At 37.1% G+C, this 105005-nt stretch overlaps 7 protein-coding genes across 13 annotated transcripts; 3 read left to right on the top strand and 4 right to left on the bottom strand.

Moving 5' to 3' along the window:
• Positions 1-5725: 5725 nt before the first annotated feature.
• Positions 5726-42132, bottom strand: LOC131936015 (uncharacterized). Its single transcript, XM_059292806.1, has 29 exons — positions 41823-42132; positions 31685-31861; positions 31170-31328; positions 30748-30870; positions 30229-30408; positions 28236-28361; positions 27551-27697; positions 26869-26942; positions 26326-26476; positions 25342-25459; positions 24527-24736; positions 23773-23970; positions 22552-22752; positions 21410-21556; positions 20472-20609; positions 19516-19684; positions 18834-18966; positions 15481-15591; positions 14872-15052; positions 14114-14345; positions 12336-12504; positions 11238-11337; positions 10589-10780; positions 10069-10188; positions 7582-8359; positions 7238-7292; positions 6614-6772; positions 6272-6372; positions 5726-5858 (listed from the first exon to the last, which is right to left on the bottom strand). The coding sequence occupies exons 1-29, from the start codon at positions 41901-41903 to the stop codon at positions 5726-5728; spliced, it is 4863 nt and encodes a 1620-aa protein (XP_059148789.1). The 5' UTR covers positions 41904-42132.
• LOC131936020 (E3 SUMO-protein ligase ZBED1) lies at positions 34085-42325 on the bottom strand. Of its 4 annotated transcripts, none has more exons than XM_059292825.1 (3): positions 42241-42325; positions 39161-40114; positions 34085-38874 (listed from the first exon to the last, which is right to left on the bottom strand). In XM_059292825.1, exons 2-3 carry the CDS (start codon positions 40065-40067, stop codon positions 37706-37708), a joined length of 2076 nt encoding a protein of 691 aa, XP_059148808.1. In that variant the 5' UTR covers positions 40068-40114; positions 42241-42325; the 3' UTR covers positions 34085-37705. The 4 variants fall into 4 exon arrangements, with proteins under 4 accessions (XP_059148808.1, XP_059148806.1, XP_059148805.1 ...); XM_059292823.1 differs by having other exon boundaries at positions 39161-40133; positions 42175-42319; XM_059292822.1 differs by having other exon boundaries at positions 42175-42319.
• LOC131936023 (retinol dehydrogenase 7-like) lies at positions 41602-62113 on the top strand. Of its 3 annotated transcripts, none has more exons than XM_059292828.1 (7): positions 41602-41657; positions 56984-57171; positions 57773-57970; positions 58538-58617; positions 59666-59915; positions 60603-60695; positions 61070-62113. In XM_059292828.1, the coding sequence occupies exons 2-7, from the start codon at positions 56994-56996 to the stop codon at positions 61285-61287; spliced, it is 1017 nt and encodes a 338-aa protein (XP_059148811.1). In that variant the 5' UTR covers positions 41602-41657; positions 56984-56993; the 3' UTR covers positions 61288-62113. The 3 variants fall into 3 exon arrangements, with proteins under 3 accessions (XP_059148811.1, XP_059148810.1, XP_059148813.1); XM_059292827.1 differs by lacking the exon at positions 41602-41657 and adding an exon at positions 45297-45509; XM_059292830.1 differs by lacking the exon at positions 41602-41657 and adding an exon at positions 45308-45350.
• LOC131936022 (zinc finger protein 883-like) lies at positions 51575-53670 on the top strand. The gene has a single exon (XM_059292826.1). It carries the CDS (start codon positions 51601-51603, stop codon positions 53509-53511), a length of 1911 nt encoding a protein of 636 aa, XP_059148809.1. The 5' UTR covers positions 51575-51600; the 3' UTR covers positions 53512-53670.
• A 2575-nt stretch (positions 62114-64688) lies between the features above and the next one.
• Positions 64689-70121, top strand: LOC131936031 (fap1 adhesin). The gene is made up of 2 exons (XM_059292854.1): positions 64689-64954; positions 66880-70121. The coding sequence occupies exon 2, from the start codon at positions 67683-67685 to the stop codon at positions 70068-70070; it is 2388 nt and encodes a 795-aa protein (XP_059148837.1). The 5' UTR covers positions 64689-64954; positions 66880-67682; the 3' UTR covers positions 70071-70121.
• Positions 70122-75723: 5602 nt separating this feature from the next.
• Positions 75724-85600, bottom strand: LOC131936028 (uncharacterized). Of its 2 annotated transcripts, XM_059292842.1 has the most exons (4): positions 85473-85600; positions 84639-84744; positions 78329-78474; positions 75724-75924 (listed from the first exon to the last, which is right to left on the bottom strand). In XM_059292842.1, exons 1-4 carry the CDS (start codon positions 85555-85557, stop codon positions 75842-75844), a joined length of 420 nt encoding a protein of 139 aa, XP_059148825.1. In that variant the 5' UTR covers positions 85558-85600; the 3' UTR covers positions 75724-75841. The 2 variants fall into 2 exon arrangements, with proteins under 2 accessions (XP_059148825.1, XP_059148826.1); XM_059292843.1 differs by lacking the exons at positions 84639-84744; positions 85473-85600 and adding an exon at positions 79821-79840.
• A 2920-nt stretch (positions 85601-88520) lies between these two features.
• LOC131936029 (uncharacterized) lies at positions 88521-92985 on the bottom strand. The gene is made up of 5 exons (XM_059292844.1): positions 92878-92985; positions 92579-92693; positions 91214-91341; positions 90494-90608; positions 88521-88686 (listed from the first exon to the last, which is right to left on the bottom strand). The coding sequence occupies exons 1-5, from the start codon at positions 92930-92932 to the stop codon at positions 88521-88523; spliced, it is 579 nt and encodes a 192-aa protein (XP_059148827.1). The 5' UTR covers positions 92933-92985.
• Between the last annotated feature and the right edge of the window lie 12020 nt (positions 92986-105005).

Raw genomic sequence — 105005 nt, 5'->3', positions numbered from 1 at the left:
GTGTGTGTGTGTGTAAAAAAATGATTTTTTAAAAATTTAGTATTTAATAATACACTACTATTTAAATAACTGTTAAAAAAAGCAAGGGTCACTATATTTAGGAAGAGGCCCATGCTTTTCTTTATAGTTATTTTATTGCAAAGTTTTTTTTCTAGACATATATAGACATACATGTCACATGTGTTAATGCAGCATTAGCACTTGTAATACTTAGACAACTATTCAGCATAGATTTCTGTTTGTGGGTAACACAAAACAAGATCGAGGTCTGTGATAGACATCTATGCAGCATGGAATTATCTTTGTGGATAACACAAAACAATATTGAGGTTGTCTTTTCACTTCTTTTATTGAACAACTGTTTGAGTACTCACAATTACTCTAAATACAACAAGAAACCAGCTTGATGCTGCTTTTAACATGCAGTTTAAAATCTTTCTATCTTAGCAATCTGAAGTTTTGATTCCCAATAGTATTTCACATCTTTATTGATATAAACACAAGTTGAACACATCTTGAATTACATTAAGCATTATTTTATTGCATGTTTCACATTATGCTTACACGAACAACATTAGGATAACAGAAATTTGAGTTACCCTTATTCTGAAGAAATATCAGTGAAACAGATTTACATTTTTTGTGTATTTTAAAATACTAAATTAAAAACAGAAATTATTCTGAGATATTTTATATTAACATATGCATTAGCTTTTAACAACCTTCCCATTGGCCAGTAATGGTAAACCTGAAAAAAAAAAACCACTAGATCATAGATTTTTTTGTTTGCATTTTAAATTTGGAGAGTTGGGGGTTGCCAGATTTTTAGATCTTGGAATTTATGTTACCGGTTTTGTTCACAGAAATTAAGAATTGGCAGTTATAAAATCTCTGTGTTTAGAACCAATGAACTACAATTACATCCCCACTCCTTTCTAAATCAAACTGAATGTAGTACAGCAGTAAACCTATTGTGTTTAGATAACTAGCCAACAGGATGAAATATATAATTCTTAAACTAGTTAGACATTCATTTTGGTTGTATTATTATTTAAAAAAATAAATTACCCTTGTTATTAAAGTGAAAAAAAAAGAAACAATAAAAATGCGCAGGTATTAAACCAACATAAAAGATGTTGGGAAAAAATAAACATTATTTGTCTGGATTAAATATGAATAAAATATAATTTATTAATAAACAATTTTTTTTTATAATTGTCAACAAAACCTCATCCCAACAGTAATAGAAAAGTAGATCATCTTTAGGTTCCTTGAGAATTTTCATCAATAGCTTTTCGGATCTATAAATTTTAAAAGGAAAAGTTGAATTTATACATGAAAACATAACAACTGGGTTAATTACCTTTAGTTTAGGCTTGAAAAAAATAGCCTGCAATAGCAATAAAAAAAATAGCCTGCAATAGCAATTACTTTTAACTATTTAAAACAAAAGGAACAGTAGATTTTATAACAAACATTGAATGAGGAATATACTATAATAATGTTTAACTATATATTAAGACTAAGGCACAGTAGTTTTTTTTTTACAAACATTGAATGGAAAATAAACTATATTAATTATGTTTCACAATTTAATAATAAAAAAAGGCACGTTAGATTTTATTATAAACATTGAACTGAGAATCGCTGGATTAACAGTGTAAGCAGCTGTTATCAGGCAGTCATGTAGAAATTGGAGAGTAATACAGGCCTCATCAATAAAAAGCACATAGTTTAGCCAAAATTTTACAGTCCAGTCATCTATTGTTACCAAATGCTAGCTATGCTCCTCACCCCCCCCCCCCCCCCCAATCCACCATCTGGAATGTAAAAAAACGTATTTATATTATTGTTTATAACCTCTTAACTGCTCCCAACTTATAAGTCTTACCCCCCCCCCCCCCCCCCACCTCTCTTTAATCTTGTGCAGTTATTTATTAATGCACTCTAGACAAAATTTCAAGCAGTTGTATAGACAAATATCAAGCAGTCAAATACTTGCTGAATGTAAAAATGCCAACAAATCTGTCCAACAATTACACCATAGATAAAGCAATAAATGCATTTAATAAGAGATAGATTTAAAAAATTAAATAAATTAAAAAATTGTTTGACTAAAATGTCATCATTTGAAGAGATAAATGCTTCAATGAGATCTAGCCTTGAACTTGGGAAACATGGATTCCCTGGTGTAGTGGTTCTTAACCTGGGTCAGTCTAAGGGGTTCAATGGAAGTCAAGACACTCACCGAACTCATATAAAAAAAATATAATTTGCACAGATTTTGTCATCGCAGAAGATAGAACTAAAGGGTTTGGTGAAAGCGTATTTGAAACTAGTGAGGATTGGTACCTCCAAAAAGGCTAAGAACTACTGCCATAGTGTAAGGGATTGTGCGTATACTATTTTACACAAAATCATAACAGTGATCACCCTTTACCCCTATACACTCCTTCCCACTGCCTAACCTAAATATCATATTTTTATGACCACCAACTTTCCCAGATGGACATGGGACACAAATACATTTTAAAAAAGTAACATTCCCTTTTTGAACCAGATGGCCTATGAGCATGTGAAGTAAAGTTCACCTTTTTCTCAGCATGTGAAGGAATAGAGTGGTCAGCACTAAGTCCAGCCACCTTAACTGAGTGGACTCAGGGACATTCTACTGACTTTTAACCAGGATATGAACTCTAGACTTTTGGTTTGCAGTCCAGAAGCTCTACCCCTAGGCCACGCTGACTCATTACACAAAAACATTGCATTTTTTAAAAAAAATTACATTATGTTAGAGTAAATTACTAGAAAATCTTCACAGAAAAAACAGTAAAGGCAAATTTATATTGTGTTAGAAAAAGAAAGAATAAATTCATTGTGTGGACTTATCCATCCAATTCACAATAGCTTAAATGTAGCCAACCAAAAAAAATACTTAAAGGCATGTATGTAGGTAAAGGCTTGCTACCATCGTTAACATGGCAACAAAGGTTAATGTAGAGATCACACAACATGCTGTATATAACAATACTCTGTACCTCACCCAACTCCGTACAACATAAAAACAAAATAGTAAAAGGCCATTTTCTCCATCATGTCAGATAATATGTGCACAACCCCTAGCTGTTTGACTAACAATAGATAAACAAAATTATTTTATTCCAGTGCTCCTTAATCAAGGAGTCACTGTGTTCAACCCTTCCAAGACAGTGTACACTTTTGTATACATGAGATTTGACTGAATTTTATTCCAAGTAAAAATACCAATATTAATATTGTTTAGCCAAATTTATATTTCAGCACATCCTTGCTACATTAAAAACATGACGTTTTTTTATTGCTTTACATTTTACCACACAAAATGGATTTTAAGCTACTGGGGACCTCATTGAGGCCAAGTTGGAAAGGGTTAGTTGAGTTTATATAAACCAGAGTAAGTGGAATGTTATTTGTTTCATTTTTTACCACAATAATAACTGGAAATGGATATAAATTTAAAAATAATTGTAAAATAAAATGTAGAACTTTTCTAGTGTAAGATGATATGTAAGTTGATTCTTACAAATAAGGTAAGATCTCTGGAAAACTGAGATTTTCGTTGAATACATTTGTCATGTATCTTATTGAAACAAAATAAAATTACATCTTTATATTGAAACTTTCCTTAAATTCAAACAGATGTGAAACTCAACAGTTACAAGTTGGTGTGACAACAAAAACTTAACATTGAGAAAAAAAATAAACATTATTTTGCAAGTGATTGATATTATTTTTAAAAACAAAAAAAATATTTAGTAATTGAACATTTAGAACACCAATAAACATATGGCTGAAAAAAAGTGACATCATGCATAAGCAGTGATACAGTGAAAATTTACCTCCAACATTATATCCATCATTCACTGCAATACAACAAAGTTGAAAATTCAAGTCAATATTTTTCTACATCATCAGTTCACTAATAATAATTCACAACATATATAAGGCAGATTTATATTAGGACGTTTTAAAAAAATATTTTATAACATTCAGCTATTTAAAACTATCTGATGCTGTTTACATGTTGCAATTATGCATATAAATAATTAATACTTTTGTAATGAAAATGCAGTTTTAATAACAGTATTTTGAAACACTTTTTAGTCTTTACATATTTAAGTACCAGCAGACAAATGTTTCAATAACATCATTATTGCACTTTTCTAAATTTTTATCAGGTGAAAATTCATCTCTATTTATTGTTTGAGGATTAATTGATTTAAATAATTATATAAATGGCTGATAAACTACATTTTGGAAAAAAACTGATCGCTAGCCAGATTTTAAAATGAACATCTCGTTGTATATACAACAAATCTTCAATAGCTTTAAATGTTATTGGATTTTACAAATATAAAATTATAAATTTCTCACTCAGGTATAACTCAATTGATTAAAGACTAATAAAAAAACACTTTCAGTCAGTTTAGGAACAGTAAGCACAGTTTTGGGTCAAAACTAATAAAACCTTTATCACTCAGCTTTAATTAATTCAATTAACAATTAGTAATGGTGGATTATGTCATCATACAGCTTATAACCCAAACTCATGTATCATCCGGGTCCTTTAATTCAACTAGATCTGTTAAAGAGGGTGGGTTATGCTGCTCCACCCTCCTTAACCCTAACTCATCAATCTGATTAGTTTGTCTTTCCTCTCGTAGGTACCGCTCGTTATCCAAGCGTATTTTTAAAAGAAGAGATAAAATTTCTTTGTTTTTCTCATCATACACACTTGGTTCTTGAATGCCCTGAAAGTTGGTAGCAGCAGTAAAAATCTTCAGCTAGTAAATTAACAGCAAAAATAAAATTATACAGGTTAACCCATGTATTTCTGAGTAGTGAAGCTTATCTTGTGAGAGTGCTTCAATGGTTTATTTTTGCAGATATGGCTGCAGAGAATCAGCGGGACGCAAGCCAATAAACAGTTTAGACAAACTCATATCAACAATTTTTAAAAGTAAAATTAAAAAAAAATGTGTAATCAAATTATTTAGGTTTCATTTTTGAAATAGTTGTTTAGGTTTAGATTTATGTTTCTGTTTGTTAAGAATCATCATAAAATCACAGTCATCAAAAGCATACACTTTGAGTGTTAAAACTATTTACTATAGGCCTAGCTGTATGTGCTGGAAGTATTAACTTTAACATTTCTCCAAGAGTAATATGTCATGTTTTTCACTTTCTAATTTTTGATTTTTTTTTAAATTAGCGATTACTCAAATTACGTTATTACATTTTTGATGAATTAATTAATCATAAATGAGAACATTTTTTTTTATCTTTCCCAAGAATATTATTTATTCACAACTAAGTGAATTAAATGCTGTCTAATATTTTCATTAATTATTAAAAACAAATATTCACAATAAAGTTATCAGAATAATTTTTAAAAATGTAAAAAAAAAAAGTTTAGTCCTACCATAGCAGCAATGCTTTCAACCAGTGCAAACATCTGTCTGACAGTGGTCAGCAGGTTTGAAGCATTCCTCACTAGTATACGATCACCCTGTAAGAGAAACAATTAGTTTTGTACATTTTTAATATAAAAAACAGCTTCTCATTAATAGGATATTTAAAAATGGTTTACACATTAAATATTGGACACATTAAAAAAAAGATAACAATATTAGTAAATTTAAAATTTGAAAAATGATTTGTATACAGTAGGTATTTTAAAAGGAGCTTAGCAGTGAATGTGAAATGTGTTAGTTACCTGGTGAGACTTAGGGGAGTTGTGTAGAGCTGATGCTATAATCTGAAGCTGGGAGGAGCAGCCATTCATCTTCAATATGCAAAGATTTAGGTTGTCTGATAGCCTATTAAACAGCAGTTAAAAATCAGACTTACAGCATACACACACAGCAGTTAAAAGTTAGATGGACAAACAAACGCATAACAGTTTTTTTTTTGTTTTGTTTTAAAAGAGCAAGAGAAATGCCAAAGAAATTAAAATGTAAAATTAAATATTGAATTGATTAAATATTATCAAGCGAAACTTGAAAAAGAAAATACTCATAAACAGTTAAATTTAAAAAATAGAAAATACAAAGAAAGAAAACCTGAATAGCAATTAAAAGGAAAGTGTGTTTTGATAATTAAATTACTATTCTAGAATGCTGGTCTTAATTTTTAAGGAAACGCTAAAAATTTTATTTTACTTTCAAACTTTAAATTTTTTATTCAAGCTCATTTCCAAAACAACAAACTTTAAAAAAGAATTGTGACGCACCTATTTTTACCAGCCAGACTTAGCAGCCTGTTAGCAAAGGTCTCAATATCTTGGCTGTGTCTAACAATGGCAACTGCAGCAGCTATCACTTCTTCAGAGTTCTATTTAGAAAAAATAACATTTTTTTAAAAACTTCAGCTTCAACTTGAACTTATTTATCTGAATAAAATAAAACTAAATCATTTCATTAAAAAACAAAAAATTTTTTTTTCGTAAAATACATGATGCCAAACCCCTACATGTCGGCATATAGAAGTGTATTAAAATTTTAAGCATTATAAAAATTATGCCACAGAACTAAATTTAGATCAACAGAAAATGAAATAAAAATTATGATTTCACCTTGAGTGGTCCTTGACCTTTGGTAAACATGGCCATCTCAGAACACAATCTGGCCATTTCTAGAGCATCCTGTACAACTTTTGACCGACCTTGACCTTCAATGTCAGCCATCTTGTCTTGCCACTTATTCAGCTTTACCCCTAAAAACTGTGCATCTTTCTGTAAATAAACATTCATGTAAATATCACTCTGTTTCAAAAGTAATTAAACTGAGGAATTTATATTATTGTTGCCATAACAAAAAGTTTAAAATAGTTGGCATCTGTATAGAAAAAAATCATGACCTGAAAACTTACACTAAATTTAACTTAACGCAATTAAAGGAAAACATGTTTTTTGTTTATAATATAAATTGATGTTTGTTTTACTTTTTCATATTAGCACACTTTTATTAACTTTAATAAAACAATTAAAAATTATTTTTTTCCCAAAATGCTTCATAAATTTAGCTGATTGGTTTTTCAAAAATTATTCATGTTGTTTAATAAATGTAGTTAGAAAAAAATAAACAAAAGTATAAAAACCTGTTGTGATAAAAACTAAAACACTTTTTTTCATTCATTAAAAGTAATATTGCCCCGCTAATCTTTCTAATTGTTTAAAAAAAATTAAATTAAAACTTACCAGCAGCGAGTTGACTGATTTACCATTAGGTGATAAGACTGAGTCTGATAATGTTCTGCTCAGGACAATTGTATATAACAAAACATCATGAAAAAATAGATTTTTAAAAAAATAAAAAATAATAATCAGTCTAAATTAGTAAATATAAATATGCTGTTTGTTATTTCAAATAGATATATAGTATGAAATACGTTTTTAAAATTTAATTCTAATAATCAAGATTAATTTGAAATATTGAAAGGTAAAGGGTTAAAATTAAGCACAATTACAGATAGTAGTGATAACAGATACACAATGAATTATACTGTAGTTATATGAAGTAGCTTATAATGGCTGATACACACCTAGTGGGTGTTTCCTTGAATGATGCGCTGGCCCCTTGATTTGGTGGTGAGTGTTGATGTGTTTGGATATTCTGGTGAGTGGGTGTCTGTTGGGGTGGCAGGGAAGGGGTTAAAGTTGGGGGTGAATTATACAGTTGTGGTTGGATATTCTGGTGAGTGGGTGACTGTTGGGTTGACTGGGTTAAAGCTGGGGGTGAATTATACAGCTGTGGTTGGTGTGGTTGGATATTCTGGTGAGAGGGTGTGTGCTGAGATGGTTGGGTTAGGGTTATGGCTGGGGGCTGGTTCTGTGCTGTTTGCGAAGTTCCTGTTGATGAATATTGTGGGTGTGGTAGGAACTGTGGCTGCTGGTTGTGTGTGGGTTGGAATTGTGGATAATTTAGAGTTTGTGATTGGTGTGGCAGCAGTTGTTGGCCATGGTTGTTTATTGCAGGTTGTGTAAAGTTGCCAGGATGTACAATGTTGCCAGATTGTGTAAAGTTGTCAGGATGCACAATGTTGCCAGATTTTGAAAAGTTGCCAGGATGTATAATGTGGCCAGATTGTGTATAGTTGCCAGGTTGTACATAGTTGCCAGGTTGAGGCAACACTGTAGATCCATCCTGCAGATAATGTGGAAACAGCTGTGATGCCTGCAAGTTTACAGGCTGCTGCCCATTATGGGGGTGTTGCTGCACATTCTGTTCCTCCCTGACAGATGCATGTTGGTGCTGCACAGGTGAAACATAAGGACCTTGCATCACTGCAGCTCCACTTTGCTTGTTCAAGTTTTCAATTTCTTGAGGACAAAAAAATTACGTTACTCGTTAAAACTATCGTAGATATGAGATACTGATGTTTCTAATTGCTCAGCTAAATATCTGCACACATTTAGTTATGGACTTCTCAGATATGAACAGTGTTATTTTATTTAGTATAATATAAGTAGCCAACTGACTGTATCAACTTATAATAAATCTGTGGTACTGATGAAATATTTACCAGCTAAAGATATTATAAGACATGTAAATGTTTTTTAACACCATTATATGAAATAAAAGTGTTCTTTAACACCATTATAATATGGTAGTGATTCTTAACACCATTATATGTGATAGAAAGAGTTCCTTAACACCATTATAATCCTTAACACCATTATAATATGGTAGGGATCATTAACATCATTATATGAAATGAAAATGTTCCTTAACATCATTTTATGTGATAAAAAGAGTTCCTTAACACCATTATATGTGATAAAAAGAGTTCCTTAACATCATTATAATATGGTAGGGATCATTAACATCATTATATGAAATGAAAATGTTCCTTAACATCATTATATGTGATAAAAAGAGTTCCTTAACACCATTATATGTGATAAAAAGAGTTCCTTAACCCCATTATAATATAGAAGTGTATAACACCATTAAGAGATAAAGGAGATCCTCAGCCGATAAACAGACCCTTGCTATGTATAACAAAAGCAGTCTTCTTCAAACAGACAGACCACATCAATAAACTCAGTGGTCCCTGTCAGTTTTAACAATGTTTTTTTATACTGATCAAAGAACATATCAGTCATAATAGAGGCGCTAACCACATCCATTTTGTAATAAATTAATTAAAGAACATACCAGTGATAAAAGAAGTAGTAAGCAAATCCATTTTATAAAAATGAAAGAACATACCAGTGATGATAGAGGCCCTAACCCCATCCATTTCATATCAAATTAAAGAACATACCAGTGATAATAGAGGCCCTAATTCCTTCCATTTCATATCAAATTAAAAAACATACCAGTGATAATAGAGGCCCTAATTCCTTCCATTTCATATCAAATTAAAAAACATACCAGTGATAATAGAGGCCCTAATTCCTTCCATTTCATATCAAATTAAAAAACATACCAGTGATAATAGAGGCCCTAACTCTATCCATTTCATATCAAATCAAAGAACATACCAGTGATAATAGAGGCCCTAATTCCTTCCATTTCATATAAAATCAAAGAACATACCAGTGATAATAGAGGCCCTAATTCCTTCCATTTCATATCAAATTAAAAAACATACCAGTGATAATAGAGGCCCTAATTCCTTCCATTTCATATAAAATCAAAGAACATACCAGTGATAATAGAGGCCCTAATTCCTTTCATTTCATATCAAATTAAAAAACATACCAGTGATAATAGAGGCCCTAATTCCTTCCATTTCATATCAAATTAAAAAACATACCAGTGATAATAGAGGCCCTAACACCATCCATTTTAGAACAAATAAAATAACATACCAGTGATAATAGAGGCCCTAACTATCCATTTCATATCAAATCAAAGAACATACCAGTGATAACAGAAGTACTAACCAAATCCATTTTATAAAATTAAATAACATACCAGTGATAATAGAGGCCCTAACCCCATCCATTCATAACAAATTAAATAACATACCAGCTAATAGAAGTACTAACCAAATCTATTTTATAAAAATCAAAGAACATACCAGTGATAATAGAAGCCCTAACCCCATCCATTTTCCTCAAGTGTAGCACCAGCTTCTTGACTCTGGCCGCCCACAACACTGATAGAGTGTTCACATCAGCCTCTGTGATCTCATTGGAAACTGGTAAGTCAACAATAAATCGTTAGCTCAATTTTACTCACACAAAAAACTTGGTACAGTTTTCATAGATAAGTTGACAAGTAAATTATGGTACATTTAATCTACTGAAATATCTGTATATTAATTTTCTACCCTTGGAATGGTGTTGTGTGTTTGGAAATTTAGTTTTAAAAAGCTACAAATTTGTGAAGTGAATATTACTATGGATTTTTTTGTTTGTAATCTCTACTTCTTTATTTAAATTATTTAAAAAAAAAAAATCAAAAAATGTTTTTAGATCTATGTGATTCAAAATCTTTACCCAAATAAACATATGATTATAGAAGCAAACATCATGTCAAAAATGAAGTGATAGATAAGAAGGCAAGGTCCTCAAGAATGGAAAAAGTATTACATTCACCTCTAATGACTCTCTCCACCTCTGAGGTCAGTTTTGAGACAGTGTCCAATGTGGACCTGATGACCGCCCGCTTGGTGAGGTCAGGGCAAGTCTGTATAGCCTTCAGGGCTTTCTGTTTGAGGTCATTGCTTGTCTCCACAAGTACATTGGTCAGCATGTGTCTATACTGAAGTTTTAATTCTTCCTTCAGATCTGAGATATATACAAACATGAAAACATGTGTATGGTACATGAGGATTAAACAGGGTAGGGTACAAACAACATTCACCCCCATTCAGTGGTGTAGCGAGGTCGGGTGTCACCCGGTGTAGCACTTAATGGTGTCACCCACCAGAGGCGTAGCGACCCTTCCCGGTCCCCGGGACAAACTTTTTCGATTTGCAACCCCCCCCCCCCCCCCAAAAACTTTCAATTTGCACCCCCCCCCTCTCCACCCTTGTCGGGATTTGTCAACTTTGCGTTAAGACTTTTTAGCACTCGAATTAATCGCTTAATTAAGTGGAATTATCATTTTTCTCTATATATTTTGCTATTTTTTGCCTGGGTGTCACCCCCCTGCCCCCCCTCGCTATGCCACTGCCCCCATTCATCCCCCCCTCACATGTTGACTACAATATACTAAAACATGTTGCAGAATGAAAAAGTTTACCATCATCAGAGATGATGTTCTGTGTATCAGTGAGCAGCTGATGTACAAACCCCATGTATTCATAACAGTTGTGGCATACCATGTCTTGAGTATCAAGGGCCTGTACATTCACAAAATTGTTATAGAATCAGAACATCGTTTAATGAAAACTTTGTATTAAATTAATTTTCAATCAATTTTCCATTTATTGTTTGCTAATAATATAAATGCATAAAATGTTCATATTTCCCTATACTGTATGTCAATTCTACCCATTTATAGGTAAACTATTTTATCAAGAATATTAATTTTCAATTAATAGATTTCATTTATTGTATGCTGTACATTTATATGTCAAACATTTTATCAACATTTTATATTACATTAATTTTCAATGAATAGATATCATTTACTGTCTTGTATGTTGTACATATGTACATTTATATGTCAACCATTTTATCAACATTTAATATAACTATTACATTAGTTTTCAGTAAATAGTTTCCCTATTAAAACTACTAATTGTCTTTAATTCTTAGAGTTCAGTTTTAACTAATTAAAAAAAGAGTAATTTTAACGGTAGTAATCTAGCTTTGTAGCCCCATAATTCAGGCCCATGTACTATGACTAGAGCCAAGATAAGGGTAAGGACCAGGGTAGTCTTCTGTTTTTTTCTTAATGTGTAATATTGGAGGGGATTTCCTCCCACACTATCAAGTATTGCATGTCAACATGAAGAACTGAAGCCAACAGGGATGTCTTGGGAGATGACAAAATTAATAACCGGGGATCGGACGAAATGGAAGAAAATGGTGGAAGCCTTATGTTCCATAAGGAGCAAAGAGGACTAAGTCAAAGTCATGTCAACATGCTAAGTGCCATATTATCTGGTGACTCTGACTTCCTCCTGCTCTTCTTTCTGGAAAAGTATCCATAGCCTTTGTCTACCATCCACCCAAGAACACTCTGCAAGGCAAATATGCACTCTCAAGATTAACCACATGATCCGCCCATCAGGGTAGAGATAATAGTCAAACAAATATCTTTACTATTTCCTTGCAGGAAAATAAACTAGAAACCACTTTCCGTTACTAAAAAACCCATATTTTTTATATTTACCTTTTCAATCCATCTGCTTTTAGCCATTTCAAAAGATGCTTTTGAAAAATGACTTGTGTGAATGGAATCACTAAGGCTGACTGGTTGCTTGGCAACGGTCAACACATCAGACAGGGCTATTTTTAGATCAGTGACAAGCTGTTCACTTCTGGCCTTTAAGGTTGTGTCACTGTAAACAAAGTTTTAAGTTCAAATAGTTAGGGAAAAGGTGGTAGGTGTCAAGGGTTGATTGGTGTGGGTGTCAGGATGATTGGTGCATTGTGTTAAGGGGCTGTGTTAATGTGATTGGTGTGGATGTTAATGTGATTGGTGTGAATGTTGATGTGATTGGTGTGGATGTTAATGTGATTGGTGTGAATGTTGATGTGGTTGATGTGGATGTTGATGTGATTGATGTGGATATTGATATGATTGATGGGGATGTTGATGTGATTGGTGTGGATGTTGATGTGGTTGGTCTAGATGTGGTTGGTGTGGATGTTTACGTGATTGGTGGATGTTGATGTGGTTGGTCTAGATGTGATTGGTGTGGATGTTGATGTGATTGGTGTGGAATGTTGATGTGATTTGTGTGGATATTGATGTGATTGGTGTGGATGTTGAAGTGATTGATTTGGATGTGATTGGTGTGGATATTGATGTGATTGGTGTGGATGTTGATGTGATTGGTGTAGATGTTAAAGGGATTGTTTGGGTGTGATTGGTGTGGATATTGATGCGATTGGTGTGGATGTTGATGTGATTGTTGGGGGATGTTGATGTGGTTGGTGTGGATGTTGGTGTGGTTGGTGTGGTTGTTGAAGTGATTGGTGTGGTTGTTGATGTGATTGGTGTGGATGTTTATGTGATTGGTGTGGATGCTGATGTGATTGGTGGGGATGTTGATGTGATTGGTGGGGGTGTGGATGTGATTGGTTGGAATGTTGATGAGATTGATGTGGACATTGATGTGATTGTTCTTGATGTGATTGGTATGAATGTTGATGTGATTGGTGTTGATGTTCATGCGACTGTTGTGGATGTTGATGTGATTGGTGTGGATGTTGATGAGATTGGTGTGGATGTTGATGATATTGGTGTGGATGTTGATGAGATTGGTGTGGATGTTGATGTGATTGGTGTGGAATGTTGATGTGAGAGGTGTGGATGTTGATGAGATTGGTGTGGATGTTGATGTGATTGGTGTGGATGTTGATGTGATTGGTGTGGATGTTGATGAGATTGGTTTGGATGTTGATGAGATTGGTGTGGATGTTGATGAGATTGGTGTGGATGTTGATGAGATTGGTGTGGATGTTGATGTGATTGGTGTGGATGTTGATGAGATTGGTGTGGATGTTGATGAGATTGGTCTAGATGTGATAGGTTGGGGATGTCGATGTGATTGGAGTGGGTGTCAAAATTTTTTAAAATTCATTTAGGAAATATTTAAAAAGCAAAGGATTTATTAAGAAAAGGGGATTTGTGGTTGGCATCTTCATTTAAAAAAAAAACATTTTTGTAAATATTACTTTGGTATAAATGGTTTTTTACTCCTTGATAGGAACAAAAAGACAATCTGATCAACAACAGCAAGACCAAGTCACTATACAATCAATGTTTTCTAGAAGATTTACCCAATTACCAAACTAATTCTAGAAAACCTCACACAAACCATCATACGGTGATGACATACTCAATCACCGTACTAACTCTAGAGACATAGTTAATCCCTCACACAATCCAACATACAGAGTCACTACACAGCCAATCTCTGCACAATCTAAACCTTAACTTACCCAATCACCACACAATCCACCAATTCTAGAAGACAGTTTGTCTCCTTATCAAAAACATCAGCAGTCCTGGTCCTGTCCTTTGTCAAACCATGTAAACACTGAAGTTTCTTCAGCCCTGTCTCTTCCATCTCTCTAGCAATGTCTTCAAACTCTGACATGATGCAGGTCATCAAAACTGACCAATCACGACAAGCCACACTTAGCTGCCACCAATCATTAACTGCTCTTTCATCTAAAAAAAATTATTATAACATGACATATTTATTATTAATCATTTATGTTATACTATTTAAGTTCTTTTTTTTATGGGTAAAAAAATTAGTCACAATATGCATAAATCATTTTTGTTATACTAGTTAAGTGCTTTTTCATTTGAAAAAAATGAGAATTAGAAAGATAATATTTATAAAAAATAATTTGTTGAACTATGTATGTTCTATTTTTATCTGTGTAAAAAATAATAGTAACAATTCATATTATTTATTAGAAATAACTTATGTTACACTATTTAAATGCTCTTCATCTGTAAAACAAACAAGACATTATTTATTAGCAACATAATTCGTGTTATACTACATAACATTTCGTATCAAAACAAGAGATCAATTGCAATATGATGTTAAAACATTTCCTAACTAGAAAGAAATATTTTTTTAATTAAAGCAACAATGTAATACTATTTAAAACAAAAACAGTATTAAATACAAAACATATGTTGTGATTTTTAAATTAGGTAAAAACAAATGAAGGCATCAAACCTGAAATGGCAGTAACATCCACTGTAGTTTTGATGGTTATGGATAAATTCTCAATTTCGTTGCGGGAGGCAGTGATGAACTCCATCTTCTCATTGCCTTTCTCCAAGTGTTTGGCTGACAAGAGAAAGGCTTTCTCCAATAGCTGGCACACCTCCATTTGTACTGACATTAAGGCTTTCATCTGTTGACAGATACAAGGGAAGTAGATCTTTAATGACAAGAAATTGTAACGTAGAATAGATTTTTTACAAATAATAATTAGAAAAAATCTTTATGTGTATCTTTGACAATCAAAACATAAATGTAAAACACTTTAGACTCTATATGGATATTATACACATTTTAAAAAATTTATTTAGGCCTATATAATATTTATTTTTTACAAAATAAAAATATTAGACTTCAAAATAATTTTTTAAAAATCAATAACAATGTCAAAGGAAGCTTTGCTTTTTTTAAAACAAAAGTTAAATCGATTTCATTTCACTTAAATATAAATGCGTAATCAAATTCACATTATTATAACAAATAAAAATTGCACAAACAAATAGAATACTAAACCACATATTTTACAAAAGAAAATATAGCAGTTTGGTTTAATTTGAGTACCTGTTGCTTTAATTCACTGTCATTTCTTTCTTCAATAAGTTTAGGTAAACTGCTTGTCATAGTTAACCATTTGTTGCAGGTCACATCAATGATCAACCTGGCTCTGTTCACCTGAGAATTAAAATGCAACATTTTTACTAAAATTTACATCAGAAGACAAACAAAATAAATAAAAAGGATTTTCTTTGTCTTTTAAAGCATTTATCTGATTTAATTTAAAATGTATGGTTTTCCAGTCTAATTTAATTACATATGCTAAATTATTCATTACGGTGAAAGCTTAGTCTGCAACCCTTGCTAAAAATAATTTATCCTTATGGGTGACGTGTTTAGGTGGTAGACTGCTATCCCGTAAGTCATGAGTTTGGATTCTAGGCTTGAGTTCATAGGACGCCAGTGAGTCTACCTAACTCAAATGGGTACCTGACTTACTTGAGGGAAAATTACGGTAGCTGGGGGATGGAGCACTAGACTGATAACCTGAAAGTCTCAAGTTCAAATCCAGGTTTATATCAGTAGAACGTCCCTTAGTTAACCCAGCTCAAATGGGTCCCTGAGTTTACCTAACTCAAATGGGTACCTGACTTGCGTGAGGGAAAATTACGGTAGCTGGGGAACGGAGTGGTCAGTAGAGCACTAGACTGATAACCTGAAAGTCTCAAGTTCAAACCCAGGTTTAAGTGAGTAGAACATCCCTTAGTCAACCCAGCTCTGATAGGTACCTAGATCATGTTAGGGAAAATAAATTCGGCTGGGCAAAGTGCTAACCACACCTTGCATTCATATGTCAAGGTCCAGAAACATATGAACTCTACTTCCTTTACCCAATGTGTCACTAGATCTAAAGAGGATTCTTTACTTTACAGTAGCTGGACTGGAAATCACTTAATATGTAGCAGTAATTGAAACAGAAGATCTACTTAATCTGTTCCAGGTGTCTTTGGTACAGATGGGGGGGGGGGGGGGGTGAGGGAAATGAAACAGAAGGTATAATCTACTTAATCTGTTCCAGGTGTCTTTGGTACAGATAGGTGGGGGGGGGGGGTGAGGGAAATGAAACAGAAGGTATAATCTACTTAATCTGTTCCAGGTGTCTTTGGTACAGATGGGGGGGGGGGGTGAGGGAAATGAAACAGAAGGTATAATCTACTTAATCTGTTCCAGGTGTCTTTGGTACAGATGGGGGGGGGGGGGGGTGAGGGAAATGAAACAGAAGGTATAATCTACTTAATCTGTTCAAGGTGTCTTTGGTACAGATGGTGGGGGGTGAGGGAAATGAAACAGAAGGTATAATCTACTTAATCTTTTCCAGGTGTCTTTGGTACAGATGGTGGGGGGTGAGGGAAATGAAACAGAAGGTATAATCTACTTAATCTGTTCCAGGTGTCTTTGGTACAGATGGGGGGGGGGGGGTGAGGGAAATGAAACAGAAGGTATAATCTACTTAATCTGTTCCAGGTGTCTTTGGTACAGATGGGGGGGGGGGGGTGAGGGAAATGAAACAGAAGGTATAATCTACTTAATCTGTTCCAGGTGTCTTTGGTACAGATGGGGGGGGGGGGGTGAGGGAAATGAAACAGAAGGTATAATCTACTTAATCTGTTCCAGGTGTCTTTGGTACAGATGGGTGGGGGGGTGAGGGAAATGAAACAGAAGGTATAATCTACTTAATCTGTTCCAGGTGTCTTTGGTACAGATGGGGGGGGGGGGGTGAGGGAAATGAAACAGAAGGTATAATCTACTTAATCTGTTCCAGGTGTCTTTGGTACAGATAGGTGGGGGGGGGGGGTGAGGGAAATGAAACAGAAGGTATAATCTACTTAATCTGTTCCAGGTGTCTTTGGTACAGATGGGGGGGGGGTGAGGGAAATGAAACAGAAGGTATAATCTACTTAATCTGTTCCAGGTGTCTTTGGTACAGATGGGGGGGGGGGGTGAGGGAAATGAAACAGAAGGTATAATCTACTTAATCTGTTCCAGGTGTCTTTGGTACAGATAGGTGGGGGGGGGGGGGGGGTGAGGGAAATGAAACAGAAGGTATAATCTACTTAATCTGTTCCAGGTGTCTTTGGTACAGATGGGGGGGGGGGGGGGGTGAGGGAAATGAAACAGAAGGTATAATCTACTTAATCTGTTCCAGGTGTCTTTGGTACAGATGGGTGGGGGGGGGTGAGGGAAATGAAACAGAAGGTATAATCTACTTAATCTGTTCCAGGTGTCTTTGGTACAGATGGGGGGGGGGGGGTGAGGGAAATGAAACAGAAGGTATAATCTACTTAATCTGTTCCAGGTGTCTTTGGTACAGATAGGTGGGGGGGGGGGGGGGGTGAGGGAAATGAAACAGAAGGTATAATCTACTTAATCTGTTCCAGGTGTCTTTGGTACAGATGGGGGGGGGGGGGGGGGTGAGGGAAATGAAACAGAAGGTATAATCTACTTAATCTGTTCCAGGTGTCTTTGGTACAGATAGGTGGGGGGGTGAGGGAAATGAAACAGAAGGTATAATCTACTTAATCTGTTCCAGGTGTCTTTGGTACAGATGGGGGGGGGGTGAGGGAAATGAAACAGAAGGTATAATCTACTTAATCTGTTCCAGGTGTCTTTGGTACAGATAGGTGGGGGGGGGGGGGGGGTGAGGGAAATGAAACAGAAGGTATAATCTACTTAATCTGTTCCAGGTGTCTTTGGTACAGATAGGTGGGGGGGGGGGGGTGAGGGAAATGAAACAGAAGGTATAATCTACTTAATCTGTTCCAGGTGTCTTTGGTACAGATGGGGGGGGGGGGGGTGAGGGAAATGAAACAGAAGGTATAATCTACTTAATCTGTTCCAGGTGTCTTTGGTACAGATAGGTGGGGGGGGGGGGGGGGTGAGGGAAATGAAACAGAAGGTATAATCTACTTAATCTGTTCCAGGTGTCTTTGGTACAGATAGGTGGGGGGGGGGGGTGAGGGAAATGAAACAGAAGGTATAATCTACTTAATCTGTTCCAGGTGTCTTTGGTACAGATGGGGGGGGGGGGGGGGGTGAGGGAAATGAAACAGAAGGTATAATCTACTTAATCTGTTCCAGGTGTCTTTGGTACAGATAGGTGGGGGGGGGGGGGTGAGGGAAATGAAACAGAAGGTATAATCTACTTAATCTGTTCCAGGTGTCTTTGGTACAGATAGATGGGGGGGGGGGGGGTGAGGGAAATGAAACAGAAGGTATAATCTACTTAATCTGTTCCAGGTGTCTTTGGTACAGATAGGTGGGGGGGGGGGGGGGTGAGGGAAATGAAACAGAAGGTATAATCTACTTAATCTGTTCCAGGTGTCTTTGGTACAGATAGGTGGGGGGGGGGGGGTCCTTACTGAGTGGGCCCAGGACATGGCTCTGGCCAGGAGTTCTTGTGTGGCTGTTGTCTCCCCTAGTGTGGCAAACTTGACCATCTGGATCACCTCGGTGGCCAGTTTGTCCACTTCATGCACCAAATCAATCAGCTCACTTTAAAACACAATAGTTAGTAAAATAGTCATTAATATATTCATTAAATATAGGAGCTTAATTCAAAAGTATAGTTCTACTAAGGAGCAGGTGGTGCAATATAATGTCACAAAAAGTTTATTATGAAGTTAGGGTCAGAAATAGTTTTAATGGTACTCAAGTCATCAGCTTTAGAGACCGGAAAAAGGGTACATATCACTTCCAGTTACCAGAAACCACTCAAAAGTTGATAGAAAACTAAAAAAATTTATAAAACACTTATATATGAAATTTGGTCAACATAACTGAAACAGTACTCAAGTTATCGCATTTACACACACTGAAAGAGAGGATAGCAAAACTTAATTTTTTTGGCTTCGGAAGGTTATAAAACATCTACATTTGTCAATATCTCAATTTAGATATTTTGCACAATTACAATACATTCTCGATTTTCTGTATACGATACATTGGGGGAGGTTTTAAACTGCAAAAGCTATTAAAATCTATTTTTATTTTTCTGTCAGAGTATAAAAAAAGTAAAAATTATATATCTATGCAATTGATCACCTTTTCTTGATGACATGCGAGCAATGTGCCACTAGCGTCTCAGAGTTTTCAATGACGTGATTGGTCCAGCTCAAGAGGCTGTGTGTCAGGTCCTCAACAGCCTTGCCCTCCCTAGCAGCACACTTGGTTAGCAGCTTCTTCACCAGGCCGTAGATTTCAGCTACTGCTCCTAGGAGGGGAGATAATGATGAAGACTTTGTTATATTGTCTGAGATTGGTTACTGTTACTGACATGTTGTTTGGGGCTGGAGATTTTTCAGTTGTTTGGTTGGAGAGGTTGATTGGAGTCAATAAAGTTAAAGTCTGAAAAGTTGACATTCCCCGGGACAAGTGAAGTAGAGTTCACCTGTAACCTCTGAATATGAAGGGTTACTGTGGTCAGAGCAATGCCCAGCTGCTTTTGCTTTCCCTAATGTAGGTCAGGTACCCAACAGAGCTGGGTGGACTCACGGAATCTCTATTGACTTGAACCCAGATTTTAAACTCTCTAGACTTTTAGCAGTTGTATGCTCTACCATTTAACCAGGCCATCCCATGATTTAAGTTTAATAAACAGACTCTTTTGTTGTTAGGTTGGAGAGGATGATTTTAGTCTACGTTAAAGAAATTGATTTTTTAATGTTTAGTTGGAGAGGTTGATTTTAGACTAGGTTATAAAAATTAGCTTCTCCAACTAAACAAAAATAAAATGATTTTTTATGGTCAGGTTTAACTTTAATGTTGACAATTTCGCATCATAGCTGTGCCAACAATTAAATGGACTTGACTAACTTCTATGAGAACCATCAGGTTGATTAAAATGTTAGAAGAGAAAACAAAATCTTAAGGAAATGAATACCGAGAGCTTGCAGAGTCCTAACTAGAGAAGAAGCTAACCTTGAGACTAAGCAAGCAACTCAACTTGACCAGATTAAAGAAGAAATATTTTATACACTCAATAATTGTTAAATATTTGCCTCCTTCAAGTTCCTTTTCTTTAAAAATCTGAGGAAAGTCAAACATATTTTCAGCTGTGGGCTTGGAAGATTTCGTTGGCTGTTCTTGTATATGGAGGTTGCTAAAATCTGAAGGCAGTTTCTTGGATTGTCTTTCCTCTACAAAAAGACAAATATCAAATTAACATCACAATAATGTTTAAAGCATGCCAAAAAATAAAAATAATTTATGTATTTAGTACATTAAGTGGTATTGTTTTGCATTTTAAGTCATGCTAAGGTTTGTAAGGGTATGGATAGTCCATTATAGTTCCATGACCATAGTGTATTTTTCTGACATATTTTATCATGGAATATTTATTTTATAGACGTTTATCTTGGTGATGTTCTGTACAGAGATATTTTATCCTTAGGATGTTTTGTCCTGGGATATTTTACCCCGGGATATTTTGTCCTGGGGTATTTTACCCCGGGATATTTTGTCCTGGGGTATTTTACCCTGGGATATTTTGTCCTGGGGTATTTTACCCTGGGATATTTTGTCCTGGGGTATTTTACCCTGGGATATTTTGTCCTGGGGTATTTTACCCTGGGATATTTTGTCCTGGGGTATTTTACCCTGGTATATTTTGTCCTGGGGTATTTTACCCTGGGATATTTTGTCCTGGGGTATTTTACCCTGGGATATTTTGTCCTGGGGTATTTTACCCTGGGATATTTTATTCTGGGGATGTTTTGCCACTGGGATATTTTGTCCTGCAAATATTTTATACTGTTACATTAACCTGGTGGCTATTTCTATTTTAAAAAACTAGGCTTTCTTCATTTTAAGGAGATACATCTAGATTTTTAATTTATTATTATTCTTAACTTTCTTTATGCCAAAATGGTATGTTTTGCTCATTGTTTTAAATTACCTGAGTGTCAAGCAAAAAAACAAAACAAACATAATCTCTAACCTTCTCTCTTGTTTTTATCATCCTTATTCATCCCACCAATCACTGGCATCTCTTTAGCTTTCATTAGTTCTTTCATTCTTGCTTCAAAGTCTTCTTTTGTTCTATCTTTAACTACTGTGGCTGTTCCTAGTGTCTTCAACTTGCCTTCTTTAAGACAAAAGAATAGGTAATTTAGTGCATGTCTTAATTTTACCACATCTGTGAACCAGTTTCGTACAGATAACTTTATTTAATATTATATACAAAGCTATTGCTTTGTTTATAAAATTGTCAAATTAAAGTTTCAACCTATGAAGACATGACCTAAGCGTTAGAGTACTACACTACAAATGCAAAAGTATCAAGTTGGAATACAGGACCAAGTCAGTAGAACATCCCTGAGTCCACCCAACTCTGATGGGTATCTAACTCATGTTAAGGTAAGTAAAGGTGGCTGGTCAAAGTGCTGGCCACACCTTCCCTTCATATAATGAGGTCAAGAAACAAATGAACTCCACTTCGTCTACCAAAGGATTGCTAGGTCTAAAGTGGATTCTTTACTTAACAATGAAAACATGTTGGGTGGTGTGCTGGAAGAGGCAGAAAGGATAGGATAGAGCTGATCAATGCTGATTAGAGTGGCAGGGAAACTGTGGAGATAGGAAAACTGAAATGGAGGCCCTATGTTCCTCAAGGAGCAAAAAGGAATAATGATGATGATACTAATAACACAGACGTAGCGACACATTCAGACGCCAAGGGCGAACTATCAATTTTGTGCCACCCTCTCTCCCAATTATATATAGTTATTCAAGTAGACCAAAAAAATAACGCCTACCCTCCACCCCCTTAATTAGTAAAGACCAAGGATGTTTTCTACCAGTCACTAGCCTATAACTATCTTTACTTTGGTTTTACACAATTTATGTAGAAAAGAGTTAAATTATAAAAAGCATCTGCATTCATTAAGACTAATTGCAATTAAAATATCAGTCAGCTAACACAATGCTTTAATCAATATAAAAAAAACCACCTCTATTCATTAAGACTAATTACAATTAAAATATCTGTAAGTTAACACAATGCTTTAATCAAAATAAAAAAAACCCATCTCTATTCATTAAGACTAGTTACAATTAAAATATCCGTAAAGATTTACTTACCTGAGTGTCCTGACCTTTGCTTGAACAACAACCTCTTGTGGCTCAATATGTGTGGGTGTTTTTTCACATCCAAGCCTTCCCTTAAGCTCTTCAAGTCCTGAAGGACAATCTTCAGCCTCCGTTCTACAGTGTCCTGTTGCTTTGGTGTTGGGTCCTTGGTCTGCAGTAGCTCAATGTACACAGCATCAGCCTCAGACAAACCTGCTCAGGGGAATATGTGGGTCAATAAAGTAATCACATTAAAACCTAGCTCCTTACTGATGCACTTTATCACTACATGTAGGGGTAAAAAAAAAAGTAAAGTTTCCCTTTCAAACCTGACTGTCTATAGGGCAAGTGAAGTAGAGTTCCTTTGTTTCTGTGACCTCGGCATATGAAGAGATAGTGTGGTCAGCACTATGCCCAATCGCCTTTACTTTCCCTAACATGACTGACTTACGGGTTAGCAGTCCAGCTCTCTACCGCTAGGCCACTCCGTCCCACACATGTAGGGGTGGTGTGGTCAAATGGTAAAGCATTTTGGCTGCTACCCGAAGGTTCCAAGTTCGGGTCTTGGTTTGACTTATGATAGTAGGGCGTTCTTGAGTCCACCTAGCACTGATGGGTACTTGACTTATGTTGGGGAAAGTAAAGGGGCCAGAGCATAATGCTAATCACATCATCCCTTCATTTGCCAAAATCATGAAACATATTAATTCAAAATCATCTACCCAATGGATTGCTAGGTTTGAAGAGGAATCTTTACATTTATCACTACGTATTCATAATTTTATAGTTCAACTTAAATGTAAAAAATATAGTCTATGACAGCAGTGATGATATACATTCACACGTGAATAAAGTAATCACGTACTGATTCACGTGAAGCACATTTAGCTCTTTTATGTGGGCTTCAATTGGCTTAGCATTGTGCTCTGAATTTAAATAGTTTCAACAGTTTTATATTATAAACAACCATACTTAGCAGATTTTCCCCTCAAAAATAGACAATATAAATTAATTTTCTTGAAGTAAGTAGTTATCTCTCTTGAAAGGAGTAGCCATTAAAACTAAAACAGTACAAGTTAACAATTGTTTTTTTTATAGAAAGCTACTAGGAAAACACTGAAGTAAGAAGTTAATTCACTTAGATAAAGGGAACTATTACACCACGTCACTACTGCAAGAAACAAACATGAAAATATCACTTTTATAAGTCTATTTCCATTAACAAAGTCTTACTTCCACAAAGCTTATTGATAAAACAACGCAGCCCATTGCGATAAATTGGATCACTGCTTTCATCGACCAACTTTTCAGCAATTAAAATTGGTCGTTTCACCAAATTTCTCACTCTGGAACTGTGGGACAGTAGTTTTTTATGAGAGGGGTCAACCATCATTTTGGTGAAGTTTTCTATCTCAGTGACATACACGGATTCTGTGGGTAAAAAAAGTATAACTGAAATAAATAATGCTTTAAAGAGGAATAAAATACTAAATGATTTATTTTTGACACAAATATTAAAATCAACTTCTAATCTTCATGCAGAAAATTATGTTAGCTTGTTTATTTGTGATTTTATTGGATACACCTAGTGACAGTTGTAGAGACCAGCCAATGACAGAGACGCCTGGAAAGCTCTTGTCAGCGGCCTATATCCCAGGAGAGGTGACAGGCTAACTTAACCAATTTAACCTAACCTAACCTTGTGATTTTAATAATTTTATAAGTGAAATAAAAAACAGTTAAACAGAAAAAAAAGTTAATTTGTTTATTCCAGAAAAATTGATTTAAACAATGCTTATGCTGAGTACTTAAACTTGTATAACCATTTAATCGTTATGTTTTGTGGCATGGGCGTGAAGCCCAAAATGACAACATTTCGACCCCCCCTACCATCCATCCATTCCAATAACAAATTCCTGCCTCTTGTTTTGTGTCATCACATAACATAAACAAAATATAACTAAAGGGCGTAAGCTTTCAAACTGACCAGTCAAGTCCATGAAAACTTTAGGGTCAACAATGCTGTCTATGGCGCCAGTGATGGAGGTGACCTCTTGTTCCCAGCGGCTGAGGATCAGGTCCAAATGTTTGTTGGAGGCTCTGTTCTTGGGGTCACGGCTGTTCATCATCACAGCGGGGGCTATCTCTGGGTCAATCAGCTCCAGACCCTTGACCGCTGTTAGTATGTCTCTCACTTCTGAAATGTCAGGAATACTGGTCAGTTGGTCAGTTAAAATATTGTGAACAAACAGTGAAAGCTAGGTTTTGTTTTGCGTTTGTTCATTCTAAAATAATCTATCAAAGCTAGACTAATCAGGCTTGAAATTCTAGGAAAGAAGGTAATATTTCAAAACTAAACTTTACTGAAACTTCCACAGTTAAAAAACATATGGCTTGACAGTAATATTGGAAAATGGTATATGATGTAAAAGCTGATTAACGAATTACTGGACCAAATGAGTAAAGAAAGCAAATAAGTTAGATAAAACTAAACAGTTTAAAATTGTTAAAAAGATAAGGTTAAAAGGAGGCAGAATTTTTTAGAGGAAGAATTAGGCATAAATATTTTACTTGACAACAAAAAAAACAAATTTTTAGACCTCAGCATGCAGAGAGATAAAGTTGTCAGCATTAGGCCCAGCTGTCATAATAAATAATATCATAAATAATTTCAAACCTTAAAATAAACCAAATATCATATTCATTTGTTAAAGTTTAAAACACTGGTCACAATTATTCCCTATGGGCCATGAAAAACAAATTATGTAAACACTTAAATAGCAAAAGAAAACATCAACTTGCTTGAGTTGTCTGTGGAACTTGAAGCAACAAGCATGGCGACCTGACAAAGGTTCTCTGTGAATTCTGTAAATTTCTTTATCAGCTTCAAATGGCTGCCAGATAGCTGGGCCTCAGTGTTCTATAGTTGAAAAAATGTTAAGGACATTAGATGTGGCTGTTAGACAATTGGGCCTCAGTGTTCTACAGAAATGGTAAGGAAATTAAATGTGGCTGTCTAATAACTAGGCTCAGTGTTCTACAGAAATGTTAAGGAAATTAGATGTGGCTGTCTAATAACTAGGCTCAGTGTTCTACAGAAATGTTAAGGAAATTAGATGTGGCTGTCTAATAACTAGGCTCAGTGTTCTACAGAAATGTTAAGGAAATTAGATGTGGCTGTCTAATAACTAGGCTCAGTGTTCTAAAGAAATGTTAAGGAAATTAGATGTGGTTCTATGGTAAAACATGCAAAGTTAGTAGCAATAGTTGACTGCACTTCTTTTTAACTATCTCACACTGTACATAACAGAGTGAGCCATTTTACAATATAGCACATTATATTCCTAATCATGTCAACTATATATAAACTGCTTAGCCATAAAAGACTGTCTAAAACACATTATGTTAACAACATCAATAACATATTCATCAGGAAAACATAAAAGTGTATCAAATTGATTCATATAATAAATTAAACCTTCTATTCATATTAATAATTTATCCATTTAAGATGGGTAAACAATGTTAACAAAGTGTAATAATTCTCAGGATTCAAAGGGTTAAGCTTGAGTATTTTTACTTCAATATATGCAATCTGCTTTAGGACTGATAGAGTTCAAAGAAATGAATTTGAGTATTTTAACCAAAATATAGGTACTGTTGTGGTTAAAGTGTTAAGTATTTTTACCGGAGTAAATTAAAAAAAAAAATTTTAACTGTTGGGGTTAAAAGGGTTAAGTATTTAAAACTGTTGGGGTTAAAAGGATTGAGTTTGAGTATTTTTACCTGAATATATGCAATTTTTTTCAGCTTCATTAGTTCATCTTTAGGACACAGAAAAGTGTCAACAATGAGAGTCAACAAGGTCATGTTCACATGTTTCTCCAGATCACAGATTTCATCAAGGATGGTTTCACACACGGAGGAAAAATCAATTCTAGGGATGAACAAATTTGCTGCTTTAAATGTTGATACAAAATTGAAATAACATTTTACAGATTCATACATTTTTGGGTACTATTTTAAAAACAAAGTTTTGAAAAAGTGCACAAACCATGTAATATTATGAAATGTTTGAAGGGATTAAGGCAAATTTTTTAAAGATAGTAGATTACCTCCCCTACATTAGAATCTAATTTTTACAAAGTTTAGAAATAATTTAACAATTACATAGTAGATCTATTATGTAATGTTTAGGTTTAAAGAGATTCTGAGAGATTTTTTTTTATATAAATAGACAATTACTTCAAAATATAAAAACTCATGTAAATTCATTAAAAAAAAAGTCTCCAAATAGGAAGAAATAAAACAAAATGGAGCTACAAGTACCTTACTGTTCTCTGTACAGCAACATTTTTTAAAGCTATATTTAATTCAACAAGTCTGGCCTTTAACTGTAGTATCTGGAAGTAACAAAAAACAATGAAAAGTTGTATTTAAGTTAGACTGTGTATTTGAGCAGTATAATGCAGTACTGGGACGGCGTTGTAACCTGAAGGTTTCAAGTTCATACAGTGAGTCCATCCAGCTCTGTTGGGTACCTAACCCACATTAGGGAAAGCAAAGACGGCTGGGCATAGTGCTGATCACACGATTCCTTCATATGTTGAGGTCCCTGAAACAGATGAACTCTACTTCATCTACCCCATGTGTCTTGGGCACCAACGGGAAAAAATGATGCTAATGTACTACTACTAACCCCAAAGAACCATTTTCAGTTCAGGAACTAGAGTCAGCAGGATGTTACTGAATCTACCCAGGTTAAATAGGAACCTTACTGAAGTTCGGGAAATAAAGATGGTAAGTCATAGAACTGATCACACTATCTTTTTTAATATTTGCAGAGTCAAAAAAATTAAACTCCACTTCATTTTCCCTTATGACCATCATGTCAGGCTGGTAAATTTTAAAAATTTAATTCAATAAAGGACTGGAATTTTAAAAATAACACGAAACATTATTAGATTTATGTTAATTTGATTAAAGATGAAAAAAAAATGAGAAAAAATACCCGATGGCATGAAGCTACAATCATCTCCCTGTAAAGACCAGTCGAGTAGTGGGCCACGGACAAGCTGTGTTGGACCAGGGTCACTATCTCACTCTCTACGTCCTCATGGAGTTCCCTGCGATTGGTCTCAGACAGCAGGTCCATCAGCTGGGGAAATATTAAACTTACATCAAAAATCTTTTCTAATTTTGTCTTATTAGATTACTTCAATAAAAGAATTGGTCAACAACATGTGTAGCTGATTTCATGAGCATCCAATGCTTTTAGTGAAGCAAGCAAAATAGTTTTATTTTCTAATTTTCAGTACATTAAAAAGCTTCTTATTAGCAAGCTTATTTATATTTGTTTTGATTTCCACTTAATAGTTATTCCTTTTGAATGAAGTTGACAGCAAGTATGACTAAAAATAGAACCTAATCAGTAGCTTGCACTCTCTAAAATCTAAATTATCTGCTATTTCTTAACCGGTGTTTGATGCTAAGGTAAAAAAGTAACCAGCCGCGAAAAAACTGTTCACCATCCTAGCCTATATAGTGTCAACTTTATTTCCATGCTATATTTTAAGTACATATTAAACATTTTATTAAAATTACAAATTATAAGCATGCATATGTGTGCATGTGTGTGATAAATTGTAAAATCATCAAATATAGAAACATACTTTTTATCGTTCACACAGACTTACTTTATCAACAACCCCAACAAAACTTATGATCATATCATCCACAGTATCTTGTGGCCCAAAACAAAGCAGCTGTTTAATTTTCTGGCAAGCTTGCTTGATTTCCTGCTGGACTGAATCAAAGCTGGCCTGTAAATGGAGTCATTTTTCATGGTCATTTGTAGGTATAGAGGATGAGCACTGACCAGTGCACTTTGTTGAATGTTTATAGGCAAAAAAAGCCAATGACCAGGAAAATTTTAAACTGTAATTTATTCAATGTTTTTAGGTTAAAGATTTAGGTATGTTTAAAACATTTGAATTTATATGATTATGTTTCATATGGTAGGGAAGAAGCTGGCTGAGGCAGGACTGTCATGCGGGACAGCCAGGAAAATTACTGACAAAAGTGGAGGGAGCTTTGGGCACAAAAAGGAAAAGATGATGATGTCAAAAGTCATATATCCATTAAAGTAAAGTAAAGTTTCTCTTTCAAACCTGACGGTTTATGGGGCAAGTGAAGTAGAGTTCACTTGTTTCTGTGACCTCGGCATATGAAGAGATAGTGTGGTCAGCACTATGCCCAGCAGCCTTTACTTTCTCTAACGTGAGTTAGGTACCCATCAGAGCTGGGTGGACTCAGGAACGGTCTGCTGACTTGAACCCGGATTCAAACTCGAGACTTACGGGTTAGCAGTCCAGCTCTCTACCGCTAGACCACACTGTCCCATTACAATCACAATCACGTAAATATTACCTGGGTACTGACAACAGTATGCCCATACAAGCTACAACAAGAGCCAACTGATTGTCCTATTACAACATTTTAGGATCTATTAACATTTCTCAGCCAACCATAACAATTAAGTAAAGTTCCCTTTTTGAACAGGAAAGTCGATGGGGGCAAGTGGAGTAGAGTTCACCTGTTTCTGTGACCTCAGCATAAGAAGGAACAGTGCTGTCAACATTAGGTTGGATTTACTTTCCCTAACAGGATTTAGGTACCATCAGAGCTGGGTGAACTCAGAGACACACTACTGACTTGAACACAGATTTAAACTCGAGATTTTCAGATTAGCAGTCTAGCACTCTACCACTAGGCCAAGCCGTCCCACATATAACAATTGCTTTAGCAGAAATATTTCCAGGATAATGACAACAGTATGCCCCTTTCAAGCTACATCAAGTGGCAATTAATATTTTCCTACTAAAACATGTTAGGACCCATATCTCAGTATGTCCCTAGAATCTACAAAAGACTAATCTTTTCTTCTTCTTCGTCGTTCTTAATTTTAGTGCTGGAAGGAATCCCCTCCAATACAATTAAGTATGTGTGTCAACTGGTTATGTCCCATTGAGGCCATTGACTCTGATTTCAGCCTGCTTTTCTTTTTGGATTAGCTTCCATAGCCTTTGTATGTTCCTACAATCTACAACAGCCAAACGACTGTTAGGACCCATTTCTCAAGAGAGACTTATAGCAATTACCTTAGCAGAAACATTCCCTGGTTACAGTATGTTCCTACAATCTACAACAGACAAATGACTACCCTACTAATATATGTTAGGACCCATATCTCAAGACAGCCTTAGCAGAAACATTCCCAGGATGCAGTATGCCCCTACAATCTACAACAGGCAAACAAATCTTAGGACCCATTTCTTAAGAGAGCCTTATAGCAATTACCTTAGCAGAAACATTCCCAGGATATAGTATGTCCCTACAATCTAAAACAGGCAAATGACTACCCTACTAATATATGTTGGGACATATATCTCAAGACAGCCTTATAGTAATTACCTTAGCAGAAACATTCCCTGTGTATGGCATTATGTCCCTACAATCTACAATATTAAAATGACTACCATACTAATATATGTTAGGACCCATTTCTCAAGACAGCCTTATAGCAATTACCTTAGCAGAAACATTCCCAGGATACAGTATGTCCCTACAATCTACAATAGCCAAACGAATGTTAGAACCCATATCTCAAGAGAGCCTGATAGCAATTACCTTAGCAGAAACATTCCCTGGGTACTGACAACAGGTTTTGGTGACTTTGTGTAAAACTGGTAGGCTGCTCTGCAGGACGTTGCCCCACACGGTCAGCTGGTCACTGCACAGTTTACTACACAGGTTCCTGCACCGGCTACACAGCATGCCTCTCAAGGTCATTACAGTTACAGCAAGTTGCTGGGGATGGTTGTAGTGTTCATTTTAATTACTTCCCTTACACAATATAACCAATACAGTTGTAGTTTGTAATTATTTAAAGGAACATAATTTTTAATGCAGTTTACTAAATCTGCTAAAATTGCATAACATTTATGGTAAACTTTTAAACATTTTTTTTAACCAAGAAATGTCATAAAATGTAAAAATGCTAAGAAAGTATATAGATCTAGTATGGTAAAACTAAAATGGATAAGAAATATTTTAAGAAACTTGACAGCAAACTAAAAAACTTTAATTTTTCAAACATCATGAACACAAACAGCAAAAAGAATGGCAAATGTTTAATAAATCACTTACAGCCAATCTTTTTTTAATCATAGCATAGTCCTCGACTAGGTTAACTCCCTGTAGATGGGAGATAACTAGATCCACTTTCTGAATAAGCTCCTGAACATGAAAATCATCAATAACTAGTAGTACCTGCAATACAATGTGTTTAAATATTTGTATTATACATTAATCATCACATTAAAATATTCATTGAAATGAGACTATATTTACATATATTTAGTACCTAACTAAACAATTACAAAACTATAGTGTACGTTTGTTTTGTTGGATTTTAACAGGAATATATTATAACAAGCAACAAACTGATTTGAGTACATCTTTGGTGGTTACCCTTACTAAACAAGAATTTAAGTCTATTATATAATAAATAGAAGATGTACTGTAGTTAAGACCTCTTCAGTACATAAGTTTAAAAAACAGCTCTCTACCCTTAAGACCCCTTGCAGCACATCTTTAGCAGTTTGACAAAGTATCTGGATGATATTATCTGGTGCTGTCCCTGATTCTAATCTGTGCACGACGATGAGCAGCTGGTCTGTTGTCACTGTCAAATTTTCATTGGCGGATTTCACTTTATGGATAAAATCCTAAACAAAACAAAAATATATTTATATAGATATAAGATCACAGTTGTGGGGCTTAGACTTAGCAAAATACACTCAAAAGAAGGAAGCTTTGTAAAAACTCCATGAAGCAAAAAAAAAATGTCTTAAGTTTATTAACACTTTTTTTGGTCAATTTATTTTCAATAACACAGAAAGAGATAATATAAAAAAGGCCAAAAATGGCATTGCCAAAGTTTTTATTAATTACATTATTACTTTTGTTGAATAGTATATTGAAATTTTATAATTTAAAAAAAAAAGATGCTTTTCATATAGTTTTTTTTTTTAATTAAAATATTGCCACTATCCTATAAAGAAAATTTGAGTCAACTTCGAACCTGATTTTGTGATTTCTGGCAGAGTTTCTCCCCTTCATTAATGAACTTTTTAACAGCTTCAGCCATAATTCTGGAAGCGCAATGAATAAGACTGAGGTTTGAATCAGTTGTGCCATGATCGCTACGTATAGCTTGCTTTTCTTCTTTTTCCTCTGCCAATATGACTAGTAACGACACCTGAAATATGTTGGAAAGTATATATTAGTAATAGTACTTCACTTTACAGTGTGATGATGCAAGCATACAGATAATAAATTACGTCAGAAGAATGGCAAACCATTGGTCAAATCTGAAAGAGACAAACGGAACTGCAACCAACCTATACCAATTAGAGTGAGGGGATCATGTGACTAGAATCTGCAGAAGGCCAATTTAGTTAAAAGGGTCGGAAGTCCAGAAAAAGTTAGTGAAAAAGGCAGACATGATATTTAAAAGATAAGAAGTTTGTTGAATAAAGCAGAATTAGTCACAAATAGAAAAGGGTTAGAGGATTTAATAATAGGGTTGTATATATTAGAGCCTGCAAATGGTGATGGATTGGTAATACCTTGAGAGGGGAAGATGATAATATTGTGAGGAATCCCAAGGGGAAGAGGAAAGTAGGCCGGTCAAGGAAAGCCTGGAGAAGAACAGTTTTAGAATAGGCAAGAGCTGCCAGGATTATAAGGGTGCTAATAAAGAGAGCTGCTCAAAACCAAGTTCGGTGGAGAGGTGTGGCTACAGCCCTTTGCTCCCCAATAGCCACAAAGCAATAAAGATATATATATATATATATATATATATATATATATATATATATATATATATATATATATATATATATACATATATTGTAAAGTAATATACTTTCAAAACTGTGTATTACTAATATATTTTGAGAAACATTGTTCTTGTTGCATAGAATGAGGATAAGTAATTTATTATAATGCAAGCACTTAAGCAAAGACTTGAAGTTACGTATCATGTTCAAATAATATTATTCAAGTCATTTGCCATTATGACACGTGGGAGTGGGTAATTATCATTAGAGACTATATTGATAGGGGTTAAATGACAGAAGGATTGTGTCCTTATAACTCTCTTCCACCAAATATAAAATTTTAAAGAGAAAAAAAATTGTGCAAATAACAAATGTGCAAAATAACATTTTAATTATCATTGCAGGGTATATTGATAGGGGTTAAATGACTTGGGGGGAGATTTACAGGACTTATATCTCTCTTCCACAAAAATATATCAAATTTTCAAGGAGAGAAAAAAAAAATTGAATTAACATGCAAAATAACATATTGAGAAAGGTGATATTTTCAAAATAGATCTTTTAAAAATAGATTTGTAACATTCTGGTATACACTACATTAATACACAGCTTGTGTCTTCCTAGTTTTGTCAAAGAATCTATCACTGCTTGACCATATTCTGCATTAAATAACCATAGATAGCAACAGAGTACATCCTCAAGTTGTTTAAACAGACCACCATTACCCAAAAGTGGAGAAAGCTGAAGACATAGTGAAGCATGGACACTTTTTTCCGTTTGCTTGAACACTCTAATCAAAACCTGTCTTTACTCTAAATCTAAGGCACTTGCCGTTATTCAATTACACAAGATATATACACAGTAAATTATTGCTGCGTCAAGGCGTACTATAGCCGTCACTAAACAGCTTTTATTGTAAAAATTGATGTAGGAAATAGTTTAATACGTTTATTAATATTTGACCAAGTAGCAGTTCATTTTCTTAACTTAGACTGTGTATTAGTAATGCTACCCAGAATCATCTTTTTTTCTTCTATCCCATTTGATGCTCCTTCCCCCTAGTATCAGGGCCCTGGGCTATGCCTCTGCTGCTAAACAGTATAGTATAGCTATTTGGACTTTGGCAATAGATTAAGTCAAAGTAGATTCTTGTAACTTGTCTTTGGATTTAAAAGAAAATATTGAAATCTTTTAGTACTGTTGATCTGCTGAACAGGTTTATCAATTAAAAATTAGTACCTGTGGGGTTTTAATAACTGGTCTAGCCAGGACTTAACTCTATAAATATGTTATTAGAGCTGAACGTGCACCAATAATTCTGAAAACAAAAAGGTGGGGGGGGGGGGGGGGGGGGGGGGGGGTGGGTCAGCAGCCAAAGATAGGTAATGACAAGACCAACCCTTAGTAAATTGTTGTCTTAAGTTACTATCTTATAAACCAGCAGAGATTCCTAGCCTGTATCAGTGTTACATCATATGACTTAAGTTAACAACATCAGTTACTGTGATTTACTGCAATATTTCTTGATGTTTAGGCGTACCAGTGTTTTGACCTTCATTAGGCACAAAAGCTTGGTGACATGTCAACTACAACACACTCATAAAACAGTGATGAAAAACAGAGAGAAAAAAAAATCTGAGTCATTATATCATTGTAGTTTAATAATCCTCATGAGATTTGTTAAAATGTGGTAGTTTAAGATCAACATGAATCCAAACATGAATTAATCCTACACAATCAACACGCAGAAAGCAGTCAGTAAAACTTGATTCATCACACTTCACAAGTTCTTAAATTGTAACATGAAAAAAATATGCTAACAAAACAATTACCTTCATACAGAATGAAATACAACTCAAACTGTTGGTAAGTTTCTGTAAGCGTAACATGACAAAAATATGCTAACAAAACAACTTCTTCCATTCAGAATGATATACAACTGTTGTTATAACAAAGCATCAGTCACTTTCAGTGGTTCCTAACTTTTCTCCTATAAGTATAACCATACATTTAACATGCATTTAGTTTTATCAGTTCAGATAATTGGAATTGTGCCTATTCCTATATCAATTGTATAGTTTTTTGTTTTTTTTTAAATACATATTGCTTTGTCACATAGCAATACAATTTTCTAATACATCTTTTATGGTTTGCGATGTGGCAGAAATATAAAGAATTAGTATAGCTCTTAAGTTGAAAGAAAATTCAAACCACTAACAAATAAAAAACTAACGCTGTCACTGTTTTAGCCTGTAACTGAAAATTGTTAGTTTTGTTTAAAACCATATATTCATAAATCAAACATACAGGCTAAATAGTGGTTTCTTTTAAACACTGAAGAAAATTAAATAAAAATATCTTAAAGGTTTGTTAAGAAAACTATTGTGCCAAATAGAGAATGTACACAAATCATCACATTTATTGCTAACTTTATAAACTTCATTTTACACTTTTAGTCTGAAAATTTAGTTGGATCTTTCTAGTGTTTGTGAAAATTAAAACTCTTGATTAAATTTATACTCGCAGTTATATTATTTAACAATATATTTCCCTATAAACAAGTATGACTAGGTAATCTAATTTTTTAGAATTTTCATTTAAAAGTAAAGGATTAAAATTGTGTGCTATAGGCTATCTAAAAAAATATAACTATAAGTTACACTGCTTATTCACATAATATTAGAAGAAAATGATGAAGAGGGATTCAAATGAAAATAATATTCAAAGGTGTAACTGTATAAGGTACTATCATGATAAAGCTGTTCTCCATATGTTTATTTTAGTTCAAACATCAAAAACATAACTGAAGTTGGTACTTATACTTTGGAGCAATATATATCAATAATGATTTGGTGTGTAAATATGAAGGCTTGTACCACCTCCACAAGTTGGGAACCACTGATATACCTTACACAATTCTAAAACTAATTTCACACTTTCAAAACTAAATTTTCTTACTCCGATATGTCACGATTTTACATCACATGCACAACTTAAAAGTGTTCAAAAACACACTATTGATCTCTATATATAATTCTCTTCTGGGAGACGCTAGAAAACAAGCTGTAAACGCGCTCCCTACCTCCCCACCCCTACATTGTCTTAGTGAGCTGTGTTCACTCTAAATGTTTACAAGCAGAGCTGGGTTATGTGACGACTGTTAGGGGAAGATAATTTAGTTTAAAACGATTTTAAACGTAGCGGGAGGGGGGGGGGGGGAAGGAAGGGGGGTTATGGTCCTTAACGAGTTACTTATAGTGTTTTAAAGAAATATTTTCAGTGTCAGCGTTGGTACTGTCAAATTCACAAATTATGAATTATTGAAAAGTAGAAAAAAAACAACAACTAAATAGCGGCGTATGTTATGCCGCGGGCCGGCTCGTATAATATAATTTAGTTCTTCTCAGAAAGTGGGGAGGGCAGTGCATTGACCTATCGAGGTGATTGTTTTCTGCTTGGTCATGGACCTGTTTTAGGGTTATCAATACTAGAGACAACAAAAAATTGACTTTCATCCACCCATCTAAAAAGAACGAAAAACTTAAGGATTTAGATTTTTCTAAAGAAACCAGAACTTACAAAAAAGATTGATTTGGGCGTAACAAAATAAACAGTGTCATTTTAAAATTAAATTTTACTCTACGTCAATATAACCAGACAAGTTAGAATAAAATAGAACTTTCATTTGCAATAACACACATAATGCTGTGTATGGTACCTGATATTTTCATTATGTATAATATATAAGGCCTATGCTTTCCAGATTCTCATACAACAATGCACAAAGATTTTCATAGAAGATAAGATTGCATATGAAAACACATTCTAGCTTGTGAGAACACACATTATTTGCATTTTGGTAAACTGAAGAACTGAAACAAAAAATAACTTTTCAAAATGTAATTTTCATACTTAAAAAAAAACCATAATTATTGATTGTACATTTTGCATATATCTTAGTTAAAAGAGAAATAAATGAAAAAATATCTGGCCAACAATTGCATACTTTACTTTCCTTAGTCCTGAAGCTGTTTAAATGGAGAATTTAGTTAAGATAATTATGGTGCAGCAAAGCTAATTAGTTTTACTTAATGATAAAGCTTAGATTACTGCTTCCATTAAGTTCATTACATTTTCTCTACATCATCATACTTTGGAAAGAAATCATGCAATCTTTGATTTAACAACAAAGAGTAATTGAGAATGCTTTAAAAAAGTTTTTAAAAAAGCAAAAAAACATTTAAAAAAAAAAACTCTTGCATGTATATACACATTTTCACATCATAAACACCATCCTATTTATCCCAAAATAGACAATACATTTTCACATGATAAAGTTGAAAATCCACATTTAATATTCAAACTAGTTAAAAATAATCTTACAAATCATAATACTGGATCACAACAGTACATGGGTTGATTTTCTGGATAAAAACAAACAGTAACAAAGCATCGGTTGTTTTAATTTACATACAAAACAGAAAAGATCTCGAAGTAATAAATTTCATTATTAGATCAGATATTGAGTAATAAAAATTATAGTTGTGTTTTAGTTGTTAAAAAGTATGAAAATATGTTGACAATCTCAGTGATATGTTGAAATCAACAAAATTCCCACAATTATATTGGTTTGATTCTATACAAATTAATTTATTCAATTAGTTTTCATGATTCCAAAAGTAAATGCTTTTTTAAAAATAACTCATGAACTTGTAAGCGATAATTTATCTATTTTGAAAGCAAGATGCCAAAATATAGATTTTTAACTGACTTGGAAGATGCTATGGAAAATGTATCATTGAATCCCATGGGTAAATGTGAATGATTGATACTGCGGATTCTAGAAAAATATACGGATAAAACAACAATAATCTTAGTTACAAAAAAATATGTCAAAATTATATACATAGTAATTTAAACTTTAATATATTTGATATAATTGTCAGTCTTTCATATTTAAAATCACAACAAAAATAATTTGAGATACATTTTCCTATGAAAGTCTTCATTAATCACCAACCCTGTTCATATCCATTCAAACAGCTACAACTGGCTTGTGACCTTAATTAACAATGTGTAGATGGTATATATAGCACAGGATAATTATCAAGCTCAAACAATTATATTTTCTGTTCCATAAAGTATCAGCCTCTATTTTTAAAGTCACACTTATTAATAATTAACTGTCGTAAATTAATAAATGCTGAATTTGTCCTAACAACAGTAACTTAAGAACTTTTAATATATATTACAGGTATAAACTACGCCAGGTTTTTGTTGAGGAACAACATTGTGTGAATATTAGCTGGCTTTATTTGTTCCCGTTTACAAGCAGTCACATCTCCCTCTTTGGTAAACAAGCGGCTAGACGCTGTAGAAGTGGCAGGTATGCATAAATATTTCTGAGCTAAAACTTTAAGATGTGGGAACTGAACTTCATTCAACTTCCACCAGGTCAACGGATTTGCATTTCTAGGGATGTTGGCTTCCTTGAAGTAACGACGTGTTTCATTGTCGGCCTCAGATGCCGATGTTTTCATTGCCCCAGCCTCTGAAACTTTACGATCAAACATGTTCCAAAACGAAGAACCTGAAGTATCATTACCAAACTGTGAGTCATTAGCCATGGAAGGTGTGTCAGAGTTTTGAACAACAGTAGCAAGTTCCCCCAGCAAGCGCTGATGTGAAAGCTCTAAAGCAGCAGCGTCTGTGAAAGCGTGGCGCTTAAAGCGAGGATCAAGCAGTGTGGAGACAGCTAGTTTATAATTGTTTTCAACATTGACAAAATGCTGCTGCATTTGGGTGATGAGGGCATTTTTTAATGCTGACTGGGGGCCCGGTAAGGTGGCAATACCCGCAGACGTAACTTGCTGGAGAAGTGTGGCTATGGGGATGACTTTGGACATGTACGTGTACTGTTCAGTACAGAGTTCTTTAGTGGCTGCCTCAAAAGGTTTAAGGACTTCCACAACGCTTCGAATTAGCTCCACCTCGTCATCACACAAGCACATGTGGTCTTTGCCAAGAAAGCATAAAACAGTGTTCACTGCCTCGTATTGTTCTACCATCCTTTCAAACATGGCAAAGGTGGATGTCCAATAGCGAAGGTTCTCTTGTTTCAGCTTGTGAACAGGTAAATTGTGTTGCTGCTGTACTGCAGCTAGTGTATCTGCAGCTTTGGTACTCTTTTCAAAATAAGCCACAGCGTCATTGGTCTTCTTCTGTATTCTAACCAGCTCAGCAACAGAGGTCAGAGCATTCGCTATCACCATGTTCATTGTGTGACCAAAGCAGATTAGTTCTTCCCACCCGTTGACTAAGCTAGCACTGTGGATAACATCTTCAGAGTTATCAGCGACCAGTGCTATGACTCTGTCTGTAACACCCCACTCATCTGTGATCCTCTTAAAACTGGTTGCCACATTGGTTTCTGGAAGTTGTAAAAGAAAAAAATAACATCATTAGTATAGATCTAAATCAGTTTTTTTTTAAAAATTATTTTGTAGCATGTTTCATAATCAAATAGATATTTTAGAGATGTATTCAAAGATAATAAGAAACAGAGTTAATTAATACATTTTCAACAAATTTCGGAAATTTTAATTAGACTTAAGAAAATACATCATGAAGATGTTTACATTCTTGATCATTAGCACACTGACATATATTTCTTGTTTTATAGAATCTTTTTTTGGAAACTGAAGAAGAAAGCTTACCTGTTTTGTCTTCAGTGCAGTCAAATGTCTCCAATACTATGCTGGCCATCTCCCATGAATCTTTGATAAAATGTGCAGATAGTGTCATGAAGCATTGCGTGTTACGATATGTCCATGTTTCAACAGTCAAAGCAAAGTAGGAAGCGATAACAACATCTAATTTGATTTTATGCTTTGTTTCTTCGGCAAGCTCAGGCAGTAAAGATTTTGCAATACTTTTTTTACTAGGAAGTTCGTACCTTGAGTCTAGGGAACGAACAAAGTCTCGAAAACCTTTGCCGTTGACAATATTTGGAGAGTGTAAATCCACAGTAATCATTTTCAATAACGCTCTGGTCATATTTTGTTTGACCTTCTCTGCTCCGTAAGATTTCCGAACTCCTAGGGTTGAGCCAGTGGTGTTGTTTAATAGCATACTATCTTCAGCCTTCACTATGGGGTTTGTTAGAACACCCAGTGATTTTGGTCGTCGCCCTCTCATCCCTGGGCGAATAACCGGCTTACCAGATTTTGCTTTTAACTCTAGGTACAACTCCATTTCAGCTTCCCTCTGACTTTCTGCTTCTTTATAGGTTGAAGGGTGTTTGACGCGTAGATGTTTGAAAAGATTTGAGGTGTTGTTTGCATGGTGGCATGTAGCACCACAAATTTTACATCTAGCCCGCTGGGGTTCATTCATAATCTTATCAAAGTAATACCATACAACACTACGAGGACGCTTGGGTCCTTTATTCGACTTTGGCATAGGTGGGGAGACACCATCGGTCATCATGATGGCTTGCTTTGTGGCACTTCTAGTCCTCTTTAACCTGACTTCCTCTACTTGAGGAAAAATCCCAATTGGCTTGCTGTTTTTATCAGATTCAATTTGCGTGAAATGCAAAACAGAGGTACTGTAGTCGTTCATGAAGAGTTTGTGAGTATCAAATAACTTGTATTTAAATTGTCATGGTTCTAAAAATCAATAAAAACACTGGATAGAAAAAATTTAATTGTATGTAAAAAGCAATCGGAATCTTTTTATTAAGCCACAGTATCATTGGTGTTGTCATGAGCAATAAGGGCTTTTGGAATTCAGGCTTTAGATTAGTCAGTCTCCCTAGTTAAATTTTAGGTAAATACCCGTTTTTCAACTTAAAGCAGACCAACTTAAAATTATTGATTAGGCCTAAATATTGCTTGATTAGCAATCACAGAACAATATGATTTTTAAATATCAATTCAGGCCTAATCGTTAGATCATCAATTCACTTTAGCTAGACTGCTACTAGACCAAAGGCTTAGCCTGTAAATTCTCTTACACAGCAAATCCTGATATTATTAGGCATAAGCTACAGAAACATTTACTTGATTTACAAGTCTGGTAGATCATAATCATGTCTCTTTGTTCTTTCTCAACATTTTCTAGTTAGTTGATGTATCTAACTAATAACAAATGTAGTCCTACATCTTGATAAACACTGACAGAATATTTTATGAGTGGGCTTGAGCCTTACTAAATAGTAAAAAAAAAAACAACTATTGGCTACATAAAAAGTAAAAGACAGGCTTATATCCATAATCCAGTAACTGCAGACTAGTTAGATCTAGTTGAATAGGCCAAAAAATATCTTCAAAAACAATTTTTTACAACTTCTATGTAGAGTAACTGTAAGATAGTACATAAGTAGTAGGCTATTAATGTAATGTTTTTAAAAATTATTCATTTAATTCGGGTTTAGGCCTATCCTGAGTTTAGAATCTAGAATACTGTAGACTAGTGTAGAGTAGTGACACTATATGATAGTTATTAGTAAGATTATAGATAGGTCTAACATCTCATGTCAAGTAAGTTATTTGATTTTTAGAATGTGAACTATTGATGACAGTTGCAGTTGATAGATCTAGTAACTAGATAGGCCTATCTATACTATAAGTTTTTTTATGGCTTCTCTTTTAACTTTTATATTGATTAACCCAACTAGTCTAGAAATGTAATCTAGATCCCAAATCTATTACCACTAGAAATCTAGATGAAGACCTATTAGTATTAGACTATTAGTTATTCTAGGCCCTATGAAAAATTAACATTTATTTTTTAGGAATGGGAATGTGGTAATAGTGGTATTGGCTGTAGATTCCACTCCAGATGTGTGTATGAATGTGGTCTAAAATAAATGAAAATGTAGGCCTAACTGTAATGTTAAGTGAAGCAATCATTTTTTTATAAGTAGCCTAACTTTCAAATTATAAAATAGCATTTTAGGCTAGATTCTAATCTAGATTATCTCTACTAGATCTATACAAAATTATAAATACAATAGATTTTGATCTATATTCAATATTCAGAATACTCAGATACTACAGTAAGTAATCGCAAAGAAGTGATCGAGAAATGAGTAATCAGCTCCAGTAATCATATTTGTCATAATGTGTCTGGAATTGTAACCATCCCGAAAATTAAAAGTAATCAGACCGAAGTCGAATAAAATGGCCGGCACTCAACTAAAATAAAAAGGTGAAACAAAGTAACCAACTAAAACGTGAATTAATTTTTTTTTAAATTGTAAAAAAGTAATACGAGTAATGATTAATAATGTCGCACTACAAAAGAAAGCGGCGTTTAAAAAAAAAAGTGGTAGATTTCTATTAGTGAATAGTGTTATAAAATGTGTGTTCTTACTTGTGAAGCTATGGGTGCGATTGCGCGCTCAATGGACTTGCATTTCACAAGTTTTACGATTAAGCCCTGCGTCACATCCATTTTTGTACTAATTATGTCCAGCTACTAGATTCTAGATCTAAATTAGATCTATATGATTCCAGAACTTTAAATCCATGTAGATCTACCATATTTTAAGTTAGTTATTGAGTAAAGTAAAAACACTGTACAGTAAAGTACACCGAATAAGCAAGCGTATCGAATCCAAATTTGATCATCTTGCCTTGTCCAAACGAAAATGAGACTGATCGATACCCTGATTGCTCATGAAAACGCTAAATGGCGATACTGTTTAATTCCGATTACTACTTACAATGATTAATTGTCAATTGGAAAATGTCATACACAGCAATAAAATGTTGTCAATGTATTAAATTACAACACGTTTTAGAAACTGCTTGTGGAAAAGCCGTAAGTTTCGACATTGAATCAATATGGCGTCTGGAGGGAAAAGCACGGTGACGTCACAAATTAGGTCAGCATACGGCGTATGAAAATGACAAACGGGGACTAGCACTAGCATTTTTCTTTAAATAGCGTTGCATTACTCAGGTTTAGACAATTATTTAAAACGTGTTTACTGACGTGTAAATTTGTGCGTTATAAGTTTAATAAAAAGAATCTTGTAAATATTTGATCGGAAGACAATTTATGGTTATGAAATCGATACTATTAATATCCATATCCATAATGACCTGGATTGTATCGTATCGCCATGTGATTGGATAGTATCGGGAGCAACTGAGCTTCATTACTACTGCACATTTCTTATTTCAATTTCAAGCGAGTAACTTTAATAGGCTTACCGTTAAATTTACTAATCCGTGTAAATGTGTATAAGCATACTGAGTGATCTAACCATACTGCTTTCATTATTGAAAACATAAAATGCCTGACTACATTTAAAAAAAATCTTATGACAGGCTTATAATTACCTAACACGTAGCCTCAGTAGCGTAGCGAGGGGGGGGGGGGGGGCATATGTACCCGGGCGTCGACCTTAGGGGGCGCCAAAATGGGTTGGAAAAATACATTGAAAGGTTGAGGGGGTGCAAATCGAAAGTTTGAGGGGGGGGGGGTGCAAATCGAAATCTGGAGGGGGGTCGCAAATCGAAAGTTTGAGGGGGGGGGGGGGTGCAAAACGAAATCTTTTGGGGGGGGGGTGCAAATCGAAAAGTTTGTCCCCGGGCGCCGGGAAGGGTCGCTACGCCTCTGCGTAGCCAACATTGAAAAACTTAACAATTGAAACTAAAGTAACAGCTAAAAAAATCAGCATTGATCAGTTTACAGCAATCATGACCAAGCATTAAATTATTATAATATACTAGCCGGCCAGGCCCTGTCCTGGCTTCTGTGAAAAACCTTTCTGTTAAAGACCATTACCTGTGTGTTTAGTATTCATCATAAACCCGGCATTGCCCACCCAAACCACAACCAACCAAAACAACAAAACGCAAACATAACGCTAACACAATTACAAATACAAACGAAAAATAAAACCTAACAACAAACCCAACCACAACCACATGTGACGATATGTGTTGAGAGGGTGGTTCAGATAGTGTGACGTCATATTTTTTGCATTAAAATTAATATAATATTAAAAACTGAATTGTATAGACGTTATTATTTATGCGTTTTAGAAAACTGTTTATGTAAATTGTAATTGAAGTTGATTAATATACTCCATGTTGACCGAACACAGTCAATATTTATTATTTTAGAAGCAAATCGATTTTTAAAAACCTGCAATTAGGAAGGAATTGAATGTAGGTTAATCTGTGCTGTCATTTTTTGTGACGATGTGTGAATCGTCAAAAAGCGCGACAAAACATTGTTTGCTTAGTAAAATTTACCAGACAAGATTTTGGAAAAAAAAAACGATGTTTTAAGAAAAGTTCAACTGCAATTTTGAAGGGGGAGGGGTCTGTAGGCTGAGGTGTGACGTCATTTTAGGGAGGGCTCTGGCTTTTTTTGACGATATGTGACTGAGGGGAGGGGGGAGGTAAAAATCGTCCAAAAAAAGTTTGACGTCATTTATGTAAAAGTTTCCCTTTCAAACCTGACGGTCTATGGGGTAAGTGAAGTAGAGTTCACTTGTTTCAGAAACAAGTGAACTCGACGTCATTTATGAATGACCCCTAATTGCAAAATTGAAGCGGATTTCCTCCTTCACAATTAAGTATTAATGCGTACATTTCAATAATTTATGCGTTTACTCTGACTTCAGCCAGCTTTTCTTTTTGGATTCGATTCCATAGCTTTGTCCACTCAAGAAAAAAATCTGCAAATCAACATTTGTTTGATTTTGGAGTTTACTCTCTGAATTTTGTCTTGGGGGTCATCCATAAATGACGTCACACTCGTAGGGGGGAGGGGGGTCCGTAATTTTGTGACAATGTGTGACGAGGGGGAGGGGGGGGGGGGGGTCAGATGTTGCGACGTCACATTTTTGCATTATAAAAAAGCAATGTTAGAAAACGAATTTTAGACGTTATTTCGCGTTTTAGATAACTGTTTTAATAAATTGTAATAGTTTAGACAAGATTTTGGAAAAATATCAATGTTTTAAAAAAATTCAACTGCAATTTTGAGGGGGGTTGTAGGTTGAGGTGTGACGTCATTTTAGGGGGGGGGGGTCTGGCTTTTTGTGACGAAGTGTGACGGAGGGGAGGGGGGGGGGGAGGTAAAAATCGTCCAAAAAAGCGTGACGTCATTTATGGATGACCCCTTGTTCCAACGAAAATGAGATTGTTTTCTCATGAGCACGAATGGCAATACTGTTTACTACAGATTACTACAATAATCAAGTGTCTATTGCTGTCAGTTTCATAAGCTAACGAGCATCATCTGCCGGGGGTCGTTCCAAGTAATTCACTTGAGTGTAAAAAATATAATTTTACCTAAGTTTTCTAGATCTATGTGCTGTCATTACATCGTTAAATTACACCCCGTCTGGCTATTGATGTAGGCCTACCTCATTACAATATGGTATTACAACTGATCATTAAAACGTTTCTCCCCTCTAAAATTTGCAGGGCGCTCTTTACTCATACACTAGATCTCTAGATATAGACTATATTAGTTAGGCCATACACCAACATCTTTGTGTTTATGGTCAGCTTTATATTCTCCCACCAGTGTTTCTTCCAGACGTTTTTCTCCGGGGGGGCACTTGAAATCTTCGGGGGGGGGGCGGTAAACTTTCTTCGGGGGGGCGGACACTGTTAAAAGTATATATTTTCTATATAAATGATATAAATTTCATTTCGTTCGGGGGGCGGTAAAAAATTTTCGGGGGGGCTTTGCCCCCCCCCGAAGAGATGCCTGGAAGAAACTCTGCTCCCACGTGATAATTAATTTAATAATTTAAAAGAAAAACGAAATATTTAACATATCTAAGGTACACTACTCTTGCCAAAAAATGCCCTTAAACCTTCGTTATCGTTATCGACGCCTTCATCGAAATACTAAATGAAATGAGTAAATGTAGATCTCTATTTTTATTAAAAACCGCACAAAACATGACGATAGATAGATCTAGATGATTAGATTTAGATTTGCCTGAGTCGTCCTTAGCAAACGTGGGATACTGATTTAAGATCTAGAGATCTAGCTAGATCTCTAGATCTAGATCTAAATTTAAAGGTAAATTAAATAAAAAATGACATTTAAAACGGTAACTTAACTCAGTACTCAGTACTACTGAGTCAGTAGTAAACTCACCTACGACACTTAGATCTAGAGTCTAGATTCTCTAGATCTAGATCATCTAGAATTTAGATTCTAGATGTAGATCTACTTAAAACCTCCCAATATGAATAGGCCTAATACAGTTACTAGCCTAATAGTAGGGATTTTGGTAAAAAAGCACTAATCATCATATAAAAATAAAAATTACATATTCTTGTAGAGCTCAACAAAATGAAAACAAAACAAAAAAGATTTTTTGTCTAGCTCAAATAGTTTTTTTTTTGTGAGGGGTGGAATCCCCTTACTTTTGCATTGGCCAATTGTGACAAGTCATGGTATACCTGAATAAATTGAGCATAGTTATTTTAATTGCAGTTGTATTTTGTTCATATTTGCAGAGTTTAGCTAGAATGATATATAGAACTTGTAAATGCTGTTGAAATGAATAAAAATAATACAGAACTTATATTTTTGTGTTGGCTTCCTCCCATAACCCCAAAAAACTGTGCTGCGCAAATATGAAAATGTTTCTAAAGCAATGTTTTAAATACAGTTAATGAAAGAACTACATAGTCAGAAATCTAAAGTAAATGACTTGAACACTGTTATGTGCATATAATATTATAATTGCCTCATTATTTTGGGCAGGTGAAGTAGAGTCCATCTTTAAGCCATTTTGTTATAAAACTGCTGCGCAAATATGAAAATGTTTCTAAAGCAATATTTTATATAAATACAGTGAATGAAAGAACTACATAGTCAGAAATCTAAATGACTTGAACACTGTAATGTGTATATAACTGCCATGTTATATTGGGCAGGTGAAGTAGAGCCCATATAAGTCATTTTGTAATAATTTAAATGAAGTTATCAGATCAATGTTTTTATGTGTGAATTGTGTATGGATTCTGATTTTCAGCATATAACTATATCTAAGGGTAAGTAGAACTTGAATACTTAAAATTACAATTAGCACAATGCTAGTGTATAGCAACAGACAGGTAACCTAGATCTAGGTCTGACTCTTGTCAGTCTAGTCTGACAAAATTGGATTTTAGGAAAAACATTCTGCAAAACTAGAACTAGAGCTGAAAAAATTAAAGATGGGTATGTAAATATGTTTTGAAATAAAAAATTAGGAGATTTGTTTGCACATTTCATAAGAATGCTGTTGTTAGTTGATCAAACTTAAAAGCCGGAAGATCGGGATGAAAAAATATAACAATGGTGGCAACGCGACCTACATACAGTGGCCACCTCTAAACGAGTATATCTAATGTCAGAGTCAAAATATCCAAAAACAAATATCATTTCCACATATATAAGATATGTCTGCTCAGTAATCTTCACTCATCTAGAATAACCTTTTAAAAAATCGTGATTCCAGCGTATTTGAAACTAGCCTTCATACAGGGGGAAGACCAAGGCAGAGACAGCGTGCAATCAGATCGCTAAGCCATCAAAACAATGGGAAAACCATTCTACTTTTCATTTAACATTAGGAAATGACCTTTTAAACTTAATTAATTACCATAAATTAAAAACTTATTAGTATGCAAAACCAAATCTCGTGCGCCCGGTATCAGAAAGTAATGGGCGATTTCGGGTCATGTTTTTACCGCGATCTCGGCCGATACCGACAACCCTACTAATAGTTAATAGACTAATAATAGACATATTAGGCAGTTTGATGAAAAATTAAATTTTTTTTTTTTTAAAAGTATCAGTAATAGCTAGGACAATGGTAAACTAAGTCAATTTAGCATATATAAACTTTCTGTGCAAAGTCATTATGACTGAAAAAAAATTCCAAAGTCATGGGTCCGTGTGGCATAGCTATTGAAGAAAAAACTCCTAGACCTGTGACCTGATTTCATGAGTGGATATCTGGATTATTTTTTAACATTTTTCAATGAAACTTAACAGAAGCATATTAAAATAGCTTAGAAATGAATTTAGATAGCTAAAAGTAACCAAGATTGATTAATAACTTTAAAAAAAATATTAATGAATAAGGTTGGCAGATATTGGTAACACAAAAAATTGGTCTTATAGTTCCAATTTTAAAATCATCCATATTTATTATTTTAATTACTTAGACTCTGCACACTTATTATTTAGGCAGTTTACAATAAGAGTCAGTATTTGAAGATCTAAAGTAGGATCTATTTTATGAAATTATGTGGGACATTTAATGGGTGTTTCCTTTCTATAGAAACTAAAAATCTTAAATGAAGCTATGTTCTAAAGCACACTAAATTGACTACATATTTTTTAGGTACAGAACAGTCTGCCTAAAGATAAGACATACTATATCAGATTAGATTTAAGCAATTGTGACTGTCCCCTTCTCTTTTTTCATCCTTGATTTGGGACCAGGCTATGTCGGAGTTACACAACACAATACATACAGGCATAATAACAAACTAGTTTTACAATCATCAAATAAGCCTATGTAATATGTATGTACATATTTACACAAACAAGACAATAAATTGTAATTAATGTACTTGTCAATAAATTTGAAAAAGATACATACAACACAACACAGGCAACAAGTAACAAGTAAATTCTTTAAAAATCCAATGTTATTTATATGTACATATTTACACATACAAGACAATAAAATTGTAAATAATGTACCTGTCATTGAAGTTGAAAAATTGAAAATAAAAAAATATACATGACCCACCAGTTTTGTGTTTTTTTAACAGTGTACAAATATTAACTTTAGATTGACTTCAGTGTTCAGAATCAGTGCGATGTATTGAATTTTATTGTATTGCAATACCAAACATACATCTCAATTAATATTTTTTAAACTCCTGATGGTTTTAGCCAGACAAATTTCTTATGACAATGTAACATGTCAGTGGTGTATTGACAAATTCTGACTATGATGTTCAGAATCAATGTAATATAGAATAGGACATAATTAACATTTTGTGAGAAAAAAGGATTGACAAAATTTAATAATACTGAATATTATCTATAAAAGACATCATAATTACACTCACCAACCACTAATAATGTCACAAAACCACCACCAAAAATTTCACAAAGTCCCACCCCACGACAAAAAACACAATTTCCCAAAAGAATAACAAAATAACGTACTATGTGACATTTTTTAAGCCCCCACCCGCCCCACCCCCTTCCAGAAGACGGCCCGTGCCATGATCATATTTTGTCAGAAACAATTAGCAAATTATTAATTAAGGTATGAATTACTCAAATAATAATAATATAAGAACTGTTTGAAGTGGTATTTAATAAACTAACTAAAAATTATGATGACTATTATGGGTTCTTGGCATCTAACTAAGGCATCTGCATTCCTAACTAGAACAGCACTTGAAGGTCAAGGACACACTCAGTCACACACCATAAAAAAAAAACTGTCGATATCTTAACAATCCAGTTTTTAAATAAGTAAATAAAACATATCTGTCTCTTAATGGCTAAGTTATCAAAACTTTATTTCAAATTGTAAGCGCGAATAAAGTTTTTTCATTCAAGTTAAGTGTTTTTCACTCTAACAGTCCGTCAATGCCAACCCCACCCCTTCACCTCTTCCGGAATCGGTAATTAGATTATTATAAAATGGCGTCTTGAGAGGTTTTTAGTATGGTCATTTATTACTTAAAAATGTACTGTATGGATAATAAAATTATTACACAATTCTATTTTTATTTGATAGTGAAGATATTATAAAAAGGGAAAATAATAATAAAGTTAGGGAAATACGCTCCTGCTTTAGTTTATTCAACTTGAAACACACGCTAAATAAGCGTGACTTTCTCTCGACGGCCTTGTTAAAGACAAAGAACGAAATTAGGTCAAGCTGCCATTATTAAAATGTTAATTATTCGCCCCGTAAATACATGGGCAGTTTTGAGTACAAATGTTTCCGATTACAATATAATCCTTATTTTTAACTATTGTGTACTTCATGAGAAAGAAATGATTCGATATTTTATATGTCCGCCCAAAACACGGTAGCCACGAAACCGCGAGAACGAGACTTGACGAATCAAAAAGCCTACTATTATTATTATATTAATAGAGGCCTACACCTTACAGTTTTGTAACACATAACACTACTAACCAGAGTACAGAAGTCAGAATATAAATAGATCTATATTATGGCTTATGGTGATGATCAAAGGCGAAATTGAGCGGCTTCGTTGTCTCACACAATAGAAAGAAAGTTGATCTAGTCTACCTTTAGCACATCTAGCAAGGGAAAGAAATTTCAACTGCTTTATTTTAGGGCCCATATTCAAGTCAGCCATACAAATGGTTTTGTCTACTCCTTTATAGTGGAACTTCTGTTGTTTGTTCAGTTATGTTTGTTACTGTACTATAGATTTATATCTGTTATGTGACAATCAACACTGCAATAATCAACTTGGTGACCCAATACACTTTTCTTGTGAATATAGACATTTTCTTCAATTTCTTTAGTTGTTTTTTATGCAAAGGTGGAAATACAGATCACTATGATTGTTTCTGGATCTATTATTACTTCTTAGGGGGAAAATAGCAACATTTTGTTATTTAAATTTGGAATATATTGCCTTTGTTTTAGATAAAAATATGTAAGGGGAGAACTGAAATAATTATTTTTTACCTATTCATGAGGACTTAGGGATATCTATATATATAATTCTCTTCTGGGAGACGCTAGAAAACAAGCTGTAAGCGCGCTCCATACCACCCCACCCCTACATGGTCTGCTGAGCTGTGGTTCACGCTAAATGTTTACATTCATGGAGCTGGGTTTAGTGACGGCTATTAGGGGCAGATAATTTAGTTTGAAACGATTTAAAACGTAGGGGGGAGGGGTGGAAGGAGGGGGGGGTTATCGTCCTTAACGAGCTACTTATAGTGTTTTAAATATATATTTTCAGTGGCAGCGTTGGTACTGTCGAATTCACAAATTATGAATTACTGAAAAGTAGAAAAAACAACAACTAAATAGCGGCGTATGATACGCAGCGGGTCGGCTCATTTTTTTATAATCTGGTAGGCATAGGTATACAGCCATGCATATTGATAAACCACTTTATGCCGCAGCATTAAGCTAATAACTCCAGAATACTTCAGTATTCATTGTATCACCATGCTGACAATTTGCAGAGTTGGTTGTAGACCAGTTGTTCTATCGCCGAATTGGTGCTGTAGGGTTTGTCGGTGCTGCCAATTGCACAATTAGCTGTGTTTGGGCTTGCAGAAAGATGCTATGCACTTTGCATCCAAATAAAGGTAAATAAGACATGTAATGTTTTCAAAAAAGAGGAAACAATTCAATGTTTTATTTCTTTTTTCTGAAACAAAAACACTTGAGAAATATAAATTTAAAAATTGGTACTGTTTAATGCTGATTTAAAGAATACTGAAATTATTGCATATACAGTACATTGTAATTTAAAAAAAAAAAGAATGCTTTTTTGATATTCTTGACAGAATAAACCAAAATTAAAACTTAAAATTTCAGTCCAAATTACAAAGTTGTCATTCCATAAATAATAATACCTATTTTATCCTAATTTAACAAACCTTTTCTCAGTTATATTTATTGCAAACAATTTGTCTCTCCTAATTGGTGCTAATTCCTTAAATATTAAAATTTTATAGTTGCCATATCAAAGTTACCTTTTGCTGGTTTTCCTCCTCTTAGTTTATTACGACCCTAACCATTACAGCATTTTCATAAAACTTTGATACAATTAAAAATCTCTGCATTATTGTAACTTCTTTTTCTCTTTTGAAACAGTCTGCCTAAAAAATATTGTTGTTTGCAAAGTAGCTAAAAAATATTTTTTTGCTTTTTTAAAATTTGAAATCCCAGAACTTAGTTCAGGCTTGAAAATTAAAGCACTAACTCAAAATTATTTTATAGTTCAAAAATGTAAATATATAACTATTTACTCAATTTGATATTTTACTTCCATTAACACACATTTATCTATTGGGTTTACTAAGTTTTTTCACTTATGTTTTTATCCTCAGTTATACTTGAGGCAAATTAAAGCTGTACAGAATGAAAGAAGTGAACTTTGAAATAGTGGTTGAAGATAAATCATCTGAGAACCTTACATCTGAGGCCTTAACTGCCCATACAAAAACAGATTATGCTAATATCCTGAGGATGCTAGAATCATCTACAAATGATGACATAGCTAGCAAAAATACACAAGGAATAGATCATTCTTTGGATTCAGCCAGCAAAACTTCACTAGAAATAGATAATTCTTTGGATTCAGCCAGCAAAAATACAAATGAAATAGATAATTCTTTGGATTCAGCCAGCAAAAATACAAATGAAATAGATAATTCTTTGGATTCAGCCAGCAAAAATACAAATGAAATAGATAATTCTTTGGATTCAGTCAGCAAAAATTCACAAGAAATAAGTAATTCTTTGGATACAGCCAGCAAAAGTACTATTGAAGTAGATAATTCTTTAAATTCATGCAGCAAAAATACACCTGAAATAGATAACTCCCTGAACTCAGGCATCAAATGTACACCTCAAATAGTTAATTTTGTGGATTCAGACAGCAAAAATGCACAAAAAATAGACTATTCTTTGAATTCAGCCAGAAAAAATACAAAAGAAATAGATAATTCTGAGAAAGAACCACCTCCCTATAAGCAACAGAATGAAAAAAATGAATCAGAAAACATATTCCAGTGTGATGTGTGCCATAAAAAGTTTGTGAGTAGGAAAGATTTATCCATGCATAAAATTCACTCTGGAGAAAAACCACACGAGTGTGGGGTGTGTCACAGAAAGTTTATTTATAGGCGACTCCTGCTTCAGCATAGAAAACTCCACATAGTTGATAAACCATTTGAGTGTGAAGGGTGCCACAAAAAGTTTTTTAAGAGGAAGGATTTATCTATGCATAAAATTCATTCGGGAGAGAGGCCACATACATGTGGGATGTGTCATAAAAGTTTTGCTTTTGTTATAAATCTAGAGAGACACAAGAAAACTCATTCGAGAGAAAGACCTGATATAATTAATTCAGCAGAAAAATCCCATGAGTGTCGTGTGTGTCGTAAAAAGTTTACTCAAAGACAACAGTGGTATAACCATTGTCTAACTCATGTAGTCATTAGACCACATGAATGTGAAGTATGTCACAAAAAGTTTTTTAATACCAAGTATTTACTAATGCATAAAATCTACTCCGGAGAAAAGCCTTTTGAGTGTGAAGTGTGTCGTAAAAAATTTGCTTTTGTTATTAATTTAGCCAGGCATATAAAAACTCATACTGGAGAAAAGCTGGATGAGGCACTCTCAGAACAAAAGCCACACGAATGTGGTGTGTGTCACAGAAGGTTCGCCCTCAGGCAACACCTGTATCATCACAATAAAAAACACTTGAAAGAAAAACCGTATGAATGTGACGTGTGCCACAAAAAATTTGCAGGCAAGGGTTTTTTAGAAAAGCACAAGCTAATCCACACAGGGGACAAGCAGCATGAATGTGATGTCTGTCATAGAAAGTTTGTCTACAGCCAGCACCTACTGCAGCATAAAAAAAATCACTCTGCACTGAAACCATACACTTGTGACATATGCCCCCGTAAGTTTTTTCACTCGAGACAGTTGTTGATACATAAACGGTACCATTCTGGTAACAAACCATACCAGTGTGATATTTGTTTGAAACAGTTTTTTCTCTATGGTAATTTAGAACTACATAAGAAGATTCACTCAGGGGAACTACCTCACGAATGTGATATGTGTGATGAGAAGTTCATAAACAAGAGTCAGTTGTCTAGACATAAGTATTCACATGAGGTAACCCTCTCGGAGCCCCAAGAATGTGATGAATGTGATAAGTTTTTTTATAGCAGTGAACAGCTGACAAAGCATAAAAATACACACGCCAGAAAACGTAGACAGGGAGAGTTGAAAAAACGAACTATACAAGTGTAGAAACATTTTATGAGAGCAAACCTGGTCCTTGATTGATGAATTTATAAAACTATTTGAAGACCTTGCTCAACAAATTTAATCAATACATTTATATCTGCAATTAAATGTGTATTCTAGTTGGTTTGAGTGTGATTTGTGTAATATTGAATTTTTTAAAAGGTTGATATTTTCTCAGAATGCTGGTTTCCTAAATCATAACAACATATCGTACCATCAAGGAAGTGTCACTTGTTAATTTGAATGACTTTTGGAGAAATGTAAATTTATATGAATCCTGCTTTCGGTTTCAATCAGTCATCATATTTTACCTTCAGTCTCCAAGACTCATGGGGCTTCTACAGGAGGCTGTTTCCACTTTTACCAATCTCTGGCAACTTTCTTTACATTTCCCTAAGTTAACCATGGATCTTGTCAGTTTTTATGCATTTGCCATAACTTTTTTTCTTTGACTTTGAGGAGTCCAGTTTCAATAATCACCTAATACAATGGGGAGGGGGGGGGATAGGGGTAGGGGTGGAAGATAGATGGTGCATTTTATTGTAGTTGTGTCACAAAGTTGGGGGACAACCGGTGTGCTAAGTGAAGGTTTCATCCTCCACTACCAATATTTTAGGTTTGGTGTCATGTATTTCCCAAGCTATTTTATTTTATTATAACTTGATAAACATGATTTTGATGGTAAAATGATTGGTCATATAATATTAAATCCTTTTTTCACCTATGCTGTATTTCTTTCAGAGTTAGGGTTAATATCAGGCTTAGATTACTGTTAGTGTTAAGATAGCTGCAAGTCACACTTTATTTTAACTGGATAAACATGATTTTGATGGTAAAATGATTGGTCATATAATATTAAATCCTTTTTTCGCCTATACCGTATTTCTTTCAGAGTTAGGATTAATATCTGGCTTAGATTACTGTTAGTATTAACATAGCTGCAAGTCACACTTTATTTTAACTGGATATTCATGATTTTGATGGTAAAATGTTAACATTTTGTTAATTTGGTGTTATCCTTTCCACGGTGCATCACCAGGTGCAGACCACACTTCCTGCCCTATCTTGTGGCGCTTCTATGCTATTGCAAGGGTCCAATGCCTTTTATTCAGAATATCTTGTGATGCTTGTTTAGCTCAAAATTATCTACAGAACAATGCATTGTATTTGTTTAGGTTATTATCAGATGTTAATACACATTTGAGTTATTAACTCAAAATTGTATTGCTGATAATAATTATGAGTGTGAAGTATTAATTTTACCCGGTTTGTAAAAAAGTATTTTTTATTAAAGACACCACTATAACCATAACTTCAGTTTAGAGTACCAGGTAGCTATGTTTTTTTGGATTTGAATTAGCCTCATAATTTTCAATGGTAACCTGACAATACACTTTAACAACTCTATTAACTTTGCCCTCTTGATAACTTACCACTATCTTTCACTATATACCAGCAGGTAAACAACTTGCATTCCTTACATAAAAAAAAAGAAATAAACTATGATTCTCAATCAACTTGTTAAAGGAAAATGTAAATTAACATAGAAAGGACTTTGACCCGCTATGGGACTGTGTGATGAAATGGTAGAGCATAAACTGCTAACCTGAAAGTCTAAAATCTGGGTTCAAGTCCGTAGATCATCCCTGAGTCCACTGAGCTTCGATGAGTATATGACTCACATAACAGAAAATAAAGGCAACTGGGCATAGTGCTGACCACACACACTATCCTTTCATACGCTGAGGTCACAGAAACAGGTGAACTCTACTTCACTTGCCCCATCAGGTTGAAAAGGAAGCTTTACATTTACTTACTTAGTTTTTACTTTGATAGAGACATAAATAACCATGGTATAAAGACAAATTACAACAAATCTGCTGGTATAGACTCTGGTAAGTACATATGGTCTACTGTAAATTACAAATCTGTTTTATTTGTCCATTTTGACTGACTGCAGTAGCTTGCATGCTGCTAGTTGAATTTTTATATTGTATTAATTTCTTTTATTTTCTACTGTTGATTGTTTAATAGTTAAATACAAATCAAATGTGAAATATAGTTAATGATACTATACAGTTAGAATGTTCTTCAGAGTATGGTAAACATTTTTTTACCACTGTTATTAAAAGAAATGAGACTATAAAATGTTTTGGTGTCATTTTTGGATTGCTTTTGTACATTATTTGTGTATTTGATTTTAATATATGATAAGCAATACTTGGGAAATTTACAAAACCTTTTTTTTCAATCCAGTACCAATAGATCTATAAATAATCTGAGTCAATATAGACATTAGACCAAGAAAGATCTATACCAAACTCTATACCTACACTTGAGTTACAAGCAGTTATGCTTATATCTCTGAAAAGGATTTCAAAACTGATAACATTTTTGTAACCAAATGATTAATTAAAAATTAAACTTTTAACATTGTGTAACTTTTAAAATTACCACATATTAATTTGATGTCATTTTGTCTTTAAAAGCCAAATACCAACTCTTTGGTATCCAAAGGCTTCCTATTAAACATTAATCTTATTATATAATAACATAAATATTGTTATTGTATTGTTCAGCAAAATGGGTTATAACTAGATACGGACATATGTGATTAGTGAAGATTTCAGTATCATAAGAAAACTATGACTTTTCTTTGGCAAACTGATAACATGTCATAAAAGAAAAAAACCTCGCAACAGGAATATAAATATAAAAAAAAAACGAAACACTTTTTTTAAATAATGGGTAAGTTAGTAAAGTAAACAAAGGGTAACTACATTAAATATTCAATAGTTGAGAAGTTCAAGAAAATAATTCTTCACACACATCAGATAGTAAAGCACAGGCTTAAGTGAATTATTATTATTATGCAACTTCATTTCCAATGTATCAGTCAGTATCAAAGCAATTTGATCTTTTAAAAATTTGTTTTGGAGGGCATATAATATTAAATCCTTTTTTTGTGTGCCTATACTGTATTTCTTTCAGGGTTAGGAGTCATATCAAGCTTAGATTACTGTTAGTATTAAGATAGCTGCTGAAATTAGACATCCTGATTTTTAAAAACTATTTAGATCCAGTAAAGTAACTGCACCCACTTTCCAGCTGTAAGCTTTACTAAAGGCCTGCTTTGACATTGGCCGAATAATATTTCAAAATGTACAGCTGGGCTAATTTTATACAACAGCTGATTATAATTAAAAGCTGTCCAATTATCTATCAAAATCTTTTAGTTAACATGAACAAGAAACATTGTTAAAAATCACTTTAATCTTCATTACTTATGGATTAGTGATACCCGTTTATTTGCACAGCAAAAGCAGTCCATCTTTCAATAATAAGTTTTGAATGAGGTTGAGGTATTGCTATTAATTTATCAATTCTGATAGAAGTATGGAAATGTAAGTTTGGCTGTTCTATTAGCCTCACACTTTTTGAAATTAAAATAAAAAAACTTTTTTTGTTTTCTTAGATCACCCAAGATGATCCCCCAGATCTCTTCCAGCTGGATGCTTCCTCTACAATGTTTGCAATCAGTGACAGCTGTCTGCATCATAGGACTAGCACTCTTGTTGTTTATTGTTAACAGAATTTACAGATCTTTTAAAATAAAGGAGGATTTTGGGGATCTTTACGTACTAATTACTGGATGTGATACAGGTAGGTTAGCTTAGCAGTAATTTAAATTTATATTTTAAATAAAACAGGAACATGTTCTTAGTTAACAGATGGGAATGTTATTCACCACGGCAAATAAAGAACAGTTCACCTGTTCATGTGACTTCAGTATATATATATATATATATATATATATATATATATATATATATATATATATATATATATATATATATATATATATATATATATATATATATATATATATATTGGATTGAAACACTTAACTTGTTAGTTTAGTTTTATTTTCAAACTCGGCTTTCTTAGGTGATCTTTTTTATTTTATTTTGGTTAGGCCTAAAAAAATCTTTTTACACTAAGATATTTACCTTTTTTAAACTAACTGTTACTTATCAGCTGTGTAATGTATTTAATCACTTGCTTTGATTGTTAACCATCGTTGAGACATGGTTCTACCAGTGTTTCTAGAAGGTATTGCCCCCCTCCACTCCCACCCCACTGACTTGCAGCCCATCCTTTAGACAAGTTCCAAGTGTATCCTACATCCCCTCCCCATTGCCCTCTCCCCCCTTCCACCTGAGTAAGGAAAATATTCTATCAACTACTCTACTTTACCACTTAGGTTTTGGATACCGTACTGCCATCAAGTTGGATAAGTTAGGGTTCCACGTGTTTGCCACTTGCTTGACCCAGGAGAAAGTTCAAGAGCTGACAGAAACGTGCTCAAAAAACCTGGTGGCGTTCCAGATGAACGTTGCGGATGAGGACACAATCAGAGATGGGTTAACACTTGTGAAAAAACATCTTGGGGGAGAAAAAGGTTAGAATTTAATGTTTAATGAGTCTGTTGGCCACTTTGCTGTAATAGCTTGCTTGATTTCCACCTTAGCTCAAACACCTTTAGCCTGGAAGCCATTCCAGAAATGCTGATTGCTTAAAAAAAAAAGAACAGAAAAACACAAAGGAGTGGTAATTGATTTAATTGTTTTAATAACATACATATTTCTACAAATTTTTTTTTACTTTTTTGTTTCTTCTACAATAGCACATACAAGTTAATAATGTAACATCTATTAAATTTTTTACTTTAATTTGTTTATTTTTATATGACAAAAGTAACTGATTTAAAATTTATAGGGCCTGCACGGAGATTTTTTTTTTTAATTATTAAATAGTTATCAATTTTCATTATTCAAGTATCAGGGAAACAAAATAAATAAAATAAAAACTAATTATAACAAAAAAAACCCGGTACTGTTGTACTGACTATTTTAACAGTGATATTTACCTGTTTTTATCATCTGTAATATTTTAATAAAAATGATGTTACTTTTTCCGTCATGTGTGTAGTGAATACTAAACTTACCATACCTCTATACACGTACAGGGCTGTGGGCTCTGATTAACAATGCAGGAGTTGTTGGCGCATTTGGCCCCTGTGAGTGGCTGAAGAAATCTGACTATGAGGTAACTTTAACTAGATATGCTTTACAACTTAAGACGTTTAAAAAAGTTTCCCTTTCAAACCTGATGGTCTACGGGGCAAGTGAAGTAGGGTTCACTTGTTTCTGTGACATCAGCATATGAAGGGATAGTGTGGTCAACACTATGCCCAGCCGCCTTTACTTTCCTTAACGTGAGTTAGGTACCCATCAGAGTTGGGTGGGCTCAGAGACGGTCTACTGCCTTGAACCCGGATTTGAATTCAAGACTTATGGGTTAGCAGTCCAGCTCTCTACCGCCAGGCCACTCCATCCCATAAGAAGTAATTAAGAAGTACTGCTACTTATTAGAATGCTAGTGGGGTGTATCAGGGATGTATTTTTCTTGCTTATCTCTCAGTGGCTAGTTCTGACTAACATTTATTCCATCGCAGGCTACTCTAAATGTGAACCTGCTAGGCATGGTGTCTGTGACCAACACCTTCCTACCCCCCCTCCCCCCAGTGGCGCAGGTCTGACTAACATTTATTCCATCGCAGGCTACTCTAAATGTGAACCTGCTAGGTATGGTATCTGTGACCAACACCTTCCTGCCCCCCCTCCCCCCTAGTGGCGCAGGTCTGACTAACATTTATTCCATCGCAGGCTACTCTAAATGTGAACCTGCTAGGTATGGTATCTGTGACCAACACCTTCCTGCCCCCCCTCCCCCCTAGTGGCGCAGGTCTGACTAACATTTATTCCATCGCAGGCTACTCTAAATGTGAACCTGCTAGGTATGGTATCTGTGACCAACACCTTCCTGCCCCCCCTCCCCCCTAGTGGCGCAGGTCTGACTAACATTTATTCCATCGCAGGCTACGCTAAATGTGAAACTGCTAGGTATGGTATCTGTTACCAACACCTTCCTGCCCCCCCCCCCCCCCCCTAGTGGCGCAGGTCTGACTAACATTTATTCCATCGCAGGCTACTCTAAATGTGAACCTGCTAGGTATGGTATCTGTGACCAACACCTTCCTGCCCCCCCCCCCCCCCTAGTGGCGCAGGTCTGACTAACATTTATTCCATCGCAGGCTACTCTAAATGTGAACCTGCTAGGTATGGTGTCTGTGACTAACGCCTTCCTGCCCCTCGTGAGAAAATGTCGAGGTCGTGTTGTCAACATGTCCAGCACGGTGGGCCGCGCAGCCCTGCTACCTGCTCCGTACTCTGTGTCCAAGTTCTGTGTGGAGGCCTACACGGACATGCTGCGCAGGGAGGCTGAGCACTGGGGGGTCAGTGTGCACACCATAGAGCCAGGGGGGTACAAGACCAACATTACAGGTAAATGAAATTGATGTGATCTCAGGTACCACAAATAGGGTTGGGGGGGTATAAAAACCAACATTACAGGTAAATGAAATAGATGAGATCTCAGGTACCACAAATAGGGTTGGGGGGGTATAAAAACCAACATTACAGGTAAATGAAATAGATGAGATCTCAGGTACCACAAATAGGGTTGGGGTATAAAAAACCAACATTACAGGTAAATGAAATTTATAAGATTCCGTGTTGTATAATTAGGGGGGTATAAAAAACCAACATTACAGGTAAATGAAATTGATGAGAACTCAGGTACCACAAATAGGGTTGGGGTATAAAAAACCAACATTACAGGTAAATGAAATTGATGAGATCTCAGGTAACACAAATAGGGTTGGGGTATAAAAAACCAACATTACAGGTAAATGAAATTGATGAGGTCTCATGTTGTACAGATAGGGAGGGGGTGGTATACAGGACTATATTACAGATAAATGTGGTTTAATATATATCCATCCTCATTTCCTGTGAAAGGGAAAATTCACTTAAGCTCTAGATTTAAGAGTTAGCTATCATTCCCTCTACAAATCACAAGCTCCAGTCCTAAAGGTAAATCCACTTAAGCTTTAGATTTAACAGTTAGCTATCATTTTCTCTACAATTCAAAAGCTCAAGTCCTTAACTTGTAAGCTCTATCTTAACCAGATCCTGATCTTCACAGTGGAAGTGCTGATAAAGTTTTTAATAGCCTTGACCCAGAAATGAAGAATCTGTATGGTGAAACATACAAGAAAAAGTGTAAGTTTCAACCTTTTTGCTTTAGTAAAGATTAATGTAGAAATTTTTTTTTATTTATAAAAAGACTGTCATCAAAGCCTCTTTGATGACTGGTATTAAAAAAACTGAAATGTTGAAATCTAAAAAAACATGTAATTATTTGTTTTACTTATTCCCCTGTCACTCTTCTTGATCAGTTCTGTGTTTGGTATTTCTTTGGCTGTGCCCCTTCATAAGTTACACACTACCATAGCTAATTATTATGTAAGATTTCTATTGCCTCCTAATGCATAATAAGGTAGCCTAATTTTTAAAAAATAATATTTTCAAATAATTTTTTTATTTTTCTTCTTGTATCATAATGTAGACAAAAAAAAATTAATTTTATTTGACAGTGATTGATATGGTGAGTCTATTCAGCTACACCATTGTAGGACGAAACCTCGATGAAGTAGTCGACACATATATCCACGCAGTTTCTGCACGCTTCCCAAAGACACGCTACGTGGTTGGGTTTAATGGGAACTTTGTTCTGAGACCCCTGTGGACCCTGCCCACTTGTTTTGTGGACCTCTGCATGTCTCCGCTCTATCCTAAGCTTAAGGGTAGTTAAAAAATATGGAACTCACTGCTGAGTTCCGATCAGGTGGTTAAAGATAATGGTTGATTAATCGTAACTGGTGATTTATTATAGTAGGTCATTAATCATAATAAATGATAAACTAAAATAGTTGATAAATACTACTATGTGATTGAATAAAAATCTAAAATTTATTAAATTAGGTAATTAATTATAATAGGTGATTAATTATACTCTTAATTTATTATAATAAGTGATTATCCATAATAGTTAATTAATTATGGTAACTGAATAATGACTTGCATTGATAATTAAGATAGTAATAATAATTTGTAATGAAATTGTTCAAACATTCCAAATGCTATGTGGTTAAATATAATATTTATATACTGAATATGGCAATAATTGAATAATTGATAAAAGTAAGCAATTCTGTCTAAATCAGAATGTTATAAAAATTACATTTACAAATGTTATTGTAATTGTTTTATTTTACATCTCTTAAATTGTATTATATTTCTAGTTTAATTAAGCCCACTATACATCTAAAATTAAATTGGATAAAATCTTTCTTTGTGACTAGCTATGCTGAAACCTTTGAAAGCTGTTTGAAATAATTTAACCTTATTGACTCTCTATAACCATAATTCAAATTTAAGTTATACTTAGTATTATGTGTAAATATTTTGAATTTACAAAGGAATTTTAGTATTAAAACTTATAGTTTACTCAACTTATATTTCAAGTTTTAAAAATGTACTTTAGTGCACATATTGTTTTATCCTTCCTTCCGTTTCTAAATAATAAATGGAAATTATTATTTCTTTTTTTAAAATATGTTATTTACATCTTTTCGCTATTAAAGTCATGGTTTAAATTTTAATTATTATCTTAAATTATATCTAGCCATTTCTCTGGTTATAAATTATTACAATACTAATTACATACTAATTACACATGTTGTATTTTTACTAAGATTTGCATGGAGAAAGTATTTATTTTTAATTTGTAGCGCATTTGTAATATAATCTGTCTTTCAGAAAGTTTATTTGTTCAAAAACAGTGACAGCATTATGTTTGCTCACACTTACACCTTTATTTTATACAGTGCTTCCATCAAATTATATAATTATAGTATTGATTATAATTTCTTATGTTAACTTTTTTCCTTTTTAAAATGTAACCCAATACACTTGATGTTCCAAGATATAAAATGTTTATTTTTAATTATTATGAGAGCTTGTCAATTTATTAAAAGACTTACCCAGATGGCGCTGCAGTTGTATATAGTTTTTTTTAATACTGTAATGTGGTTTTATTTAAAACTGCTGTTGAGTTTTTAAAATTCTTTTTTTTCCATCATTCCTGCTGTTATAGTATTAATAGTTTGGATGCTGACACTATTGTCTTGCACATCCTTTGTGTAAAATGAGTTTGGAATATTAATAATGCCTTGCAAGGTTTCTGATTACAGATAGAAGAAATGATTTGTATGTGAAATGATAGGATTCCTATAGTTTAAAGCACATATTATATATGGTACTAAGTTGTGTTGAAAGGTCAAATGTAGGAGAAGCAGAAGAAGCTGGAATGTCATGGATCCAACTTGGAAAAACCGCCCTGAACCGAGTTCGATGGAGAGGTGGGGTTGCGTTTCTATGCTCCACAAGGGGGGGGGGGTCCACAGGAATGATAATGATGATGACTAAGTTGTTCTTGTGAATTTGAGGGTGGGGGGGGGGGAGGTGGAGAGGTCCATGGGGCATGTAAAGTTGAGTTCACCCAGTGGCGTAGGCGGGGGGGGGGGGGGGTTAGGGGGGGTCATACCCCCCCCCATAGACCCCTCGGTATATATATAAAGTATGAGGGGGTGTAAATCGAAAGTTTGAGGGGGGTGGGGTGCAAATCGAAAGTTTGTCCCCGGGTAAAAAATTTGAACCCCCCCCCCCCCCCAATGAGACGATCCTGGCTACGCTACTGAATTACCTGCTTCTATGGCCTCTGCAGCACTATGCCTAGCCGCCTTTACCTTCTCTAACGTGAGTCAGGTAGAACTAACCATCACAGCTGGGTGGTTTCAGGACGTCCCAGAGACCAAACCTTGGTTGAAGACTTGAGACTTTCTATACAACCACATCGTGTCTATATGGAGAGAGTAAAGATTCCTCTTTAGTACTAGCGATCCATTGGGCTGATGAAGTAGAGTTCATATAATTCATGACTTCGACGTATTAAAGGATAATGTGGTCAGCACTATGCCCAGCCACCTTTACTTTCTCTAATGGAGTAGAGTGTGTGGAAATGTTCTATTGCTTTATAAGCACAAACTCGGTTGTTGATTAGGCACAGTGTTTCTTCCAGGCTTTTTTCCCTGGGGGTTGGGGGGGGGGGGGGGCACTTGAAATTTTCGGGGGTTGATAGGTAGCTTCGTATGTTGATGGGTAGCCTGGTGTTGATGGGTAGCCTGGTGTTTTGATGGGTAGCTTCGTGTCAATGGGTAGCCTCGTGTTGATGGGTAGCCTCGTGCTGATGGGTAGCCTGGTGTGTTGATGGGTAGCCTCGTGTTGATGGGTAGCCTCGTGCTGATGGGTAGCCTGGTGTGTTGATGGGTAGCCTCGTGTTGATGGGTAGCCTGGTGTTTTGATGGGTAGCTTCGTGTCAATGGGTAGCCTCGTGTTGATGGGTAGCCTCGTGTTGATGGGTAGCCTGGTGTGTTGATGGGTAGCCTGGTGTGTTGATGGGTAGCCTCGTGTTGATGGGTAGCCTCGTGTGTTGATGGGTAGCCTAGTGTGTTGATGGGTAGCCTCATGTGTTGATGGGTAGCCTCGTGTCAATGGGTAGCCTGGTGTTTTGATGGGTAGCCTCGTGTCAATGGGTAGCCTGTTGTATTAATTGTTGTATAGCCTCTTGTATTGAATGGTAGCTTGATGTGTAGCCGGAAGTAAACAAGATATTCTAACCACGTAAGCTCTAAGTAATAAATAGAATCTACATCAACTGCCCAATCAGTGTTTTTCCGGGTATCGCTTCGGGGGGGGGGGGGGGGGCTCCAGAGATGCCTGGAAGAAACTCTGCTGAAAGGGATGAACGGACAGTGTGAAATTTGAAATGTATGCACTTTTTATATTAGTTCACATCCGGTGTGTGTGTGGGGAGGGGGGGGGGGCGGAGAGACGCCTGAAATCCTGAAATTAAAAAAAAAAACACTGTTCCTAACGTAACCATAACCCTTTGTAATAGATTAGTTTTTCTTAGCCCAAGTTCCAACCATTAGAAAAAGAGTTCGGGAATAACATAAGCAATGACGTCATTTCAGTATCATCAATATACTAAGCACATCTTTTGATTTGTTAATACATTGATCTATTGACGCACATTTTTAAAACACAAATCCTAATTTTTTACAACACATAAAAACCTAAACAAAAAAAAAACATGGCGGGTTGTCAAGCTCCCCACCCCTGCCGCTCCCAGTTAAAAGACACATGAGCATCGCGCTATAGAATGGACGAATCCATTTTTGGGGGTTCTTGCTCCTAACTACCAGCATGCCAGCTCTGGACACGTTCTGTGACTGCGTGAGATGCGGCACCGTCCTTTGTCGTCATTGTCATTACAAGTCATCAAGTTGCCTGCCCGCAATGTTTGCTTGTCGTTGAGGAAGAAAAACAAAAACAAAATGACTCTTATAGTCTCAGAGGTTTGTCAGATGTTAAGGGGAAGATCTAGATCTAGATCTTTGTCAGCAGTTCTTAACCCGGGTTCCATCGCAGAAAGTCTACCGCTCCCGAAACGAAATGGAATTTATATAGAAAATAATTAAATATATACCTTCAACAGTGTCCGCCCCCCCCCCCGGAAATTTTAGTCCGCCCCCCGGAAATTTTAGTCAGCCCCCCCCCCGGAAATTTTAATATATACCTTCAACAGTGTCCGCCCCCCCCCCGGAAATTTTAGTCCGCCCCCCGGAAATTTTAGTCAGCCCCCCCCGGAAATTTTAGTCAACCCCCCCCCCCCTCGGAAATTTTAGTCAGCCCCCCCCCCCCCCCGGAGAAAAAAGTCTGGAAGAAACACTGCCTGGGGTTCAGTGAGTCAGTCTAAGGCCCGTGTTCGGCGGAGACAGAGTCGTCGCGAGGCGGGGGGTGCGGAAACCATGATGGTGCCACGCCGGGTAACACCCGACCTAGCGACGCCACTGGGCCATGATACACATCCGATTCATTATTCGCGATCGGATTTCGTCAGTGCCCACGTTGAGAAGGGTTCGGCGAAACTGGTGGGATTCAGTACCCCCACAAAGGTTAAGAACCGCTGATCTATGAGCTGTACCAGTGTCCGATAATGGCACAATAATAGAATCTTCTTTTAAAAAGTGACGTGCAGAGGCGTAGCGAGGGGGGGGGGGGGGCGGGGGGGGGGGGACATATGTGCCCGGGCGCCGACCTTAGGGGGGCGCCAAATTGAAAGTTTGAGGGGGGGGTGTAAATGAAAAGTTCGAGGGGGGGGGGTGAAATCGAAAGTTTGAGGGGGGGGGGGGTGCAAATGAAAAGTTCGAAGGGGGGGGGGGGTGCAAATCGAAAGTTTGAGGGGGGGGGGGTGGAAATGAAAAGTTCGAGGGGGGGGTGCAAATCGAAAGTTTGAGGGGGGGGGGGGTGGAAATGAAAAGTTCGAGGGGGAGGGGGTGCAAAACGAAAGTTTGAAGGGGGGGGGGGGGTGGAAATGAAAAGTTCGAGGGGGGGGGGGTGCAAATCGAAAATTTGCTCCCGAGGGGGGCGCCAAATTGAAAGTATGTCCCCGGGCGCCGGGAAGGGTCGCTACGCCTCTGGTGACGTGTTACTGGTCGGTAACTCAATACACATAAGACTTACTAATGTCCATGTTAACCCTATCCCTAACCTAAAGGCTAAGCCCTTACCCTAATTTCTAACCCTAAAACTAAACTTAGAGACAGAGACCTAGCGAGGGGGGGGGGCGGGGGGTGCGGACCGCACCGGGTGACACCATTTAGGGGGGTGACACCAAGGCAAAAAATAGCAAAATAAATAGAGAAAACTTTTGAGGGAGGGGGGGGGTGGTGCAAATCGAAAATTTGTCGCTGCGCCTCTGGGGGGGGGGGTGACACCATTGAGTGCCGCACCGGGTGACACCCGACGCCACTGCTTAGAGATAACAATACCAATAACAATCTAACACCTATTTTCGGAAGTCTATGGTTATGCCAGAGGCGTAGCGACCCTTCCCGGCGCCAGGGGACAAACTTTCAATTTGGTGCCCCCCTCGGGAGCAAATTTTCAAAGATTGTGTAGCTTTACAGTCCCCAGCTACCGGGGGTTCGAACTCGGGACTTTTCGGCTTTAAAAGCAACCATGAGCTTTACCGACCCGACTACGCCGATCCCTACAGTCCTACAGCTGATTCTTTAAGAACAATACAAAGCTAACACTATTGCTAAACCATGAAAGAGCACAAAAGAAACACCGGTCGATGTCGCAAAGAAAATATTTTGTTTACTTTAACCAAAATAAAATTTTTGTACTCCAGGCACATAGGATGGTGCGGAGGGTGTGACTAGTATACATTTTTTTTTTTTAAAACCACGTAACAGCTGTATGAATGTTATTTCAGGACGCTTAACAAGAAATGAGTCCGAAACAGCCCCCGAAGCAGCCAGACGAAGAAGGCATCTTGGGTGAGAAACCTTCACTGAAGGATTACGCTGAGAGCCTCTACGGCAGACCCCGAACACCGGCCGCTAGCTCGACAGGGTACAATAAGCCAAGAGAGAGCGCCTACACTGGCGCGAAAGAAGAGCGCCCTCGTCCCCGTCAAGAAAGAAGCGTGAGCTACCACGACGCCGTGAATGAAAAATCAAACACGCAACTTAATCTGAAAGCGAGCCAGAAATCGGTCACAAAGTCGAGCCAAAAATTGAACTCCAGCTCAAGCCAAAAATTGAGGTCCAGTCCGAACTTGAACGACGGAGACGACGGGATAGGACCGGATGCGTTCAGTAGCGCTGTGAATCTTCCACCAGCTGCGGTAGAGCGACCTTGCTTTGTTCGGAGAGTCACCGCGGGTTTATCGTTTACGGAAATTCTGGGATACATCATATTCTTCGCCTGCTTGTGGTATGTGGCCATCATCTTCGCTAGCTGTCTGAAGACTCAGCTGCAAAAGGAGTTTCAGGGGTTTTTCGTTTGCAACAAACACCCCAAAAATTAATATTATATCCTAATCTGTATGAAAAGATATACAGTAAGTTAAAATACAAGCATAGAGTCGAAGCATTAGGCGTATATTTTTTAATACATACATACTAATTTTGTATGTAATCAATAAAAGCAGAAAATCTGCTTTGAAACAGGTATCTTCTAAAAGACAAATTTAAAAAACAAGTTCTTATTTGAAGTTAAAGTTCCAAACCAAAAATGAGTGGCACGGAGCATTCAGCGGTACCCTACACGCGTTTGGTGAACCTCGAAGTACATACAAGGGCGGCTTTTCACTCGCAGGAGAGCAGAAAGTTCAGCGCTGGTTCAAACAATAACAAACGGAAGACGCATTTCTCAGGGAGTGAGAAAAAAGTATCCCCCGAGCGCGGCCGATTGATGAGGCACAAATCGATGGCGTTAAAGAAAGCGTCGACTAAAGAAAAATTAAGGATCCAGTACTCGTACACCGTTCTTCACAGTGATTCAGACGACAGTGGTCAATCCACTAGCCTTGGGCCGGAAGTGGATCGCTCCACTAAGCTGGTGGACGCGTGTAACAGCCGCAAGACATATACTACCTCGTGTTTGTCTCCCGTCTTGGAGGAGGGGGAGGTGTCATCACCCTCGGAGCCCGAGAAATCACTTGAGTTTAAGAAACCACCCCTAGAGCTCAAGGAACCCATTACTAGGTCTAAGAAACCACACCTAGAGCTTAAAGAATCCATTACGGAGTCTAAGAAACCACACCTAGAGCTTAAAGAATCCATTACGGAGTCTAAGAAACCACACCTAGAGCTTAAAGAATCCATTACGGAATCTAAGAAACCACCCCTAGAGCTCAAAGGATCCATTACAAAGTCTAAAAAACCACCCCTAGAACTCAAAGAATCTATTACGGAGTCTAAAAAACAATCATCAGAGTTCAATGCATTTTTAAAAGAGTCTAAGAGTTCGCCCCAAAAGTCGACTGATTGTCTTGCTCTAGTTAACGACTCACCACCGCGTATCAGCCCCTCCCCCAGTTCATCACAGGAAGACGCTACGCCCGAGGGTTCTCAAGATTTCACCGTCCAGGCGGAAAACTCCGACCCCAGCCTCCAGGATTCAGACGGGAGTGTCCTGTCAATGTCCCGAACCCTCATCCCAGAAGAACGCACCGACAGCGTTAAACAGGAACGAACCTTCCTCGCAGAAGATCGTACCGACAGCGTTAAGCAGGACACGCAAAGCTTTCGCGTGTCTTCGGATTACGTCAAACAACTTTGCGCCCAGCCTCCCCTAGCAGAGACTTCGGTGTCGACGAGTTTCGACGAGATTTTCATCCACCCAGTCAACGCGCCCAAGTCTCAAGAATCCATCACCGACGCCATGACATCAAGCTGGGGATTAACCGAACAGGAAAACAGACCCAAAAAATTCGCGTCCAGAGTTCGCGTTATGCTCAAACCGGAAGACATTGAATTTTTCGACAAGTACATTAAACCCTTACGCGCCTGCTGCCTTTCTGCTTCGTATACAGACTGGCTAAAAGGTACAACAGAGACCAAACACCCGTTCTTAACCGCCAATGATTTGTATATAGACGTGAGTGAAATTGAAAAGTTTGAAACAGATACACGCAGATTTCTATCAAGACATGTAAGTAATATTCCCGAGGAAGAAGAAGAATCGGTGCGTATTGATACTTTGAAAGACTTGACCTTAATCAGCAAAGATGCAAGCGACAGCGATCTTAGTTCGTTGTCCGATTCGGATAAAACAAACGAGAGATTGGATTTCAACGGAGCATCTCCTTTAGAATCATCTGCACCTTCCATGTCATATAAACCAGGCTTCCACGAACTAAACTCTCTGAAAAACGTGACCTTGATTAGCAAAGAACTAAGCGATAGCGATCAAGACTCGTTATCCGGGTCGGTTAAAACACAAGGGACAGTCAAATTTAACGAGACAACTTCCGCAGAAGGCTCCCACATGCCAGTTATAAAAACAAGCCCTAATAAATTCCAGTTCAGTCAAATGAAATCCCTCAAAGACTCGGTTCTAAGCAGTAAGGAGTTGAGCGACACCGACTCCTCCGAATCCATCCAACAACGCGGGATATTAAAATTTCAAGAAACGACGTACGCTGAAGCGTCAGAGCAAGCTGTTGCAAGTAGTAATCCTAATATTTTATTCAAAACAAACTTCAATAAGTTGAGATCTCGTCTCTCGCGGGATAGAGCGATACCGGAAGAAAACAGCGAGCGAGAGATCGACTGCTCATGCAATCGACTGGATGAGATGAGTCTCTCGCAGGATGAGTGGATAGTGGCGACCCCTCCCTTGTATGGGTGGGAGGACACATATGATGAAGAGAGCCCGGTAGTCGAGAGGTCGAGGGAGGATTTATGGCGCAGTGTGTTGACACACGCCAAAAAATCGGCCAACACCGCTGCTAAGTGTATCGGCACGGTTGGGGATGCGTTTGGTTGGTGGAGCGTAGTTCAACACATGCACAGTTACTTAAAATGTATAGAGGATAAAGACAATTTGGTTCCTACCGATGAGGACGACGGATACGGTTTCTTGGAGATAGATAATGACAATGATGACAAAGCTTAAACAACATTTGGGAAATAGTACAATTCTACGTCGACAATGCAAAAAATAAATAAATTTTAATTAAGAAGTTTCAAAGTTTAAAAAAAACTGTTTTATTTTAATTTTGATTTAGCTTTCAACAGTTTTGTTTTATCTTAAAATATAATTATTGTACTACTATCATATATAGTATATTGCCGTTGACGTGTTACTTTAAAGCCCCTGACCAGATAATGGCGGCAGATACACTTGACCATCGTACTGTTTATTGGGCAACTCTCCTTATTTAATTAAGCAAAAGAAAGCCAAAGTAAGCCACCGCTTCTCTATAACATATTGCAACTCACATACATTTTTTTTTACAAAATGCGAAGCATCCATTTTTATACAAACGAAATAGTTCATCATTATTTTAGCAGAAACAACTTTTGGGAGTAACATAAAGCAACAATTGTTTCTATAAACTCTGAATTATTTGTATTTAAATTATCTGTGTCCTGCTGGAGTATGGGCCCCCAACTACAGCTCTCCAGAGTTCTCTGTCCTGCTGGAGTATGGGCCACCAACTACAGCTCTCCAGAGTTCTCTGTCCTGCTAGAGTATGGGCCACCAACTACAGCTCTCCAGAGTTCTCTGTCCTGCTGGAGTATGGGCCACCAACTACAGCTCTCCAGAGATCTCTGTCCTGCTGGAGTATGGGCCGCCAACTACAGCTCTCCAGAGATCTCTGTCCTGCTGGAGTATGGGCCACCAACTACAGCTCTCCAGAGATCTCTGTCCTGCTGGAGTATGGGCCACCAACTACAGCTCTCCAGTTCTCTGTCCTGCTGGAGTATGGGCCGCCAACTACAGCTCTCCAGAGTTCTCTGTCCTGCTGGAGTATGGGCCACCAACTACAGCTTTCTAGTTCTCTGTCCTGCTGGAGTATGGGCCCCCAACTACAGCTCTCTAGAGTTCTCTGTCCTGCTGGAGTATGGGCCAACAACTACAGCTCTCCAGAGTTCTCTGTCCTGCTGGGGTATGGGCCACCAACTACAGCTCTCCAGAGTTCTCTGTCCTACTGGAGTATGGGCCACCAACTACAGCTCTATAAAGTTATCTGTCCTGCTGGAGTATGGGCCACCAACTACGGCTCTCCAGAGTTCTCTGTCCTACTGGAGTATGGGCCACCAACTACAGCTCTCCAGAGTTCTCTGTCCTGCTGGAGTATGGGCCACTTACTACAGCTCTCCAGAGTTCTCTGTCCTGCTGGAGTATGGGCCACCAACTACAGCTCTCCAGAGTTCTCTGTTCTGCTGGGGTATGGGCCACCAACTACAGCTCTCCAGAGTTCTCTGTCCTGCTGGAGTATGGGCCACCAACTACAGCTCTCCAGAGTTCTCTGTCCTGCTGGGGTATGGGCCACCAACTACAGCTCTCCAGAGTTCTCTGTCCTACTGGAGTATGGGCCACCAACTACAGCTCTATAAAGTTATCTGTCCTGCTGGAGTATGGGCCACCAACTACAGCTCTCCAGAGTTCTCTGTCCTTCTGGAGTATGGGCCACCAACTACAGCTCTCCAGAGTTCTCTGTCCTGCTGGAGTATGGGCCACCTACTACAGCTCTCCAGAGTTCTCTGTCCTGCTGGAGTATGGGCCACCTACTACAGCTCTCCAGAGTTCTCTGTCCTGCTGGAGTATGGGCCACCAACTACAGCTCTCCAGAGTTCTCTGTTCTGCTGGGGTATGGGCCACCAACTACAGCTCTCCAGAGTTCTCTGTCCTGCTGGAGTATGGGCCACCAACTACAGCTCTCCAGAGTCCTCTGTCCTGCTGTAGTATGGGCCACCTACTACAGCTTTCTAGTTCTCTGTCCTGCTGGAGTATGGGCCACCAACTACAGCTCTCCAGTTGTCTGTCCTGCTGGAGTATGGGCCACCAACTACAGCTCTCCAGTTCTCTGTCCTGCTGGAGTATGGGCCACCAACTACAGCTCTCCAGTTCTCTGTCCTGCTGGAGTATGGGCCACCAACTACAGCTCTCCAGTTCTCTGTCCTGCTGGAGTATGGGCCACCAACTACAGCTCTCCAGTTCTCTGTCCTGCTGGAGTATGGGCCACCAACTACAGCTCTCCAGTTCTCTGTCCTGCTGGAGTATTGGCCACCAACTACAGCTCTCAAGAGTTCTCTGTCCTGCTGGAGTATGGGCCACCAACTACAGCTCTCCAGAGTTCTCTGTCCTGCTGGAGTATGGGCCACCAACTACAGCTCTCCAGAGTTCTCTGTCCTGCTGGAGTATGGGCCACCAACTACAGCTCTCCAGTTCTCTGTCCTGCTGGAGTATGGGCCACCAACTACAGCTCTCCAGAGTTCTCTGTCCTACTGGAGTATGGGCCACCAACTACAGCTCTCCAGAGTTCTCTGTCCTGCTGGAGTATGGGCCACCAACTACAGCTCTCCAGAGTTCTCTGTCCTGCTGGAGTATGGGCCACCAACTACAGCTCTCCTGAGTTCTCTGTCCTGCTGGAGTATGGGCCACCAACTACAGCTCTCCTGAGTTCTCTGTCCTGCTGGAGTATGGGCCACCAACTACAGCTCTCCAGTTCTCTGTTGTTACGGGCCAGTTGTAGGTTAGTTTAGAATAGGTTAGAATAGTCTAGAACTAGGGGAGAGTGCCTGTGTGAGTGGAGTTCACCTTACTGTGTAGTTACACTTGTGTGTTTATGTCTTGTAATCCCAAGGTCGAATGCGGGTATAAAAGGGGGAGTGAACGATTGTGGGGGGCAGTCAGCGGGTTAGTAGCGGTTAGGACGAGGGCTGTTCTGGTACGCTTGAATGCATTGAGACGAATAAAAGTAGTGAAGTTAAACACGAAGCGTTGTTATTGATTTGAAATGAACCCAGAACGAAACAACTGGTGGCCAGTATAAATCAAGTAGAAGCATAAACTTGATGCTGTCCTGTCGTTTGCCTGATGCTGTCCTGATGTTTGCCTGATGCTGTCCTGTCGTTTGCCTGATGCTGTCCTGTCGTTTGCCTGATGCTGTCCTGATGTTTGCAGGTTGCTGTCCTGATGTTTGCCGGTTGCTGTCCTGATGTTTGCCGGTTGCTGTCCTGATGTTTGCCGGTTGCTGTCCTGATGTTTGACGGTTGCTGTCCTGATGTTTGCCGGTTGCTGTCCTGATGTTTGCCGGTTGCTGTCCTGATGTTTGCCGGTTGCTGTCCTGACGTTTGCCGGTTGCTGTCCTGATGCTTGCCGGTTGCTGTCCTGATGCTTGCCGGTTGCTGTCCTGATGCTTGCCGGTTGCTGTCCTGATGCTTGCCGGTTGCTGTCCTGATGCTTGCCGGTTGCTGTCCTGATGCTTGCCGGTTGCTGTCCTGATGTTTGCCGGTTGCTGTCCTGATGTTTGCCGGTTGCTGTCCTGATGTTTGCCGGTTGCTGTCCTGATGTTTGCCGGTTGCTGTCCTGATGTTTGCCGGTTGCTGTCCTGACGTTTGCCGGTTGCTGTCCTGACGTTTGCCGGTTGCTGTCCTGACGTTTGCCGGTTGCTGTCCTGACGTTTGCCGGTTGCTGTCCTGACGTTTGCCGGTTGCTGTCCTGACGTTTGTTGGATGCTGTCCTGACGTTTGATGGATGCTGTGGGAATGCCGTTAGCCCGACGCTATAGCTGTTTGACAGAGTATGTAACAACATCGACTGTGAGTTGCAAAGTTTTGTGATGTAGAATGGTTGAGATATGAGTAGGAGTCGTAAACCAGTGTAGCCATAGAGCGCACAGGGTAGACTCAAATTTTTGTGATGTAGAATGTTTGAGATATGAGTAGGAGTCGTAAACCAGTGTAGCCATAGAGCGCACAGGGTAGACTCAAATTTTTGTGATGTAGAATGTTTGAGATATGAGTAGGAGTCGTAAACCAGTGTAGCCATAGAGCGCAGGTTGACTCAAATTGTTTTTGTGATGTAGAATGGTTGAGATATGGGTAGGAGTCGTAAACCAGTGTAGCCATAGAGCGCACAGGGTAGACTCAAATTTTTGTGATGTAGAATGTTTGAGATATGAGTAGGAGTCGTAAACCAGTGTAGCCATAGAGCGCACAGGGTAGACTCAAATTTTTGTGATGTAGAATGTTTGAGATATGAGTAGGAGTCGTAAACCAGTGTAGCCATAGAGCGCAGGTTGACTCAAATTGTTTTTGTGATGTAGAATGGTTGAGATATGGGTAGGAGTCGTAAACCAGTGTAGCCATAGAGCGCAGGTTGACTCAAATTTTTTGTGTGATGTAGAATGGTTGAGATATGGGTAGGAGTCATAAACCAGTGCAGCCAGAGAGCGCACAGGGTAGACTCAAAAAAATTTTGGTCGGGAAAGTTCTTAGATTCGGTACAATGCAACTGGGTGTGTATGATTTTTTTTTCTTTGTTTGTTAGTTACACGGATGATTTGTGCTAGCTCGAAATTGTAGCAGTTCTGTATGTTGTCATTATGTATTTCATTGTATATACAATCTGTCATATACTTTCTTCGGAATGTATATTTTTAACTTGTCTACTAGTGTATGTGTATGAAAGGCTTTGTGTTTTTTATTTAGCTAGGATTTGTTAGTCAGTATTTGTAGTTATTACTACAAATACTTAGGTGGGGGGTAGTGTTACGGGCCAGTTGTAGGTTAGTTTAGAATAGGTTAGAATAGTCTAGAACTAGGGGAGAGTGCCTGTGTGAGTGGAGTTCACCTTACTGTGTAGTTACCCTTGTGTGTTTATGTCTTGTAATCCCAAGGTCGAATGCGGGTATAAAAGGGGGAGTGAACGATTGTGGGGGGCAGTCAGCGGGTTAGTAGCGGTTAGGACGAGGGCTGTTCTGGTACGCTTGAATGCATTGAGACGAATAAAAGTAGTGAAGTTAAACACGAAGCGTTGTTATTGATTTGAAATGAACCCAGAACGTAACATCTGTCCTGCTGGAGTATGGGCCACCAACTACAGCTCTCCAGTTCTCTGTCCTGCTGGAGTATGGGCCACCAACTACAGCTCTCCAGAGTTCTCTGTTCTGCTGGAGTATGGGCCACCAACTACAACTTTTCTGAGCTCTCAAAGTGGAGGGGAAGATTTAAAAAAACACAACAACATTCAAACTACAATATCCCTGAGGTATTAAAAAAATCAATTTTTAATCTCTAAACAACAATGATGTTGTATACGAGGCTACTGTAGAGTATAGGTCGTACTTTGACATTTAAAAAACAACAACAACAAACTTAAATAAACTCATTGTTTAATATTACAAGTTTAAAGTTCAAAATATTTTATTCATTTACACGAGGCATTAATTAGCCATAAGGTTTGAAAAAAAAAACTTAATGATGACGAATTACAAAATGTAAATTCGAATTGAGGTAGTATATATGAATGTACGCTTAGGAGGTATATTCATAATATAAGCAAATGGACTTTTGATACATGTATTCCTGGTTTAAATTATCATATAACAAATTAAATTAGAGAATTTTTTTTTACTCTAAAGCAACAGCCTTAGACACTATCTATCATTTTTAAAAGGCCAGTTGGATGGCTTTAAAGATTACTTTATTTAATGGCAAACATGTGCCTTATATATACTTAAGGATCTTTAGTAGGTAACTACAATATACGCAAACAACATGTCTCTGATCCTCGCATTTAGCAAAAGTAAAAAAAAAAAAAACACCACTGAACAAAAACAGTGTAAGCATTTCATATCATTTTTCAACATTAAAAACAATCAGATTCTCATCTCCACATGGGATGTCAGACTTCGATTTGAACCAGGTACATTTTTATAAAGCAAAGAAGTAGAGGAGCGCTGTTGCTGTTTTTATCAGCAAGCGAACAAGGATCCAAGGCGGACTTAGTCTGTTTCCTGAAATAAGACAAAGGTAAAAGTGTTTATAATTATACGTAGGTATTTTTTCAAATGACGGCGTAGCGACCCTTCCCGGCGCCCGGGGACAAACTTTTCGATTTGCACCCCCCCTCAAGATTTTGATTTGCACCCCCCCTCAAACTTTCGATTTGCACCCCCCCCCCCCCCTCAAGATTTCGATTTGCATCCCCCCCTCCTCAAACTTTCGATTTGCACCACCCCCTTCAAGATTTCGATTTGCACCCCCCCTCAAACTTTCGATTTGCACCACCCCCTTCAAGATTTCGATTTGCACCCCCCCTCAAACTTTCGATTTGCACCACCCCCTTCAAGATTTCGATTTGCACCCCCCTCAAACTTTCGATTTGCACAACCCCCTTCAAGATTTCGATTTGCACCCCCCTCAAACTTTCGATTTGCACAACCCCCTTCAAGATTTTGATTTGCACCCCCACTCAAACTTTCGATTTGCACCCCCCCCCCTCAAGATTTCGATTTGCACCCCCCTCAAACTTTCGATTTGCACCCCCTCGACCTTTCAATTTATTTTTCCAACCCATTTTGGCGCCCCCTAAGGTCGGCGCCCGGGGACATATGCCCCCCCCCCTCGCTACGCTAAAGGTAGAGCTTACGAGTTGGGATTCAGGACGAATCCGTAGAACGTCCGTGGGTCAATTCAGCTCTGATCAGGGCCGGCGCTACCTATAAGGCGAGCTAGGCGGTAGCCTAGAGCGCTGTCCGTAGGGGGGGGGGGTGCGCCAAAATGGGTTGGATAAACAAATTGAAAGCTTGAGGGGGTATAGCCAGGCAAGAGTCAGACACTGGCCCCAGCCCACCCCACTCAGGGAAAAATTATATGGGACACCTGACAAACTGGAAACCACAGTCCGGTTTGTCCACGAAGTTGGCCTTGTTGTCTGAATCCTCCACCATATTCAAAAATTAAGAACGAAGAAGAAGAAGAAGAAAGTTTGTCCCAGGTGCCGGGAAGGGTCGCTACGCCTCTGATAATACGGGGGCACGAAAAAAAATTGCGGGGGGGGGGCTTTTAATAAGTTTTGCCTAGGGCGCTAAATAACCTGGCGCCGGCACTGGCTCTGATAGATACTTGACTGTCTTTGGGGGAAGCATAGTGCTGACCATATTGTCCCCTTGCGTAACGAGATCTTTGAAACAGATGAACTCCTATATCTGCCCTATGTGGTTTTGGGCACGAATGGGAAAAGTTGAAGATGGCAAAGTTTTCCTCTCGAATCTGTCGGGCAAGTGAATTTTTGGTGACCTGCGGGCATGAAGGGACTGTACGGTCAGCACTATACTTTACTCTCCCTAACGTGAGTCAGGTACCCATCGGAGCTGGGTGGAATCAGGGGACGTTCTACGGACTTGTTCCTGGATTCGAACTCAAGACATTCGGGTTCTAGCAATCAGAGGCGTAGAGAGGGGGGGGGTGCGGACCGCACCGAGTGACACCATTTAAGGGGGTGACACCAAGGCAAAAAATAGCAAAATATATAGAGAAAAACTTGAGGGGGGGGGGTGCAAATCGAAAGTTTGAGGAGGGATGCAAATCGGAAGTTTGCGGGGGTGGGGTGCAAATAAAAAATTTGAAAGTTTGTCCACGGAAAAGTCGCTAAGCCTCTGGGGGGGGGGGGGGTGACACCATTAAGTGCCGCACCGGGTGACACCCGACCTCGCTACGCCACTGCTAGCAATAAACCACGCCGTCCCATAAAAAATAAATAATAATGACTTGTTGTTTAAAATGTATTTAGTATGTTACGTTTATCAAATAATTTTCGAAATTACAGTAACATTGTCTTAATCATATCTTAAGGACGAAGATTATTTTGTATTTATACGTAAAAAAACAAACAAAAAACCATAAACAATGCCAACGAAGCAGATATTTTCGTTCTTAATTTAACCATGAGAATTCTAATCAGTTACCCATCAGCAAGAAGTTTTGATACAAGTTGAAAACCCACACTTGACGTTTCAATGACATATTACTATTAGTGTTAAGCGAATTACTGCGCGACATAAATTTACAATGTGTTTTTTTACTATGTAATTTGCTGAGCACTCAGAAGGCTAGCTAGGAACTAGTGTACGTGTTCGTGTTCGTGTGCGTGTATGTGTTCGTGTTCGTGTATGTGTGCGTGTACGTGTATGTGTACGTGTGTACGTTAACGTGTACGTGTACGTGTACGTGTACGTGTGCGTGTGCGTGTGCGTGTACGTGTGCGTGTACATGTACGTGTGCGTGTACGTGTACGTGTACGTGTACGTGTACGTGTACGTGTACGTGTACGTGTACGTGTACGTGTACGTGTACGTGTACGTGTACGTGTACGTGTACGTGTACGTGTACGTGTACGTACAAATCTTGAGCACATACCAGCATTTGTCGACCAAAGAGTATTGTACGAATCACCATGACATTCGACTTTAATATCTTCACAAGTTTTGGTCAGCTTGTTGAAGTTCAACCTAGTCAGGTTAGTCTCACCGTTCTCAAGCTCCACGTATCCTTCTGGGCACGCCCTAAGAGAAATGTCATTAGGTGATTGGTTGTTGTCATGTGGTTGGGCGTGGTTTGAAGAGAGGCGGTGTTATGAATACGGTACATTTTATCGTAGGGAGTTGTTTATGGGACGGTGTGGCCTAGCGGTAAAAAGCTAGGCTGCTAACCCGAAAATTTCGAGTTCGAAATCCGGGTTCAAGTCAGTAGAATGTCCACATAGATGTCCACATAGGTGTGATGAGTATCTAACCCACGTTAGGGAAATCGAAAGCGGCGGAGCATAGTGCTGACCACACTATCGCTTCATATGCCGAGGTTTTTGAAACAGATTAACTCTACTTCATCTGCCTCATCTGCACGAACGACATTCATTTCATTTTAAGTATGGAGAATGGGGATGTTATGATAAGTAAGGATCCTCCTTAGACCTAGCAATCTATTGGGCAGATGAGTAATGAGATCATAATATGTTTCTTGACCTCGGCATGAAAACAGAGTTTCTTCCAGGCATCTCTTCGGGGGGGGGGGGGGAGTCTACCCCCGCCCCCGAAAATTTCAAGTGCCCCGCCACCCCCCTGGCGAAAAAAAGTCTGGAAGAAACACTGCATGAAAAGGAATGGTATGGTCAGCACTATGCCCAAGTCGCATTGACTTTACCCCAACGTAAATCATGTACCCATTAATGCTGGATGGACTCAGGGATGTCTTACAATCACAAGTCCGAACCAAGATCCGAACTCGATACCTTCGGGCTTGCAGCCAAACGCTCTACCATTTAACCACGCCGTCCCACAAAATGTAGGTAAACCAAACTACATATATAAACGTGGAAAAAAAAATCTAGAGGAATAATAATATTATAATATTCAAAGCTTGTGAGATCTCCTCTAATTACAATCTCTACTTGTAGTTTTAGGTTGGGAAGGGGCAGTTTGTACACCATATAATGCTCTACATGCTCAAGTAACAGGAGGCAGGAATCTCTTCTCAAAACTCACAGTCAAATATAACAATAAAATAAATTTAGATACTGCAACCTATATGAAAGCTTTGAGATTCCTCAATGTAAAAAAGTGTGTCCTGGGATAACAACTCCCCCACCCCATCCACCAGCTTTAACAATTTCGCATTTTCGGTTTGGTGTCAGTGCTCACATCTTAATTTCTTTCTCTTTTGTTATTGGAAAAGTCGTAGTTTTGTTTGTAAATATTGCGATTTTTCTGCTTGGTGTCACCCCATCCCCCTAAGTGTTGTTTGCCAGTGAGGACCGCCCCCCCTCATTAACAAGTCATGTGACGCTACTATGTGCATGTAGGGGAGGGAGGTAGAGAGGCTGTAAACGTCCACTAATTAATTGTAAACCTACATTGGATGCATGTTTTGATTAGAGCAGGAGGCATAGCTGTAAACGTCCACTTATCCTAATATATAAAAGGCCATGTGCGCTCTTCTCTCTCTCTCTCTGTCCGCAAAATATTTTTGCCGGACATCACGTCAGAATCGGCAGCGATATATGGATACCTTTATACGGACTTTTGTTGACAATAATATGTTAGCTGTTTTAAATGTATAACCACAATTTTATTTAAAGAAGAAAAATAAAAAATAAAGGCGTATTCGAATGTAGAGAAACAGTATTATTTATGCAACCGGAAAAGTGTTTAAACTTGGGACAAGAAAGCATTTAACAATGACGTCGCTTATTGTTTACACTAAAAAAAGAGCACGAAACTGATGACGTCATCTTCCGAGTTTAGAATTAAAAGAAACTAGAATACCCGTCATCCGTTGGATAACTGTGGGTTTCGGGGGTCATCCATCAAAAAACATCACGTCTGTCACTCAGAGGCATAGCGACCCTTCCTGGCGCCCGGGGACAAACTTTTCGATTTTAACCCCCCCCTCCCAAGATTTCAATTTTCAACCCCCCCCCTCAAACTTTTGATGTGCACCCCCCCCCCCCACTCAAACTTTCGATTTGAACCCCCCCTCAACCTTTCAATTTATTTTTCCAAACCATTTTGGCGCCCCAACATATGTCAAAAATTTGTTTTTTATTAAAATTTTATCTTTTAAAAACACCGAAAACACCGATTTCGGACTATCCCTTCATATACTGACTTCATAGGTGACCTACGCAACTCTACTTCACCTGCCCAGTGTCCCGCCAAGTCTCAGACAACATGTTTTTATCGTTTAAAAAACGATTCCAGCCGAGCATGTCTCTGACCACACTATCCTTTCATATGCTTAGGACAAAGAAACAGACAAACTCTACTTCACCAGCCCTGTATCCTGCCAAGTTCAGATAGGCAACTTTATTATTCACATCTAAAAAAAAAAATTGAAGAAAAAAAATCATTGATGAATTGGTCTAGAACCTGTGCCACCCACATGAGAGCCGACCTCACTACCAAGTTAGCTATTTACTCGTGACATTACAAGTGAAGTTTTATACTATACTTTGAGTCTCCTTACGCGCATAGATCTACATCTAACTCTAGTGGTAGTAACTTTCAAATTAAATTTTATCTTAAATTAGCCAAACAAAGATTTATATAAAATAAAGAAGGTCTGAAATTATCAAGATCTAGATAGAATTATCTAGATCTAGTCTAGATTCTACGACTCTTTTGCTTAAGTCTTCTTATGTTTAGTTTTTCTTGCTAGACCTAGAATCTAGATCTAATCATTAGCTACGCTTATAGGCCCGGAGCGAGCATTTCAAAATTACCATATTCCAAACAAAGATTTATATAAAATAATAAAGGTCTAAAATAGTTTAGTATATAGAAAATCATTATTATCTAAATCTAGATAGAAAATTATCTATATTTTAGATCTACGACTGAGCTATATCTAGAGTTTACGTCTATAATTTTGCACACTTAGCGGTATAGAAGCCGCGTATGAATCTTAAGTTATGGAAATAGGCCCCGCATCCAGCATTTCCTAATTAGCATATTTCATAGCTATACAAAAAAAGATTTATATAAAATAATAAAGGTCTAAAATAGTTTAGTATATAGAAACTCATTATTATCTAAATCTAGATAGAATTATCTATATTCTAGATCTACGACTGGTTTGCTTAAGTCTCTTTTTTTTTTGGATTGTATTTATTATCAATAAATATTTGATTTGACCTAGATTTTCTAGATCTAAATCTATAAATAAATAAATAACTTTCTTGGACAGATTGTAGATCTAGAGAAATTTATCGTAAAACTAAATGAAAAAGACAGTTTAAAATTGATATAAGTGTTGGAACGTAATAAATACAGCAAACGGACGTATTGTTAAAGTTAAAGCCGACAGAAAATTAGCTTTAGAACGCGTTAAACATTGGAATGGGAACACAATCTTCTTCGATAGGCCGCCATTATCGATGTAAAAAAATAAACACATCATGTGACGTCACTGTTTCCGTCGAGTCTAGTGGCTTTTCAAATCTTTTTTAAAAAAATGGGTTCCTCAGCGTATGAATAAATCAATTAATTAATTAACGTCTTTAAATAAATTTGTGATCAACAGTCTGTCTGCATTAAAAAATTATTCTCTACCTGCATACTATTTTACAGCTTTCCAGATAGAGTCGAACATATCACAATTTTCGATCAGGCAAACAAATAAATATTCAAACATGTAAACAAAGTTGAGTTTTAGTAGTATACTAGAATACCCGTCATCCGTTGGATAACTGTGGGTTTCGGGGGTCATCCATCAAAAAACATCACGTCTGTCACTCAGAGGCATAGCGATCCTTCCCGGCGCCCGGGGACAAAGTTTTCGATTTGAACCCCCCCCCCCCCTCAAACTTTTGATGTGCACCCCCCCCCACTCAAACTTTCGATTTGAACCCCCCTCAACCTATCAATTTATTTTTCCAAACCATTTTGGCGCCCCAACATATGTCCCCCCCCCCCTTCCCCCCTTCCCCCCTCCACCTCCCCCTTCCCCCCCCCCGCCTCCCCTCCCCACCCCCCGCCTCCCCTCCCCACCCCCCGCCTCCCCTCCCCTACCGTCCCCCCCCCTCCTCGGTACGCTACTGCAGTGTCACTTATCGTCACAAAAAACAGACCCCACATTCAAATATATGTTTTTTATCTTTTAAAAACACCGAAAACACCGATTTCGGACTATCCCTTCATAAACTGACGTCACAGGTGACCTACTCAACTCTACTTCACCTGCCCAGTGTCCTGCCAAGTCTCAGACAACATGTTTTTATCGTTTAAAAAACAATTCCAGCCGAGCATGTATCTGACCACACTATCCTTTCATATGCTTAGGACAAAGAAACAGATGAACTCTACTTCACCTGCCCTGTATCTTGCCAAGTTCAGATAGGCAACGTTATCATTCACATCTAAAAAAAAAAATTGAAAAAAAAAATTTCATTGACATATTGGTCTAGAACCCGTGCCTCCTGCATGAGAGCTGACTACGCTACCATTTTAGCTATTTACTCGTGACGTCACAAGTGAATTTTTATACTATACTATGTGTCTCCTTATGCAACTTGATTTACGCGTATAGATTCTAGATCTAGATCTAAAAATAAGTCTAGTAGTACTAACTTTCAAATTAAATTTTATCTTAAATAAGCCAAACAAAGATTTATATAAAATAATTAAGGCCTGAAATAGATTCTAGATGTAGAATTTACATTGAATCTAGTGACCTACATCTAGGCTAGATCTAGATCTAGGCTAGATTCATAAATTTCCTTCGATAGCTGATCTTTAGATCTAGAGAAATTTATCGTAAAACTAAATGAAAAAGACAGTTGAAAATTGATATAAGTGTTGGAACGTAATAAATACAGCAAACGGACGTATTGTTAAAGTTATGACCGACAGAAAATTAGATTTAGAACGCGTTAAACTTTTGAATGGGAACACAATTTTCTTCAATAGACGCCGCCATTTTATTGTACTAAAGAGTAAACAAAAACCTGTGACGTCACTATTCCCACAAAGTTTAGTCAAGGTTTTAACATTTTAAAAAAAAATGGGTTATTCTGCGTAGGAATAAATCAATAAATTAATTAACGTCTTTAAATAAATTTGTGATCAACAGTCTGTCTGCATTAAAAAATTATTCTCTACCTGCATACCATTTTACAGCTTTCCAGATAGAGTCGAACATATCACAATTTTCGATCAGGCAAACAAATAAATATTCAAACATGTAAACAAAGTTGACTTTTAGTAGTATATAGATAGATGAACTATTTCATTCAAATATGATTTAGAGCTATGTACGCTATGAAATGTATACAATACGATTTTCTCGGCCTAAGCTTAAAAACATTATTTTATCTATTTGTATTCTAGATCTAGAGATTCTAGATCTAGATATTGATCTAGATCTAGATGTTCTAGATCTAGATCAATATCTAGATCTAGAGATTCTAGATCTAGATATTGATCTAGATCTAGATATTCTATATCATCTAGATCTAGAGATTCTAGATCATATAGATCTAGAGATTCTAGATCTAGATCTAGATGATCTATAAAGCTGAGTTGTCGGGTGCCCGATAGGGCACTTCCCGGCGCCGCAGGCGCTTCAAATTTGGCAGGATCTTGCCTTGTGGCGACAGAACACGGGGGCCGGTTGGCCGAAAAGTCTACGATGAGGGGGTCAAAACTGACCTCGACTGACCGGCGCCTTATATGGGCGAATTAATTAAGCATTCAAATTCTCAATGTTTTCGAAAGCCTAAGCGAAGCTGGGCAGCATGCCTAGTTAATTGTAAACCTACATTGGATGCATGTTTTGATTAGAGCAGGAGGCATAGCTGTAAACGTCCACTCATTAACTGTAAACCTACATTGGATGCATGTTTTGATTAGAGCAGGAGGCATAGCTGTAAACGTCCACTCATTAATTGTAAACCTACATTGGATGCATGTTTTGATTAGAGCAGGAGGCATAGCTGTAAACGTCCACTCATTAACTGTAAACCTACATTGGATGCATGTTTTGATTAGAGCAGGAGGCATAGCTGTAAACGTCCACTAATTAATTGTAAACCTACATTGGATGCATGTTTTGATTAGAGCAGGAGGCATAGCTGTAAACGTCCACTCATTAATTGTAAACCTACATTGGATGCATGTTTTGATTAGAGCAGGAGGCATAGCTGTAAACGTCCACTAATTAATTGTAAACCTACATTGGATGCATGTTTTGATTAGAGCAGGAGGCGTAGAACCCATTGCATTGCTCGCCACACAGCTCATAGTCGCCATCAGGCCAACCAACGCAGTTCTGAACACATCCTGAAAAATAAACAGTAAACAGAGGCGTAGCGAGGGGGGGGGAGGGCGGGGGGTGCGGATCGCACCGGGTGACACCATTTTGGGGGGTGACACCAAGGCAAAAAATAGCAAAATATATAGAGACAAATTTGAGGGGGGGGGGGGCTGCAAATCGAAAGTTTGAGGGGGGATGCAAATCGAAAATTTGCCCCGACAAGGCTCGCTACGCCTCTAGGAGGTGACACCATTACGTGCCGCACCGGGTGACACCCGACCTCGCTACGCCACTGACAGTAAATATATCGCCTCCGTCAGTCATAGATAATTTGTTCTTCTTCTTTCTTAAGGCGGGTCGGGGTGGTCGAGTCGGTAGAAGCTCATGGTTGCTAAACCGGAGTCTCGAAAAACCTCTACCTCTATAAAACATTAAAATCAAAACTATCCGTTTTTAGATTGATTACCCAAAGCTAGCGACTCCATTTTCTTTAAATAAAATAATTGACATGTTACGATGTAATGTATTAGAAATTCCTAGTGATTAAAGCATCCTTTAATTTAGGGGTGGAGATCGGCCTTGAGTATGGGGTGGTCCAGGGGTGGGGGGTCAGTCTTGGGTAGGGGGAGGTCCAGGGGTGGGGGTCAGCCCTGGGTAGGGGAGGTCCAGGGGGTGGGGGTCAGCCCTGGATATGGGGTGGTCTAGGGGTGGGGGTCAGCCCTGGTTATGGGGTGGTCTAGAAAAAAAAACGTACCAATTTTCACCGCTGTGTGGGTAGGCTCACACACCTCCGGTGAGTACTCACAAGAATCAGTTGCTGGGTTATAAATCAGCCGCATAGTTGATCTGCTCCCCTCCTTGTCAACATCCCATCCAAGTGCACAATCACTAGCCATTAAGAGAAGAGGAATATATATATATATATATATATATATATATATGTATATATATATATATATATATATATATATATATATATATATATATATATATATATATATATATATATATATACACACACATATATATACATATATATACATACATATCCATAGCTATGTGCCTCTCTATATATAGCCACGGTTTACATATACAGTATTCAGCCTCGCAGTAGACGCATACACGGCAGCATACACCTGACATATACACGGAAAAATAAGCTGACACAGACACTTAGCATACACCTTACACTTACACGACAGCATATTGCTGACACATACACGGCAACATACACCCGACACATACACGGCAACATACAGCCTACACATACACGGCAACATACACCTGACACATACACGGCAACATACACCCTACACATACACGGCAACATACACCCTACACATACACGGCAACATACACCCTACACATACACGGCAACATACACCCGACACATACACGGCAACATACACCCGACACATACACGGCAACATACACCCTACACATACACGGCAACATACACCCTACACATACACGGCAACATACACCTGACATATACACGGCAGCATACACCCGATACATACACGGCAACATACACCCTACACATACACGGCAACATACACCCGATACATACACGGCAACATACACCCTACACATACACGGCAACATACACCCGACACATACACGGCAGCATACACCCGACACATACACGGCAGCATACACCCGATACATACACGGCAACACACAGCCTACACATACACGGCAACACACAGCCTACACATACACGGCAACACACAGCCTACACATACACGGCAGCACACAGCCTACACATACACGGCAACACACAGCCTACACATACACGGCAGCACACAGCCTACACATACACGGCAACACACAGCCTACACATACACGGCAACACACAGCCTACACATACACGGCAACACACAGCCTACACATACACGGCAGCACACAGCCTACACATACACGGCAGCACACAGCCTACATATACGCGGCAACACAAAGCCTACACATACACGGCAACATACAGCCTACACATACACGGCAGCACACAGCCTACACATACACGGCAACATACACCCTACACATACACGGCTACATACACCATACACATACACGGCTACATACACATGCCACATACACGGCTACATACACATGCCACATACACGGCAGCATACACCCGACACATACACGGCAACATACACCTGACATATACACGGCAGCACACAGCCTACACATACACGGCAACACACAGCCTACACATACACGGCAGCATACAGCTGACACATACATGGCAGCATACACATGCCACATATACGGCTACATACACATGCCACATACACGGCAACATACAGCTGACACATACACGGCAACATACACCCTACACATACACGGCAACACACACCCTACACATACACGGCAGCATACAGCTGACACATACATGGCAGCATACACATGCCACATATACGGCAACATACAGCCTTACATCTCATACAGAATCCCATCAACGCAGGATCCAAAGTGACCATCCAGGCACAAATCCTTGTTGCAGAACTTGTAGTTCCCTTCCGGCTTTCCCGTACAGCTACTCTCGACACACTCCAGCGCTTAAAACAATATTACAACAATTTAAAAAAACAATACAACAATATTACAACAATTACAACAAAGTCATTTCTCTTTTAGACTTAACGACCCATAGGTCAGATGAAGTTTCTTGACCTCGGCATATGAAGGAATAGCAGTGGCGTAGCCAGGTCGGGTGTAACCCGGTGCGGCACTTAATGGTGTCCCCCCCCCCCAGAGGCGTAGCGACCCTTCCCGGGGACAAACTTTCAATTTTCGATTTGTACCCCCCCTCAAACTTTCGATTTGTTGCACCCCCACCCCTCCACCCTTGTCGGGATTTGTCAAATTTGCTCTTAAAAGACTATTTAACAGTCGAATTAATCACTTAATTAAGTGGAATTATCATTTTTCTGTATATATTTTGCTATTTTTTGCCTTGGTGTCACCCTCCTAAATGGTGTCAACCGGTGCGGTCCGCCCCCCCCCCCCCGCCCCCCCCCCCCTCGCTACGCCCAAGACGAATAGTGTGTTTAGCATTATGCCTAGTTAAATTTACTTTCTACAACCTGAGGCGTGTACCTATCAGGTACCCATCAGAGCTGGGTGAACTCAGGGACGTGCAACCATCACGAATCCTGACCGAGATTGGATCTCGAGCCCTTCAGATTAGTAGTCAAGCGCTCTACCCCGCGACCACGCCGTCCCCTCATTTTCTAAATAGTGGTCTTGTTGATTTTGTTTTCGTGATATTAGGGATATCCAGTAACATAATATTGCTCTCATTTTTTAAATATAAAATTTCATTATTATTTGAGGCCCGCGGAGATCATTTTCTCCACGGAAAAAAAACGTTTGTTTAAATTGGCTGAGCAACTTGCTCAGAAAGTCACGACATGCCTGGAAGAAACTGGCCCCCGAACTGAAATTTAATAGTTAATGTGGCCCTCGGGCTGAAAAGTTTGGAGACCCCTGATCTAAACCTATCACCTATGGAATAACAACCCTGGACGTACTTCCAAGACTAGTTATCCCGCGGGTGTTTTGTATATAATGTTTCTCCTAGAAAGGCGTTTTAAGAAAAGATGTGTGGACTCTCACCACTCTGCTTTACCTATATCCAGCCCACACCCCACCCATTCCTACATGTACAGCAGAGGCGTAGCGACACATTCCGGCGTCCGGGGCGAACTGTCAATTTTTCGCCCCCCCCCCCTTTCCATTTATATACAGGCTTTAGTTATTCATGCTGGTCCTACCCATTGTGGCGCCCCTCCCCTAGCTACGCCTCTGATGTATAGTAAATATACTTGCGTTTATCTTTCAGCTTCTCTTTTATAATCTCCATGTCCTTTTTACAAACGTCGGTCGACATCTCGCACTTTTTCGTGGAGGGTTGGAAAACTAATGCGGAAGAATTTGCGTCATCGGTTTCAGGAGAGCATGATCTGTTACGGAATTCAACGAAATGATTGGGTTTTTAAGAGGTCAGTTTAATGAATGTGTAGGGGCTAGGGTTAGGGTTAGGGCTAAGCTTGGAGAAGAGTTGGAGTCTTTGGATTCAAGAAAGAATGATCTATTAGGAAAGCAACGAATTGATTGGTGTTGGTACTATGTGTTGGTACTAGGTGATGGTACTAGGTGATGGTACAAGGGAATAGTACTATGGGATGGTTATAGGGGTGGTACTAGTTGATGGTACTAGGCAGTGGCGTAGCGAGGTCGGGTGTCACCCGGTGCGGCACTTAATGGTGTTACCCCCTCAGTGGCGTAGCGACTCTTCCCAGGGACAAACTTTCAATTTTCGATTTGCACCCCCCCCCCCCATCAAATTTTTCTCTATATATTTTTACTATTTTTTGCCTTGGTGTCACCCCCCTAAATTGTGTCACCCGGTGCGGTCCGCACCCGCCCCCCCCCCCTCGCTACGCCTCTGGTACTAGGTGAAGGTTCCTTGGCGATGGTACTAGGTGATGGTACAAGATGGAAGACTTCCCAATGATGTTACATGGGTATTGTACTACGGAATGATACTAGTGATGGTACTAGATGAGGATGGTAGGAGATAATAATAAGGATGGTACTAGGTGATGGTACTTGGAGATGTTACAAGAGCATGGTACTAGGTGATGGTACTAGGTGATGGTACAAGATGGTATTGTACTACGGAATGGTACTAGGGGATGGTAGCAGAAGATGGTACTATGTGATCGCAATAGATGATGGTACTAAAGGTTGGTACTAGGGGATGGTGCTATAACTTATACGCAATCAACTAGGGACAAAGAACTGTTGAAAGCATCGCGCCTTTACGTGGCGCTGAGCTTCAAGCTAGAGACTTCTATGGCTTCAAGCTAGAGACTTACTTCTATGGCTTCAAGCTAGAGACTCACTCCTATGGTTTTCAAGCTAGAGACTTACTTCTATGGCTTCAAGCTAGAGACTTACTTCTATGGCTTCAAGCTAGAGACTTACTTCTATGGCTTCAAGCTAGAGACTTAATTCTATGGCTTAAAACTAGTGACTTACTTCTATGGCTTCAAGCTAGAGACTTACTTCTATGGCTTCAAGCTAGAGACTTACTTCTATGGCTTCAAGCTAGAGACTTACTTCTATGGCTTCAAGCTAGAGACTTACTTCTATGGTTTCAGGCTAGAGACTAGCTTCTATGGCTTCAAGCTAGAGACTCACTTCTATGGCTTCAAGCTAGAGACTTACTTCTATGGCTTCAAGCTAGAGACTTACTTCTATGGCTTCAAGCTAGAGACTTACTTCTATGGCTTCAAGCTAGAGACTTCTATGGCTTCAAGCTACAGACTTACTTCTATGGCTTCAAGCTTTGGAATTACTTATATTGCTTCAAGCTAGAAACTCACTTCTATAGCTTCAAACTAGGAACTCACTTCTATGGCTTCAAGCTAGAGACTTACTTCTATGGCTTCAAGCTAGAGACTTACTTCTATGGCTTCAAGCTAGAGACTTACTTCTATAGCTTCAAGCTTTGGAATTACTTATATTACTTCAAGCTAGAAACTCACTTCTATAGCTTTAAACTAGAGACTCACTTCTATGGCTTCAAGCTAGAGTATTATTTCAATGGTTTTAAGTTAGAGACTTACTTCTATGGCTTCAAGCTAGAGACTTACTTCTATGGCTTCAAGCTAGAGACTTACTTCTATGGCTTCAAACTAGAGACTCACTTCTAAAGCTTCAAGCTAGAGACTTACTTCTATGGCTTCAAGCTAGAGGACTCACTTCTTTGACATCACTCCATTGTGGCACTCAGCGTAGTACCCCTCAAAACATTGCCTGCCACACAGAGGGTATTCTCCATCCATACGGTAGGAACATCCGTAGGTCAGACAAGATGCTGAGTGGGGATAATTTAATTAAAATACGAATACAAGTACATTACATTCTACTGTGACTAAAAGTATTCAAGTACTTTCCCCGTACCTCTACATAGCATTATATATATATATATATATATATATATATATATATTTATATATATATATATATATATAATCAGCTATCCGCTAAGCTATGTGAGTTGACGGTGTGGATGAGTGGTAGAGCGCTTGACTGCTCCGAGAGTTTCGAGTTCGGATCTTTGCTTCGTGTCTGTAGGACGTCCCTGAGTCCACTCAGCTCTGATGGGTACCTGACTCAGGGAAAGCAAAGACGGCTTTTGACCTAGGGCTGACCACACTATCACTTGACGTGGTTAAGAAACAGGCGAACTCTACTTCACTTACTCCATGGATTGTGACATATGGTGCAGATGAAGTAGAATTCATCTGATTCATTGACCTCAGCATACAGAAGGATAATGTGGTCAGCACTATGCAAAGCCGCCTTTGTTTCCCTAACGTGAGATAGCTACCCTGCGTGAACTCAGATGTTCGGGTTAGCAATCAAGCTCTCTACCGCTAGGCCACGCCGCCACCATAATAACAAAAAACACCAACTTACTGACTTTAAATTCCGGGGTGCTGCAGATTTTGTTGCTGTACATGCATGCCCCCATGGACGGGTCGAAGATGAGCCTAGCGAGGTACTTGGTGCTGTTATCTTGGATGTACTCACCCATAGCACACGGCCTATGCGGAAACGTGTTTACTTTTGTATCACTAACACCCTGTTTGAAGACTTCTAACAATAGGATCTATTCATTAAATAACCTAGTTAATTTACCGGACTTTATCTGTACTAAAGTTATAGGATTTTTACGAAAATAAAGCAATATTTCCGGTTATCGGAAAAATTTAAAGAATTTCGACCACTTGAGAGAAAACGGTGTACAAATTATTGTGTTGAAATACACACATACATACATACACACATACTCACACACAGACAAGATTGAGAAACTGAAATTTTCCTCATCAGGAAGGTAAAAATGTCAGATTTGTTAAAATCTCGCATCGCACGACAACAATACTTACTTTTTTATTCCCTATATTAGGAAGTATAACGGAAAAAAAATACACCTACAATTTTTTATAAGGTCAATTCGGGCTTTGATGACAATTTGATTTAGTGTTACTTTTTGGTTATAAGTATTGGATTTCGGTTTAAAAAAAAAAAAAAGCAGGGCACACGCATTTCTAAGACAAATTTCTCACCCCCCCCCCCCCCACACCCCCCTAACAAAAAAAAAGATGCTGCAGATAAAACAAGACGTAACATTTGTTATGAAATAGCTTTTAAAAGACGATATACAGTTTTTCGCCATCGTGATAGCTAGGCTCAGTTTTTCTTGCAACAACAACGTTTGCAGTCCAGTTTATAGCAGTTGCTGTGTGTACTCACATTTCTATTCTCTTTGTGTACCCACATTTCAATTCCCTTTGTGTACCCACATTTCAATTCCCTTTGTGTACCCACATTTCAATTCCCTTTGTGTATCCACATTTCAATTCCCTTTGTGTACCCGCATTTCAATTCCTTTTGTGTACCCACATTTCAATTCCCTTTGTGTATCCACATTTCAATTCCCTTTGTGTACCCACATTTCAATTCCTTTTGTGTACCCACATTTCAATTCCCTTTGTGTACCCACATTTCAATTCCCTTTGTGTACCCACATTTCAATTCCCTTTGTGTACTCACATTTCAATTCCCTTTGTGTACCCACATTTCAATTCCCTTTGTGTACCCACATTTCAATTCCTTTTGTGTACCCACAATTCCCTTGTGTGTATGACTTGGATTTTGTACCCACAATTCTCTTGTGTATCTGACTTAGACTTACCCACCATTCGCTTGTGTATCTGACTTGGATTGAGTACTCACATTTCAATTCCCTAGTGTGTCTGACTTGGATTGTGTACTCACATTTCAATTCCCTTTTCCCCAGTACAAGTCATGAAATTACCGGCCTTGCATTTAGGACCGCATAAAACGTAATTGCCCTCCGCCTTCCCCTCACAATTTGAAATGCATGTTTCACCTGCAGTAAGGTAGTTGCAGGAATTTAATGCAACCACTGTCTGTACATTTTTCTCATATATATATATATATATATATATATATATATATATATATATATATATATATATATATATATATATACATATATATATATATATATATATATATACTCTTCAAAAGTCAAGTAAATATGAAGTACCAACCTGCAATGGAGCGTATGACGAACACAAGAGAAAGAACAAATTCTGTCCTCGCCATTATCTCATGTTGGCGTGGCGCTCCTTCACAATAGTAGACCTTTCATCGTCTTCTGTGTTGGATTGGATTAAACGAAAACGTTGTGATTTTGTTTAACCACAAGGGATAGGGGTCATTCATACATGATGTCACGATTCTTTTGACGTTTTTTATTCCCCTACCCCCCACCGTCGCACATCGTCAAAAAAAAAAAAAAACAACAAAAGACAACCAGACCCACTCCCCGGAATTTGCGTCATACTTAAGCCTACGAACCCCCCCCCCCCCCCCCCCAAGATAAAAGTATAAGATCTTTTCTAGATAAATGATTAAAGTAATGTGAAAACACTCAATTCCGTCATTATTCTAGCTAAATATGTGATACATCGTTCAAGACTAAATAACAATTTTGATGTTATCGAAGATGTAATTCTTAAAATTTAAAACAGAAGTATGGATGACCAAAGTATTGAGAAGATATTCTAGATCTAGATCTAGATTTTTTTAGCATTAATCTATCTAGCTACTTATAGATCTAGATCAAGATTCCATATTTTAGGCGTCTAGCATTCATTAAAGATCTATAGATCTAGATCTTATAGACTAAATAACACTTTTACATTTTTTTTTAGCTAAGACGTAAATGTTAAACTATGAAGTGTAGAATCTAGTAAGAATGACTAAAGCGGTGATAAAACATTTTGCTTCATACTTTACTACAAATAGTTAGATCGCAAAAAGTAAATAACATACCAATACCATCTGGTAATTGAAATCCACTTAAAATGGAGAAATGTGGGGTTTTCACAGAGGAAAAAAAGCGCGCAATTTTCGATGACGTAATTTTGTATTATTTCTCTATTTCCAATTCATAAAGAAATTAAGACCAAACAAAAAAGATTGGCGGCTATGTCCTATACTTCGAGCCATATGTTTGCCGTATCTTTGTCTCTAGTTAATATTTTCCCCGTCTTCCTTTAAGTACAGTGGTTTCCCTTTTACAGGTTGATACTTGATTTCTACCACAAAGCCCCCACTCTACCACAGAAGCCCCACTCTAACACAGAAGCCCCACACTCTACCCTACATCTCCACGTTGCCACATAAAAAGCCCCACTCTACCACAGAAGCCCCACTCTAACACAGAAGCCCCACACTCTACCCTACATCTCCACGTTGCCACATAAAAAGCCCCACTATACCACATAAGCCCCAGTGTTTCTTCCAGACTTTTTTCTCCGGGGGGGGGGGGGCACTTGAAATTTTCGGGGGTGGGGGGGAGGGAGGGCGGTAGACTTTCTTCGTGGGGGGGGGGGGGGTGGCGGGGGGGGGGGGCGGACACTGTTAAAAGTATATATTTTCTATATAAATTTCATTTCGTTCGGGGGGGGGGGGGGCGGTAGAATTTTTTCGGGGGGGGGGGGGGGAAGAGATGCCTGGAAGAAACTCTGATAAGCCCACACTCTACTTAAGGTCACAGATCTACCCAATAAGCTTATTAAATAACAGAATATAACCCTTTAACTTCCATTGAAAAACGATACCACATGTGTTAATTGCTCTACCAACAGTAGTACACAATCTTTGTAATACAGATCCTTACCTCTGTATATTATACAGACACATTTTGCACGCCACAACAAATCGGTACCATTTAGCACCTTTAAAATTATCACCAAGCCGTATTTGACAAAAGGAATAGGCACACATCCATTGGAAAGAGAAAGAACTTTTAGTTGGAGTTTGAAATCAGTATGAATCCTATTATGTCAAAGATTATGGCGGTGCTTTGTTGTTTGCTATAGACTTATGGGCCGCTCAAAGTAAATTGCTGAGTAAGTATGGGAGATAGTTGATCAATTTGACTTTATTTGAAATGTATTTAGGCGGTCTAGATCTAGATTTGGATTCTATTGGTTAGTGAACCTAGTGTTTAGACCTACTAGAGCTAGAATCTACTATCGCTATCTAAATACAAAGATAATTTTAACGCTAATTCAGATTTAGCTCCGACTAAATCTTATGGCTGACATCTAAACGGTATCGTCGTAATGACGGCTGGGGAAAAGGGTAGGGGCAAGGAAAGTAGACCGTGCCGGTTAACACCACCCTACAGGGTGATACCAAAACGAAATTTAGTTAATTTTTATGTTGTTAGATACACAGCTTTTTACTCCCCCCCTCCCCCTCCACTCTCTAACACAAGGGTTTCCTACTACTCGCTCTCTCTCTCAGTGTTTCTTTCAGACTTTTTTCTCCGGTGGGGGGTTGGGGCACTTGAAAATTTTAGGGGGGGGGGGGCAGGCTGACTAGATTTTCCAGGGGATGGGGGTTAAAAGTATATATTTTCAATTAAAATTTCATTTTTATTCGTGGTAGGTAGAGGGGGGGGGGGGGGGGGGGCTCAATAGAGATGTCTGAAAGAAACACTGTGGGAGTGGCAAGCCTGACCACGTGACTCTACTGTAACTAACAATGTGGTAACGAATGGTAGATATAAACATCACATTAAACGCCGAGATAATAACTGTCAAGGGACGGTGTGGCCTAGCGGTAGAGTGCTAGACTGCTAACCTGAAAGTCTCGAGTTTGAATCTGGGTTCAAGTCCGCACAACGTCCCTGAGTTCACCCAGCTTTGATGGATACCTAACTCTTATTATGGAAGGAAATGACAGCTTGAGCATAGTGCTGAACACACCCAGCTCTAATAGGTACCTAGCTCATGTTAGGGCAAGAAAAGACGGCTTCGGCATAGTGCTGACCACAATATCCCTTCATATGGTCACAGATACAGATAAAATCTAATCTATTTCACAATTTCCATGCACCGTCGTATTCAGAAAGGGAACTACAACTAATACATGACCTGCAAAAACTTCGTCCAAGCCTCGTTTTGGTTTCGTACATCTTGCATTTGGCCTAGTTTACGGCCATGTAAAATGTAGTAAAATATGTCATTACAAGAATATAAATAACGAGCCGACCCGCGGCATATCGTACGCCGCTATTTAGTTGTTTTATTTTCTACTGTTCAGTAATTCATAATTTGTGAATTCGACACTACCAATGCTGCAACTGAAAATATTTGCTTTACAACACTATCAGTAGGTCGTTAAGGACGATACTACCCCCACCCTCCTTTCCCCCAACTCCTACCCTACACCCCCCCCCCCCCCGTGAAAGCAGCCTCCTCTTAGTTACCTCCTCTAAGTTTAAAATCGTATCAAACTAAATTATCTGCCCCTAATAGCCGTCACTAAACCCGGCTCTACGACTGTAAACATTTAGCGTTAACCACAGCTCAACAGACCATGTAGGGGTGGGGGGTGGTAGGGAGCGCGCTTACAGCTTGTTTTCTAACGTCTCCAAGAAGAGAATTATATATATATAGATGATCTCATGAACTGATCAACACTTTGTTGTACATCTTCAGTCATGGTTAACAAAGTTGTGAAAGCCACGTGGTACACAGTGCTGGGAATCATGGTAGCAGTTGTCGGGATCATATTTCAGACGAACAGGTGGAAAAATACAGAGGAGGGGTTTGTGAACTCAAATACAACTAAAAATTATGAAATCTCTCTCTTTCTCTTTCTTTCTCTCTCTCTCTCTCTCTCTTTCTTTCGCTCTCTCTCTCCTCTCTCTCTCCCCTCTCTCTCTCTGTCTCTCCCTCCCTCCCTCCCTCCCTCTCTCTCTCTCTCTTTCTCTCTCTCTCTCTCTCTCTCTCTCTATATATATATATAGGTGTTTGACCACAGGTGCTTTGACCATAGGGGGTGACCATAGGGGGTTTTACCACAGCGGAGCTTTGACCATAGGGGGTTTGACCACAGCGGGGTTTTGACCACAGATGGGCTTTGACCATGGACAGATGGGCCCCCTCTGTGGTCAAAGCCCTGTTGTGTCAAAGCCCCACTGTGGTCAAACCACCTATGGTCAAACCCCATATGGTCAAAGCACCTGTGGTCAAAGGTCCGCGCACCATATATATATGTATATATATATATATATATATATATATATATATATATATATATATATATATATATATATATATATATATATATATATATATATATATATATATATATATATATATATATATATTGTGTATATATATACACACATACAAATATATACATTTACAGATACATATATTATATATATATTGTATATATTTTTATGTATATATTAATTGATTTATTTATTTAAATGTAGAGTATTTGTAGTTTATCGCCTAAAGAGCTCACAGAAAAATGCGCAAAGGAAAAGTATGCAAACGAAAACTGATCGCGCAAACGGAAAAAATACCCAAACACAATCTCTTTAAATTCTATATTAATTCACTTTCATTTGGTCCTTTTATTCGTGGGAATTTTTTTTTTATATCAGAATGTAAGCTTTATTTGTTGTTATTCTCTACTAGTACCTTAAAATTGCGATTTGTAAATTATCCACTGCGCTATTTTTATGTGTGCAGAGTTTTGGTTGCGCACTTTTCCATTGCGCATTTATTTATTTTTTCTGTTGACCAGTCTAAAGAACGAATATTTAAAAAAAGTAAAATTTGTTTTAGATATTTTAACTCGGCATTGGAGCTTATTCACGGTTGGCTAGATGAACAACTAGATTTACATGCAGCGCTGAATGTACGTATCAATGAGAAATAAAATACTTAAAAAAAAACTTTAAAAAAAAACACGTTTTTCTTGTGGACTAAAAAGTAGAAAATAAATTTTTCTTCCGACCCTAGGGGATCTACCAATGACTGCTCGTAGATTTTGTTCATACATTTGATGACAAAAAACGTGGGTACGTTCACCATCAAATTTCCCGACCCATCTGCCTGACCCACGTTTTTTTTTTTCTGAAATTGTTAGGCGAAAATAGCCTGCATGCCAAATTTCAGATGTCTAGAGCAATCAGAAGTGGGCTAATTTTCGTTGTCAATTTTAACAACAAACCCACAAACAAACAAATAAACGCGAAGCTGAGTTAAGAAAAACGTGTTAAAAAAGCGTTTGGTTGATGTTTTATTTTAAATATTCAAATTATATGATAAAAACAAACGGAATTTATTCAAAGGCTGCCTTGTGAAAGTTATGATCCTTTTACAACGTTTCTCTTGTCTCATTTTTTTTTCAATGACTAAAGAGCTCGCCAAACGTTTTTGTTTTGTTACCTAAGTACTTCTAGTTTTAAAAAAACTGTGGTCACCAGAATAGGCTTAGTTGGCGGTCATTTCGTTCAAGTTTTTTTAAATTTTTTTTTTACATATTTTGTATCAATGATTTTTTTTTTCAATAGGGGAAATTATTGTAATTTTTTAAGAAAAATGTCTGTTTCTTTTATACGAAACTTTGTTTTGTTGGTCCAAAACAAAATTGCAGTGTATCATGTAAAGCATATTTATCTTAATATAGCAGGCGCATCGGAAAATCAGAAAACAAATGTATGCTATGCAGAGGCAAACGAGGCTGGGGAGGGGGGGGGGGGTTGACACCAACACAAAAAAAAATTGCTAAATATATAGAAGAAAAATGTATTTTGCCAGTTCAGTTAAAGAATAAGTAGAGTTAAAAAGCCTTATAAGTACACATTGATCATCTCGACAATACATGTATGTATATAAGTATGTATATATATAAGTATAGGCTATATATTGGTGTGTGTAGGGGGTGACACCATGAAGTGCCGCACTGGGTGATACCCGACTTAGCGACGCCAATGATGCTACGTACTCTTTTCAGGGCAACAATGAGGCAGGGGATCACGAAGTGAAGGAGGAAGTTAAAGATGAGGGTGAAAAGAAAGACGATGGGGAAGAGAATGAAAACAACGACGCGAATAAGAAAGATGTGTAAAAAGAATGAAAGAAAGATGGACACTGTGAAAGGTGAGATTTCGAAATTTTACCCATTGAAATATTTCATTGCTCTGAGTAATGTTCTATTGGAATATTTCATTACTCTGGGTAATGTTCTATTGGAATATTTCATTGCTCTGGGTAATATTCTATTGGAATAATTCATTGCTCTGGGTGATGTTCTATTGGAATATTTCATTGCTCTGAGTAATGTTTTATTGTAATATTTCATTACTCTGAGTAATATTCTATTGGAATATTTCATTGCTCTGAGTAATGTTCTATTGGAATATTTCATTGCTCTAAGTAATGTTCTATTGGAATATTTCATTACTCTGAGTAATGTTCTATTGAAATTGCTCTGAGTAATGTACTATTGGAATATTTCAATGCTTTGAGCAATATTCTATTGGAATATTTCATTGCTCTGGGTGATGTTCTATTGGAATATTTCATTGCTCTGGGTAATGTACTATTGGAATATTTCAATGCTCTGAGTAATGTTCTATTGGAATATTTCATTGCTCTGAGTAATGTTCTATTGGAATATTTCATTGCTCTGAGTAATGTTCTATTGGAATATTTCATTGCTCTGAGTGATGTTCTATTGGAATATTTCATTGCTCTGAGTGATGTTCTATTAAAATATTTCATTGCTCTGAGTGATGTTCTATTGGAATATTTCATTGCTCTGAGTGATGTTCTATGGGAATATTTCATTGCTCTGAGTGATGTTCTATGGGAATATTTCATTGCTCTGAGTAATGTTCTATTGGAATATTTCTATGCAGTGCCGGCGCCAGTCCTTCTAATTCCAATGTGGAAGCGTTATCACATTCTATTGAAAGTGTTGCCAAGTCCACGAGTTTACTATACTACATACCCCCCCCCCACCCAAAAAAAATAAAATTCAAGCGCCTTACCCCCACTCACTGGGAGAAAAAAAGTCTAAAAACAAAAAAAAAACAATGAAAATAAACAACAACACAGTTCTTTTTGTTTTGAGCTCGCTGCAGACCTCTCAAGGCGCGTTCCGGAACGGAACTTACCTGTTTTAAGCTTGACTGCCTTTAGTTAGAATTGTCAAATCTCTATATTGTGTGATTATGTAATGTTTTTTTTTTAAATAAAAGTTTACAAATGTTATAGATTACAGCCTACATTTTTATATATAAATTCTTTAGGAAAGGGTGAAAATTATGCAAAAAACAAAACAAAACAACAACACCTAATTAATAAGAAGATTAATTTGCGACTAACACTATTTTATACGCTTTAGTTGCACTATAATGCCTACAAATATTACGTATAAGAAGCGGTCAACCTAAGGTACAGGAATTTGAAATGGATGTAGGATGTAGAGTAAGCAATGAATTATCTCCCATTTGGAAATCCAAATACCAACATTTTATTCAAGGGAATTAACTTTAAAAAGAATAGCAAAATCAACCCAGTGTAACTAAAACATGCTTGAGTAACACAATGAAACTCTTTACATTTCATTACATAATCTTTATACCTAATTTTGTTATATTAATTATGTAATTTTGTCAAAACGATATATTATTTCAATTGACTAGTTAACAGTAAGTTGTTTCAAAGTAAAAAAATAGTGGCATTATTTTAACACACTTCTAGTCAATATCGATAACATGTAATTTATTGTTTTCAACAAGTATGCCTAGTCACCTTTACTGTATTTAATTTTGGATCCCTTAAATAAAGGGACGCCTTGAAAAAAAAAAAGCGCATTACGGGTAACTGTTCCAGATGGTGGTAAATAGTGCTATAAATAGTGCACAATTATTAAAAAATAATAATTTGAAAAAACAAAGTTTATGGATGGTTATAAATTCTAGCGTATATAATAATATTAATAAATATTAAATATTCCTAAAAAAAAAACCCTCAAGATTTTTCAGCTATAAAACGCCTACCTTTCTTTGTAGTGTGTTCCGTCCTGAATTGAAGTCATCCAACTTACGATAAACTCGACTACTCGATATAATCTACTACATTCACAACACATATAAAAAGTTCGATACCTAAACATGACTAGACTCGATGCTCCAGAACTACGCCACCACCTCGCTTAACTTCACCAAGCTCCACAGACGATACTCCCAATCATCAACGATTTGACTGGACCTTCTAATACACGATAACAGTCAACACACTTCGATACCTTAATACCACAAGACTCGATACTCCCGGACGCCAGAACGATACCTCATCACCTACATTCTCATCTCTCTACTACCAATCAGATTCCACTGGACCTACAACTACACGACAACAGCCAAATAAAAAATACGATACTTTGAACACCCCGTCATTACAAAAATGTATACACTAGCACAGATGTGTAATTCAAAGTCAGAAAAAAGAGACGTACAAGCCCTATTAAAAACCAAAATCGCACGTGTTTTGGAACGCCCCGTCATGCGCTGAATCGATCACTAAATCAACATTAAAATTAGATAAACGATTACAAATGTTCGAAATTTCAATTACGGACTTATTTAATCGTTTTCTAGATCAACTATGTGACACCAAAATAAAAAGGCAAAGTGACTGGTAAAAAGCGCTTCGACCTTTCCAAATTAGGGGGGTGGGGGTGCATTTTCACCTACCTATATAGGCCTATATAGACCTACATTTGGGGCGGGGTGCAAAATTGATAGTTCGCCCTGGGCGCCGAAATAGATCGCCACTCCTTTGTTTATTACCATCTATAGTTTATAAAAGATAATCAAAGTTATTAATTATTAGATACTAATAATGTCGATTACATATTTTTGCGCCCCCCCCACCCCCTTAAGGATAGCGCCCTAGGCTACCGTCTAGTTTGCCTTATAGGTATCGACGGCCCTGTTTCCATGCTATTCCATTGGAATATTTTATTGCGCTGAGTAATGATTTATTGGAATATTTCATTGCCCTGAGTAATGTTCTATTAAACTATTTCATGTAATTTTTTAAGGTTCTACTATCAGCAATAATCATAAAAAATAATATCTTTATTCATCTTTATTGTAGTTTGCAAGATGTTGCCTATAATGTATACACTCATTCAGTAGATTGATAGTTTAACAATTTTTTTTTTTAAATGAAAGTCGAAGACCTATATTTTAAAATCATAATAAAATTAAAATCCCGAATATACTCAATAAAAACCTCAATTAATACCAAAAGAAATTAAATTCTTTCTGAAATGGTATTCATTTGAAAATATTTTGAAATATTAAAAAAAAAATTAACCTTCATTACTATTTTTTTTAAAACTTCAATTTTATTACCCCTGATATATGTATCACCAATACTTCAGTTTGAGCTTGATCTAATAATAAATGTACGTGACATGGTCTCATGATGCCATTTTATTCTAGAAAAATTAGGAACTTTGAAGAGTTTACATCAAGAGAATGGTCCTCAGCACATAGTGTCCGGAAATCTTGGTTTGAATCGGGACTGAAATCTGGTTGGTTGAGTTGTGGAGTTAGCTAGGTCAGCCTTCAATCCTTCTCTCTGTACGGTAGATTAATTGTTCTTCTGTACATGGCTTGCCATGGTGAGGATTTTTTGAAAAATTTGATATCGTGGGATCTTATTTTTTGTTAAATGTCATTTTGTATGAACTAGGGTGGGTGATATTTTTGTTTACATATTGTATGAATTAGGTTCGATGATATTTTTGTTTACATATTGTATGAACTAGGGTGGATGATATTTTATTTGCATATTGTATGAACTAGGGTGGGTGATAGTTTTGTTTACATATTGTATGAACTAAGGTGGGTGATATTTTTGTTTACATATTGTATGAACTAGGGTGGGTGATAGTTTTGTTTGCATATTGTATGAACTAGGGTGGGTGATATTTTTGTTTACTTATTGTTTGAAATAGGGTGGGTGATATTTTTGTTTACGTATTGTATGAAGTTTAGTGAGTGACACACACTTGTGTTGGCAGATTGAATGACATTTTTTTTGGGGGGGGGGGCGGTATATTTGTTGGCGGATTGTATGAATTCTGGTGAGTGATAATTTGGTTTGTAGAATGGATGAAATCGGGCTAATACATTTTTATTGCCAGACTAAATTCAACTTTTTATTTCGTCTCAATGTTTTTTTTTATTTAAAAAATATTTTAAAAGTATTTTGAAATGTTATATTTTTCATTTAAGATTAATTTAAAAAAAGGATAATAATTTATATATAATTTATAATATGTGAAAGAAATCGAATGCAGTTGATATTAAGTTTCCATTTTTTTTTTTCAAATGAAATTAGTTGTATCTGTCATTTTATTTAACTACATAATTTAGATTGATATAGCACATGCTAATCAATGTTCCCAATTAACAGATTTAAACATACTTTTTAAAAACTAGCAGAAATTCTACTCTGCTTTATCCTTTTGGCTATCGAAATGTGTATAGATCTGCTGATTGGTGATGTAATGATGTTTTATATTTAAGATGGTCAAAATGCAGTGTTGGATAAACTTACAAACTTTTGTTCTTTTAAAATATTTTTATTAAATTTATCTAAAGAAAAATATATTTGATAAATATGTTATGATTGAAAATCTACATCTGTTGTATAAACCCTTATTAAACAAATATAAAAGTTTCATTATTTAGAATTTGTAATTAAACCTTTCTCAGCCAAGATTCTTACATTAATTTTTTTTTAATGTAGAGTTTTTCTAAGTAAAGATGCTTCATTTAAAACTTTTTCTTTCATAAAAAAGAATAAAGGATTTTGTTATATAGTAAACAAATAAATTTCGTGGAAACTAATGGGCGTTGTAATGCAATATTTAGGTAAAAGCATTTTTATTTTATTTTTATTTATTTGACAAAAAAGGTTATAATTATTTTCCTATAGATTATTACATTAAATATTTTTGTAAATCTGAAACCGATCAAAGCTTTTATTTAAAATGAAATGAAGAATGCTGAAGTATGTAGAATAATATTACATAGACATTGAAAATAATCCTCCATTTGTTTATAAACAATATGTCTACCATATATTTTATAATTCTAAACCAGCCTTTACGGCTTGTATACGTATTATTTTATGAAATAAATCTTTGGGAAAGTTTGCACGTCATATGTATTTATTTATTCAAGCAATATTTTGTTTGTTTTTTGTTCTAATTATTTATTTATCTTTCATTCTGTTTCATTAACCCTTTAATATCTGTTATATTCTTTAAATTTGAATTACGTAAAAGAAAAATTTTAAGTTGTTTGTGACAATAAAATGTTAAGTATTTTGTGTTGGAAAATAAAAACCAAGATAAATAAACCGGGAGTGATCTCCCCTAAACTTTCTCGAATATTCTTATATAAAATAAAAGGGGATGGGAACTCGGGCTATAGACATGATTTTTAATCCATTTTAAATACTTAAAAGTTTTAAAAATGGAATAAAACCTCGTAGACAAATTAATTGCACACCAAGTGAACGCCAAATAAAAAAGCGCATAATAGTGCGCAATATTATTAGTACTTTTAAAATTTACATTAGTTTTTTGAGAAATCGGAAGTAGCGTAAAGTACTACTTCCAGTCAACGGAAATTACTCAAAATTTAACAGAAGGTAGAGAATTAGATCTTTTACTTACATGTGAAATTTCATTTATGTATCTGAAATAGTACTCAAGTTATAGGCTTTTGAAAAATTCAAAGTAGGAAAAGTACCACTTCCGGTTATCGGAAATCGCTCAAAAGTTGATACGGATCTACGATTTTGATAAAATACTTATATATGAAATTTCATCAACCTAGCTGTAACGGTACTCAAGTTATCGTGTTTACACACGGACAGACAGACACACAGACAGACACACAGACAGACACACAGACATACGGACAAGATTGCAAAATTATGTTTTTCCGTATCAGTGAGGTGTAAAACGTCGAGATTTGTAAAAATCTGGATTTTTTTTTTGCACGATTACAAGACTTTCTCTATACTTCGTATATACGAGAAAGTAAAAATGTACGCAAATCTAAAAATAAATCGGGCGCGATCTCCCCTAAACTTTCACCAATATTCTTTTATAAAAAAAACAGGGGATGGGAAATCGGGATATAGACATGCATTTTAATCCATTTTAAATAGTTAAACTTTTAAAAATAGAATAAAATCTCGTAGAAAAAAGAATTGCACACATGCGAACGCCAAATAAAACGCATAATATTGCGGAATAT

This window comes from Physella acuta, unplaced genomic scaffold (assembly GCF_028476545.2).
Source record: "Physella acuta isolate Inbredline_101_S28 unplaced genomic scaffold, ASM2847654v3 ptg000165l, whole genome shotgun sequence".
Lineage (NCBI taxonomy): Eukaryota > Metazoa > Mollusca > Gastropoda > Physidae > Physella > Physella acuta.
This window is presented reverse-complemented; position numbering and strand designations above follow the sequence as displayed.

Coding starts and splice junctions, on each gene's coding strand:
- LOC131936020 (XM_059292825.1), bottom strand. CDS start 40,067: ATGAACGACTACAGTACCTCTGTTTTGCATTTCACGCAAATTGAATCT. Junction 38,875..39,160: donor CTGCACTGAAGACAAAACAG/GTAAGCTTTCTT, acceptor TACAACTTCCAG/AAACCAATGTGGCAACCAGT.
- LOC131936015 (XM_059292806.1), bottom strand. CDS start 41,903: ATGGATGTGACGCAGGGCTTAATCGTAAAACTTGTGAAATGCAAGTCC. Junction 26,943..27,550: donor TTGTAGCTTCATGCCATCGG/GTATTTTTTCTC, acceptor TGTTACTTCCAG/ATACTACAGTTAAAGGCCAG. Junction 12,505..14,113: donor GTGGATTGTGTGGTGATTGG/GTAAGTTAAGGT, acceptor CTTTGTTTACAG/TGACACAACCTTAAAGGCCA.
- LOC131936022 (XM_059292826.1), top strand. CDS start 51,601: ATGAAAGAAGTGAACTTTGAAATAGTGGTTGAAGATAAATCATCTGAG.
- LOC131936023 (XM_059292828.1), top strand. CDS start 56,994: ATGATCCCCCAGATCTCTTCCAGCTGGATGCTTCCTCTACAATGTTTG. Junction 57,172..57,772: donor AATTACTGGATGTGATACAG/GTAGGTTAGCTT, acceptor TTTACCACTTAG/GTTTTGGATACCGTACTGCC. Junction 58,618..59,665: donor TGAAGAAATCTGACTATGAG/GTAACTTTAACT, acceptor ATTCCATCGCAG/GCTACTCTAAATGTGAACCT.
- LOC131936031 (XM_059292854.1), top strand. CDS start 67,683: ATGAGTGGCACGGAGCATTCAGCGGTACCCTACACGCGTTTGGTGAAC.
- LOC131936028 (XM_059292842.1), bottom strand. CDS start 85,557: ATGCGGCTGATTTATAACCCAGCAACTGATTCTTGTGAGTACTCACCG. Junction 84,745..85,472: donor CCACACAGCGGTGAAAATTG/GTACGTTTTTTT, acceptor TTTATTTTTCAG/GATGTGTTCAGAACTGCGTT. Junction 75,925..78,328: donor TCTTTGGTCGACAAATGCTG/GTATGTGCTCAA, acceptor GTCTTATTTCAG/GAAACAGACTAAGTCCGCCT.
- LOC131936029 (XM_059292844.1), bottom strand. CDS start 92,932: ATGGCGAGGACAGAATTTGTTCTTTCTCTTGTGTTCGTCATACGCTCC. Junction 92,694..92,877: donor CGTCATACGCTCCATTGCAG/GTTGGTACTTCA, acceptor ACCTTACTGCAG/GTGAAACATGCATTTCAAAT. Junction 90,609..91,213: donor CACCCCGGAATTTAAAGTCA/GTAAGTTGGTGT, acceptor ATCCCCACTCAG/CATCTTGTCTGACCTACGGA.